This window comes from Rhea pennata, chromosome 4 (genome assembly GCF_028389875.1).
Source record: "Rhea pennata isolate bPtePen1 chromosome 4, bPtePen1.pri, whole genome shotgun sequence".
Classification (NCBI taxonomy): Eukaryota; Metazoa; Chordata; class Aves; order Rheiformes; family Rheidae; genus Rhea; species Rhea pennata.
The window spans coordinates 65,124,451-65,268,629 of record NC_084666.1 but is presented as its reverse complement, the minus strand read 5'-3'; the positions used below and the strand labels follow the sequence as shown (position 1 = coordinate 65,268,629).

The following is a 144,179-nucleotide window of genomic DNA, read 5'->3' as shown; positions in this document are numbered from 1 at the left end:
TAACTCAAACATGTTTGCAATAACCAACTGAGCTAGAAAGCAGGCAGATTTGGGGAGATTCATAGGTTCTGAGAAAAAACAAAACTAAAAGTAGTTTAAACAGCAGCTTTGTGTATGGCTTTCCTCATGTGTTTAATTCTTCTTCTTCTTTTTTTTAAGTATAAAACCAGTGTATCTTTTGGTCAGCAAATGATGTCACATAAGTAGCAGGAGTAACAGATTTATCTTCTCCCTCATAGAGACAAATTGCCTCAAGCTGGTCCTGTCTTGCAGTTCAGAATATGGCCACATCAGTTCGTTAGTTGTGAGTAACAGGAATAGAGACCATCAGACCAAAGTTGGGGACATAGCTTCATTGTTAGCATATGTTTCATTAAAACAAAGCCATCATTAAATAGATAGGAAACTGTTCCCAAACTAGACCTCCAGTCAGCAAGATTTCCTGATTGGCTGTGCATCTTTACCTGACTTACTTGTGTCAGTATGTTGCAGGATGCATTTGGGGCAGATGAATGTCATCAAGAAGTGCTATTTGATTATGGTGCAGTACTTCAGGTGGCTATTAGAAAGCAACAGATTACAGCATTATCATGTATCCTACATAACATTTCTGTGACACTGAGCAAGTATGAGGCCAAAATGAATACTCTAGAAAATACATAACTAAAGCTCTGCCTGGTGGATTGATACACAAAATGGCAAAGTTTAGTGATCTTTCAAATTCTGTTTCCCCGGCCAATGCAAAAGATTCTTAGGTACAAGTCTCTCTATCAGCCATTGCACAGTGCATAAAGGATACCACATTTTCAAAAGTGCTTTGGCTACTTGGAGTATGAAAGGCACTTAAAAGAAAAATTGTATCCTCTGGTAAGGATCAGACTTCTTTCAGTGTTATTTTAAACCTGTTCTTAAAGTTACGGTCAGGCAACTGCCCTTGCAGGTAGACAGTATGGTGCTTAAATATCCTGAATCAAAGCTGTGCAAATACTGAAACAAGTAGTATTGGTCTATAAGTTAAGCAACTTCACTGCATATCAACTAGCTACATTCCTTTCTGCTGTAGTCAGGAGAGAAAGTTAAGTAAGCTGGCTCTTTATTTTAAATGGAGTTTCTATGCATTTTGAAATAAATATCACTTTTATGAGAAGATTTTTCTAGTATAATTAGAAGATACAGTTGTTGGTACCTTGAAGTATATGGAAGTATAAACTTCAGGTGCTGTTATGTAAGAGAGCTACAATGAGAGTTATTTAACCCAGAAAATGAGATTAGCATTTTTATTCTTTTTCTGAAAAACTTTCAATGAGACTTTTGCTAGAATAAAAAGTCCATTCACAAGGTCTGTATCCCAAAGTCACCGTTTGAATTACACAGACGGTCACACTGATTCCAATGGGACTGTTTCTGTGGGTAGCATGAACATAACTGGCCTGCAGCCAAACAGCTTTGATAAATATATTTTAAAACGAGCTACCTGATCAAATGATATCTGGTTATTTTTAATGTAGATAAATTCAAACTACATTTGTGTGCTATTTTGATTCTATTTAAGTCTGTGAAGAACTTAAAAACCAAGGAGAGATTTATCTACATAATGCCTTGCTACTTAAGGTGCCCTTTTATCTTTTAAAGTGCGTTTTTTCATCTGAAAAAGTGCCTGCTTAAAAATGAATCTGCTTTGTCTGCATAAGCAAGCGCACATTTTGTGGGCAGCAAGCTATTATTGTTATTTCTGCGCATCTATGTAGACGCGCCTATCTATCTGACTGCTAGCATTTCAAGACTCAAATCTGAGCAAGAAGGTATATTCAAACCTGGCATTAGTGGGTTTTGTTTTTTGCAGTTCTGCACTATCCCTTTCTAATGCCAAACTTCTAAAATCTTGCTTGCTCTCCTGGAAACGATTTGCACAGCTCTAATAAAAATGCTAGAGAAAAATGGATGGGTCTGGGAGTGTCACATGGCCTTCCTGAGCACAAGTTATGTTACTAAATCAGCATATTGATCTGGGAACACAGCGTCCTGGAATCCTGAAAATGTCAGGCACAGTCTCAGTGCTTCACTTCTTTAAAATCAAATTAATTTAGCCAGCTCATTTTGGAAAAGGCAATGATGATATCAGATACAGCCAAACTGCAGAGCATCAAGCACTCAAAGTCCAAGGCTTTTGACCATTTTGAAAGGAGATACCCAAACGGAAATAGCTGAGTTGCCACCTAATTCTCCCATAGTGGAAAGAACAACAGCCACAGGTAACTTGCATCTTTGCTTATGCAAATTAGGAGTCCCAGGGCCTCATGATTCTCCATGGATCTTTGGGAATTCCGATCCTGAAACTCTGTCAGCAGGGTTGAGAGGTAAGACTACACAATTAAATGTGACAATACTAATCCATCCACTTTACCCACAGGGCATATTTGAGATTAAAGGCTCGTATAGTACATGCCCTCGTACTGCAATCTCCAGTTCTGTGTGTATGTTTAATCAAATACGCTAATCCACATGGTCAGAGTTGCAGAATCTGGTGTGAACAGAACACTTCGAGCAAGCAGGATTCATCAGCTTTGAGAAGTTCAGAGATACTATCTAGGTGTATCTAGTCCGTAGAATACTTGGATAATGGCACAAATCTCTTCTGGGAAAAAAAGGACAGTCTGCCAAAACATTGTTACAAAGTGGCTATTTTCTTCTTCCCTGAATTTGCAAAACACACCAGGAGATGTACTTCCCACATAGGGAAAAACAGTAACTGGAAAGTTTCAAAGCCTTTTGTATTAGAACAAAATGGATGTGTTCTCAACTTCAAGTACCAGCATAGCCTGTTCTGACCCCACAAAGTATACACATCTAGCTTTAATTTCTACACCACAAAGACCACGTGCAGCACATAACCCCAAGGACTCCAAATCTGCCCTGTCCTGCCGCATAGGAAAAACGGGGCTGGAAGGGAGCTCTGCTGGTAAGAAACCTTGCAGAGGGCTGTTCAGCTCCTTAGTAAATAAGGAGGTCACTGAGGCAGAGGCCAGATACAGAACAACTACCCCGACCCTCTCTCAGCTCGTGGGGGCTTGAACCTTCTCTGACCTGTGGATTAGTCGAGTCAATGCTGTTATCAGCCATGTGCTTCTGGGCTTTGTTATCCTCAAGCTGAGCACCCCTTTTCCGTGTAGGAAAGCTTACTATGGCAAAAAGGCAGGCCTCCAACTAATTCACTTCATGCTAATACAGGTACATTTATCAAGTCATTTTTTACTGGACATCCTGGAGGAGATAAAAGAATCAATACAGTGATCTGTGGGTCACCAATATAGAAGCAGATGTCTCAGGAGGATGCAGCTACAGAAGGAGACAACAGGACTTTGTCTTACCTGGGCCCTTGGGGATGCACTGGGCAGACTGGTATCTACCGCTAGTGAAAATGCACAGACACAAGCTGTTGATACCCCAAGTTAGCAGAAAGGGGGGAAAGCTCAATATGTTACCAAGATGACTATAGTTCTTCACTAAGTTTCAGCAGAGGAAAGCCGTACAAACACTTTGCCTGGCAGCCTCCCTGCCCTGCTTCTCTGTTGAGGCAATGATGAACTAAAACCATGCACATTTCCTTGTTGGTATAAACTGGAGGATTCATACTGTTCATATTTGAAATAAGATTATGCAAAGGCGAGGTGGATTGCAGGTTGTTTCATGAGAAAAGGGAAAAAAGCAGTTCAGGCCCCAGCAGGCCCCAAACTCCTTCAAAACAACATAAACAAAGGTGGTATTTTCCCTGGAAAATACTAGACATGGCAAAATTCTACGTAACATTCACAGAAACTGTGCAAAAAGGAGTACAGACCCTAGGAGCTTACTAGGTTCAATGAAGAGAGTACGTAACAGGCAATAAAGAACCGCGTAGCAGTTTGCGCACACTGCACCAAACATCAGCAGCTCTCACCTGCACCAGCCATTGCTTTTCACTTGTCCCCCTTGCCCCTCAGAAACGCCACTTGGTTTTGCTAACGCAGACAGCACTGATTGCATCAATACCCAGCCTTAGTTTCAGTGCCACGTTTCGTATTTCTCATCAAAGCAGCAGCAGCACAGGACATCATCCAGGACTCTCGGTATTTATTTCTTCTCCTCTTGCCAGCGCGAGGACATGACCCACATGCCCCACCACCTCACTTTCCTCCATGATGTTTCTTGCCGTCTCCCATGGGCTACGGCAACGACAGCTCCTTACCAGCGGCTTTGATCTCCGCTTTCTGGAACATTCTGCATTCAGGCTGCTCAGATGCACAGAGACGTTCAAGAATATCATTAAATCAAAGCTAATCAGATGGCTCCCTGTTCATCTCAAGATACTGTTCAAACTTCTTCATTTAAAACCCTGCATAGATTTGGCTTAATCTGCTTCACAATTCTTTCCTTTCTGATTCCTCCACTTATCTAATATCACTTTTTCTTTGTCATTTCCCCTGCCCTTGTGACACAGCCTTCCTGTAAGTTTTCACCTCATCTCACCATTGATTTTCAAGCCTTGTCTGAAGACGTGTTCCTCTTCTCCTTTGTGTCTTAATTTCTCTCCTTGAAAAGCAAGATCTATTTCAGCTCTGCTGCCTCGCTCAAGACAGAACAACGCAAGCGTGCTACAGTCACAGTAGTGTCCTACCCAGAGAGGGTACTGCTTACAGGATAAATCAAGATGCCACAATACAGTCGTTCTCTTTTGAAGCTTTCTGTGCTCGTCGGGTGGTCTTGAGCTGGACCCTCTGCACAAACTGGGATTTTACAAATTGCATGTAGGTTGCTTTGATGCTACACTGCTTAGATATCATGTTGAATAGGATAACACATTCCCATTCCTTATTCCTGATTATTTTCCCTCCTATATTGCATAAAATAAGCTGGTATTACCATAAAATATGAAATCCCCAGGACTGTATTTAGTATTTCTTATTTTTCATGCCCTTCTCCCCAACACTCACACACTGAACCTCCTTGCTCCTTTGTAGGCAGTCATGGATTTCTATCATCTGAGGATCAGAGCACTAGGCATCCATCAAGAAGTGTAAAATATTCACAGGAAGAGACTACAAGATGAGGAGAGGGCCCAGAATGCATAATGTCTGTCAGAAGAACAGATGTACATAGAAAATAAAGTTCTGCAGACCGCAATAAAAATTTACTCCATGACAAGAACTGCGCGTTTTTCCATGCCTGTCATAGATTTCATGGAACCAGTGAAATCCAGCCATTTTTAGAAGTCCCATGAAATTTACCTTTTCACCTGAATCCACATGAAATCAGAATTTTTCCCTAAAAGACCCCATAAAATTGGCATATTTCCTTAGAAGACCCCATGAAATTATATAGAATATTGTGGGTTCTTTTAGCCTAGCCTCTCCCTGCACATCTTGAAATTACAACTTAAGCTATTGAATCTTTGCATTTCTTCCTTTCAGGAAAAAAGATTATGCAAGAATACAACAGGAATGAAAATAGTTTTCCACAGAAGAGAAACTAAAAGCCCTCACAAATATATTATAATTAGCACAGAAAGTTTGGATTTATATACATTAAATTGTTACCAAATTCAAGAGTAATCTCAAGGGAACATTCTTCTTTTGACTACCAAGGAACTGACATTACAGATACTTTGTTAGGAATGCAAATGTTAGGAATGCACAAAAGTTTGTCGTGAGGCTCTGTGCTTCACTTTTTTTTTTTTTTCTTTTTTTTTAGGGAAGCAGACAGGGGTTCTGGTACCTGAACAACAGTGCAGAACTGCGAAAGAGAAAGTGCTACCACAAACAACATTAGGAGGCAAATACAATTTTGTCAATTTACTCTCTAAACACACTATTTGTTAAAATAAATTCCCAAATCTAGCCAAGAGGAGCAGATGCTGTGGCACAAGTATTCATTAACCTCCTAGAGTGACTGTTGAGCGTTTGTTCTGTTGGGAAGGAAAAGAAAAAAAGAAAAAAAAAAGAAAATCAATATACCAACTCAAACTTAGCCTTACACAACTTAGTGAGCATGTGAGCATACTTCCCAAATCCCAGCCTGCTACAGGTCCAACATTGCAGCTCTTGGTTTCATGTGAAGCTCCTGTACTTCAGCAAGATGCCTGCCTAAAAAGAAGCAGAAATTGAACTTCTTCCATATGAAGACTGTATCAAGCCTTGATGCAAAAGCAACACCACCAGTGGAATTTTTGTCACAGATGATAACAGGATTGAGCTCAGGCTGTTGACCTAAACTCAGAGATCTCACATAAGGCAAAAGAAAGAGTTAAGGAGAGCAGTGAGCTCCTCTGAGAAGCTTCCCCACAATCCAGACACCAATGCAGACAAGGAACAGAAAATGTTGCAGCAGGAAGATAATGGCCTAGAAATAACAGATTAAGGCGCCCTTAAATAAATTAGAGATCTTCAAATTGACTGGGCACCATGAATTTCAACTCAGGATTCTTAAATAACCACTTACACAATCTCTGAATCACTGGACAGTCACCTCTGAGAATGCATGAATAGAAGATGAGGTGCCAGAAGGCTGGAAAAGAGCAAACATAATACCTATCTCTACACAGCGGGGGATAGTGGAGCTAAGGAGCTACCAGCCAGTCAATTTGTCTTCAATCCCCATAAAAACACCAGAACAAATCATCAAACTATTTATAAGCACCTAGAAGATAATATGGAAATGAATAGCAGCTAGTATGGATTCGCAGAGAATAAATCCTGCCAGATCAATTTAATTTCCTTCTGCCATAGGGTAATAGGCTTCGTGGACAGAGGCAAAGCAAAAGATGTCACGTATCTTGATTTAGTAAAGCTTTTGGTTCTGTCTCACATGTCACTCTCAAATGCCCACTAACAAAACATGGTCTGAATGAAATGATTGCAGAACAGGTACAAGTGCAGCTAAACATGATGTGCAGAGAAACTTATCGTTTGCCCATAGTCAGAGCAAGCCATTGGTGGGGGACACATCTAGGGGAGGAAGATTACAGGAGAACTGTGGATACAGTTCTCAATACTTTCCTCTAGTCATGACAGAGCATGCTTATTGTGTTAACACACTGTAAAAATGGGGTGCTTAGGAAAATTGCAAGGATGGAGGCTCAGAATTTAAGATGATGTGGAAGAACTAGAGTGTTGTCAAGAAAAGGGATGAAATTCAATAGGAAAGGGGAGGAGAAGAGGCAGAGATGGACTGATTGGAGACACCCAGAAGAAGCGCCTAAGAGAGAAGATTCATATACCTTGCAGTCTTTAGAGAAAAGAGTTTGTGGGAAGGCAACATTAAGACTTTAAATGTATAAAAGGTTGTCACACATAGGGCTCTTCCTTGTTAGAAAGTCCAAACAGTAATGGGCTTTTGCAGCAAGATGGATGCAGGTCAGATATTAGGGAAAAACATTTATAATAATTAAGAGAGTAAAGCTCTGGAATAGAGCCTGGGAAAACTAAGGAATCTCTGTCACCAGATGTTCTTTTTTAAGAATAGCCTACAAAAACATCTGCCAGGAATGACAAATATAACTGATCCTGCCTTGCAGAAGGGTGGGGGAGGGTGGTTTCTTGAGGCTCCTTCTAGTCCTATTTTTCTAAATGCCGAGTGTCCTCTAATGTTATAAGGCCTCAAACCACCACAGCATATACACACATAAGTAATCCCATTGACTTCAAAGCAAGTACATGTGGGATTTAAGCATATATTTAAGTAATTTGCCAGATCAGAGAATATATGCCTAGAATTTCCAACGGAGCCACAGGAAGCATCTTGCAAGAGTAGGCTGCATTTGTTTAAAGTGCCCTAGGTATCAGAGCTACATTTAAAACACGGTTTCCTGGATTTTAGTGATTGTATATAGAAGGAAATGTTACCGATTTGTGCTGCAGCCTTCCAAACAATTGTTCATTAGCATGAACCTTCTAATATAGTGCCTGTAGCACTGAAGCTGGTTGGAAAAATAAGCAGAAACAGTCCAAAACTGGAAATAATGTTAGAAACGACCACGTTTTCTGCTACTACCAGCACTTCCCTTTCTCTCTTTTTTTCTTTTCTTTTTTTTCCCTTTTTCTTTTTTTTTTTTTTTTTTTTTTTTTTTTTGAAACCAGGTTGCACACAGACATTTTCAATATGTAGCTTCTATAATGTTGAGGACACTAGATTATAAACACGTTCAGAAAAGTGGAAGGCTTCCTTTAACTGTCTCCCACACCTCCTTCCATATGTTAACACCAAATGTTTTGTTGTATGCTGATTTCCAGCAGAAATCATTGGAACGAGCATTTATTTAGCACACAGTTCTGTAGGATTTCCTATACACTAGTAAGCATCCTGTTCCTTTGTCTCCTCCGTATTTTGGAAAAAAATGTGCCTCATACATCTAAAATGGCATCCACTACCATCTCACTGTGTAGGATATAAGTGGTTTTAAGCTACACTTGTGCAACCACTGGGCTGGAGTTGAGACCGGTACATATGTTTCTAGAAGATTCAGAAAAACCTTTGGTATGTCAGTAATGTTAAGAAATGGTTGAGCAGGCAAAGCACACTAGACCCTGAGCTTGCCCTTGCCCTGGGTGCCTAAGACCTGTTAACCATTTATTTTGTCATTGATTTACACAATAAATCCTCCTATAAATGTAAGGTACATATGTTAACAAGCATCTAAAATAACACATACCTCCATCTTTCTCAGAGCTGGAAAGAAATTACATTCCCTAGCAACAACACATCCCTTCCTAAACAAACACCTGACTAAAGACAAGGCATTTCTCTGAGCTCTGGAGCCCCCGTTGGACTAGCAAGAGGTGAGGATGCCGGAGTAGGTGAGCCTGTGCACACAAACACACACCAGAAATACGTCCAACAGTTCTTCCCTCAGCAGGCTGAACTCTCGGGCACAGTGAAAACGAACATGTTGCTCCAGATTTGCAAAAGTATCAGATAGCCAGAACCCATGTCACCAGAGACATGGAAGGGAAAAGGTAAAATCTGGAACCACATTTGTAAACAGACAGGCAGCCCATAAGGTTATTGAAATATTGCTCTCATGCATAAAGAAAGTCCCAAAAAATCAGTGTGTTTCTGAACTTCTCCTCAGGCACAAGTCAACACAAGTTTCCCAGGAAATTGCAAATTCCCACAAAGGTGGGAGCAAGCTTGAATGCAAAGAACAGCAAGTTGATTCGGGCACAAGCAAATAAGAGAGGAAACGACACGTGAGAAGAAACTCTCACCTGCCTCCAGGTCTGCCACGTCCCCCACCCTCTACTGTGGCTACCTGGCTACTAGCAACTTCTACTCAGCCTCTCAGTTCTAAACACGAAAATAACCATTTAATTTTTTTTTCCATGGGGAACATATATGTATCCTCTAGCTTCAAGTTAATCTGAAGACATTGCTTGCATGATCAGCAGCCCCAAACAGAGCACCTTCTGCCATTTATGTCTACCTTTAAGAGAGCTAACAAATGCTTGAAGTCAATAACCTGCTCTGTGCTCGTGACCTGACATAAGAATTTCTGTTTGCTTCTACAAATGATTAATTTCAAGGCATTTAAGGGTTTGCTATCCATTTTGGAGCAGTGTACTTTAAACATATTTTATTATTATGACTTATAGTCAAGACACAGAAACAGAACAGGCCACAGAGCTATCATTTAAATCCACTGATACTTCACATTTCACACAGCTAATACAATCTTTTAACCTACCAATCCAAATAATGTTTAAAAGCTTGAGTGGCAAGAGACTGTCTGTCTATTCAGGGCTGCTGATACATAAAGTCCCTGTATAAATCACAATATCACAGAAGTCACAAAAACTGTGAATTTTGGTGTCAGCTGTGAAATATTCCATCTGTTTTCTGTCTTGTGGAAAAACGTTTAAAATCTGTCTAAGTACAGGAAGTTTATTTTTGCTTCATCAGTGCAGCAGAAGTAAGCAGTAAGACTGGTGAAAAAGAGCTTTGCCTCAGAGCCTTGCTATTGCTCCAGGTGCTTGCAGCACTTCCAAAAGAACATTTCAGGTTTTGTTCAGACACCAAATTGCAGTATTATTTATTTTCATGCCCTTTATTACAGGTTGAGTAACCAATCAAGGGAACTTGTACGAGTTACTCCTGAGAATATAATAAAAGCAGTAATTGGCTCCATAACATCAATTAGTTTAAGCTGACTCTGATAGTGCATTTTTGGGGTGGAAACACTTCTACATCCAGATAAATCTGCATTTACTTCCCTCACATGTTAGGTGCCTACTACCAGTAAGTTACTAGTAAAGCCAGTCAGTTCCCTTGAACATTTACTAGCAGATAGAAGGATTTGAACTCTGGGGCCCTGACTCTTTCTTGTATCACTTGACAGGGACTGATTTTATACTTTCACTTTATTTCTCTTTTCCATTTAGGTCATTTATCTACTTAATGGAAACTGTATAGAAAAATTATGATAAAAAATTACAGGAGAGATATATTACTTTTTAAATCCCCATCACTATCATTACCCCATCTCAGCCAATATGAAGTTCAGGAAAGAGCCCAATATTCATTTTATTTCTACTTTTCTCATCTGCCTAAGACATCTGGAATCCCTAAACTACATCAGTTAGGACCAGTATAAAAAGAGCCCATGAAAACAAAACATAGAAAGAAAAGAACGTGCCACAAATGAAATTCAAGATCTCGGCTTTTCAAAGGTGCTTAAAAGCAATTCAGAGCTGTTTTCCAAGGAACCTAAATAACACAGGTGCTCAACAGGATTGGGCCTCTTACTGCCTTTCTCTCTAGCACTCCCCTCTATGGAGACAAGCCCTTTCTCCTAGCACTGCGGTGTGGTTGGGATTTCCAGCCTTCGGTAGCAGAGCTGGGAAGGGGGTGATCAGGGTGGGCAGCATTTCATAGCTCACAGGGGTGAGGATTTGGATAAAACAGCTTATTAGAGCCTTCTGGAGTAAACACCTGGCAGAGACTTGCTTATAATCAAAAGGAACTCTTGAACAATCTGATAATTTAATGAAAAATTGAATCATCCAGGTAAGCCTTACCAGTCCTAGGTTCCTGCATCATGGCAGTCCCTTTAAAATCCTATATAAACTCTCTGTCCTTCAATCTGAAAGGCCTCCTGCAGGAAAAGCTCATTTTCAGGCATATTTTAATTCATGGGTACTGCAGCTTTTTACAGCAGATAGCACTCCTGTTTCCAATCTTCCTTTATCTGCTTCCACCCATTCTAGTGGGTGCTTTGTGCTCCAGCTGATTGTTTTTGCACAGGGTAAAGAGCAGGTACAGCAGGCAGGAGACACTTACCACAGTTGCTTTTCTTTCCCCATGTGGCTCCTCAATTTTTTCCTTTTCCTACTGCACTTCTTGCACACAAGGAAGAAGGGTAAAGAGGTCTTTTAAAAAATAGAGGGAACTGCCACGGTGATTTCAAGATGGAACACGCAATTGCTATTTTTGATTGTGTTAACCCAGGCGTAATTATGTAATTATCCACAAAAATTTAGTCAGAGTTTTGCATATCTAAATCATTAACTTTAACAATTGACAGGCTGCTTTGATTAGTATTTTCACAGACTAGCATAGCATACATTTGTCAGCTTTCCCATGATTAGTTGTAATTTGGAATTTGTTTATGCAAAATGTTTTTATTGCTTGTTTGGGGGGGAGGGAGTAAAAGGAGGGGAGAGAAGACATGTTTATCCTGTCAGTGAATCCTACAGAACTTATTAGGGTTGCTGCAAACGTATTTTTGCTGTGCTATAATGTCATTAATTCGGTGAACTGACACTGCAAACATTGGCTTGTGTTTGTTAATGGGTACAAGAACTCTGAACTCACACCATTTGCCACGCAATGTCTTTGATTTTTAGATCAAAAATTAAGTAAATGAATTCAGAAGCACCTAGCATTTTGTGCAACACCGTATTTTAAGTCTATCGCTCTCCAAAAACAATACCGATGCACTGTGCAATCAGTGTAAATATTTTAAAATACTGCTTGTGTCAAACACAATAATGCCAGCTCAGCCTTTTCATTCAACATTGTAATCGATATCATAATTTAAGATGCAGTTTATTAAGCCAAGCAATAATAAATGATTCCATCCTGCACCTGCTGGTGGATCAGTTTCTGTTTTAAGCTCTCTGAAAGAAAAATCTGAAAGCCGCACAGTTCATTCTTCACAAAGCAAACCCTTATGTAGGAGAGCTGTGTTGACATGAGGTACCGCAACGACTTTAAAGTACTGCAGTGTGGAGTCTGGTGATTCTCAAGTTTCCAGATGGAGGTGAAGTGCCATTCGGGAGATGCCTGAAAGGTTTTCACTTCCTTAGTCGGCTTCCCAAGTAAAAACCTCATGTGACAAAATGCATCTTAAAATGATGTATACGCTACCTCTAGTCGTTTTGACCAGGCAGTGTCATATGTCACCGTTTTTCAGTGGATGACGGGTATAGCTTTTTCTTTCTGATTGATGAGGAGCTCAGGTGAGATCAGTTCTTGCCATGTACCGCTGTTACATCTTCTAAGTCTTGCAGCATGAAGAATCTTTGTACCATCCTGGTTTGTACAAGTCATTAAAAAACTGGGTGAACTCACTGCTTTTTGTGAAAAGATTCAATCCAGCAGCCTCTGCTCATCTGACTAGTTCATCAACATTCACGTTACTTCTGAGAGGAGGCAGGGAGCATGTTTGACTTTATAACCAGTAACAGTTTCTGGTTTACAACTTCATCCGCCCCAAGAGAGCCACAGTTAAAACTTGCCCACTTCCTGTATGATCCTCAGGTACCACGCTGATGGGCACAGCATAAACCCAGGCTACACAGATCCCGCATATGTCTCATATCCTCATCTCGTTAGGCATCAGTATCCCTCATCAGAAAGAGAGCTCTGCTTCAGAGACTCATTAGCAGTTAATGTGAAAGACACATTAAATGGGAAAGATCTTTTCCTTTTTTAATCCAAAGTCCTTCTCTATATATATAAATAAATACCATATTCTCATTAGTAGATTATCGAAGCCTCCTCTTTCTGCATTCTCTGCTCAGGTACTTCACACTTACTTTTAAAATCTTGCTTCCTAGGTATAGCTGACTGCTGGCATGTTCACTGCATCAGCTCTCAAAAGGTTGGCTCACTGCTTGGAATTCATGGGGAGCAGCCCCGTCTGTCTTTGTAGGAATTTTGGCTGCATGACTGAGTACATGAAAATCAGGGAAGCCAGAAGAAAAGAATGATCTGTTACCTGAGTTTCTTTCACCATTTGAAATCCACTGAAAGAGAGGCATCTTTGTAGCACAAGCTGTTGGCAACTCCTCTCTCCAGAGCATATCATCAGTCCCAAGCTTGCAGTCTTTTATTCTTTTAATTTTAATTGGTAGCTCCTGCCTAGAAACCAGTTGGGAATTGAATTGCCTGTGTGTTCCCCATGCTCTGGAGCAATTGCCTGTATATTCCATGTGCCTCCGAGCAGTTGCCAGTCTGCTCCTCATGCTTCCTAGTAAATGCCAGTAATCTGTGCACTGGTGTATAAAACTTACAGTGCTTGATTACGTCAAGAAAAAGAACAGCAAAAAATACAGTGCATGCTGCTATTTCTACCTTAACTGTAGTATATGCACAATGCCCCAACCTGCAGCCACAGTGCTGTGAGAGCAACTCAGCTGGGGGGCATGGGAGCAGAGGCATCTTTAGAGGACCTGGATTTGCGCCAGTTTATCAATGGCCACCACAGATGTCCTGGACTTCCTGTACCACCCATCTCTACGCCTCGCCAGTCCATTCTGCTAAGGGCTGATGCTAGGACAGCTTTGCACTGCCATCACCTTTACAACAAGATTACCATCTCCGAGAGGATTCACTGCTGCAAGCTCACTGTTCCCCCATGAAGCAGAATAGTCTCAAGTTCTGCCTGGAGGGAAAGAGTAAAGCATTCACTACCCTAGAACCTCTTCTCCTCCTTTAGCCTTTAGTAAAGGCAGAGGTAGGCAAGGATGGGTAGCAGGGATGAACAGAAGCCACTGATTAAATAGCCAGTCTTTCCCTTTTAGAGCCACTTGTTCATGGATTCATTTAAATCCAGTTGTTTCCTTTGTGTAAGTAGGATGAATTAGGAGAAAAAGATAGAAACAGCTACAGAAAGTAAGGATAGAAAACTTGACTCTTCCATAGTGTGCTCTCCTCATCAGAGCAACTCTCTAGGAAAATGAGATAAAGATAGAAGTGACTTACTTCCTCCATGATTAGTCCAACCAAGAGTAGAAAATGTTCCTCTCCAAATCACCAAAGCATTCACAGAGCTCCTGTCAAAGTAAGGCTTGCATTACACATCAATCTAGGCTGAGCCTAATGGCCAGACAACCCATGCAGATTCAAAAGTGTATTTCTAACATTTGCTCACCACGAGTTGCAGTTGTTTACAGAAACCAAAGTAAAACAGATTGGTTGGATAAGGACCAGTTCAGAGACCTCTCCAGACAGCAATCTCTCCGAGTCAGGCACTTCCTCCCAAATCAGTAGTCATACAGAGCTGTCCTGTGTTTCCTCTGGGTCATGTGGGTGAATCTGTTTCCTTCTTACAACTTTGCACGCTCCTCTGTAATTTGAAGTCCTCTCCTTCCCTACATGTCACATTTTGATGTGACCACTCCAAAAGCTCATCTCTTCACTTCTCCTATCTACAGTTCAGTTGCCACCAGGTTCCCACGCTGCTGGTGCCCCAATAATGCAACCATCCTCTGATGGCTGCCTGGCTTCCTTTGGGTCAGGAACTGTCTGTTTTGAACTCTCCTCCACTCTCCCAGTATCCAGAGATTCCCTCCTTCAACACACCTCAAACCCCTGGAGCAGCAGTTCTGCGTAAGGATCCTTCTCCCTCACAGGCTAACACCATGACATCGTTGTTCACAGTTCTCTATCAGCCAGGGCTACCAATGCCAAGGTGCTGTCCATTTAAAGAAAGATATTATCAAATAGAGATATTTTGGTTAGGCAGAAAATCCCTGTTCTTCCTGAAGTCATCTGAAACTTCCAGAGTCATTCATTAATTGTTAGTTCCAATGCAAGTCCAATTGCTCTCCTTCAAAATAGTTTTGTCCCGGGGGGGGGGGGGGGGGTTTAGGTTCAGTAGTTTAGGTTCAATAACGTAAAGAGATGTGGGGGTTCTGAATCACACTGTAATTCTATTCTATACTCTGCACTGCATGATACAGTACTCCTTGAACTGACCGGCATAAGGTGTGTGAATTATAACTACTACACTTGCCAGACACCTTTCCTGTACAGAGCATTTCACCCTGTTTAGTGGAGCTCAATGCTGTCCTCCATTCATCAGAATGAGGCTCTTTTCATTTCCTGCTGCTTCATCCCGCTTTGTTCATGGGAGAAGAACACTGGCATTTCTGCAAGTATGCTGCTGTAACACTCCTGCTTTCCTCCCTGTGACATGAGTAACAAGGTTTGCTGAGAAGGATGGATGGGATAGAAACAGACTTTTTTCATTCGTCCACCCTCTTGCCGAAATAAAGACTAGGCTGTCCAGTTAGTATTAATTCAGCATAGCTGGGACAGCCCTTGTAATAAATTTCAAGTTTTCTCTTCATTTGTGTGGGGTAATGCACACTAAAATAACCCAAATGAAGGGGTTAGTCCTCCTGTTTTAAAGCACAACAATTACCAATTTCTTACTGTCATTTCTCCCCCTCCTCCCCAAAAAAACAAACTCAGTTCCCATTCAAATGCACTGCAGCAGAGTCAAAAGTGTAAAGCAAGGCACCTTCACAAGAGGTCCTGAGATATATAGGCATGGTACAACACATCATTCTGGCAAAAACATTGTTCAATTGCCATCTCAGTTCCCATCAGTGGGAGTACCTGGATAAACCTGAAGGGAAAATCTGACCTCTGGAAAGGTTCTTCTGTCCACAACCGTGTGAATCACACAGCGTATCTTACGAGCACTAAACTGTGCATAAAGTACACTGAACTGTGAACTACTGGCTTGCCATAGTTGGGGGAGAAGTTGGGCATCGCAAGTCAACCCGCTTGCAAAGGCAGTAGCATTCAGCCTTGAACCCTTCCTGCTAAGAACCACAGCTGAAACTCTCCCAATTTCTCCTATACTGACAGATCCCTCTACTCTTTCTCTTCTAGACAGTTAAAAGGAATTGCATTTCTCTTCCATCAAACTCAGGAAAGCAGGAATACGTCTGTTCTTGTCAATAGAAAAAGCAAGCACTGTAAAGACACCTAAATCTGATCATCTTCACTGTACTAGTGGGTCAATAACGGATTGTTGGGTGGCTGCAGTTACACTTTTTAAAAGCTATGAGAAAGGGAGGGATGTAAATCCATGTAAATCACATTCACTGACATACAGCTACATCCATTACTCCTAAATGATACACCGATCCAAAAAGTAGGGCACCAGATCCTTCCATCACGACCCAAATGAATAGTAAGTTACCCTCTTGGCATCTTCAGGGAGTTACAAGCCTCTCAGTTTAACAGAGGTCACAGAATGTGATTCCTCAGTATTAGCAGGACCCACCACAGAACTGTGACAACAACGTTTGTGATGTTATTCAAATGTTTCTCACTTGACAGTGCCTTTCACTTATAGTTAACGATAATGTGACAGCCTATTCTCCTGGTGTATCATCTAACCACACACAAAATTCTGCGTGTGCCTCAGTCTAGAATCCTATTTTTATCGGAATAGACATGTGCATTGAGGCTTTAACCAACAGCTGAGACTGGGTTTTAGCGTGAGATTTTCAAACCTGTCTCAGGTATTTAGAAGCACAAACTGCAGTGAAAGACTAATTGAACTGTGCTTCTAAATCCCTCAGGTACTACTGAAAATCTCTTCCTTAATAACTTGGAATCTTCTAAAGAATAAACCTCATCGAACTTAGATGGGTATGCAGATCCTAGGGTTAAGATTTTGAAAAATGCTCTGTACTGGCTTAACTCCCATTGACTTCAGTGGGAACAGAATTAAGTTGACATTGAGCCTTTTTGAAAATTCCCCTCCAGGTGTGTTTTCTCCATTTGAATTTGAATAATCTGTTAACTGCTAAGATTGCTTTTTGATTTATCAGTATGAAGAATTTTACAGGAGTTTTTCCCTTAATTTTTGATGAAATGAGACTCATAAAAAACCACAGCATACTGTCACAGAAATTGTATTTGAATCTACAGAAGGAACTACGTTTATTTTCTGTAGGTGTAGAGTATTATTATTTGTACTTCAGCAGAACATAGGAATTGCAACCACAGATATTATTGTGGGAGGTCCTGTGCACAGTCTGTTAAAATATTTGTATGACACATAGGCAAGCTGTCTAACATAACACTAATAGTCAGACTCTGGAGTAACCTAAGAATTATAATGAATATCCCCAGTAGGTGTAATTACACAGCAGCATTTTAGCAACTACTTCACCTCCTTGCAGACATTTGCAGGAGACAGGGATTTCCTTCAACTCCCTTGAATGTTTAGTTTACCTTTTGAATTAGCCCTACTTACAAGAGTTGGGAAAGATATTTTTAAATGTCGGTGTGCCCTTCACTGTAGTTTGGCAGGTTGCACTTTACACTCTGTGATTCAAGAAATATAAGCTTTTAGGGGAACAAACTATATTCAATTTCAATTCGAACAACACACTAAGGCTCCAACTTTACTTCTGCAACGCACGTATTAATAACATAAATACAAGGAAATAGATGGTAAGGAGCCATCTATTTTGCAACAGCATCACTGAGGACAGACTCTCCATGCTCCAGATTCCTTGAGAGAACAAATAGCTGCAGTAATACCACCCGCAAACAGCACGATAACCACTTCTTTGTTCCCACCAAAGATACAACAGCAGAATCCTGTAAGAGAAGTCATCTGATATGTCAGCTCATTAAATTAGTCAGAATGGATGAATGGGGAAGAGGAATATACCATTGTAATGTATGTTAATTAACGAATGCTATAAGAGAGGCATTTAAATGTATGAAAATGAATATTAATGAGATGAAAACACCTAATTATTGTGCATCTAATGGTATTATCCAGAGCATCCAACAGAAAATGCCTAATTGTCATGCATCTTAGGCAACAGTGCAAACCTTCAGACACAAAGATTCAGTGTACATATAGATCATATTATGACTTTAATTACAGACATTGCAAAATATCTACAGTGAAACTGAATTTGGAAGGCTTTTTTCAGTTCTATTTGATTCATTAAAAATGTTAAATTTCACAAATTTCTATCAGCTATCACTGCTGCACTTCAAAACTCCATGGTTTTTTTTGTCAGTGTTTCTGAAATGTTACACTGAAGTGTTTCCATGTTTCTGCATATACATTTCCATTTTGCAAGAATGTCATTAGAAAACATGGCTGCAAATGGGCCTGAAATGAAGTTCGGGGGAATTTTTCATGTAATTGTAAAACTCACTCTGCATGCAATTCCCTCCTATACAAAGGGCTACCAAAAGGAAAATCCGGAGTTAAAAATAATATTGATTCCTGGAATTAAAGACTGCCTCATAATACATATGCATTAGGAAGCTGAAATAAAATTATACAGGCCACTTGAATTCTATTATTTCCTAATTACTCAGTGGTTGGCTTTACAACCTTAATGTTCTTTTAATGCAAGTTTTTCAAGGTTTTTTTAATGTAATTGTAGATCTAGAGCCAATCCCATGACCCCAGTTAGAAGGGACAGAGGGAGTGTGGCTTTAAAGAGAGATCCCAAAGTGGCCTAGCTACACACACATTCCCTGTTTGAGGCTCCGGGGCATATGCCAGGGGCATGTCCAGAGGATGATATATTTTAATGACTACTCTCTGCATGGTATTTGCAGTCACGACAAGACTAATATCATTCGTGTGTATGATCAATGAAGTCTTAATCCTACCATCAAAGTAATTAATGAAAATAGAGCACATTAAGTTAGTACTGGAGCCAGGATTGATTCCTTAAAGACAGCTCTCTGCTCTCTCAAAAATGAGCTATTATTATGTATATAAGCACCAATGTGACAAGCACTTTAGATACACCTTGACATACATATTTACTGTCACTCAAAAAGACACTCAACTGATCATATTTTATAAAAATTATATCTTATCCATGCTTTTAATTTTCTTATGAGACTGTTGTACGGAAATGTATGAAAAATGTTTGTAAAATTGAGATACAGTATTCTGGTGCATTTACCTTATCCACTAAGTTTTTTATCCTATCAGAGAAAAAAATTAAGTTAGTTTGTACGATTTACTTCTAACAAACCCATGCTGCTAACTATTTACAACCCATATTCCTATAGCTGCTTCCAAACTGACTGCTTTACTAACAGCTCCAACCATTTACTTAGTACTGAATTCAAATTAAAAGTGCTGCTTTGGCATCACCAGATTTTCTCTTGTTCCCATTTGTAGATAACTGCTGTTCACCTCAACAAACTTAACACTTTGAATAATAGCAGCAGCATATTTTCCCTTTCTGCATTCCATGCACAGGAGCTCTCCAGCCCTACACACACAAACCATTGCAGCATTTCTGCTACCACAATAAGCAGAGGGCAGAACCGATCTGTCAGCGGCATTTTGCACTGGCTGGAATACAGCTGGAATTTCTAAGTAAATAAAAAGACTTTCTCAACAGCTACAAGCACTTGAGTTAACTCCCCTGGAGCTCGAGTCAGCTTTGCTCCAGTGAGAACAGCCATGTTGTAGCACTGTGGTTAAGCTATGCAGGGAAGTTATATTAGCATCTGGTGTGTTGCAGTAACTCAAATTTTAGCTTATACTCTCCAAATGGACAGACAACTTTAGCAAAAGGCACCAATACACTTCAGTCAAATTAACTCAAGCTAAGAAAAAATTTTCAGTAATACTGTATTTAGTCACAAACAGCTATTTTTGCTCTCTTATGTCTTTTTGAATCTATAGCAATAATGTACCAATATGGGCCACGGAGTCTCCTGGTGCACTTCTTACATGTGACTATTTTGCAAGCAAATACAGTAACTTTACAGTGAAAATAATTCTTCTAAAAAACAAAAGCAAATCCTTACATTTTTTGACTGTAGAATCTCTATAGTAGATGGAACACAGTTGGCCTCAAAAGGACTACCAGCAACAAGTCTGCCAAAACTAAATTTTTGGGAGTCCAGGGAGATATCTATTTCAGGTATAGGGAAGTGTCCCAGAAGGTGGTTAGCACCTCAATCTAAATGGAAGCCAGTTCTGAGCAGAGGTATCCAGGATCCTAAAGTAGTCACAGGGTCCCTCATTCTCATGAAGAAAGTGAAGAATGATAAAAACACATGTAAACTCAAAAAATGTAAACTCAATCTGATAAAAATAGAAATATATGTGAAAAAGTCCAATACAGAAAAAAAAATAAAGTTAACCCCCTCTTTAGAAGCTTTATATAGCCAATACTAAACTACTGTGCAGAGGAGCTGAAGATATTGATAGCCAGCAACGCAAGCTAGATTGCAGTTAATTGTTAACATCTCCTGGGCTACGCTTCCCATGTCCCCGCACAGATGATGAATAAAATTATTTACCTATTCAACTAATGAGAGCTATGCATTTTGATATCCACATACACTGTAACTCAGACCTCCTCTGAGAGCTCTACCTGTAATTAGGAACAGATGTAGAATCTTGTTCCTGAATTGATAAAAACAAATTTCAGCCCTCCTATGATATATGGCTTAATGGCACAGCTAACAGTAAAAATACCTCTGCAGAAGGATACTCCCCCAGGCACTAGACCTAACCAGCTCCCCTCAGCACAAGACCCTGTAAGGCTGGATGACATTTCTCAGTGCTCCTCCATCACTGATCCGGGACACTCGCTCAGACATTCACAGATGACAAGGCAAGTGTATAGCAAGAAAGTGACAAGCAACATTTATCTGTCTTCATCTCTGATGAAGAAAACCACAGATCTGTATCACTCAAAAGTAGGCTAATTTTATAACACATATAGATTTTTCCATGGTGGAGTAATTTAAAATTAAGTGTATACAATATTATGTGCTTTCAGCAACAATTCTCACAGCTCAGCACATGCTGAGCTGTTGGGGAACACTTTTCAAATTATTTCATGTGAGAAACTCAAGATGACATTCAGTATAACCTATTCATTCCGTTCTCCTAAACGTCACTGTACTGCAAGAAAACATGTCTACTAAAAGCATTTCATGAACCAAAGAAGCCATTTCTTTCTTTTTATCAGCTATTTTAACAACTAGCTGAAATAACCTAAGGGTAATAGGAAACTAACTGTTTTTTCACTATAGCATGTAAGTACCAATACCAAAGCCTGGTAGAGATAACTGAATGTTTCAAAGAGAATTTGTTATCTAAAGATGCAGCAGGCTGACCCTATCCCAGCCATATACATGACTTGGACTGCTCCCCAAGTTCTAGCTCCACCAGACACTATGACAGCAACAAGAAGATACTGAGGGTCGGCAACAGGTCCAACGCATTCACCGTGCTAGGTCTGAAGAGGTTCAGAGGAGATGCTGTGATCACCCTTGGTGGAGTGAGGTAAGTAAAACTGCCTTCTTTTATGTTCCTTCCTGGACCACTAAATGTCCTTTCCTTGATTCGCTCTGATCCAGAACAGTTTGTAAAACTCATTGGCCTCTGACTTTGGTGGGTAAAATCAGACATTGTGAAAAGCCAAAAAGAACTGCAAACCCTTAGGCTTGTGGAAAAGAGACAGAAGTTTGTATTTCTGTACCTCTTGTACTAAGGTGACCTCAGTGCAAGAAAGTTTCACTAATTTTACTTAAATCTAAGCGAAACAATTCAAGTTAAACTGATGCAAATGCTCTCATACATCTTTATTTAAAGACGTTAAATAGGAATTCAAATCTAAATCTAAATCTAAAAGAAGCTACCAGATGAAATAAGACTCTTGACCTCACATTTCGCATTGGTTTAGCTAAGCAGATTTACCAGTAAGCTTAGTACAACTCCCTCATGTAGACAAGGCCAAAAAACACATTCCCTCACTAGCACTATCCTGCTTCATGCCAAGCATTTTGCAGCTGGAATAGGCTCATGGGAACCTCATTGTCGAGAAATAAAAGGATTGTGGGGGCACTCATGGTGTGCTTATAGGCCCTCCATGGACATTGCCTAAATTAGGGTAATTAATATGGAGGAATATGTCTGTGCTCCTCAGTAGTTTATAAATGTTACAAAAAGAGGAACATTTTATATGTCCCCTGGTGGGTTTTAGATGTTAATAAATGATGTGCAAGGAGGTATTTTACATTTCTCCATTTAACAGTAAACTGACAGCTGCAATTACAGGCCAATCTCAGGTCCCAACAATCCCAGCAGGAACCTAAGGAAAAAATGGAGTTGCTATCTTCTAGGATAACAAAGTGCATCAGGATGCTGGCTCAGCATTACAACATCTGGAGACAGAGCAGAAGCAGACATTTTGACACCCTGGAACTCTCCTTCCCCACAACTTCCACTTGCCAGTCACTCATACTACTTACCTTGCCCCCAGAGACCCACAACTGTTCTTCCTGTGGCAACTGCACTCTTCATCTGCAGATATGGGAGAGCTGGACAGTTACTTGCTACATTGCTCCTCTGCTGTGAACTAGAAAAGGTCCAGATTGTACTTGGCACATCCAGGGCGGCATGAGAAGAAATGGGTATTGCATGCTTCACTATATGCTCTTTCATCCTGCTTTTGGCCAGAAACCTGTTATCACTGAATTACTCCAAGCATTTTGCCAGGTTTCTGTAAAGGGATGGGGAGATCTGGGCCTGGACACCTATCTTCACCAGCACGGACAGACAAGGAGGGGTATGCCTACCCTTTTGCAAGGTAGCAAAGTGACTAGGCAATAATGCCTGCCACAGCAGGAAGCCCAATTACATTTTTAGTAAGCCTGAGCCACTACCATTCCCCTAGAGCTCCACTGAGGGGCACCAGTAGAAGGAGCCTCTTTGAAATGTAACAAAGCTTGAAACAATTTTTTACTTAGGAATGTTTCACATTGCAACCAGCAGCAGCAGAAGAATCCTCTCCTTGTGCCAAGGCCCTAAATCTCACAAAATGCTGTATTTCTGCATATCTGTACATTTGCACCCTGTCATTTATCTTATCTGAAAAACAACCTTTGGTTTTGAGCTTAAAGCCAGCCACAATTCACTGTTATTACTGTGCACATTCATTAGTCCTGTTAACCAATGAGGTCTGCCTAAGGCAGCATACAGCTGTTTCTAGGCAGCTAGTTATTCCATACTGTATGCGTTGCTTTGCTTTGTGGGAATTGTACCCCATTGATGACAAAAGGCGACTTAGAAATGAATGAAATCAAGCAGAACTGTGAGTAACACCCAGCATTTTCACTACATCATCCCAAGTGCAGGGAAATGGGTTTTACAACTCTATTAAAAAACCCCCACAAGATAATATTTTCTGCCACTGGCAACATCTTCCTTTCTACTACTTGAGGAGGGCAGAACATTACAGCTTAACACACCTGATTCATTAAAAAAAACCCACATTTTATTGTTATTTCCCACTCCATAATATGTTATATAAAGGGATATGAGGTAACAAATTCATTTTATCTTCCCTTTCCCAGTGTCGGGCAACACTGGTGATAAAAGGGACTGCTACATTACTAGAATTACACTTTACTTCCAATTACTGGTTCCAAAACTGTACTTCAGGAACACTTAGGAGGAAAAAACTTAACTGATTTTAAGAGCAAGGTTTGGTTTCAGATTTGGGACAGAATTAGGTTAACATTTTGACTGTATTCATGCTGCATCCAATTATAGCCAAACATCTTTGACATCTATCACTTACATATTCCTTCTATTTTCCATAAAGATTTCTCAACTGTGTCTTAGGAATAAGTCTTATTCACTCCTGTTAGGATCCAAGCCTTTACTACAGAACTTCTGGGACTAAACCACAGCTTCTCTTCTACTCTTATGTTTGTTTATACATTTCTTCTTGCAATTTTTTTGTATATAAATGGTTTTGAATGTCCTTTTATTCTTCACAATTTTACTGCTACTGATTACGGCCAGGTTTCCAGAGCTTTTATACAACCAGGACCAAATGTTAATAGAAAGCTTGTCTTGGACACTATGTTCCTCTCATTCTCAGTATCGTAAGTCACCTTCATATTAAGTCAGATAATATTGGTGGGGCCACTACAACCACCATTTACAATGAAGCATGACAGCAGGTTATTATATTTGTCTGTTTGGTTATTATAATTGTCTGTTAATTAAATTTAGCTGATAAAATTGGCATAGAAGAAGCAATACTACATGGTTACTCGTATCTCCATAGAATGATGGCTACAGGTACCTGAACCGAGCTAGACTGCCAACAGCCACAAACCTGTGGTAATAGTTTTCCAGTGGGAAACACTACAACCAGGGCAGACCAGGTGCTGGAAGCTGTAGCACGCTGAAGGATACCTGCTACTCCTGCTCCCTCCAAAACTAAATCCTGCTGACACTGGAAGTCACCCCCTGGCAGGACCCCTAAGGTCAGCCAGACCTTTGAGAAACATCACTTACAGCCCCTGCTAAGCTCCTATTTCTCACCTAAGTAGGGAAAAATCATACTGCACTTACTTCCTTGAAAGACTGGCAATCCCTGCAGCTGGGAGATGGGAGAACACAATACAGAAGGCCAATGGCAGTTCAACAGAGAGAGCTAGATCTTCCTAGCCCTCATTAGGATACAGAGCCGTCTAACCAGCTTTTGTTATATCATCAGCTATAGCCAATATTCAGGGTTCTCTAACAGAGACCACAAATCCCCTCTTGGCTGCAATCTATTCTTTATGTTATGTCACCTCAGTGACAATCATAGGATATGCTCTAAGAAAGTCTCAGTCCTCAGCAATCAAATTAAAGTCATTTGGGAATGGCTGAAATATGCTGAAATATATCAACACTGTACCTGTCTTGCACCTGAAAGAGTTATATTTTTTTTACGGGGAGAAGTTATTTGCCACTCACTTGACTGAATTTCTCTGTGCATCAGTATCCCACAATTTCTTCATATCTATAAAATAGATATGAACCTTATGGGCTGCTGTGAGGCATAATTCATCAATATTCCTGAAGTGTTCAGAGATCCTCCAAAGAATGCAATCTGGAAACAAAATTATCATTAACATATGTGGAGGATTTACTGAATTCATCTCCATTCTGCATTACACAAATGACTGGGTTGGGGGTTTGGAGTTTGCTTGTGTGTGCACATGCATGACAGAGAGCAAAGAACTTGCCACATTTTGGTACACCTCAATGGTACTGTGAATCATATTACTCTTATCAGTGGTTCTGGTTTTGTATTCTTTTCTTTTAAGTGCTATCTAAGAATTTAAAGAATAGAAACCTCACTAGAAAAAATAAGTTTGCAGAACTGTATCAAAAACATGAGAAATTATATGATCCCATGATAGGAAAGACAAAGCAAGGAGATTCACACACTCAAAGACCTGTAGCAGGTACTGTTGAACATGTGATGAAAGTGATCTGAGCTGCTGCTGGAACACAATTATTTCTTTCACTGGCTATCAAGAGAACCCACAGCAACTAGGCTCACTAGGCATGTAATTTAGATGCCTAACATTAGGAGGCATGTATAGTCCCAAAAAGAAACGGAAATTATAAAATCACGCCTACTTCAAACTAGACAGAATCAGCCGAATGCCTCCATGGAAATACGCTCCCAAACTCTGCTCACCCTTGAAGGTGAACGCATTTCAATACAGGGATGCTGAGATCGAGTCCCATGCCTGCCACAAGACTCCAGGCTGACTCTAAGCAAACACTAGGTGACGGATTTTCTAGAAACCAAAGAGCAGCTAGGAAGCCCCCCAGGAGCCCTCTCTCCTATCTGCAGCTTTGAAAAAACTCCTTTAATTTCTCTCTGTCCCTGTAAAACAGGGATAACACCTTTTTCCTTTCTCTGTTTGCTCCTTCTGCTTTGTTTGGGAATTCTTACAGATTGTGTCTGTCTCTACTACTCTGTCTGAATGGGGTGCTTAATACAGTGGGCCACTGATCTTAGCCCTCAAGGCATTAAAGTAAAACAAACACAAGAGTAACCTCAACTGTGGCAATTGTGTATCTATATGCTCCTCACACAGACAGAGAAAAATAGTCCCACTTTCATCCCCCAAATACACAATTTAAAGTGTAGGTCTTTGCTGAAGAGGGTCTCAAGTTTTAAAGATGACATTTTGTGCCTCTATGTTTCTTGTCGCTCAGTAATTTCAATATGTATATTCACTATAAGGAAAACTAGGAATGGAAGGGGGGCTAATTAAGCACTCTTGTTCTACAATTTTTGTCAAAATTTCAATCAAAACAGGTCTTCCTAGTCCAAGAATTTTTTTAATGCATGCTTTATGCATATCTAGATCTCATCTATATTAGAACTCAGTAAGCCAAAGCAAACACACGTGCACAGCAGTGGGTGCATTTTCTGTGTGTAAGTGCAAGAGAAAGAGAGAGTTTGTTTTCCCAGTATTTCTGCATCTGTAAGCAGGAAGGTTTGAAAATCCTGCAAAGAAAAGTCTATTCCCAGGAGAATTCCTGCCTATTTCTCTGCAGATTCAGGAAGCAATTTCTGGCTTCTGTGCACAGGAATCCCAGTATTTTTGCACAAATCTAACATCAGCATCATTAAAACCATTGATTTATTTTAATTGTCACCTTATGCCCTATACTGCCAAATGCAGTCAGAATGTCAATTCTTTATCAATGTGAGCTGTTGACATGGAAACAGAGCAGCTGTAATGAAAGCAATAGGAAAAAATGTGTCACTCCTCTAAGTTATACTTAGAAGTGGTAAATCTGTGTGTGTTACAATAGATTTAAATACTCAATAAACTACACGGAAGAAATAAACAACTATTTGGGGTGACAGTCATTTCAGTTGTTTACATCATAGACTGCATTTAGAAAATCTCCAGTGTTACTATGGTAACCGCTTTTGCTTAAACGTAGTTGTGGCCGCACTTTAGGTACGATCTAAATTAACTGAAGATGGAGGAACAAAACGGGGGGGGGGGGGCAGCTGAAGGAGTGATGGGCTGCTCCCTATCAGCCCTTCCTATCTGCTACATGCACTGGCAGGGGACAGCCAGAGGCCCAAGTGGCATAGACACCTTGGCTCGCCCCTGTCTATGCCCTCCATGAGGACCTGAAGCAGATGACGGACTGCACCATTCAGATTATAAAAATAACAGAGAGATAGAGCTGTTTATTACTCCTACACAGCTCCTAATGCAGCCCAGAGCCACTCATTCCCTCCCTCTGGTCACTGGATGGGTGGCAGGAAGGGGGAGGCAAGCGAGAAAGGGAGCCTGCAAGTGCAGGGCTACGTCCCTGGTGGAGTTTGCAGCTTTCCTGTTTGGGATCTCTTCTAGGCAAGAGAGCAGAGCTCCAGAAAGGTGAGTCTGCTGCACGAGCTTCCTGCCAAAATCTGCAACTTGGAACCGACACTGCCTCATGATTAATGTCTTGGAGCTGAGAAACGGCCCTAAAAGATGCAGTGAAGACCTTTGACCAACACTACATTTCCACTAGAAAGATTAAATCTCTGTGCTGCTAAAGCTAGTTTCATAGTCATAGGGAATAAGGCCAGAGGGGCCACTGTGATCTGCTGTTCTTAATAGGGATTAAAGGAACCTATGGTCTCCAGCACACCTGCCTTACAACCTGAAAGCAAACGATGGTGAGATGGAGATCACTGAACAGAAAATGGAGGGAGAGGCTCCTCTGCCCTCTTGCCAGGTGCCAGGGCAAGGGGCAGAAGTATCAGACACATTTAAAGCAACTTCTCTAAACAACATCTTGGAGGTGTTTGGATCCAAAGACTTTTCAAAGCCCATGGATCCTGGCAACACCATGAGGCATTCAATTCGGAACTTACTAGGGAAAAAACCCCTCTTCAACTGAGATAAGACATCAAGGGATGTGACTTTTTCTCCTTTTTCCCTTTCTCCTTTTCACATTTCTGCATGATTACATTAGATAGTAATACAAACCTCCCAAAGCCTGTGCATCAATTAACAGGGGAAGGAAGGACACACATCATTAATTACATACTGGTCTGTGAAATACAGACATGGAATATGGCATAACATTCTAAAAATATTAGGAAGGCCTGCCTTGTTTAGGTCAAGTTTTATTTTAATTCCCATAATAAAACATTTCATACTAAACAATGAAGCGGAAGACACACCACTGTTTAGTCTTAATGGGTGTTCTAGATATATCTGCTATAACTTAATCTGCACACTAAAATGCAAAGCCAAGGAATGTAAGTTTATGTGAGCATTAGACATAATAGCGCTTTAAACTTATGTAGCATTTATCATTCCAAATGATCCTAAACTACTCCACAAACTCTATATTTTACAAACCATATGCTGAGTAACTGAAATACTTCCACCTGTATTGTCATCTTAACCACAACATTTATATTTTGGTGAGTTCTAGGATCCGTTAGAAGCGGGACCAAATTGCTAAAATAGCTACACACAGTCAGAGACGAGGAGAGAGTATGCTAGTTGTCACAGTTGTTTACGGACATGGTTACATAGAGGAATTATGCTTTTCCCGAATAGGGATGAGGTAACTGAACTGGATGAGAAAAGGATATGCAATGCATGTCTCCGTACATATAACTGGTCCACATCAGAAGCAGTCAGTCAGTGTGATAGGACTGCGTTTCTAGACCATTAAAGCATGCATATTGGATGCATATATACCTCAGGAATGACAGACAGCCTCTGTCTTAAACTGCTTGTAGGCTAAGCAGAATAGACTGATAAAGCAAGAAGAAAATCATCTTGCTTATTCCCAGTTTTCAGATAGGGATTAGTAATTTCAGGATCACATAAGAGTGTTACAGAAAAAAAGAAAACAACCTAGCTGCTCTAAGCAGCCTCTGAGCATAAATCATGTGTCCTTTCTTACACACACACACACACACACACACACACACACACACAAAGCTTCTACCTCCTTCCTCACCCTCTGAAGTGGATCACCAGAAAAATTTACTGCAGAGGGGCAACAAAAAAAAAATCATTGCAATTATTACTGCAAACTCTTACTCTGAAACACGCTCCACATGCAACTTGGTTTCCAGTTAGAATATACAAGACTGTCATTTTCAAAACCTCATCTGAAAACATAAATGATGATCTTATCCTGTACTGATTGGCAATAAAGGCAGCAATCTTCTATCTGTGTCCCAATCTCAGATCTTAGAAACCTGAGGTATTGTTTTCAGAAGCAGATGCTCCCCGAAAAAGCCAGAGTCTTTTGATCCTATGTAAATTGGGTGATTTGAGAATGTCACCCAGATTTCTCATGTCAGTCCTGGGAAAACATAATCTAAAATAGAGGATAATTTTGATTTTCTTCCTGACTCAGCAGATGAAGAGATAATTAGATATGGAAAATGAGTGTTCTTGAGGGTAAATATACCTGCTGTAACACCACTGTCAACTGAATTAAGGTTTGCTTACTGCAGTAAGGCGTGTATTAGCTCAGCATCTAGAGCAAAGCTAAGACGTGTCAGATTTCAGAAGCCAGTGGTGGTCCTCCGCATTTTATAACTTAGTATTTTAAACCATAAAAACTGAGAGAAAGAGAGAGACAGACAGAAAAAAGCAGGAAAGTATTTGCCGTCTCCACCTGTGGTTATGAACAATAGCAATAAAAGAATTCAGCAATGCCACAGAAAACTAAAGAGAGTGGATTGCCTATTCTTTTCTCCCCATCAAACCCAACGGATTCCTCTTATGGACTGGTAACATGAAGCGGCTGATTTTTTCAAGTGCTCTTCAGCCTAACCATGAGTCCCACCTTCGGAAGTGGAAGAATCCCATATGTCAAGTAAGCAAAGACAGGTTACCCTTCTGTAACAACAGCTCAATGCTGATTGAAAGTCTCATTTGTCAGAGGAAACAATTGTTGTTTCTCTTTTTAAATTAACCCAGAAGAAGAAAAAGGTATTTGTCCAGACCCAGGTGCTTTTTCATTCCTCAAGTAGCTGCTAATTTGAGAGAATTTTAAATGGCTGCCCTTTATGAAATGAATTGGTAATCACAGCCCTGTGTCTCACACACTGTAGACTGAATGATTCAGGGGACTGGTAATGGGATAAAGCCTTTCACCTCATGGGCTATGGTTCAAACCTAGAATAATTCTTAACTTACTAAGCACTGCCACCCCATGATGGGCATTTCAGTGTTATAAAACAATAAATCAGGTGTTTTTCCTAGTGGAAAAGTTTTCATACCACAGACAATATACTAATTATTGTCAGTAATTAGCAGCACTCTTGGCAGTGACAGTGAAGAGACTTGTAGAAAATTACCCATATGCTCATCCCTTGGAGGCTGCCATTTCGAGGCAGGGGTCAAGCCCTCAGACAGTCTTGTGGCAGTTCTTGCAGATCTTTCCCAACTTGGGTATGTTTTGTGGAAAAACTGAGTTCAGCCTCCAGAGCTGTCAATCTACCACTTTTATTAGCGCTAAATTACTTTTGTTTCAAATGCTGGAGGCAACTTTGAATGCCAGCTCTAATTAGATTGTAATTGTTGGAAGATCTGAGCAACAATGACAAGTTGGGTGGAGACTCTTTTGGTTTATACTTGTGCTAATAGATTTTAAAAGCACAAAACCTACAGTTCCTTATAACAGTAGACATTTGCTTGGACAATTTAGACTGCTGACTATCTAAGCCAGGCAAGTAAAACTCTGGATTTTCGCATGCAGACTGGGTGATCTGCAAAAGCTGTCTGTCCAAGTATGCAATTTCACAGGTCTGGCAGTTTTCATGAGCCCAGGATGTTTAGTGCAAACAGGAAAGGTGTATTTAATTAGGAACAAATATTCTTTCACAAGCAGAGTGAGGTACATTGACCCATGCAAGAACCAACAGCAAGAAAGACTTATATATGTAACACTGTTTTCAGAACAAAATCAAAACTAAAAAGAAAATAAATCTCAAACATATATAGGAATAAATCCTGCCATTTAGCACTAGAAGCCTCATCATCCCGAGGGGAAAAACACTCATGAACAGTCCAGGAACTCCATGCCCTATTGCTGAACAGCATTTTTCCTCTGCTCTCCTTTGGGAAAGTGCAAGATCTTCAACCTTTCTAATATAGCAGAGCACAGATATCTGCAGGGAAATCCTGAAGATCCTAGAGCGAACATTTAAAGGCCAGGGAGCTTCTGCTAGCAGACCCCATGCTTCCACGTTATCTCCCAAAGTCTACCTATCATAATGACAGCATTACCTCTTTGTGCAGCTCCGGGGAAAGCTGTGCAAATATTGGATTATCTGGTTCAATGGCTAAACAAAAAACAATCATAGATGGAAGACATTTCCATTGAATCTACTTGAAATAAAAGCTAAAATCTAAAGGGGTTGGCTTGGCTAAGGGGGAAAAAAAAAGGAGGGAACATTTAATGTACTAAATCCTCTATTTTCTATTTTTGACCTGAAAATGAAAAAAAAATAGTCACATTGAAAATTAAATCATTTTATAAACATTTTCCTTGTCTCTTCATTTTTTTTAAACAAGCCTTTGCCAGATTTCACATCGTATCAAAACAGATCTGGTCTCCTTGGAAAGTTGTATTCTTCACCAAATCTACTGCTTAAAAACATTTTGCCGAGGTCCAGCTCTAGGAAGAATGATATAATCTGAAGTTGAGCAGATCCACTGCTCAGATTTTTGTCTAAGATGCTAAGTTATCAAATTAAAAAAACACACTGATCTGCTGTCACTACGGAACATAAAGTGATTGCCATTTTTTTTCATTGTCATGAAAGGATAAGAGAAGCAAATATTACCCTTTGAAGGACAGGCTAGTAGCCTCACTCATGCACCATAAGCATTGTATCCTTTGCTTACTGGCTTTTTTGTAAATAAATCCACAGCCACAGTTCTTCATTCAGAAACTGATTTTTCACATCTACCAGGGTGCCTATGTGAAATGAAACATGCAAGACTGTTCCACTGTGGCAGTAATGTCCATCAGACACCTATGGTACACACATTCCCCCACACTTGTGTAGCTTGTTACCTACACAGTGGGGCTGGCAGTGCACAAATGTGGAAGCCACAGTGGTTATCAGTTAATTACACAGCTCTATCAGGAATGCTTAGTGCACTGCAAGGCCACTCTTGATTATCTCTGAAAGGTCGTGGCAGTCGGGAAAGGTTTCTAAGGACTGGAAGAAATCAAATGTCACCTTTACCTTCAAGAAGGGAAAGAAGGAGGATCCAGGGAATTACAGGTTGGTCAGCATCACCTTGATCCCTGGGATGGCAATGGAGCATCTAATCCTGGATACCATTTCCAGACACATTAAGGACAGGAAGGTAATTGTGAGTGGTCTGCATAGATTAATCACGTTTCACCAACCTGAGAGTATTCTCTGATCAGATGACTGGCTTGGTGGATGAGGGGAGAGCAGTAGATGTTGTTTCTCCTTGACTTCAGTAACGCTTTTATCACTGTCTCCCGTATCATACTCACAGACAAGCTGAGGAAGTATGAGCTACAAAAGTGAATAGTGAGGTGGACTGAAAACTGGTTGAACCGCCAGGTTCAGAGGGTTGTGATTAGCAGCACAAAGTCCAGCTGGATTCTAGTCACTAACGGAGTATGCCAGCTGTGAATACTCCTTCCAATACAGTTTAAGCTCTTTATTAATAATCTGAATGATGGAGGAGAGTACACCTACAGCAAGTTTCCTTCACACACAATTACCTTCCTGTCCTTAACGTGTCTGGAAATGGTATCCAGGATTAGATGCTCCATTGCCATCCCAGGGATCAAGGTGATGCTGACCAACCTGTAATGATGATACAAGGCTGAGAGGAGTGGCTGATACACGAGAGAGCTGTGCTGCGATTCAGAAACCTCTACTGACTGGAGAAATGGGCAGAGGTGAACTCCATGAAGTACACCAAACAAATGCAGACTCCTGCACCTAGGAAGAAATAACCCCCGACACGAGCACAGGCTGCGGGCTGACCAGCTGGAAAGCAGCTCTTCAGAAAAGAAAAATTTTCTTAGAATGGTAAAAATGGGAAAAATACAGAAGTCTGTAGAAATGGCTTTCATAAATATGGACAGATACCAACTACCATAGAAAACAGATACATACATATATATACCAAAATTAGAATGTAATTTGCTCAAATTGACAAAAATCAGAAATATTCAGAAGCCTCTAGGTCAATCTAAAATTATAAAATCCTGACATCCCCAGACTGTACACAATCACTAGTCAGGACAGTAACAGATGGGTAACTGCTTGCTTAAACCTTTGTCTTCCAGGCCTGTGTTACATATAGAACAAGGCATCAGTCTTTTTTTTTTTTTTTCGCTAGATTCTATCAGTTAGCATCCACAAAAGATTTCACTCCCCTGGATCACAAGATCATGATGAAAATTGTTGTTTATTAATTCATCTTTGCAGACCTCCCCTGGTCAACCAAGGTCAACCAGGGCCAACTTTTCCTCCCCTGAACAACCAGGGCTTTAACAGACAGACAGATTATTAAAGCTATGGAAAGACATAGTTACTGTGTACACGAACTAGTGCACAACTTGCACATATGTTAGGGAAGTGTGAGCCTATACTCCTGCGCAACAAGACTGCAGAAGATACGCTGTTCTGAGGATCGTCCTTAGCTTGTTCAGCAATTATAAAGAGATATAAAAAGTTTGAGCATAAAAAAAAAAAAAAAAAAAGACTATCATACTGCAGTGACCTGCTCCAGGTAATACTCAGCTCCAAACTAAATGCCACAAGGTATGGGCCAACCAATCATCCTAGAAGCAAAACCAGAAGAGATAGCACGTTCTTTCAAAGTTTACCAGCAGCTTTGCCTGGGCGATGTTTGCACAAGAAGAGAATGGGTAAAAAGTGAAGCTGTGAAGAGAAACCTAGCAGTCAACATGAAGAAGCTGGAAGACAAAAGGACAAAGTTGAATCAGGACTTTTAACAACCACAGAATGAAAACAAATAAATTAAGAAAGACTTCTGGAGAGTACAGGTAGAGGTTGAGGGGGAGGAAACAAAAAATTGATGATTTTTAAAAAGAAAATAGCTAAAAAGGTATTAAAATGTACAGGGGCTGGGAGTACAATTGAAGTTCCAATAGCAAACACAGAAAAAAAGGGAAAATAAAATTGTTGTTGGGGAATGCTGGATGTTCTTTGACAGTGTAACAACAAAGATAAATAGATACATCCTTGTCTTCTATTCTAGGTGAGTCCAAGATAACAGAGAAACGAGCAAGCATTATATGGGGAAGAGTTACATAAAAAACAGCAGTTATTTAAATACAGAAGTCAGTTAGAAAAAGCAAACTTCTCTAATGATTAAATAAGATAATTACACTTTGTAGGTGGCCAGAACAAGAAGAAATGCAGAAGTATTTGAGAACAGGGTACTCACCGGGGCCAGGTGTACCCCAAGTCCAAAAGCGGAAACAACAAAGAAGAGTGTAGAATGGATGAAGAGTTTCTCTTTGTGGTTGTTCCGGGCTCATGTAATTGCAAAGATGCCTCGTCCTAGCTTGATACACAGCTATTTTCTGGCATTAGGGAGAATGTTAAAGTGAAGGGAGAAGAAGAACCTGATCTTTATCATCCCAGTAACACACGTTTCCACACCCTGAGCAGTAGAGTTGCACAGTTCTGTCAAAAAGGGCACTACTACCTGTTGTAAAGGACTGAAAGAGACCTTTACGTGTTATACTCCAGCACTAGAAACCAGCAGGAAGTGTAATGTATAGCACCAGTGCTTATGAGACCAACCTGGGGATATAAATCTGCCCTGAGAGAACAAAGCTGCAGAAGAATATGTCCATTAATCTTGATTTAATAGCTTATGGCACACATGAGAAGACATGTAATGGCCATTCCCTGTACGGTCGATCCATATCTATAACATGTCTGGCAGTGTATCTAATATTGTAATTCTGTTTGTAAGGATCAGATTGCTGGTGCTCTGCCTCCAAGACATCATTAAAACCTGTGTACACTTTCATGTGACACATAGCTATTCAAGCTCTTGGTGGAACCAGGCAAAGGCTTCAGGAGACCTCACCACCTTCTCAGCCATGTTCAGCTAGAGACAAGCACTTGCAAGAAGGAGAGCATATGCTTCTCAGATACTCTGCTTACTGGCTGAAAGTAAGGTGCCCTGCTTATTCACCACTACTTTATAACTTTTATTTCTTTGACAGTTAGTTGTGTCTGTTCACAGACATGCACAATGGTTTCGTGCCACATAACTCTTCCTTCAGTGGAATTAACTCAAGATTTGTATCTGTTTAAAATGAGGTTAGGAAGAACCTTAGTGTCCAAACCCTTAAGACTGAGCTTAAACAATTCACACTTCAACTTTGGGCCAACTTGTTCAAACATGCATTCCCTAGCAAGACTAATTTGTATGTTCACACAGAGAGGAAGTAAGTACCTAAGTACCTGTGTGAATACACAGACAGATAGTGCTCATCTGCTAATACCAGCCCAAACAGAAGGACGGGTCAGTGGACCTATCTGTTTCTAGTGCTACCTCTGTTCCTCTACACCTCTACACACACACACACACACACATTGTAATGGCCCCAGAAGATGAGTTACGCAAGGCCCAGGGTTCCCATTCAGCTCAGGAGAAAAATTACTATATACCTTTCTCTCTGAACATGCACAGAGCAGAAAGCTCTATACCACCAACAGAGCCCTGGCCCGGTTTGGTAGGAGGGAAGAGTAGGTCTTTTTAACAGCTTCTCCTACTGATATACGGCCAATACACAAGTCTGCACTTCCTCACCCATGTTAAGGGAAGATCTCCTATGCAATGTGAAAAGTCACTTTAATTATCATCAGTACTGGCACCTAAACAAAGATGAGTTCATTTCTAAGGTGTTCTCATCCAGGGTTTTTTTTTTTTTTTTTTTTTTTTCCCTCAAATGCTGCCCAGCCTAAAGAAGTCTCTCCAGTAAAATACTAAATTACGGCTTCAGGAGCAAAACTGGGCCATCAGGCATGGACTGGAGAAAGCCCTGCCTTTGGGTTTTCTTGGTTTCAGGGTTTTTTTTAAGGATTGCTCCTTTCCCCACCAGTTGGGACAGGTGACCATTCAGGGTTTCAGCCAACACAAGATGCAAGAACACAGCTAAAACCTTGGAGGGGCCAAACCGAGATTTCCTGCACCTCGTGGGCAGGCCACAGAAAGGAGGTGAAAACAGGCTGGATTTTGAAATTTTTGGCAGCTGGGGTTATCTATGTACCTACCTGCCCCGGCATCCCAGGCTCCTGAGCACTTTGAAACCGCCACGGGCACACCTGGGGTGCCCCACACCGAGCAGGGCCGCGGGCCACCCCACCTGCACCGCTGCGCGCCCTCAGCACCGCTGCACGGGCTGGAGCCCACAGGGGGCAAGGACCAGCTCTGGACATCGCCTTGGCGAGGCCGCTCCCGCTGGCATGCCTCAGCGGCGTCTGCCTTGCACTGCGCAGAGAAGCTGCAAAGCCGCACCGCCGAGCTCAGCTTTTTCCTCCGAGGCCTCAGGGCTGGGTTTTGTCACCGGAGCTGGAGCCTCGCTGCCACGATCTTTAATATTTATGTGAACAACAAACGTCAGTGTTTGCACACGTAACATCTGGGCTGCGGGTGCCAATTAAGAAAAAAAGGGGGGGGGAGCGACTTTTTAGCTTAATTATTAACCCCCTGGGGAGCTGCGCGCCGGGCAGCACCTTTCTGCCGCGTCATGTCGCCCGGTCGTTAACGGCCACCCGCCGGGGACAACATGGCCGCCGGGCCCCTCGCGCGGCGGCGGGGGGAGGGGGAGGAGGGGGGAGGCGCCCGCGGCAGGGCGCCCTCCCCGCGCCCGCCGGCAGCACCTGCCGCGCCGCCGGCTCCCCCGCCGCGCCGCCGGCAGCGCCCGCCCAGGCATTACGGGCGGCAAAGGGGATGTCGGCGGATTATGGAGGAGCCGCGCGTCGCCTCCAATTAGGATCAACGCGCCCGCCGCCCCCGCGCCGCGCCGCGCCGCAACGGCGGCGCCGCAGCGCCCCCTGCCGCCGCCCCGCCGCCCGCCGCGCCCCGCCCCGCCGCGCCGCGCCGCGGGCAACGGCCGCCGCTAACGGCCGCCGCTAACGGCCGCCGCTAACGGCCGAGCCGGGGGAGAGCGCGCGGCCGAGCCACCCCCCCCCCGCCCCCTTCTCTCCCCAGTTACGCAGCGAGTAACGCCGCCGCCACCGCGGTGTAAAGGGGTTTTATTTCTTCCCCCTCCCCCGCCTTTTCTGAGATAAAAATCTCAGATGAGCGGAGGCCCTAGCGTCGGCGAGGCTATTAAGATGGTATTTATGGGGTAATCGCTTATTTTAACTGCCAGCCGCATAAAATTTATCCTGAGGGGGGGAAAAAAAAGACTCGTGGAATTTTATTATTATCATTTACATTTAAAAAAAAAAAAAAGAAAAAAAAAAGGTGTTTAACAAATGGAACTGGTGGTGCCTCCTGCTAGCTGTACCTCAGGCGGGGAGACAAGGGCGAGCTGGAGCAGGGTGGCAGCCGGCGTTCCCAGGGACAGGCCCCACTGTGCCCCGCTGCCAGGGCTGGGGAGCGGGGGGGCCCCAAACCCGCAAGAGATGGTGGTTTGGGGGCAGACGGGTCGCACAAGCGCTTATTCTGCGCCCCAGCACAGCTTTGGTCCACAGCTGAGGGTTTGGGCCCAAAACGCAGACGGAGCAAAGAGGTGGGCACAGACAGGCGAGCAGGACCCCGAGGGCGGCCCTCTCCCCAGAAAACACCACCGCGACCAGACCATTTGCTCTGTTTCTTCCAGCTGCCTCTCATCTGTGCCTGAACACATGCTCCCAGTGCTTCCAGACCGCTCACCCAGCCTTTGCGTCGCAGGGGTGAGCTGCGAAATAATTTCCTCGAGTACAGGAAGGAAAAACAGATGAATGACATGGCCTGCTTCGCCAAGGAGCTCCCACACCTTTGCATCTTTCTCCCACATCAGCAGTCCCAAGTGGGCATGCCGGATTTCCCGTTACCTGGTGGGAAGAAATTGGTGTTAGTTCAGCAGGTCTTGCGACTCGGAAGTTTGCTACGCCACATGCTTTTAAATTAAAAGGAAAGAAAGCCACTATCCTACAGCTATGCAAATGGGCCAGTAAGGCTTCACACAGTCGTTCTCAAATGTCCTCATTGTCAAAGTAAAGGTTGCCAAAGATTTTTTTTGTCTTTTTGAAAAAAATTGCAACTGTTTCTGGCACTGAGCTTCCTGAATGTGTTGTATAGTTAGCAACATGCTGGAGAGCAGGAAGTTTTGGCTTTGGTATTACTAAATCAGTTTTGTGTTTGTGGATGAAATGTGACTTCCCTCAGTGCCTGTGACCTCTAAGCATCCTAATATTTAGTGCAGATACCAATATCACAGCAAGGCCCTTATGGTCTTTGGATGGAGTGTGCCCTACAGGGATGAGCCGCAGAAATCATGGCTTTGGCATGCTGTGAATCATGTCATCAGTACAAAGTGGCAGTGTTATTTTATCACTAACAAAAATACACAATTTACTGTAGGTGAGCCTATTCCAGGTGCAAAGCATCTGGAAGGAACATTATGTCATCTGTTCTATTTTCTGCTAAATTTGTTACCAGATAACCTCATTCAGATTTGAAGGCAGAGCCACCAGAGAAAACCATTGGAAAAGGGGATTCATTCTGTCAAGAGGAAAATTTGGCAATACAGCTTTACAAGTCATAGAGCAAACCATATAATGACTCATTATTTATCAACAAAGAAATAGCCATGAGCAGGATGTAGTGGTGTGGGACAGGCTGATGTCACTGCAAAGACTGGGAAAATTGCAAAGACAATTAAAGTATTATGACCATCTTTAACCACATAATACAATCAGACACTTTATTACTATTATTAGTCACTACAATTCTGTAATTCTACAACCCACTCCATCCGTGTATGAAGTTGTGAAAAATTTATGTAGCAGATCATTAATTTTTCTTACAAATTCCTTCTCATTTAAGTTTTTCTAGGAGACGTCTAAACTGGGCAAAGTGGTTTGGGGAAAAAAAGAAGAAGAAAAAGAGGCCCTGAAGTTATTCCTTGGGGAACAAAAATAGAGTATTGCCAACACAATCTATTCAGAAGAATGAATCAGCCTCCTGGAGAAAGAGAATGGTCCAAACCATAAGACTAAATTAAAAAAAAAAAAGCGATATTCTTTGTATTTGGCTTCTATTGCTTTTACATATTTAGGGCTTACATTTTCAAGCTTTTCTTTGGAATCACAGTAGCTAGAAAGTTCCTCCTTTAATGGAAAGTGAGAATCCAACTTAATCACGTGAATCCCAAAGCTAGAGCTTCAAGAAAAGCTCTGTTCCCTTTCAGCTTGTGATTTGGCAATGGCAAAGGTGCAGACAGCTTTGAAACTTCCAGGGACAGCCCATAAAAGATCAACATTTAAATAGTAATCCTTAGCAATACAAATGACCTCCAAAGGAGCAAGTTTTCATCCCTCTAGGGGGAGGGAACTAAGCATTACAATACTGCAATTTTTTCCTTTTTGAATCATGTAGGAGAAAATGTGGTACACTGTAAAAGCAGGCAGCTGGAGTATAAATATCTCAAAAGCCTTATCACTTAAAGAAGAAGCAGAAGCAAAGGGCTGTCCATGGCAGCTCTTCTCTCTTGGAAGAATGGCTACCCCCAACCTCTCTGCTCACATACCAAATTTGGACACAAAAGACCTAACACGGACTTCCTGGCTTTGCCTGGGGGTCAACAAATCATGTGAGGGGCTAGGGCACTCTGCCCAGGAGGCAGCTCCTCTGCTGTCTGGCTGTCAGGCTCAAGTCATTTTCCCTCTTTCTGCCTTTTTCTCAGACCCATCCTGTGATGAACGCTGCCATTTTGTGGAGATGTTTCAGAGCTCACTTTGGAAAAATGAGAATCAGGCCATGTTCTCCTTTGGGCCATCAGCTGAGGAGCATCTCTTAAAACCAAGGGAGAACCAAATCTGTAACTTTCGGGTTCAGGCAGGGTGTTTATGGTGAGCGCTTAAGTCAAAGAAGCCAAAGTCACTGGACCTCGATTCAGAAAAACACTGAATTGCACCTAACAGGCAACTTGCGTTGCTCAGAAAGCACCGGTGCTCGCAGTCCATTATGGGCCTACCTTTTAAAGACATGTAGGTGTTTCTTTTTCAAGCAAGTTGGGTATCTCAGTGCCTCAAAAATTACCTGTTTTCACCATTTCTCCTTGGGCACGTACTGGCTATACTGGTATAAGGCTCAGCTCTTTAGTGAAGACACAGGTAACAGATGCCACTACAGAAAGATGTCATGGCTCAGAATCTCATATGCTTTAAGCAGATTTTTTAAAGAGGTTTTGTTTAGGGAAACAGAGACAGGAAACTGAGGGGCCAGAATCAACTACTCACTATATTGATTTGACTCCCAAGGAGTCCAATAACGGCTGTGCTAAGGCAATGGCTCAACTCCTGAGTTACAAATTTCACCAGAAAAGCAACTAGGAGGCCACTTGGCACTGAAAATGGTACTACAGCTAAAACTTGGGGCGGGGGGGAGAATCCCCACTTCCCTCCCCCTTTACCTTTCACAACCGAGTCATTCCTTACTGTATGGTGCATCAGACACATTACAAACCGAGCATCGTATGATAGGCAAACATTTATGAATCAATGCAGTACCCATAAGAGACCAGGATGCCCGAAGAAACCTACAAGAAGCATAGCAACAACTCAGAAAACACGTCACCAGGATCTGAGGGGGTTTATCAGGGTCAAAAACTTTCCTCTTTTTCTGTTCTGCCTGGCTTCTAACAAAACATTATCAGTTCTAAGTAAGTTCTGCTAGTTGCAAAAATCTGAAGTAAGGAGATTACTCTTCATTAGAATTCACTTTTTCAATTAATTTCTACCCAGTTTTATTAGATTGCTCCAGTTATCTTTGATACTCATTACTGTCGGCTGTTTCCAAACAGTGATGTCTCTGATACACATGAAGAAGTTCAAAAATAGCAATAATCTTTCAAAGAAGCAACCACGGAAAGACCGTCAGCTCACCTTGCTGTAATCATGATTGAAGTGAAGAACAAAACCTTAGATTCTCTTTGCCCAGCAAGCTGCAAATCAGCAATACCTTAAGCTTTAAAGCATCAGCACAGCTTGTCAATACGGTATGCTTCTTCCTTATGTATTATCTAAATGACATCTCCAATATAAAAATAAATCACAACTTTAACCTTGTGGGAGCTCTCTGAATTCACAGTGGTCAATGCTGTTCATCGGGGAGAGAACCCAATACCTGATTGTTTTCTTGTTTTTCAGTATTACTGGGACCTGGCACATTTTTCCTCTCTTTTCCTTGGTTATCATTTTCTGACAAAACAAAATCTGTAAAGATGAAGCTATTTTTATTAACTTCTGGGGCCACATATTACATCTGTTCCAAGCTTTTATCCAGCCAATCAATCAGTGTGGCTCTTCATCATGCCCCCTTTCACCTCTATTTAATAAGTCACTGGCACCAAAATCTGTTTTACCACATCTTGTCCCCAATTTACCTGTTCTGTCTAATTACATACTAGTACTGCCTGCCCAGTGCAGAAAGCTTAGGGAAGCACGTGGGGCAAGTGGGAGGTGGAGAGGGCAATGTGTTCTCTGGATTTTCCATTACCTGCTGTTTTTCTATAACATTTTTCTTTTGCTTGATTTCAGAATGGGAAATGCATTAGGTCAATGATACCTAAGAACTGTGTTTCTCCATATGCAGCAGATCTCCTTGAGCAAAGGAAACCTGTGGTGAAAGAAAGCAGGTCTCTTCTGCTCTTTCCCTCCCCGAGCGCTCGGCCACTCCTGCTGGCAGGGTGGACAGCCCAGGAATGTATTCTGTATGGGATTTCGTTTGGCCTGGTTTTTGCAAATTTTGCCCTAAAGATGTATGTCTTCAGCTCTGCTGATGTGAATCGCAGACTTGCCTGAAGGCAGCCAGCCCTGGGAGCCCAAGACTCAAACATGTGAGTGTTCGAGTACTGCGAAGCACTTGGGTTGTTCCTCGGCGCCGGTCCTGTCACGTGCACCGTTCCTGGCACCGGGAATACAGAGCAGCCAGCAGCGAAAGCAGTTGCAGTTTTTTCCCCCTGCAAAATTAATGTGTGGCGGTTGTCAGAGCACTGCGCGCATGTCCTCAGGTGCAGCATCCCCTTCTCTGAAACCTTCCCCAAGGCCCTGGGAGGAGGCAGACTGCTGCTCGCTCCTGCGCTCGGAGAAAACGGCAGGCACACAAAATGACTTTTTGCCTCCTTTTCAATCTAATAGCCTCTTGGTGCTGCTCCAGTAATTACACCAGTATGTGCCTTTGTAAGCTTTTTTTATTATCCCCGGTATTCCCCATGGCAAACAACCAAGGAAAACGTCAATTTTCTAAAATCGCCCTGGCTTAAGCTGGCCTCTGGTGATGTAATGTGGCCATCCCTAAAGTGTGCAGTGTATAACTATAATCAAAATAGGATTATTTGTTGTTTCCGGAACAATTTCTTTAGCAGTAGTAAGAAAGAGACTGTAGGAAAGAAACTATAGCACTGAGCTGCTATTTTTTTTCTGTGAATACAGGGAAATGTTTTTTGAAAGTCTATTATAGAAACTGTACTGGTAAAATGTTTATTTAACAAAACTCTGAGTCTGCTACCTGGTCACTGCCAGCAGAGAAATACGTATTCTCAGCCTTGATGTTTCTACCAGTAGTTTGGCATCTGCGATGAGAACAGTATTTTCATTCCAACAGGTAGTTCTAGCATTTATCCACAAATGATGGACAAAACATTTTTATGGCGAAGGAAAGGAGGAAGAGCAGTGCTACTGAAGAGTAGTTTTGCCCAGTTTTGAAAATGTTCTGTAAGATAATGCTATGGGGTTTTTTCATTCCTCTCTTAATAGATGTTTGAAATTACAGGAACATGCACTTCTAGAAAAGCTACTAAAGTTAACGCTAAGGCTTAAAATGTATCAAAGGGCTCAAGCTATTTGATTTCTTTGACAAAAAAATCTCATTTCTCTCTTCTGAACTAATTTTTTTTTTTTTTTAACGAGCTGATGTCAAGCTGATTAAAGCTGATACACTTGGAGTGAACTTTTAAACAGTATAACATGATGAGAAGCAGTCTGTGGTATTTTGTGGTACTGGTACATTCTTAGTCATTTTACTTTCCCTTGTAATAAATGGATTGCTTCTGCACCTCTACAGCGCTCCAAATAAACCTGATGAAATGAAGTGTGCCTGCCCCTGCTAGGAGTAAAGCAATCTCTTTAGGGTCTTCTCCAGCTTTTATAAATGTTCCTCTGAATTCCTCCTGTTCGTTAATGTGTTATCCAAAAACCAGATAACAACTCTCAGCTCCTTCTTCTGTGGTTTACGGATTGGTCACTCTGAGGGGTAATTTCTTGTTTGTAAAATAGCCCCTTAGGTGTGTTCACTGCCAGATCCTTTGGGAAGATCTGAGACCAGCCTAGAGAGAGAAAATTCTCCCCTTTTCAAAGGTTTTGCAAATAAAATCTTGCAGTTTAGGAGTTGGATATTGATCTGTTTGCAGCCAGGGATTTATGGTGACTTTATAGTTCCCGCAAATTCTTCCACTGTGGTCGGTCTTTGGAGCAGATACAACCAGCACAGCTCCCACCCTGACTTTCACAGGTGAAGCTATAGCTGCTTCTACCATTCATCCACTGCTTCTCAGCAGCCGCCTTTCCCTACGTAAGCGGCACCAACTTCACTTTTGCAAATTGAGAAATGGCTTTATCCACCACCTCTAGCCTTCCTGTTGTGCTGCATATAAAACAAATGCCTGCAGTAAATATATCTCTATGTTTTACCTATAAATTCCCCTTCTCTGACAGGTCCCTAGCATGCTGCTCTTCCGTCCACTTTATGCTTATATATTGCCACTTTCTGCCTATCAGCAGGAGACCATCTCCTTCAGTCACAATTAGCTCTAATGGTGAACAGATATATTTATAAATTATTGTGACAGGCAGCCAGCCTAAAACTCCTTGTCTACCCTTCCTGGAGCATGGTAAAAGTATATTTCCTTCAGACTTACTCTAGAAAATTTTCTTTGATAGACTCCCTTAGACACCCTGCACGTACTTCCGCTTTTCACGCCTCATAATTTGCTTTCACATTAACAAAACACCCGGGAAGTCAGTCCATTTAATCTGTATTAGTAAAGAGGCCCAATTCCTGCAGCTCTTTCTCCAACAAACATCATAATTCTGGGCCATGTTCCTCCCTCCCTCACAGGTGCAGCTAGATTACCCCATCCCAAAGGTTTTTCTAGATTACTGGGCTCCCTCTGACAGTGGTACCCTTTTATTCGTGCCATGCAACGAGTTTTTCAGTAATGATGTGTCTAATGGCACAAGGTTATTCCATACAGAGATACCTGGATGAGTCTCAGTAACAGAGATGTATTAGCATTGAACACCAGCCGCAGTGCTATGCTTTGCTTTTCACCTGGAATATATATAAAGCTCCACGCTATCGAAGCCGTGCTGCACCTGACATATCTCAGGTGGCTGCCTTCAGGGCTGTGTTGTGCTCTGCAGACATACACCATTTTTCTGGTGTTTTGCTCTGCAAACAAATTGATCTTCACCTGCATTTTTCAAAGAAATATCAAAATAGCAAGGAACAATCACTATTTAGCCTTGTCAAAGACTCAGTAATATTTCCTCCTCTTAGCTGGTTCTTGAGATGAAGCTTGGGTTTGAAAAAAAACTGGTAGGCATAATGCTTTCAGGCACTCTACTACCTCTTTATATTCTTTCTCCCCATCTTTTTTTTTTTTTTTTTTTTGTGGAAAATGTAAGTCTTAAGGCACTCAAAATGCTTTCCAGCCAACATTAGGAAAACAGCCTTTGCTGAGCTGCATTTTCTATAGCATTTGCATAAAAATACAGTTCAGTTCTGTGTATATGCTGCAAAAATCTCTTTTTTCCCATTAGGTTGGAAACTGTCCATATTGCCATATGTAGCCATTTTATCTTTCCTCTTCCCTTTCTTATAAAACACAATCCTTGATGCCAGCTTTCTTTATGTTTTTGCCATTCGCAGGGAAGTAAAAAATAGCAATACAATTCCTGAAGAAGTGGCAACAGAACATAACTGTACTGAGAATCCAAAAGAGAAACTCACAAACCAAAATACACCTAAACTATTTAAAGCATCAATTTAACCACCAAAAAAAAGGTTCAGATTGTGCATTTTCCTAGAGACTGCTGGTCTTAAAATTAAGACTCTTTAAGAGACTCTTAAAATTTAAGTGATAGCAGAATTTCCCAGTGCATCACAAAACTGTGTTCATGATATGTACTTGATATATAGTCATTTAACAGAACAAAGCTTCCCTTGCCCTATTTATGTTTTTATGTGATATATAGCACTAAAAATTTGCTCAACCAGTAATACACTGCTGGTAGCAAAGCATAATATCTGCAAACTTATGCAGAATTTAGTTTTGCCACTCACACCAATTTCATTCACACAGACCGTATCATCAGCTTTATCAAAGTTACAGGAACAATAAATTTAGTCCTTCTAGTCCATCTTTACCCATTTGTAACTTTTTTAACTGGGAAAAATATAATTCTGCAGGCAAATAGATTTCTGTTTAAAGCAGCATTTTTTGGGGGGGAGAATGCTACAGCACCATCACATGGTTTTGAGACATTGAGATGTAAAGTAAAATTAAATAAAATCAGACAACGCAGAAGACGAGCCCTCGTAGTCCGTACTCCAAGCAGGCATACTGATACGGACGTTCTGCGCTTCTCCCCTGGTCTCCGGTCGGGATCTGCTCCCCGGCTCCCGGCACGGTCGCTCCCCCTGCAGCCAAACCTCCTCTGCCCCCACCAGGGCTCAGCCCAGGGCACAGGAGTCCGCAGGGAAACGCAGCCTTCACCTGCACCAGCTCTAAGGTATCATTTGCCAGGGGAGAGCGACTCTTTCTCCTCTTAGAGAATAAGCTAATTAATTTTTTTTGCTACTCATCAGCAGCAATAGTTTCTGTGCACGCTAGGGCCAGCCTCAGCTTGTATCGGTTCCTGGTTTTTATTGTACGCTGTATAGTGATCAGCAATCCCCCCCCGCTCCGGGCTAGCCCGGCTTTACGAGCACTCCTTGGCTCGGTCAGCGTGGTGCTAAACCGGGACCGCAATAAGCTCCTTTGGCTCCAGCTGCTTTGGCGCGCCGGAGTCCTGTGGGCAGGTCTCTGCCACTGACACCTACTCCCATTTAAAAAATAAAACATGATGAAACTGCAGCTAAATGGAAGAGCTTCCGGCAGAAGCATTGCCAGCTTTCCCCTTGGCCAAACTCAGCCAAACGCTGTAGATGAGCACAGATCTCCCTGAAGCAGCAAAGGCACTGAAAACGTCCGGAGCAAGAGGAGGCAAAACAGAGGCTGGTAGAATAGTTGGAAAAAGGCAGAGAATAAGCTCTAGGACGCGCAGGTCACTACTGGGAACAGTCCCATGCGGATCGATGGAGCGATCCACCTGAGCAAAGGTAAGCTCCTAACTGAGTATTCCCCGACTAGGGCGCTGGCGTGCAAAGCTTTCGCGACAGCAGCTGTCATAAAACTGCTCGGCACCCAAAGAAAACCTCACACTTGACTAAGTCACGCAAGCAACGTTAAAATGGCAAACGATAATAAACCGGACTTGTGCCCAGCTGCCTCATAGCGAGGCGGGAGCGAGGATGGCCCGAGCGGAGCGCAGCCGCCGTGCCTTGAGCGGCGCGTGGGCCAAGGAGCTCTCCCGCGGGGCCTTCGTCACCGAGCTCCGCCGCCGCTTTGACTTCAGCTGGTTAACTACGCGCGTTCAGAAATTACGGTACAGCTGCGAGCGCGTCTTGAATCGATTTGTGTCGTATTTTAGTGGCTGGTAGTACTTGCGGCCCTGGTCTAGTAGACTTTCCTATTTGTTGCCCCTGCCTTACAAATTCAGCGCACGCTGTGAGGCTCATGAATGAGGGGAGCTGGGGAGGCTTTCTGATCGTTCAGAGAGAACTGGCAAAGCAACTTCAAAGCACCCTGAATCTATATTTTGAGAAGAATCATCAAGATCCCCAGCCAGACTAAGTACGCCAGCAGAACTACACCGATATGAATGAAAAGAGGTCAAATTGCGCCAGCCAGAACGCTGATGCCAGGAGGAAAGCGCGCCGGCGCACCCGGGGTCGCAGGTGATGCTCTCCAACATCGGCTAACCGGGCAGCGGTGTTCGTAAAAAAAAAATCAAACCGCCCGTGATGGAAGTCCAAAGTGACCAGGCAGCCTCGGGAACACTGCGTTAGCCCCGTTTCTTTTCTGTGCGACAAAACCGAGCTGGCCTCCTCCGCGTGGGGACGGCTGGGCCGAGCACGAGCCTCTCGCTAAAGGCACCGGCGCGGCAGCGCGCTGGTTTCTCCTGCTTTCCTTTCCTTTCCTTCTGGCCGACCGCTCTATTTTTAAAGCTTGGGAAGGGATTCAAGCTGAAGGAGAAAAGCAGACGCTTCCAGGTATATTTATACAATGAAACAAGTAGTCTTTTATTTGCCTAGTGGTTTTATTTTTGCACATACTGTGTTTTCTTTGTGGATTTTTTTTGCTTGCTCTTTGGTTTTGTTTTTTTTTTTTTCTTTCAGAGGAAACCGATGAAAAAAGCGCAAGCGCAGCAGCCGGCCGCTACGGGGTTACACGCGTGATAAAACGAGACGCGAGGACCTTCCTCCCGCGGCCTTCCCACGCCGCCGAGGCACCGGGGAAGCTGCGACTGCCTGCGACAGGCGCTGCGCGCCTTTGCGGCCAGTGAATAAAACATGCAAAATGCAGGGGGTGCAATTGCTTGGGTTGTTATTTCAGCTTCGGATCGTGACTCTTAGTAAAGCCTGAATTAATAATCTAACTGTATTTTGTCGTCAGGTTCACCGGCCAAGGCGGCCAAGCGCAATCGTCGTGTCAGGGAAGCCGTGCGTTCCCTTTCGGCCGCCCGCCAGCCTTCCTCCTACGCAGGAGAAAACCAGAACCAGCAAAAACTTATTAGCTACAAACTACGTTATCACTTTCTCAAAAGATCTAGTTTTAGGCATTATTTAGAACACAGAAAGGAAAAAAGAGAGGAAACTGTTTAAAGCCAGCTACACAAAGGTAAGATCTGTTCAGATAAATGTATACGTGACTGCAGAATACTCTTTGGTCTTCTTTCTATCAAATCTAAAAAATTATTTTTAATTGATTCTTGAAGCACTTTTTGAAGTTCAATAAATGCTTCAGAAATCAGTTGGGAGTCCACAAATGTTAATAGTATTTAGCTCATTTCAATAAAAATGGTCTCATTAACATGCCAGCTGCTAAAATGTGTGATACCAACTGTGTCCTTCTGCCAGCCGGCAGGGAAGCAGTCCTACTTACTACTCAGTTTTGCTTTAAAAGAAACCCTGTGGAAAACATACAGATTTTACTGTATGTGTGTGTTCAGCTAATAATTGCCTCAGTACTGGCCCACCCCCAAAACGGCTTTAAAAGTTTCAGGCACCCTTTGAACAAGGTGAACTTGCTTTTGTTTTCTTCATGGGTATTTTTCCATGGGCAAGTAAAACCTCGTTCCCGTCCCCATCAGTCAGCATAGGAAGAGCCAGGTGAGCACAGCTCCGGTCTGAGGCAGTAAGTTTTTCATTATGATGCTGCAACATGGAAATAAATAATTTTTGCTCTGCTCTTCCACTGTGGAGTCGTAACCAGCAGCTGGAGCTCCCTTGCTGCATGCAAGAACCAGACTTTCAGCTCCAAAATGGGAGAGTCGTGTCATAGCTAGCATGAAAGCAAATGCCCAGCGCCTTTGGAGAGCCTGTGCTGATTTACATTAACCAAGGATACCTGACATCTGGGCTTTATGAACGACTTTGTCATTAATATTTGTGCATTGCCGTTTGCTTTCTGAGATCCGAGATGAAAACTAGTAGAAGCTGTAACTTTTCAGAGCAAGAATGATTCCTGTGTTTGAAAGTGTACAGTGTTCGACACAGGCTTGGGGCAGGAAAAAACAACATTTGGGAGCTCATTTTGAATCTTTGAAACAATTTGCTATGTTAAACCTCCTGAAGCCAGCCCCTGCCTTCCCGGCATCCCCGACGGTCCTTGCCATGCAAGGGCCCCAGGCAAAGCTGTGCGGCTTCAGAAGCAAATTAACAGCCATAATAACGACATACCAAATTAAACCGTGTCATTAGGTCACCATGCAAGTATTACTATGTAAATATTTCTAGAGAAAACATGAGAGCGTTTACTCAATAAAGTACTGACCAGGTCAGCAAGACTGGCAAAACCAAGCTCCAAAAACTTTCTAACAGGTGGTAACAGCAACAATTTCCACACCTAATGCTTATCTCCGGCGTAAGGCTGGTTAATAATTCAAGATCCCTTTGTATGTATTTCAACTTAAGAAAAAAAACGCCTCTGCGAGCCAAGTTTTGATACCAGGGTTACGGGAACGCCTGCGCCGCGGCGCTGGCGCCGGTGACGGCGAGCTCAGCGGGCGCTGTACCTGCTCAGCAAGCCGCGCGCTCGTTACGCTGGCCGGGCGCGCCGAGCGGCACCCGAGCCTCGGCTTGAACCGCCGGCGAAGGCGGACTGAAACTAAGCCGCCAGCGAGCGAAGGGGCTCTGCTCTCTGCCAGCTCTGCTGCAAGAGAGAGCCCCGAAAGCGGGGCCGAGCCGGGAGCAGGACTCGCCGCGTATTTAAACCGGTGCAGCTTGTGGGAGTCTTTCCTGAGCTCCTCGTGCACCCTGCAAACGGCGTCACGCGCCTGCTTCCTTCCCCAGCTGCGTCTTTGCCCCCTTTTCTGTCTTCCCGTTGTCAGATCTGAGCTGGCACGCGGAGAGGTGATATTCTGCGAGGGCTTTCCCACACCGCACCTTAGTGCTCCTCCGCTCGCTGAGAAACCCGAGAGCAGCCACCACGCCAGCGCTGCTCGAGCGACACCCACGCCCTTCGGAAAGGCACCCGGGGCACATCCCAGGTACCCGCAAGCCTCCACAAAACCCCGCTGGGTTTTAAAGCCCGGCCGGAGCAGGGAGGGCCGTGTAGCGATTTTGTTTGCAGTTTGGCTCTCTGAAGCACTTGCTGCCCAAGGTTTCGGAGCGTTCGGCGCGCTCAGAGAGCTGCGATTTCTGAATCATTACGGTTTGCTGCAGGCTGGCACATTTCACAGCGTTTCTCTTCCCACCATTTGTTAATTATTGGTCTGGAAAAGCCACGAGGGAAATACTTAGCGTGGATTATGCTCTCGCACTGCATGAAGCCCTTTTGCAGAGCGCCGGAGGCTTTGCAGCCCAGTGAGCGCGTCAGCGAGCCACAGCAGACCCTTTGCAACCCCCTCAGCACCCATCCTGGCTAATAGTTTAAGACCAGCGATGATGGCTCCAGCCAAGATTTATTTCCTCCTGTACTGGAGCAAGCCTCAGGGTTATTGCTCTCTTTTCCCTTATTGCTCTCCTTTCCCTTTTCCCCCGTTTTTCCCACCAAAGCCTTCTCTTCTCTCTCCTCCCGAGCCCGCAGGCAGCGCCAGCTCCCTGCAGCCCCCCTTGTGCCTGCTGGCCTCCCGCAGCTCCCTCCATCCCCTGTGCGCTCCCAATCCTGCCGTCTCTGCCGGTGCCCACACAGAGGATTTCAGCAGGCAGATTTCCAGCGCGGGATTTTTAAAGCAGAGATTAAAAAAAGAAAAAAACAACCAAACAAAAAAACCCACACACCTAGCCCAAACCGTGCCATTGCAGAAAGGCTGCTGCATGGCTCTGCACGGGTTAGAAACAGCCGGTTCCTCTGAGTTCACTTTAAGTGACTGAGCTTAAAGCTTGAGCCAGGATCCTCTGACACTACTCCAGAAATCAGAGTAAAACTGGGGAAACTAATTGCAGGGGATTACTGCGAAGGCCAAAGGCACAAGCAGCATCAAAAAGCACTTAGACCTATTCACATAGAATCACTTTTAGTTCCCATTTTTCCTGCTTTCTCCAAAAGCATCATTAGGGATGCCTGCCTGTGCCATGGGCTCGGCTGGCCTGGGCTCCCCAAAATCTCCGGAGGAAACCTGGGCTCCGGCAGAGGCCAGAGCAGCACTGGGAGGCTTCGGGGGGCCGGGGAGGAGCACCCGGATCGGTTTTGCCCTGACGGAGCGATCCGCAAGCGCCCGCAGCAGGGAAACGCTCCCCGGGCGCACAGGCCAGCGGCCTCTTATTTATAAAGCACGGCTCCCGTGCCTGCGCAAGGGGCAGTGCGCTCCCCTGGGAATTAACTGCAGGCCTGTCACGTATCACTGCGTTTTATGGCGTCTCTTCACAGGGTTAAGGCTCTTGAGCCTCCCCGCCTGTTTTTTCTCTGGTCATACGTATTTCACGGGGAAGGTCAGAGTGTGGCAGCACAGCCGCGGAGGAGCCTTCCCGGAGGGAGGAAGGTAGCACCGGGCTTTTGAAGTGCTGATAAAAAGAGAGCACTGCAATTAGGGGCTTGAGTTTCTCTGGCAAATTTGCATTTTGAATTACTTTTTGACATAATTATGCTTCATCTTTCTTTCCACTCTGACTTCTGTAACTCTTTTTTTGTCTCAGAATGGTTAGAAATACTAGGTAGGATTACAATTAAAAAAAAAAAAAAGGAAAGAAAGAATGATGTTTATGCTAATACTGTTTTTTTTCTCAAAATATTCCTTTGAGATGAACCCTTAGGAGGGGAAGGCAGGGGCTGGCGAGGGGGAGCCGGGAGGGCCACCCTGCGAGGATTTCCCAGCAGCACGGTGCCGCGGGCGACTGCGAATGGCACCCCAGCACCCGTCACGCTGGGCAAAAACATCCCCGTCCTCACTAAATACTTAATGCTGCATTTCAAACCCGGGTGACTGGTTCAGCCCCTAACCGGGCCTCGGCGATGCTGAGCCCCCGCCACTGCCGCCGGCGGGGCAAACCCAAAAGCCGCCGGGAAATGTCCCCAGCTGACTCCACCAGCCAAAAACCCACCTAGAGCTCGCAGGGCATTACCAACAGGAGAGAAACACTCATCAACGGAAAAGAAAATGCAGCTACCGCTGTCAAGCGCCTGAACGGAGACGCGAAGGTTGGACGCCTGGGTATTGCATTTAATTCTGTCAAACAGTATTTGAATGCACAGGGGGGTTTGCGTGCTGGCTGAGCCCCCTCCTGGCTCGCGGCTCTACCGCTTGAGAGGGCCCTGTGCACCTAACAGGCTAATTTGGAGTAATTGCAGAATTTGAGTCAAGAAAACGATGCCACCTCTGATACGTCGCGTTAATTTTCACTCTTGATACCCTCATCTGGCTGCTGCTGCTGGCTGATTACGCTGGCGGATAAAGCGAGTGTGCGCGGCTCTGAGTAAAAGGGCAGCAGTGCCCACCGCCTGCGGCCATCGGCCTGCGGGCTGACTGACGCACCGGGCCCGATTTCGAGCCGAGTTGAGCCAGCGTAAATTAAAAGTAGCTCTTGTAAAGCCCCGTGGCGGAGCAGTTTTTTCCTCCCTCGCCCACTCGCGAGCACCGGCAGCAGTTTCGCTATCTCTCGCTTTTGCCGCTGCAGCAAACAAGGCTTAAAGCATTCTAGGAAGGCAGAAAAAAAAAAGGAGCAGCTCAATAAATCAGTGTTTCATTTTACCACACGAGCAGCGGGAGGCTTGCACAATATCCTTAGGATATTATTAATTAATGATCCAACCCTGACGGCTTCTCAGTGGTAGAATAAAAGTTGGCAGAACAGGGGAGCTCCAGATGGAGGAAGCCTTCTGCATCAGAGCAGCCTTCACCAGTGCCGAGCCCCTGTCACTCACCGTTAAGGGCGCAGGCCTAGGCTGGTTGCTGCGTTGTGAATCATAGCTAAAACCGCCCCAGATCTATTGTATTTCTTTTGAAAAAAAACTACCTGTTGTTTAAAAAGCTACCACATGTACTCAGAATTCAGCTCTCTACTGGTTTTGGTAAGGAAATCACTTTTGTTAGTTAAGAGAAAAAATCATAACTGTTGAAAAATAAGACAGCAGAGGATAAAATGCAGCCACAGCCCCACTTCAAACACATCTTGTTAAAAGTTCATGGAATAAAATGTTACATGACACTGACTGACAGAGAGTCTACAAGCTAATTCCACATAAAATTTCAAACTGATTGGCTAGCTTTTTCCCCAAAAAAGTGTAATTTATGCTCTGTTCCAAGCCTGTTTTAGAAAGCAGCTCATTTGGGTTTGATGCCAAGTGCTCAATAATAATACTCCAGAAGTAATGGAGAAGACTTCACCATCCTTTAGAATGGTGAAGTCCATGGCCACGAGCTCATGGACTGGTGGGCAGAAGGCCTCTGCAGCCAGTGCCTAAAAGTCTTCTTGAACCAGAGAAAATCAACTGCGAAATCTTTGCAAAAGAACTATTTCCAGCAAATTAAAATACAAGAAATGTGACAAAAATACAAAGTGTGCCTTGATCATCCTAGATGGAAAATCCACTCCCAGTTAATTTCCCTCATCTCACTACCAAATCATTTTGGTGCATTCTTACATAAAAGAACCCGCGTTAGCCAGGATCTAAGCTTAGATGTTTAGATCTAAATTTCCCACACCATTGACCCCTAAAGTTCAGTCAAACCTAAACTCCTTATCCAAGTTTGCAGTACTAAGGTTCTCCCACGGGTCTCACCATGACTTGGATTGGTTGCAGTAATGACTTGCACTCTTTCCTCAAAGCTATATAATTTTGTATGTTACTGGAGTGGCCTGATTTTAACTGAGGAAGATAAAGCATTTAATTTTGCCCTTTAAAATCTGTACTCCATATCGGATCATGGTTTAAAATGCCTGTTAGGATTAAACGTAAGACTTTTCTCCATTGGGTCCATTAAAGCTCTTGCAATTTGAACCTGCGTTCTTTGATAACGCAAGAGGATACCACATAAATCACCAGCGTTTATTATTTTTAAGCAATCCCCTCTCATCTTCACAAAGGAAAGGATAGTTTGAATTTTAGATTTTAAAGGTTGATCTCATTTGAGTCTCCTTCTTTTCTGGATAGTGACATTATCCTTATTGTCTAATTAAGGAAGAGATGGATTAAGTGGGAGATTTATTACCTGCCTTGGCGATTACCGTAACCATTATCACAACGGGAACGTCTGTGTCCTGCAGGATCCAAACGCGCTCGACCAACTCAAGAAATGCTGTTTCCACTGCGCACGTACAACAGCAGTGGCACCTGGGACATCTCCAGGCTAATGATCAGGGCAGGTTTAACCTAATATGCACGTTAGATGTATAGTACATATCAGCAGTCCTGATCCTTATGCGTTTTAATAGCGCTAACCATAGGCTTAAAGATGTATGTTTACAAAAGGGGTGATACCACCCCCCAAAACCTCTCATTTAGGTAGCTAGAGAGGGATTTATGTAACTTAGATGCCTAAATTCATAGCCAGGTCCTGAAATTCCCCCTGTAGATGCTATATGAGTTCACAACATATCCTTTTTTTTCTTCTTTTTTTTTTTTTTTTTTTTAATAGCTGCCTGGGAGCCATGACAAGCTGGGTCGTGTTGGTGCCCTACTCGCGAAGCCCGAGTGGAACAAAAATAAAGAGCAGATAAGTGCTTACGTCCCCTGAGGTGCTTGCTCACAGCCCCGGGGGTGATCTGGGAGCACGGTGCAAAGGAGGCGGAGGGGGGTCTCTAGCAGGGCCTGGGGCCCGTGATACCTTCTTATAGCGGCAATAGCAGAAAGCGATAGAAACCGCCAGGCTTTCAGCGCTGCTCGCAGCAGGCGCCAGGCACCACCGCGTCCTCCAGCCCTGCGTCCGCGCCAGCCTCGCCAAAGTCCACATTTTTCTGCTTTCTCGCACCAACGGAGGTGCCTTTCTGCAGCGCCCGGTGGCTGGGCTGCACGTTCGCAAGGTGCCTTGCTTCGAGCTGCCAGCTGCCGTGCAAAAGCCTTCAAAGGCATTCCCCCCGAACGACCTGCGCCTACGTATACACGTTACTGCCGCTGCGTCTGAGAGAATAATTCACTGCAAATAACCGGCCTCGTCAGCGCGTTTCCCCTCCCACCCAAGGGGCTCCCATCGTTTCCAAATGCGCTTCCCGCAGTCACCACGATTTCCCTCCCGCTGCTTTTTATTCTGTGGGCTGCTCCTAAGCTATTCGCTGTTCTCACCCTAGTCAAAAAAAGTGGCTTGACTGAAAGTCAATTTGCTTTTTAGCAAGTGCTGACCTGAGGCCTGTGACTTAGTCGAGATCCGTAAGTGCAGAACTTTCTCCGGAGATGCCAACTGCTCACAGATCGGCCAGTGTAAACTCACTTTTGGGACTGGAGTAAATATTCCTGGGAAATGTCAGGCGACATTCACCCGCCTGCTGTATAATTAGTCATTGCTTAAATTCTAATCTTGCTCCTCTCGCTGTGATTTTATTGCAGGGTGCAATACAGTTTGAAGGACCAAGCTGTCTCAATCCTTTATTTCCAGTGGGAATCTGGTGATTTTTAAGAGCTTCACTCACTGTTTCCAACGCAGCCCAACTTGACAGAGCAACAACGGTGACAAAAAGAAATCCTGGAAATATTCAAAATAATCCCTGCTGTTAGAAGAACTACATGCGCGCTTCACAAAATTTTGGCTGCCAGAAGCAGTGTGGGGAGCGTGTTGCACCCAGGAGCCCAGAGCACCGCCCTTCTTTCCTGTTATCTTTTAAGGCTGCTCCTTCTCTGTGCTGCGGTTTTGGAGGGCTCGGCCGAAGAGCCCGTCTAAGCGCGGCCGGGCCGCTGGCACAAAAACCCTGATTTTCCTCTGTGCCACAAAGACCACCCAAGTCCACGCTGCTCCGAGGAGACCTTCGAGCAGAGAAAATTCAGTTTCTAGCATAAAGCATTTGTGGGGTTTCATCGGATTTTTTAGCATGCCCGGATGCCCCAGCACGGTTAATTTTAGCGCAGTTAAAATTTCCTGCACTGGTCCATTAGTGGAGATGTTGGTGACATTTTACTGTAAAACATGTCTTGTAATAATTCACGGTGACCCTTCGTGCCTCCTTTCGTACCAGCCTTTGAAGTGGCAGCAAACTTTCGCTGAGGCCTCCATTGCCCCACATCAAACCTCGTAAAATAACAAGCAGAGCGTCTTAAAAAGACCGGAGCTCTTTTTTATTTGACAGCTTCAAATTAACATTAATGAGGACGACTTTCACTCAGGCTGTAAAACAAGCCAATACGCTGTTAAGTTCAGCTATTGACAGGGGCGATGTAAGTCACCAAACCTACAAACGATAAAAATCGCAGTTTGCCAGCAATTAAACTTACAGCAATAAAAAAAAAAAAAAAAAAAAAAAAAAAAAAAAAAACGAGCAAGCAGAAGCCTTTCAGCCACCTTTCAGCCACTAAAGGCATTAGCCTTAACTTAATAACGTGACGGGAGCCTTTTCTCACGGCGCTAAGGTGCGTTCTCCGGCCGAAGGATCAGGATTTTTAGAGCCTGTGTGTCCGTCCCCAAAAGAGAAGTTAAAACTTTACCCGGTTTCTGCCCGAACTGCCCCCACCGGAGCAGACTGTGCTGCAGCAGAGCAGGGTGCGAGCGAGGGCAGCGCCGCTCCCGCTGAGCCCATCCAGAAAACCTCGCAGGAAAGACCACGTCTCTGCGTGCAAACAGCGGTAAGGCTCTCCAACGCGCAGAGGAATTTGTTAAATTCCTCCATCTGCTGCAGTGTCTGGCCACCGATTTGTCCTTATAAATTCCTGTGGCGTTGCTTTTCCAACGCTAAAAAAAAAAAAAAAAAAAAAAAAAGAGGAAAGCTGCATTTGTGGGAACATTCGAGCCCATAAATATCACCAAACACGCACGCACGCACGCACGCAGAAAAAGCGTGGCACGTGGTGGAGAGGCTCGACGTTGCCGATCGGCGAGAGGATTTTAGGAGCGCTCACCACCTCTTCGTGAAATGCCCTTTTAGGCAGGCTGACATCACCCAGATGTTTTTAATTACAGCGGCTCTGGGATTAATTTCTTTGCTTATCTGTTACCGCCCTCCAGCACTGGTTCCTGCTGATTAAATCTGCCTCGGTAACCGAACGCAGCTTCGCTCCCGGACGCAAAACGGCCGGGGAGCTCCGGTTTCCTGCTCCGCGGCGCGGCCCCGCGCGAACCCCCCTTCGGCGCCCAGGGGGAATCAGGATCCCCAACAAACCCTGTCGTGCGCTAACCCCATTAGCTTTACGGACCGCCCTTCACGTAGTTATAGCGACTGCCGTTCCATTAATGACCGTAATTGTTCCAGACGCCCATTAATTTTGATTGATTCACTTAGCTCATTTCCCATCTTGCCCACTCTATAAGTAATTTACTGTTCTAATATTGTGGGTCAATACTGATCATATAATCTGCAAGTTGTTTAATTAATAACAATTAGCACCTCCCATCAAGAGCTAATTTTCCTGCGTGAACAGCGCTAATGTGATTCTCAGAATAAATCTACCTGTTCCCGCCTCCAGCGGTCTAGTCAGCTTGTCTCACTAGAGATGGCTGCTCTAAACCGCCCCAGTAGCTTGCCAGCTTCCATGGTTTTATCAAGTATTTTGTGCTATTTGCTTTTCTTAAAGCCTTGGCCCTTCAGTCAAGCAATAGCACGGAAATCTGCTCTTCATTGTAATAAAAGAAAAGGTTGGGGCAGCCTGCGGGTGTAGGAGAAACCCTTGCAGGCATAACCACTAGTCTCAAAAACCAGGAGGTAAATAGGAACTGAAATAAAAGTATTTCTTTTATTCTTATGATTTTAAGCGAACCTGTGTATTTCTGAGCCTACCGTCATTTTTTTTTTAGTATTTGGCATTGGCATTACTGCAATATCTAGCAAGGAATGTACTGGTATAAAAATGTTTAAGCTCCTTTCATAAAGACCTCAGCAATTCCTTTACAGCATGGCCACTTAATCTTTCATGTCAGCACGAAAATAAACAACAAAAGAAATTAATAATAAAGCTAATTAATACCTATTTACAGACCAGAGAGTCATCTCCTAAAAATTCTTCCCAGAAGAAACTTAAATCTAGCTTCTAAAATTAAACTTGCTCTGCTAAATCTTAACTAAACAAAGCCCCAAAAAACAAAAAAAAAATGCACCAACATGCAGCAACTTGCCCCGTCGCACAGCAAAGGCAATGAGCTGCTATACCGAAACAGGGCAGGGTTGCTCCCTGTCCTTTCCACACAAGGACTAAGAGGGACTCGAGAGCTGCTGGCAGGCGGCTAGTTGGAAATTAAAAAGACACTTATTTGCGCGGCGGCTGGCTAAACCGGGGACCGCGCTGTGGGTGTTGAAAGTTTGCCAAGGTTCAAAAGCCGAGCGGGGAAACCCGTAGCCAAAGCCAAGCTTTGCAGCGCAATGCACTGAGCACCGTGACGTGCCGAGGTGCTGGGCGGCCCCGTCGTACGCCCGCCGCGCGCCGCGGTCAGGGCCCGACCGCACCGGCGCCTGCCTGTCCCGGCGGCTTCGATTTCCGCCGGCGCTTTCCTGGTGCGGAAGGGCGGGCAAGGGAGCAACGGTGCTGCTGGAAGGGAGGCGCTACCCAAACGCTACAAAAAAGCCCTGCCGGACACGGCCCGTCAACAAGAACGAATAAGCAAAATCGAAGAAGATGTATATATACATAACCAATAATGATTATAGCTGAAGCGATTATTTCTCATCCCATCCGACTGGTATTTCACTATGAAGATACCTGAGAGATGTAACCAACCAAAGCTACTCACAAACCACACACAACTTTTATTACCGCGGTGGCGTAAAGCAGCACTTTCTCCAGGTCCAGTGGTGACGCGGAGCAAACCAGCCGGCAGAGCAGTTACTCTGCTTTCAGCACCTTGCTACCCAGGGAGGCGTTAATGCACTCAAAATTTGGCTAACCTTACAGGTCGGATGGTCTTTAGCGCCGCAACTCTGCCAGTGACATAGCGAACGAAACAGTACAAAACGAATGAACGAAAACCAAAGATTAATATTGCTATTTTACGCAGATGAGCAGTTTACACTAAAGCAGATGAAGTTCTACCACCACAAAGGAAGCCCGCAAGAGGCCGACGGGGTGAGCGCAGATCTTCTGACCATCCTTCCTCCCAGCGCTTCCCCACTCATGGTCGTGTTTGCTCTGAATGGTTGCAACACATCCTCACGTTTCTTTTCTCAGATAGTCTCCAGTGTGTCGGATGTCCATGGCTAGTTTCTTTTGCCCCAAAGGAATGCAAGGTAAGTGAGCAATTAATGCAAATACTCAAGCTTTCAGAGATGTACCAAACATGGGAGTTAACTACTCCCAGGGAGTTTTAACTCTTCACAGAAAGATGTTTACTCCAAGATAGCTGGAAAAGGTGTTATAGTACAATCCTTGGCAGTTGCTCTGTCTTAATCTTCCATATTAAAAATTAAAGACTGTATTAATGCAATGTCAGACTTACTTAATAGTACTCTTTTATCAAGTTGATATGATAGTAGCTAATTATTAAATGAGTTAATGTATGTCTTGTTATTTAATCTACCATGACTGATAATGAACTGTGTCAAATACTTATTAGACACTCATTCTCTCTACACCTAGATGACACTAACATGGCCCACAATTAAACACCAGTGCTCCCTCACTGCCAGACACAATTATGTTGTCAAACATTGTTCTACTAGCTATTCTCTGGTCCTGCAAAGAAGACATGTCATCCTCCATTGTCTGGTCCCAGAAACTGCCCAGGAAAGAAAAAGCCAAGGAAAGTCTAATGGGAATTAGGCAAACTGAGTTAGACACACCCAGACACAGCCAAAACCATCAATGAAAGATCAGTCTCAATAATGACAAAGAGGGAAATTATCATGCTTTGGTTTGAGGTTTCTGCTATACCTCATTCTCTAGAAGACATTGAGATGGTAGCCAAGCTAATAAAGAAAACAGCTCACAGCGCAGGGCATGGGCTCACGGGCACGTGAACTGAGCTCTCCTTCCACCGAGACAGGATGGCTGCTTCCTCCTCTGGGACACGCTGGGCTCAGACACTGACTCCAGAAGCACAAGTCAGCATAGACCAGAATTGTACCCGGAAACGTGCTACAAGTTCAATGCTATGGGCAATCATGGATCGGTGCTCAAGTCTTCATCCCAAACCCATTTAATTTACTAATAACTACGTTGCCTAAGAACTACAATAGGATCCTAAGAACCTTCTCAGCCAAGACCTCACAAACTCACGGCAAAAACTCATGGTTTCAGCTCAGTCTACATGGTACTCACCAGATGAATTTTGGGGTCCTCAGTGATACCACTGCTGATTCCTTTAATTTGGTATGGTTTTTGTTTGGAGGAATGAAATGTTGGATGCTTTTGCACACTGAGTTTTGACTTTTTAGTTAGCTAGAGACACAAGGTGAGACTTGCCTCCCACAGACCCCCCTGAAGTACTCAGTGTGGCCCTCCAAGGTGGACCTGGTGCCAGAGTTACAAAACAGCAGCTCTTGGCCACAGAGGGCCAGCTAGCTCTGCTGTAGGAGAGACAGGTCCAGCAGCTGGGAGCCCTGCAACTTGATGGTGACACTCTTCGCACGTTATGTAGACTATCCTCCATCAACCCCCCAACTCCTGGCTAGACCTTCACAGTCCCACCAGGAGAGCTACAACAAATACACATGCAGTAACTTCGTATTATACTGACCTTCCTTCAGCCAGTTCAATAACAGCTTTTTCATCAAGGTGATAGCAGTAACCCAAACACAGCTGAGCTACCTAAACTTGAGTGCTCATCAGGCTGAGACATCCTCAACACCTCAGCACAGGGAACAGCACCGCAGACAATCCCTACGTGGCCTTCAGTCACAGCACTGCCCTTCTGAAGTTGCCTTCACCCACAGGAGCATTACTCATGATAACTATTATTAACCATTACGGTTCACTTGTGAAGGGGCAGCTATCACAAGGCCGCCAAGGACTGCTCCAAGCGAGCAGATTTCTGGGGCCAAGCTCTCTCACTCTGCCTCTCTGCACTGTCATTCAGTCCTCCCTCTCCCAGCATCAGCACCCCCAAAAAAGTTTTAAAACCTCATCCAGCTCCCTTCATCTTCAGCCAGACTGAGCCCCTCCTTTTGGGGTTACCATCATGACCAAAGTGAGACTGAAGGGACAAGCAACGAAGGCCGCTATTCTGGAGCAAGACTGATGCTCCAGGAGCCAGAAAGAGTGGAGGAAGAGCAAGGTGCAAAGCTCGATATGCCTGATTTGCTTTAGGCATTCTTGAATAGCTGCTCCCTCAATGTTAAAATAACGATTTCCAGTCACATTGTCAAGCAGCTTTCTATTGTGCTCACTTTGTGCATTAAAAAATATATCCCTCCCTAGCAGGAATCTCTGGAAATGTCTCTCAGTCACCTAGAAACACAAAGTCAGTGGGGAGATTTCTGCCAGAAAGAGCATTTTCTAAATGATTGCATGGGCCATACCATCAGCTTATCAACCTACTCCATGAGTTTGACTGTGTTTCAGGGAGCTGCAACTGGGCAAACAAGCTGTTGACTTCACTGCTGAGTGACGGAGCTGGCTTTAGTCTGCATCCACTTTGGAAAATCCTGGCCATGAGAAAGTTTTTGCTAGCAGTCTTAAAATCCCAGTTGCATGTTAGCTGGTTAAGGAGAGCATGTGTATGGGGGCCAGCAAGGCGCTTGTATCTCTCTTCCTGGTGCTGCAGACCCTCCCATTGGTATTTTGTAGGAATTTGAAGTGTAAGCAGGAAGGCTGGGAAAATGGAAGTTTTGAGTTATTCACACTACCAGCAGTGGTTCTCTTAAGAGAAGTTTGTATAGCATCTAACACGGTTAGGACAAATCTCAGCACAGGCTTTTGGCCTCTATCTTACAGTAGGGTTTGCAAGATGTTAGGGCATTCTGAATCATTTTTTACTGGAGAAAAATCAAGATTGAAGTAACAGCGTATTTTATTGCTGATTTACTTAGAGGGAAGGGGAGAATCAGAAAGTATAAAATTAAAAACTAATCGTAACTTCAGCTCATACGAAATCTCAGGAAAAAGGTTTAGTTTAAAAAATGAAAAAAGGAAAGCTGTTTGTTTGCTCATTCAGAAGTCAATTGAAAATAAATTAAAATACAGCCTGTATGAGAAGTTCTTCCCACCTGTGTGTGAACGCCTAAGGGAAATTACCTGAAAATGCAGAAATTGTTATACAGATCAAACAAAAGCACTTATCTATAATTACTGGACTTATCTGTTTGTCTCAGGACTAGCAGCAACAGCTCCCTTTGTTGGGAATAAATCTGGTGCTGTGATTTGTATTCTGCTCTTCTATCAGTTCCACCAAGATCATGCAGGGAGGATTCAGTTTATAAAAGAGAAATGGTTTCCTTAACATTACTAAATAAAGGCAGGTTGAAGAGATTTGGCCAGGTAAATGAGGGAGAGAAAGAGAACAAGAGAAATAGCCACAAGCTCTTTAGAGAAGATGGGTAGTTTTTTTGTTCTTTTAATAACTTTACAGGAGGACTTGCTAATATCTCGAGGGGTTTGGAAGGTCTCCTGGGAAACTCCTTGCATTTCTGTTATGTCCTGGCTCTCATCCTACCTATTCGGTAAAGAATTATTATAGTTTTAAGCATTCACAGAAGAAACTTCCTGTTGCTAAGACCGCATGGGGTCCTGCCAGCTTGACAAGCCAACGCTGCCCTGACGATGTAGCATCAAGGCCAAAGGATAATTATCCGGTTTATAAGAAGCTAGAGGAAGCAGCTGCCCCTGCTAGTTTGTAATCATTCGCCGGTGGCCAGAGGCCATAAGGACTTGTCTCTGTAGTAGGCTCTCAAGTTCATAGTTTTCTCCTGAGAAAAGCCGTGACGAGGGTCTCTCTTTCAAGGGGTGGCGCGGAGGATTGAGCGTGTTCATCAGGGTGGAGGGCAGCAGCTGTGGGCCATAGGAGCTGGCAGGGCCGGGGCAAGTCTGGAGAGACAGGGTGGACTTGGACCAGGAAAGAGAACTCCACAGGTGTGTGAGTTAGAACTGCTCCTGGTACATTCTAAGCTAGGAAACTGTCATTTCAGGGACATGTAATTGCTAGGGAATTACTTAGTTAATCATCAGGGGACAGATTCATTAGAAAAAAGAAAAAAAGAAAAGCACCATGCAAGGCTCCCAAAAAATCAATTACTGGAAACGGTCTGCTGGCTCTTTGGAACTGCTGTTGGCTTAACTGATTATTTCTAATTTAATACAAATCACACACTGCTCGTCATCCTTTCATCCACCCACTTCCTGGAGGTTGACCTGATGCCTATGGCTGGATAAAACATTCAATGAATCCCAAATCAGCAAAGCTGTTTCCTTTCAGAGACACAAATTTTGCTGTTCCATATTTCCGAGGACTCGATTATGCCTACAGGTGCAATGCAGCATTAGTTTTACAGCCCTCTGTGCAAGAGTAGATGCCAGGAAACATTTGGATGATTACCCCTTTCCAAAGGATAATTCCTGCTTTTTTCTTCCTTTTCCCCCAGAGGAGCTAGGAATTCTGTAACGATGCACAGAAGAAGGCCACCCAAGAGACCCTTGCTGACCGCGAGCCGGGAGCGAGCGCTTGCCGCCAGCAGCTGCTCTCCAGCCCCAGCCGCCGGAGGACTCCCATGGCTTTCTCCGTGCCCCGAGGCGCAGGTGGGTCAGACCGGAGAGTCGAACAAGCTTGCGGAGAACAAGCCAGGTTGCTCGCGGCTCGCTTGGGCCGTGCCGCAGCCACCCAGGACGCTGCCGCCGCCGTCTCCCCACGCCACGCATCCCCTGCGCCAGCCTCAGCTCCGCGCGGAAACTAGGCGCGCGCAGCTGCCCCGGACCTGCCAAACGTCGTTCCCTCGGCTGTGGCCCGCACGCTCGCTGCCCGCCCTCTCCGGCGCCTGCGGGATCACTGCAAAAGCGAACGCCCGCCCCGGGAGCCGAGGCGGCGGCGGCTGCCCTTGCCGCCCAGACCGCGGCCGAGGAACCGCTGAAGTCGCGGGCCAGGAGTATTTGTGTGGCAGCAGCGCAGCACGCCGCGTAACGTCAGCGTTTTCTCCTCTGAAGGCGAGCGATACTGAAACTGGCCTCTTTTTCTTAACTTCGTCTATTTTTGCCAGCTTTGGGTTTTGTTTTGTTATTTTTTTTTTTAATATGCTGGAGAAAGTATTTTAGGAAATGTTTTCTTCTCACACTTTTTTTTTTATCTTAAGTAACCCTATTTTAACATGCTGAGTATACGCTTGCTCAGAGAAATGCACGTCTGAGCACACAACCGACTATCCCATTTTCCCATCATTAATTTTTTTTGATTTTGCATGTGCATTTCTTGCTCATTTGACCACGTAATAATTAATTAGCATTAATTATATTAGGTTGCACCTTCACAGTCTACACACATATTCAATTAGAGAGGCAGGCTCTTTGCAGCACTCTTATTTTCAGCAGGGAGAAAGGGGCATCCACAAGCAGTGGAGATTTATCCACAGAAAGGACACAGTTCATATCTACCTAAGAAAGCACTTTGAGTAAGAAAAACTGTTACTATTTTTAAGGCATTTAGACCATTGACTAAAATGTACTTTCCCCCCTCCCTAATTAAAAGGCCTGAAGAAGATAGCAGAAAAGATGAGCTGAAGGAAAAGTGGAAGTCAGATGAAAACCGAAAGAGGAGTCCTGCCCCCACGTGGGATGGTTTGGTGTTCAGCCTGACTACAGCTTGCGATGATTTGGCAGCAAGAAGGTTACTCACGTGCCTCAAGTTAACACACGCCGGCAGCCTGCCCGGCACCAAAGCCGGGGCTTTCGGCAGGACTCGGACCCATTACCCCACGTACCGCTCCTCGTTCGCCCTCTCTTCATTTTAGACTAACTACGCTCAGTCACAGCATATTGGTCAATGTAAAAAGAGCACACAGTTAACAGCTTTAGCCAAATTTTGCAACATCCAGCCCAAGGCTACACCTGGATCCCTGCGTAGGGGCACACCATGGGATAAACCAGAAAGTCAAAATCTGAAGCATCAAAGAGGCAGCGGACAGCTTACAGCCGGGATGGTTTTACCTGATCTTCTTCCTTTCAAAAATAGATGCCCATTCTCCATCCCAGCCATTTCCCCGGAGGGAAAACCTTCTCCAGCCCTTCCCTCCCATCTCAGCCTCATCTCCACCTCCCAGTCACCTCCTCTGTGCTCTCTCTCCTCTCTGCTTTCATGGACAGCATGCACGGTCACACGCAAAGTCAAAAGACACATGATTGGCAGTAAAGCCCAACAGCTGGAGCTACCGCAAAGCCCAGCTCACAAGCACCACGGCCTGGGCAGGGAGAAAACAGGGACGTTCAGGAACACATGTGGGGCTGCAGGTGGACACAGTTGTGTTCAAGCTACACATCTAGGTGGTTTCTACCACGTCCATGTGCTGGGTGCTGGTCCTCCATCCCTGGCGCTGTCAGCTTCACTCATCTCTCCTGCCCACCCCTTGTCAGCCCCAGCTCCTGGTTCTGCTTAGCTTCCGCTCGTTGCTCTGTCGTTTTGCTCAGGGGCAGGGTGCTAACACCTCCCACGTGCCACGTACCTCCTGCGGGTCTCTGCTGTCACTCATACTGCCTTCACTCTTCCCTCCGCATTTGTCAGCCTCTTTCTGTTCCTCATCCCGTGCCTGTCCCCATCCTGTCTTCCTTTTAGACAGCAAGAACTTCCCCTTCCTGGTTCCCTCGTGGTCCATATTTCATCAGGCTACCCTGCAGTCTCAGTTTCTTCTCTTTCTTTGGAAACATCTCTAACTTCAAAATCCTCTCACTCTCTGAGCTTATTTCACAAGTCTTTAACATTCATCTGCCCTTCCCTTTTGCTGTCTCCAACCAGTGCTCAGAAAACCCCGTTCAAAGTCCTCATGCCCCCGACCCTAATTATCTCCAGCTGCTCCTACTCACCACCTCACAGGCCAGCTGATAGAAGACAATCAATATTTAACTGGCTTCATTACTAATGGCTGAAAGGATTTCATTTCAGTGAAACTTTTAGAAGTTTAAAATACACTTTGTTGCTCTAGATGAGCATTTTAGTCTCTCTTAGCTAGTCTATCTGGCCATACTGAGCCACTCCATGAAGGAGCGTCAGAGCGCCGGGGGCGTTCAGGGGAGACGTTTCTCAAGGAATGAGACTTTTTCAGCCAAATTCACCACTTCTACTCAAGGGCTTTGGAAGCCATTTGGAGAGTGGTTTTGTAAGACCAGAATATGTTGCAGTAATGATTGCCAGGAACATCCTAAAATATTACGGGTGAGATGATACTGAAGAATGTCACATCCTGATAGCAGACTGCCCAGCACCACATCCGCATGGACATGCCTCGCAGCTCTTGAGTTCCCCTTTCAGATTTCCAGCGCCCTAAGCTTGCACTGACCCCGTAGAGCGAATCAGTGCCAAGGCCCTCCTGAGGGCAGGCAACGTTGCACCTAGCTGATGCCCACCGTGCCTTAGTAATCCGGACATGTAACACTATCTCTGCTGAGAAGCAGCAAGAGTTTCCACAGACTTTCATGCTCTTTCATCTTTCCTAACCACTACAGGCAGCTAGCTCAAGGGACTTCTTTGAAGAAATGTACATAAAAGTCACGTTTAGCCCTTGTTACGTGTGTTAGACTTTGTCTTTAACACATTCTCAAAGGTCATGGGTGACGTTCAGATATTGGAGTGCGTGTTATTCTTCCAGGAGAAGCTCACGAAGGTTGCAAAGGATGGCAGCTCGCCCTTGCAGTGGTCACCACCGGCTGTTTTTACAAGCCAGCACGTGAGAATGAACCATGGTGCAGCTCGTTGGAGACCTCTGGGCCCACTTGTGACCTGGAATACCTGGATGTGATGAACCTCAGCATATCTTGTCCTGTTTGCAGGGGGTTAATGAAGAGAAAAATATGCGTCTGCAGCAAGAGCCCTGTATTTCCTGAAGGCCAGAGCCTGACTTCTGAAACCCGGGGTTGCACGGTTAGACATTAGCAAGGCGCTTTTAGGAGCCTTTGAGGTTTCTAAAGTGGGCGTAAGCAAACTGCCTGTGTTATCACCACAAACGCTTGGCTTCCCCATGGCCTTGAAGACCTTTCCTCCTTCTGGTAAGACCTGCCCAACTGAGCTCGAATGTGCAAGTCAGACCTCCCCGCAGGAATCCCGCGGCGAGACTCAGAGGAACATTTCTGAGTCACCGCGGTGCCTCCCTCGCCGAAGGGGAAGCGCCCGCTGCCGGCCCCCGGCCCAGCCCACGTCCTGCCCAGCCCATGCCCGTGCTGCAGCGGGGTGCCCACGCCGGCGGTGGGGCGCCCGCGTGGCCACGGCCTCAGCCGTCCGGCCAACCTCACCCGAACGAGAAAGCAGACGGTGCACAAGCCGAGACCGTGCGGCCCGGCAGAGGAGAGGCGACCCGCCGTGCCCGGGCTGCCTCGAGGACGGCCACGGAGGGCAGCGCCCTGGGCGCTGAAGCTTTTGAAGCACCAGCGTAAGCGGATGAATCATCCGGAGATTAAAAATAATAATAAAAAAGCCCCATCTAACCTGAGTCTGCAGATGAAAGTCACGGTGGTTCTGGAGATGAATCACCTGCCGCCTGCCCCAGCTCCGAGAAGAGACAGCGGCGAGCGAGGAGACGTGGCGGCGGCCAGCCCGGCCGGGCCGCCGGAGGAGGATCGCGCGGAAGGTCTCGAGGGAGGCGCGCTGCTTCTTCGGGTGCGTGCGACGACTTCTGCCCCCCGGGCCGCGGCGGGGCGGCTCGGCCGAGGAGTGAGGCATGTAGCAGGCGGTTCAGAGGGAGAGGGAAAGGCGGGAGCTGGTCCGCAGCAGGGAAGGGAAAGGACTTCAGAAGAGTGGGAAAAGGGAAAATGTGGAGACCCGAGGGCAGTCAAGGGCACCCCAGATGACAAATCCCCAAACAAGTCGTTCCAGGTAAAAACATACGCACATACATACACGTATGTAAACATATACATATCACCCTTGCTTTGGCTACCTGCAGGCTCTCTACAGACACGGGAGGCTTCCCATCGCTACGGCCTGCCTGGAGCACCCAACCATCCCCCCTGCCGATGGCTGGAGCCGTCTTCTCCGTGGACGCCTGATCTGCCCCGAGGGCTGCAGCGAGCGGGGGACGCGGGCCGCAGGGCTCGCTCGACGCCAGCGGCAGGGAGCCACCGCCGCGGCCCCGCGCCCCCACCTTCGCCGGCTGCCGCCGGGGCGCCCCGGCTCCGACCGCCCGCGCCGCGCTGCTCCCCCTTTTCAGGACGTTGTCGTCCTTCCTGAAGGAAAGTCACGCAGTTTCTGCAGCTTTGCCTTTTCCTTTCCCGTTTCCCCTCTCCGCGTTGCAAATAACAGCTGTCCCCAAAAGCAGCGCCCGCTCCTTCCCAGGCACCGCCGGCCGCAGGCTCGCGGGCCGGAGCGCTACGCCTTGCGCCGCGCGTCCTGCGTTTACGCGAAGGCGAGAAGCGCTAACCGAGCGGCGGCACCGGGCAGGCGGCTCCCGTCGCTCCGCCGTCGCAGCTCCCCGCCCGCGGTCGCACCTCTCCGGTCGTCGGCCCCCGCGGCACGGCCTCTTGCCCGCGGGGACGGCGGCGCTGGCTTCTCCCCCGGCCTTTCAGCCACAGGATTTCTGTGCGCGCGCTGGCAAACTGCGAAAGCAGGAACTCGAGGCACCGAGGCCGTTGCAAAGCCGTAGTAGCGACAGGGGAGGCTGCTCAAACGCCGGGGCGGGCGGGGAGGAATAGCTGCGACGACCGCGACCGAATTTTCTCACGGTGAAAGAACGAGCCTTGCCGCCACGCTCCTCTCTTCCCGGAGCGGGGCGAAGCCACCTGCTGAACCCGCAGAGCCTCGCCGAGCGAGAGCCTTTGGAAAGCCGTCCTCCGACACCGCGCCGCTGCCTCGAGACCGCGCTGCGCTTCCTCGGTGCCAAGGCGCGGTGTCGTCCCGAAGGGCCTCCTGCCGATCAGGCGGGCTGCAGGGACCCCGAAGGGCCCGGCCGTGCCCCTGTCCTTCGCCCCTGCTCTCTTCCTCCAGAGCCACGCAATACATTCTCCTCTTGCTCCTTCCTGAATTTCAGGTGAGGAGCACCCTTTCCTGAGGTCTGCTGCAGAACTGAACTGCGTTTTCCTGCGCTCAGTTTTCCTAAATGAGCTGTGCCCTTCTCTACCCGTATTTCCAATCTGTAGGTTGTCCCTCTGAGCATCTGCAGTGCCAATTTAATCCTAGTTCTGCTTGTATGCCGGGACTCCAAAAACTTCCTGTTTATTTTCTGTCCTTCTGGCATGATTTCTGAAGGAATTAAAACCAAATCTGTTTATCTTCACTAAATCCCTTTGCTGATAAGGGTATTAGCAGTCTTATTTAAGAATGCAAAAGCAAAGCAAAGGGGGACTGGACGTAAAACTGTTATAAAGCAGATCCCTGAGTCCGAGATGCCCTGAAAGCACTCGGCGCCTGAATTTTCTGAAAACGCTGCTTGGCCCCCGCAGTGCTGGGAGAGGCGACAGGCCGGGAGGGGAGGCTGCAAGCGGGGCTGCAAAGGGAGAGCGCGAGAAGCGGGGGCCTCGCCCCAAAGCGCCGCTCGGCTGCAAAGGGCGACGGAGGGAAGGAGAAGAGGGGCGGCGAGCCCGGACGCACCACGAAACTGCACGTTTCTGCAGCAGCCGCAGAGCCAACGCGTTTTGACGGCAGCCGGCAACGCGTCGGCTCGCTCGGGACGGCGCTGCGACGGCGGCCGAGGTGCTCGTGGGGCAGAGCACCGCCAGCGGCGGGCCCGGCCGAGGCGTGCAGCCGGCGTGCGGCGCCCGGACTTTCCCCCCGGGGCCGGGGGCGCCGCGGGCAGGCAGCGGTTTCCCCGGCGGAGCGGAGGAGAGGGCCCGTTGGCGCCCCGTCTTCCTGATCGCCGGCGCGGTGCGCCGCGGCGGTGCGCGGTTCCCGAGCCAAGGGCAAAGGCCCGAGGTGGGAGTCACAGCTCGCGCTTCGCAGAGAGCGGCCGCCTCGCGCTGCCCCGCAGCCCCCGAGGGCGGGACGGGAGCGGTGGCCGGCCAAAAATGCCGCCAGCTTCCCAGGGCCCCGGCGTCCTGCACTGTGGGGGTCCCCCTGCACCATTGCAGGTCCTGCACCCCTCGGGTCCCCCTGCACCCTGTGGGACCCCCAGCGCCATTGCAGGTCCTGCACCCCTCAGGACCCCCTGCACCCCAGGGGGCCCCCTGCACCATTGCAGGTCCTGCACCCCGGGGGTCCCCCTGCGCCATTGCACATCCTGCACCCTTCGGGTCCCTCTGCACCCCAGGGGGCCCCCTGCACCATTGCAGGTCCTGCACCCCTCAGGACCCCCTGCATCCTGGGGGCCCCCTGCACCATTGCACATCCTGCACCCCTTGGGTCCCTCTGCACCCCAGGGGGCCCCCTGCACCATTGCAGGTCCTGCACCCCTCAGGTCCCCCCGCAGCCTGTGGGGCCCCCAGCGCCATTGCAGGTCCTGCACCCCTCAGGACCCCCTGCACCCCAGGGGGCCCCCTGCACCATTGCAGGTCCTGCACCCCTGGGGACCCCCTGCACCCCGGGGGCCCCCTGCGCCGTGCGTACCCGCGGACGCCCGCACGGAACTCCGCCGAGGGTGCAGAAAAGGCGCGGGGAAGGGGAGAGAGGAGGCAGAACGAGAGAAAGCAGAAAAGGGGGTAAAACTTGCGGGGGGGGGGGGAGGAAGGGGAGGAGGAGGAGGAGGAGGAGGAGGAGGGAGGCCGGGGGAGCCCCGCAGCGAGCGGAGCCGCGCGGGAGGTGGCGCGCGCGTGCGCGCTCGCGCGCGGCGCGGCGGGGCGGGGCGGGGCGGGGCGGGGTTGCGGGGGGCGCGCGCGCGCGGGGCGGGGGAGGGGGGGGCGCGCGCGGGAGGGGCGGGGCGGGGCGGGCGCGACGTCAGGGCGCCGCGTGCATACTGATGCGGGGGCCCGGCCGCTTTCGTCAAGGAGCAGAAGGAAGCAAGATGGCGGCCCTGTAGGAGCGGGGAGCGCGGCGCCCGGCTGTGCGTGCTGGATGTCGGCCCGGCTGAGGGACGCGGCAGAGGTCAGAGCGCGCCCGCCGCCGCCCCGCGCGCGCCCCCCGCCCCGCGCGCCCCCCGCGGCCCCCTCCCCCCGCCCCGCGGCGCCCCCCGCCCCTCCCCGCGGCGCCCCGGCGGGGGCCGCGCCGCGGCGCCCCAACATGGCTGACTGACAGAGGGCGGCGCGGGGGGCGCCCCCCCCCCGCCCCCCCCCCCCGGCAACCGCCAACCGTCAACCGCCAACCGCCGCCCCCCGCCGCCGCCGGCTTTGTGCCGCTCCCCGGGGCCGGCGGACACAAAGGCGGGCGCTGCCGGCGGGGAAGGGGCGAGGCGGCCGCCGGGGCCCGGGCCGGGCGGGAAGCGAAACCCGCTGCGGGGGGCGAGGGGGAAGCGCGGACCCGCGTGCGGGGGGGGGGTGTGCTGGGGGGGGCACTGCGAGCCCCCCTCCTCTTTGGGCTTTACACGCGTGTCTCGCCCCAGCGCTGCCGCTGGCCCCGCGCCGGGGGAGGCTCCGTGTGTCCCCCCCCGCCCCCCAAATGTCGCTCGGGGGCGCGCGGGTGAGAGGCGGCAGCCGCGGCGGCTCGGTCGCCCCGCGGAGGCTGCCCGCGCCGCGCCGCGCCGCGCCGGGGAGGCTTCGCTGCTCGCGGCCGGCGCCGCGGAAACTCGGCGGACGCTCCTGCCGCTACGCGATTTTCCTTTTCAGCGTGTGAGGTGGAGGGAGAAGTGATGCGGTGTAGCGTGCTTCCATCGAAATGTTGCAACCAAAGCTCTCATCACAAGATTTGTTTTCCATGATGAGCAGCATGCAAATGTGCAGGCTCTGAGCAGTCACCAGCGCCGGAGAACAGCAGCTCCGAATAGCAGTTCGGCACTGCTCTGCTTTGCTTTTTGTTTTTGTTTTTGTTTTTTTTTTCTTCTTTTTTTTCCTTTTAATGCGAAATTTAGGAGTTTCAGGCATGAGGAGACATTGTCCCTAGTGAAAGCAGGTCAGTGGGTGTTGTTTGTCGGCTAATGAGGCCATTCTATTTGCATGTTAATGGCAGGTTGACTTACTGCAGCAGGGGGTGAGTGTAGTAACATGTATATTCGCTTGTGTATCTGCATGTGTATTCCACTGACACTTTCTCTGGAGGCTGTAAAGCGCAAAACAGGGCGTGCTGGTGGACGATATTCAACAGAGAGATGTTAATGGGCAAGAGTTGTGTATAAACTCGAGTCAGAGGCCGATCTGACTGATTAAAAGGTGGAGAAAACGACACCATGGTACATGCACTGTCCTTTTAAGAGATGCCGTCGGTGGGGCAGCCTGCCTATGCATTATAAATCATTCTTTCTCTTATCTTTGTGGAGTTAGACAAATTCCCTTAACTGATGTGTGATGAATGTATTAGCTTCTTTATCAGTAGCCTCAGAAGATGAGGGTATTTCTTTGGTGAGTCCTTAGGTCTGCTTACCTTTCAACTGTTATTACATTTCCCCAAAGTGCTTTCATTCTTGGATTTTTTTTTCCTCTTTTCCTCTTTTGCCCCTCCAAACAAAGGTAAGACTGTGCTGTTTATATATAGTTTGCCATTTGTATATCTCTTTGCTAAAGGTCCATGACTAATGATGGCCACCTAGCAGTTTTTAGTAGACAGTCATTTAAAAACACTGCTTCTTTCTCTCTCTGACACATGGCACTGGTTGCTACTGTCCTTCAAAGCTTCCTTCTACTCCTCAGTTATCTGATATTCAAAAGATTCAAGTATAAGGGTAAAACATTGATACTGTTTTGACACAAAACTCTCAACACTGATGTGATTTATCCTGCTCCCAAATTACATTCTTTCCAGTATATTTAAGTCCATTGTGTCCTGAAAATATTGGTAACTTGAGCAAGGCAAAAACTCCTGGTGTTACCAGATCTGCTGCTGTTAATACTTTCAAAGAATGTACACATCTTGGATTTTTTCCTGCAGAAAAACAACAATTTGGAACCAATGTAAATAAATCACTGTTGGGCAATACTTTGTCTCTCTTTCTCAGTGTCGCAGAAAGTGTAGTGTGGACCCTGCCAGTCATAAAACATTTAAATTTAGTAACTAGGGTGTAGGGGAGAAAAGAAAGGGAGGGCAAAGATTCAAAAATAACAGTGCACAGTGGTTAGGTTGTGGGCTTAGACTGCCATTCATGTGCAGTGAAGAACACAAAAATCATCTTGCAATGGAAATGGCTGTTTTGTTCTGGGAAGTGGTGGCATCAAGAAACTTTGTGAATGATTCCAAGGACCTCAGAAACGAGTTCTGTATTGACCACTTCCGAATTAATAATTAAGAAATATTCAAAAGAAAAAAAGGTTGGAAAGGAGACACTTAAGCTCACAAATTTGCTAAACTATCACTGTTCATAGTAAGGCTTTTAACTAGGACTTTGGCATTGTGTTGGTTCCTGGCCCTTAGCCAGGGAAACTGGTTTTGTTTTGATATAGTGCGCATGGTCCTAGACTTCAGCATGTCAATATTGTTTAAAGAACAAGAAACGTGTGCCTGCTGAGGAGTTATTATGACGGACAGATTTCCAAGGTCTCTTGTTGGCACCAGTGCCACATTGGGTAACAGAAATAGGAGGTTGTAAATGTTTTGGTTTCTACCTGCAGAATCAGGAGACTTGATAATCACTGCTAGAACTGGGATGTCAGCAGCCAGAGGTTGAAGGGACCATCCATCCTCTTTTATTTCAAGTATTTTGGATGCTTCTGGGACTCTGTCTCCCATAGAGTTCCTTTTAAATAATAATCAGAGCTAAATGGCCCTAAGAAAGCTATAATCATGTTTTTGAACAAATCTACAGCTCAGGTGTTGCAAAACATGAAATTTGGGTTGAACTGATGTTACTGGCACTGTTGGGGATTGCAAGGAATGCTTCTTTTTTTTTTCCTTTTTTTTCCCCCTAAATTATTTGCATGTAAATGGCAGCAGATTGGCTTTCTCCGGGTGTACCTAAGCAATCACTGTAAATCAAATGCTCTCTTTTGCTCTCAGTGGTCTCTTTTTCCTATGGGAGTCAAATAAGGTCCCTTTAAATTGCCTGTTTTTCAAGGTGGAACTTTGGATGAGCTGTCAAATTTGGCTTATCACAGTTTTACCTCTCATTTGACTGCCACACAGTAGTTTGAAGCATGGTAGCAGCATCTGTAAGCCAGCTTCACAACTGGAGCCTGAAAGTGGTAGAACAAAGTTGCCAAGTTTCAAGTAGAGTTGGTGGTTATCTTGGAAACTGTGTTGGAGAACACAACCACAAATGATTTTGCCAAATAATATACAGTATTTATTTAGTCCAGCTCTCTGATTGCTATTGAGGCAGTCAGCCAGCAGCAGTAAGTGTTGTGACATCATTTTGAAAGGCAATGTGCTGGTTCTGAAATGGAGTGGGATGTACTATGATTCATTTAAAAGAGGAGAGGAGGAAAAAAGAGAGAGAGAGGCTGTGCTCTGAACAGAGATAAAGCATATGACTGCATCATGGCTGGAAGCCAAAAAGGGAATTATGTGAATCAATCATACTTTTAGCATTATTCCAGTGCCATACTCCATATAGCAGTGAACATCTTCCTACTCATTTAATGATATTCTGGCAGGAAAAAAATATCCCTTTAAACACTGAACAAGTAACTAGTAACAAGTTGGCATAGTTGAAGCTGCAGTGTTTTCAGATCATCACTGGTTACATGTTCAATTTGCATTTGTCCCAATATCCTAGGTAATAAAATGTTAGAATGGAAAGTACCATGAGTAATCATCATCTCAGTCACACATTTAGAAGTAGTCACTTCTGCCTTCCTTTGGGGTAGTGTTTTTTTTTTTTTTTTTTTTTTTTTTTTTTTTTTTTTTTTTAATAAGATTTCCCAAGGAATTACTCAGTGTATGGGGAGGGAGGGAGAGAGAGAGTGTTCAGGAATAAAATTGTAAACTTCCAACATCAGCTGGACTGATCCCAAGGACAGCTGATGACTGAATGACCCAAAAAGGTTTTTTGGATTAAAATACTGGGAATGTCTCGCATTACGTAGAAGGGGGGCGGGGGAGAGAGAGGCAACAGAAGGAAGGTAGAGAAAACTAAGGCTTCAGAAATAGGAGGAACAACTACATAATTTCTTCCACATATCTTACAGTTCTTGAAACAAAGAAAAAAAAATGCCCCGCCTTATAAGGGGGTCATAAAGAGAGCCCTATTAGCTGTTCATAATACAGGATTTTAAATCTGGGAACAGTTTAAAGAAACTTGCTATGTTAAAAAACACTTTAACAATTAAAACTTTTGAAGATTTGGTGTTTACCTTTTCAAAGGAGATTTGTTTATCTCAGTCAAACACCTTCCAGAAGGCTGACTCATCTTAACAACCTGAACAAAATTCAGGTTCTCCTTTAAGAATAAAGTTTTCTGTGGAGATGTGGATTGCAAATTGGAGTGCTGTTAGTGTGTAGCAAAGTATGGAAGGCTACTATTTTCAAGGTGCCTAGGCAGGGAGAGAACCCCAGTAGGATTATCCTTACGGATAAAGGTTTGTGGGATTGAGGCTTCAGTTTGACCTAATTCTTAGTGTGTTGTTTTTATTTTGGAAGAATAAATGCACCATTTCAGTTGTAATGGGCAGAGGAACAGACTTTTCCTAGACTCAAGTTCAGGCAGAAAGGAAAATTCAGCACCTTAATCCTAACCAAATGCAGTATGTATTTCAAGACAAGTTTGTCAGTGTGCCTTGTATATAAAAGGTATGTTTCTGCAGAGATGTGTTTGAATGGTGAAACAACAAGTAAAGCTTATGTGAGGAGGTGCAAGTTACTGCTTTCACAGGCTTATATGCCACTGTCCTGTTCCCCCATTTACTGGAAAAACTTTCTGAGCTTAACTATCGAGATCACACTGTGAAAGAGCTTCTCTGGTCTCGGACGAGAGCACCACTTTTAGTTGTGAGAACTTCTATATGAGAAAAGGGAAACATTTTTTATAAAAAGCATGTTGTGTTTGGAAGAAGTGTTTGCGCTCCACTTGCATATGGTAGCAAAGAAATGAGCAGGCAAGTGGTTAGATAGCTGTGATAAGAAAGAATAACTAGATAACCAAGAAGTACCCTTGGAAGTGTTTTCCACAGGTACAGCTCAGCAGCCTTAGAATTCTCTAATTAATATCATGTAACTTAAACACCATGAGATACTTCACGTGTTCAGCAATATTACTGCTGACCTCAAACTTGCTCCACGTGGGTTCACAGAATGTGAATGTTGCCTTCAGCAGGTGTATATAGGGGTGAGGAGGAACTTGCAGGTTTAAAATGAATTTTTTTATAGACATAGAAAGAGGATAATGACTTCTGCATTCTTACTCCTTACTTACACAGATGAGAATATATCTATTTGTTGTTCAGAAGCATGCCAACAGACAATGTATGTCATGCTCTCCTCTGTGGACCCAACCAAAGCTGCCAAGAGCTGCGCTACCCTAAAATTTACATTTCAATGACTAAAATTTAAACAACTTTTTTCTTCATCTTTTTTTCTAATAATGCATAAACAGTCTGAGCTTTGTCTTCCAAATGTCCTGGCATGAGCTGCTTTAAGTCAAATCATGTTGGAAAAGGATTTGGCTTCATTGCAATAATACCACAGCTTACCAAGTGGGTAGATGTTTAGGTCAGGACGATGACTCTCCATGCGGTCGCACGCACGTGGTTAAGTGTTTACAAACAGTGTCCCAGCATCCTCAGCAGCTGTCCTGACGCAGCCCGCAAGGACAGAGTTCTAGGAATGTCCCCGGTTCTCACTGGGAAAAAGAAATTGAGGATGTCAGAATCGGCAGAGTTTAGAAAAACATATTGTAGTTTGGTTCTTGGCCGCGCTTTCTGCATCTGTATTACATTCTAGATCATTGGTTCTTTTGTCAAATGCTTCTGTTTTTCCGCTACTCGAACGCAATCTGGATGGTGTCGACACATTTGCTTGGAGTCGGCTGACGCTGAATCTGAGACAGGGTTCAGGGAACTGTTGCAAAGGTTTCAAGTGATTTTCTTTATTTTTTCCCTTCCTCCGCCACACCTCTCACCCCTTTTGAAAATTCATAAGGATTTCAATCCCCCAAAGTTTTCATGACAAAACAGCTCTTTGCAATACAAGAATCCCACCGTAAACTGTTAGCTGTTTTTTTGGCTTAATTGGGAATGACTCACTGCCTGTTTGAATACTAGAACAATTTTCTCTCTTTAAAGAACAGAGGAGAAATCATGAATCCTACTAACTTCATAAGTAAAATCAAATAGCTGAAAGTCTTTGTTACTTAATGAGATATGTTGACACAGAGAGGCGTTGCTATTACGAAAGCTAATACTACTGCAAGGCAAGTTTTAGATCTCCATTAGCCATAAGAAGCTCTTTGGAGATTTCTGCACTTACTTAACTGAACAAATAATGCCACAAAATCTGCTTTAAAAAAAAAAAAAAAAAAAAAAAAAAAAAAAGTGGTGGTAATTATTGGATTGTCTTGCCAAGGGTGTTTCAGGAAGCACAGATGAGAATACATCTATTTGTTGTTCAGAAGCATGCCAACTGACAATGTATGTCATGCTCTCCTCTGTGGACCCAACCAAAGCTGCCAAACAGGTTTTGATCTGTAGACTCACTTTAAGCCCACACCATGTGCACTGTGGGACCTTGTTAGAGGTTCTGCTCCTCATCTGGAAACATGATTTTCCGCCCTATGCACATTTTTCAGACTTTCTCATACAGTTCTGCAGCAAACATGCAGGATGGTATGCAAACCATACTGCTTGCTTTGAGAAATGGATCCAGGGAGCTGTTTTTTTCCATATAGACAGGAAGCAGTTGGGACACTTCTTTTGTATATGCTGATTTTGTCCAGATGAGTCATGGTATTTGCCCTCATTACAACAGAGGATGAAGACCAATGCACGTACCATGTTACACACGTTACTTTTACTGTTATTTGTGTGTTCACATTGATTGCTTCCATTTAGCATTAATATTGATTACAATGATTGTCTTTTGCTATTACATTCCTGTGGGTTCATTCTGATCTGTCCTCTCATTTGCTAGACACCACTGTCTGTCTCGCATCCAGAATGTGCTCTCTGTCACCAAGTTCTTCACCTTCTTTCCTGTTCTTTTCTGACTCTTTTTTTGACCCACACTCCCATTAGTCTTGCAGCAGCTAGGTAGCAGAGGAAGACAATAAAGAATAAAGAGTATGGGAGAGAGTATATGTGAAAAAGGCATTTCTGAGTTTGCGCTGGCTAGGTGTTCCTGCTTGTGTCATTTTCTGTGCTGTTAGAGAGATCAAAGGGTGTACGTTAAACCTGGGCCTGATGCTGGTATTAGTTTTACCCTGACTTGGTGTCCTTTCATCACTTCCCATATCCCTTCTTTAGCATGGGAGACAACAACTATTCGTGCTGTACTCACTGCCGTTTTCATGCTCCTGATACTGTTTTTTTCATCTTTGTTTAATCTGTTTGTTCTTTCAGTGCTACTTCACTTGTGTTTGAAGTCACGTACTTTGAAGTTATACAATTTTTATATTTGCCAAAGGACACAGAACTCTTTCAGTTCTTATGTAAGCAAAAAGGAGAAAAGAATGATTGCATATTTCCTCTTGTGTGAAAGTGTCATTACTGTCCTGTTCATGGTAAGATGAAGAAAACTAGTTGTTGCACTAAAGCAGGAGTTGTCTCCCTTCCCCCAAAGTTTCTAAAGTTCACAGAAATGAGGTATTTCCTTGAAACTTGAAGTACATGTATCCTTTAATGAAAGGAATGCAATTTATCCTTGAAAGAGAACATATGAAAGTTCAAAATGCATTGGAATTTGCCTTTCCCTAGGAGTTGGGGGACTGGGAGGTGCATGCATATACATATTAAACTTGTTTCTTTTAAAATGACAAACTTTTTTTCCTAATACACTCCTTTTGCTTACTTGTCTATCTGTCTTTCAAATTTGTCTGCCCCAAAATGTCCAAGGCATTACTAAAATGGCAATAGTAAAAATCAAAAGCATGGAAGCTGAGCAACTGAAAAGAAGTTGGGTTTAGCCTTTACTTACCTCACATGACAAGCAGACATTTTGAGGGCAGAAAACGTATGCTAATGAGTCTCCATTCCACACAGTCAATTTCTGAGCATGCAGATCACATATCAAGGAGCAAAGATGAAAACATTGACCAAATAGGGAAGAGTACTCTTAATATTTATAAACATGGAAAAAAATGCTCAAAATAGAAAAGCATAAAGTCTGTCAGTTCTGCATTGTTTCTATAGAGCTTTCAATAGAGCTTTTGTTCTTTTAAGTAAGTTAAGTTTGAACCTGTGCTTTTCTGCTTCCATGTAATCTGTTATGCAGCAAAGAAGGTGAGAGAAAGAGAAGTAGGAAAAATAAGAATTTTGCTGACTTATTTTCTTTCTTCTATTGCTATGAGTAATGCCTGAGAAGTGAAAGAGATTGGGTGGGAAAATACTGGGTTTTTTATTGTATTTTTCCCCTGTGTTTATGCTGTGCAGTTGTCAGTTTCAGTGTAGAGGCTCTGCTCGCTCTCCCCCGCTGCTGTCAGTTAATTTGTGATCCTGCAAACTGGTGGCAGCCTTTACCATTTTCAGTGGGCTTCATAGAGCTATAACAGTCTGCCTAGATGGACACACTCGCAGGAGTGAGGCACCCAGTCAAATTTCCCACACTTTGCAGTAACTGCAGAGAGACAAAAATAGTTTGCAGAATATTTTTGGGGGGAAGGGGGGGAGAAAATGGACAGACGGACTCAGGCAGGTGTAGAGTTATTAGGTATAGACTTGGGGTGTAGAGACTGAAAACTAATCTTTACTTTTTTTAAAAGTTTCCAAAATAGTTGCAAGTTAATGTTTTTTTTTCTCTATATAAAATATATAAACTCTAGCTGATAGATTGGAAAGAAGCTTTGCCTCTAGAAGGGTAAATTTAACCATGTAGTGAATGCTGCTTTTTCTTGAAGCAACTGCTGCTAGCTCGTTGAAGATATGTTGTTGGACAAGCTGTAGCATGAGTCTAATTCAGGATGGCAACTCTGATGCTTCTAAATATAAAGAGAGTGGATAGAGTGAAATTAATTATTGCAGGCTTACATTAGGAGGTACCTCATATTCCAGCCATAAAACAGAATCCCACTGTGCTTGGGGCTGTAAAAGCATAAGCCATTTTTGTTTCATTTTGCTACTTAATTCAGCAAAGGAGACAGTTTAAAAGGAAAAAAAATGGTCTGGCAGTGCACAAGGGCCAGAGTGTTAGTAGCTCTTGTTTATAATGCAAAGCGGAGGCAGACAGATCCCTTCCAAAAACTAAATATTTGCAGTAAATAAACCAAATCTGTTATTGCTACTTGCTGTGTGTGTGTGTGTGTTAGTTAACTGAAGTTCCCAACCAGCATTGCTGCAGAGTCTCTTCCCTAGGGTGCTAATATTAATGAGCAGGCAAAGCATGCAAAGAGTGAGAGAAAGGGTATAAAATTAATAAGCAACAACTGAAAGCCAAAGCACACAGATCGCAGAACTTGTACAAACCTTGCTCAAGTCATTCATTTCAGTACTTTTTTTTTAAAAAAGAAAAAAAAAAAAACCTAAAAGACATACAGGAAAGCTGTGGTATAGCTGGGAACTGAACCCGTATCTCCTGAGCCCCAGTGCTTTACCCATGATACCCTCCTTCCTGCTCATTCAGAGGTTTGCAGATAGTTTTCTCTGCTTACTAAGATAACAGAAGTATCAATTTTAAGAAACAGAAACTAGAATCAGAAACAAGTAGCATTTCACTTTTTTCAGAAGCAGGTTTTCAGTAGCATTTTCTGTTGATTGACAACATATCCTTTTTTGCTGGACAAGTCCTCAGATTTTTAAACTGGTGCTGCTCGTCCAAAATGACACAGTAAGTTGTACCTTAAACACTGTTTCTCCTGTCAGGGGAGGGGGCTGCCTTTGCCTAGAGCACTGCAAACTGTTGAAACTCATACCACCAAGTAAGAAGGGGTGTAGGAATGGAAGTTACCTCAGTTTTACTGCACTGCAGATGCTGCTGTGCACCTTCAAACAAACAACCTCACAATGAACTAATTATAATTAAAAATAGTATGTTGTGTCGGTTAATTGCAGTGTGTGCAACAGAGCTGTGTAATGTCACTTCAATAAGTAGGTACTCCAGTAACTCCCATTAACCTTTAATACCCTTGATCCTCCTATCCATTCAGGCAAGATTTCCCACAGTCTGCAAACTGTTCCCGTATATCAGCTCAAACCTACCATGTGACTTCTGTTTTGATCTGGTTTATCAATTAAAGGTTCATTAAGGGTCATGTACCCTCATGCTGACGCCATGCTGGTTTGGTAGCAGACCTCAAAGAAAAACCTTAATTTGTTGCCAGAACGATCCCTGCTGGAGCTGGAACGTACAAACCAGGGCTGGTGACACAACCCAAGTAACATTTGTAGCATGTCGCCTGGTAACAGTCACCTGTTAGCTCCTAGACTTGAATCACAGGCAGTAAATTTATCTTTTTTATTTTTTTTTTCTTTCTCCCCTGTAGTGTTCAGCGTTGTATCTCTGTGGTCTGTAGTCGGGAGCACCTTTGCTGCGGGTAGCCGTAGCTCAGTGCGGCTGTTTTGGTACGTTGCGCGGTTAACGGAGAGCCTACCCCAAAGAACTGCCGCGCGTTCAGAGACTCGTGATACAATCCATGACAAAATGCGTTCAGAAGTAAAATCCATTGGGTAATTTGGTTCAGGAAGCGTTCCTCTGAATGCTGACGGAGGCAGTTGCCCGTGAAGGACAGATGGATTCCCCCCTCCCTCCCACCGTGCTTAGAGATTCAGCAGTGCTGCGCACCGCTTTGGAAAAAGACTGCGAGGCAGCATTTAGGCTTGCCTCCTCGCTTCCCCGAGTTGCGCCCTTTTCCAGGGGAGTTTGGAGGTGCAGCCGGAGTCAAGCCCCCACGTGGCTCGCGTGCACGTGGCCGCACTGTTTACAAACACTGTCCCGGGCGTCCCTGGGCGCTGCGTAACAGGCAAGAGGGTGCCACGTCGCAAGAGTTGGCCACGTTTGCGAGAGCCCAACTTCTTGATCCGCGTTTGCGGCTACTACTAATGATCGCAGCAAGACACAGGGCTGTGATGGGCTGGCGCGTTCTGTTAACACGTTCGGTTTTGCTCATTTTATGTTTGAGCAACATTCAGTCTGGGGGTTTAGAGCGAGGTTGTGGACGGTGAGTCAAAAATAGAAACTTTATTGCTCGGTAGAGTAGTAGCGCTGGAGAGCGCTAGCTAGACACGCATGCAGTAGTGGGGAAGGTACTTCTCTGCTTTCCAGAGACGCTATTAGGGAATTGGGTAGCATTTATGGTAGGGCAGGATTTCAGAAATCCTGCGGAAACAAATGAACATACTTTCTGTTTTCCGTTAACAAACTGGGGACTGCTTGTCCAGATTTAAGAGATGAGTGTCTACCAGAGATACTAGTAGCTTGGAGCAGCTAGTATTTGAAGCCACAGTTGCATTTTAACTGGGAGAGAACTGCTTTGGTTTTGCTTTGTTTTAGCAGGCCACTGGAATACAGTAAGAAAGAGGTTTGAACGGCTGCGTATTGCTGTGTTAAATGGCCTCCCAGAGCTTAGGCACAGAAAGACAAAGCGTCCTTATTGCCAGTCGCTCGGCTAAAATTGTATTGACTGACTTTTTGCTGCTCTCCTCGTGAGTTCAGAGTTCAAGGACTCATATATCTACTGTACCTTGAGTTCAGATAACAAGCTATAAGTACACGGAGAGAAACAAACAGAAAAGTCCATGTTCTTCAGAGACGGACATTTTTCTGCACTGGTTCCCCTGTTTTGTTTCGGGGTGTGCACTGTTTATTTTTCTCCTTTTGTTTTACTCTCCCCCCGGCGCCCCCTCCCGCCGGCCCTCTGCGGCGTGCACACCCTCTCAGGCTGCGGGGCCTGAGAAGTGCAAGCTCAGCAGGGACTGGTAACACTTTAACTCTTTGTCCTATTCGCAGCTCTAGCGGCAAAGGTCAAAGCAAGTGAGGCTCGCAGCTGCACTTCGAACAGAATCGCTGAAGGAGGGAGGGACACAGACCCCGGGCTAGTCCCTCCTCCTGCATTATTTTTTTAAGCACATAGAGTGCATGGCTAGGGTGAGACGAAACTCTCCATAGGCCTTGGGTGGCTCTATCTGCTAATTTTGCATTAAGAGGAAATGAAAGACTTGGCTTTTGTTTGTACTGGCCATATCTAGCTACGTGCAGTCTCAACTGATAAACAGAAATAATTTAGGGGCTACTTCCTCAAATGCCTGAAACGTGGTCTTAATTTCATAAGCGCAAAGCCAGCAAAAAACTGTTAGAGAGAGACATGATGTCTGCGTTATCTGTCTTTGAAGTCATTTTGGAAACTTTGGCAACATGCCATTATACAATTCTTTTTCTAATAGCCGTAGTTTTGCATTGTGTTGTGGGACCACATTGGCTCCAGTTTCACTGACTTAGGGCAGAAATGAATTTTGTTTTTCTTCAGAACAATTCAGCAGTGCCCTTTGCTTACAGCTGTGGGAAAGAACCTGCCTTGACACCATCAGTATTAACATGCGTCCGCGTGTGCCACGCACAGGGAAGAGGTTCCCGTTTGCCCTTCGCGCAACCCGTGGCTGCCTTTCTCAGGGCTGCGAGGGGAGCGTGCTGCCGAGGGAGTTGGCGCTAGTTGGCTTGGCGACACTGATCCTTGCGCCAAGGTTTACCTCTCGGCTAGGCGCTCTAGGTCAGTTTGATGTCTCGCCACGTGCTGACGCGCACATGGCTGCAGTGTTTACAAACATGACCCCAGAACTCTTATGGGCAGTTATGAAAGAGCCAGCAAATGCCACGTCTCGCGCGCTAGGATGACCCGGATCGCCAGCGCTGGAAGGGAATAACGAGGTGCTCGTACAAAACACAAACTTTGAGAGTACGTCAGAGATTCAGGCAGATGATTTTGCTTCTAAACTGTTTTAAAATACCATTGCCACCACGAGAGAATTTTCCGCCGTAAACTAAAAATAGCAACTATTAACTAGCAGGAGCGAGTAAGTGATTCAGCAACTCGGGGTAGAAGTGACTATGTTTTTCGGCACCGTAACTTTGTTTCTTCCTTGAACTGACTCAGAAACTACATATAATTTTCAGTCATAAGGAACTACAAAGCTAGCTAGCTTTGGCAAAAATAAAAGAACACTGTGTGATCTTGTGGTTCTAGATTGACAGTTCTTGTTTTTATTCTTTTATTAACACTTGCACTGAGACACTAATGAATACTTTGTAGTTAGGTTGTGACCATTCGTTTAGGAAAAAGATGGCTTAGTAGTCTCAACTGATACCCCTCCAACTACAAAATATGAATACCATTGTAAGGCTGACTTGGTTTTTGATAAGGGCCTTATAAAAAAAAATAGCTGAATTTGTCACTGTAGCAAACCTGGCTTTATGCTTAACTATCAAATGCCCACGTTATTTCAATATATATTTAAAAAGTCATGTTTTGTACATGTTAGATATCTGTCAAAAAGAAAATACTTGCCCCTGCCTTATCCTTGAAGTTCTTAAAGACAAGAAGTTTCTACAATACTCCAAATTACTCTAAAACAGCTTCCTTCCTAGAAACTAGCCTTTATTGTAAAATGGAAGCATATGGTCAGGCAATTAGTTTCTGACAAATTCTAGCATTCTGAAAGCTTTCACAGAAATACATGTTTGTAGAGGAATACAGGCTCTGTATAACTGTGACTGGTTTCCAAAGATAAACCAAACTTTCTTGAAAAAGCTACTAAACTAGCAAAAATAACCCATGTTCTTTAATAAATTGCTTCTGATTTTTACTTTTGGACTCAAACAATTTAATCCCAGCTTTGTGAAAGCCCATTAATTGACAAAGCTTCCCCCCCCCATAGAAATATTGACCTTTTTAAAGTAGCTGAAATGGTAGAAAAATTGTAGTTCTATTTTATACTAGTTACCATGATATAACTCCATAAATACCATAATGACCAAACCCTTAGGAAAGATACATTGCAAGCTTCTCCATATCTCCTTGCCAGTAAGTTTCTCTCCCATTACTGAATGAAACTTCCAGCAGTATACGGTTAGTCCATTTTCTTCTCCTTTTCCATAAATGTCCATGGCAGCTCTGCATTAGAATTATCAAAGTTGCTGCAGACTTTTATTACCGGTATTTTAACAAACAAAAAGGCCATCACTTAGCTTGTACTTAGCCTGGTCTCTAAGTCATTTAATGTGGTCAGATAGCTCTAACTAAAGCAGCTGAAGTGCTTCTGCAGCTTGGACCCTGACCCACCACTGTTTTCCCCCTTCCATTCCCCCAAGCTAATTTTTAATGCTGTGTTCAGCATGTGAGCAAATGACTTTGCATTGATTATTGATATCTTTCCACTGCTGGATGTTCATTACACTGTGTATAGCTGACTGAGAAATAAGAATGGAAGCATTGAAAATAGGTCACTGCTATGTTTCTGTTTTATGAGTTCTTTGTGGGTATTTCTCATATCTAAGGAAAGCAAATCCACTTTACTGTGAATCTGTACAAATATGAGCAGACTTGGAGAATGGACAGCTAGAGTCTACTACAAAAACTTCTCTAAATGCATAAAGCTCTTTTTATTGGGTACATCATAGTACATTTTCTGCAGTTTTTCTTCAGAAGTCTTGAAGCTTTTTTTTTTTTTTTTTTTTAAAAAAAATTCTGGGTCAGAAAGTATCGAGGTTTATAAAGACTAGTCTGTTAGCATTCAAGATGCCTGTGGGCTTTATCGGTATGTTTAACTTAACCAATGGAAGACCTATGCAAGTGATGTGTCCAGTGCATTTTTGACTCAGAGAATCTTCTGTTACTACTACTACTGATATTTTCTTACATAGGACAAGCTCCTTTCAATTGCTCCATGAAGAAAATATAATGAGAAATGCTGCTTATGATTATTTTATCCTGTGCTTTTAGGTGGGGGCAGGATGGAAGGTAACAGTGTAAGATTAGCATTGTATGCTACAGGGTGAATACTGCCATTGTGTCAGTTTAGATGAATATCTCAAAATAAATGCAGACTCTGTCATGGGTTTGTCCTCTAGGTAAAAAAGTAAAAGAAATCTTGTTTAACAAGTTAAGCAAAAGGCACACCTAAAGCCTAATTATGTCTTCAGATGCATGGGTGCAGTTCTTACTGAAGAGTTTTACCCAGCTACCGGAGAACAGACTTGGGACTAATTTTTCTTAAAAATATGTTGACCAATAATTATATCAGTACATAGTTTGGGGAAAGTAATTCCTCTGCATAGTAAATAACTGGCTTTAACCATAGCCATAGAGAGAGAGGGAGATTCCTGACCAAGTTGCAACTTTCTGACAACCCCTCCTCCTCCCCCTCCCCCACCCCAAAAAACAAATAAGTCAATCTAGCAAAAGCACAGGAAGATGGAAAAGATGTGAAAGATGGTTTGTGGTATTTACCTCAGGGATTTTTCATCAATGTCTCTTTATGAGGTGGGAACTGGGAGTTTTGGATAGGATCTAATTGCTACTATCGGAAGCTGCAGAACTGAGTGAAGCCAAGGGAGAAGGACTCTCTGATCCAGGAGTCTCACTGACTGGGTCCACATTATTCCTCTGTGTGCCCTACTCGTGCTTTCCTCAGCAGAGCATGGTTCCCTAGCAGGTCAGTTGCTTATTTCCTTTGTGCACAGACTAAAAAAAAAAATATATGCAGACCGCCTGCTGCACAGTATATTAAGTTACGTTAGAAACATCCCATAGCATTGAAAGGCAAGGCAGAAACATGCAACAGGCCCAAAGAATATCTGCTCAGTACAAACCGCAAGCACAAAATGCTTCCCATCACTCTGCTTTTTTCTTTTTTTTCTTTTTTCTTTTTTTTAAGTCCTATTAATTAAAGAGTCACAAGAGCAACAGTGTGTGGCAAAGAGAGAACAGGAACAATGAATATTCTAGATTTTTGCAGTACTGGGAAATGTATTAGGCAAAAATGCTCAGAAAAGTTCTTAGGAAAGAGAGAACCTCTCATGTTATAGAGTAGGTTCAAAAATAAAAAGTTGGCTGAACCATCCTAACCATGGCTCTTGTTCATGTTCCCAGGATTAAAATAGCAAAGTGCTTATGTCTCTTCCCAAGTCTTTCAGTACTACAAGTACTACTATGCCTTGCCCTCAAGCTTGCCTTTGGTTATGGCCAGCCTCCAAAGCTTCAAAATATAATGGAATCCCCGTTTCTGGAAGTCAAATTATACATAAATGAAAGAAAAAAAAAGTCTGTATTACTTTACAGGCAAACAGCAGAAACCCTGCTTGATGAATTCAGTATAAATACAGCAGAAGAAGCAAAACCAGGGCTTGTCTTATTCCACTCACATTCTACTACTTGGCAATTTTTTTTTCTAATTGACTTTCCTTAGTAGATCCACATGTGTGGAGGGAATGAGTGTCTCAAGTGTGGCAAGTATCATAAGACTCCATATAAAAGTATGTCATGCTCTTGTGCAAAATTCTAACATGGGAGACAGGAGTTCTTTTAACTTTGAGGGGAACAGTGGTGGTCACCTTCTAGGCTTGAGACCTAGTAAATTTGGTTGCTTCCTGATCCAGAAGCTCTCTCACGAGAGTATACTAAATGGAGCTTCCCTGTATCAGTGCATAACGTGGGGAAAGATAGACAAGGTGTCCATAAAGGTTGTATGAAACAGGCCTGGATTGAATCCATTTTCTTCTCCCAAACTAGAGCAGTTGCAACTCTGCCATTCTTGACAAATATTTGGATAATCTGTTCTTAAAGACCTCTGATCTAGTTTTCTTCCAAGTCTTCTCTTCCTGATCAACTTTTTTCTTTTTGGACAGATACAGCATTCCAGCTGAGGCCCTACTAAGGCTGAGTAGAGAGGGAAGAGAACATTGTCTGACAAAGCCACGCAAACAGGAATGTAGTCTGTGCAAAATTGCCTTTTTCTCAAAAGTCTTGACATCAGCTGTTCAGCTTGATACCCTCTGTCATTCCCAGAGTCATTTTCTTTAGAACTGCTACCTAGGCAGTTGTTCCTCATTCTGCGTTTGTGCTGGTGATTGCTCCTGCCTTTCTGAGACGCTGCCTTTGAGTTACTAATATGAGAAGCCCCAGAAGAACCTCATTAAAAAAGGTTACTGCCTGAAAACAGAGAAGTCAGTGTCATCTAGTAGGAGGAAATGAATACTGGCTGAATCTTAAAGTAAGTAATCATGTGCTTGTGTGAGGGTCCGGTGATCCACTAGATTTTAAATTTCTTGGACCAGGACTACATCTTCGTTACATAGATGTACTGCTGGTTTTCCATACATAATAAAAAGAATTCCCTCTTAGAAAGACATCTAGACAATATCACATACAGTTTAGTGTAGGCCCTGACTTGGTGTGGCACCAGTAAAAACTGGGGAAAACGGATGTGGAACTGAAGTAAATGAATACAGTAATTACAGAATTATGTACTGTTTCATTAAGCTCTACTGGATGGAGACAAAAGTGTGTTTCAGAGAACCCGAAACACTAGAAAGGATTTTTCTATAGCTCAAGTACCTGAGGTCTATGGTTTTGCCACAGGAAGATCTGAATTTTCCTCCTCCTATTGCAGTGAAATTTTAAGATGAAACTGGCAAGTTATAAATGCTGCCCTGTATTGTCACTTTGGAGATAGTAGTCTGATCTAGGATTAGAGAGGGGAGCACAGAACTTGGAAAGTGCAAGTAAAGCACAGTGGGGGAAAAAAAAAGTAAAAGGGCAAGCTAGATACCATACTTCAGAAGTAGAGAAAGGCTCTCAGGAATTTACCCTTACTCAGCTCTGTAGTACAGTTTGAAGAAAGAGAGCATTTGCTGAAGTAAAAGCCAACATATTTCAAATTGCTAAAAGGAAACAAATGCAATCTGGTGTACTTAATCCAAGGACCTTGCTGTCACAAGGTATTGCTGATGCAAGTTCTTTTTTAAATAGCAAGCCTTCATGTTTCATGCTCACTGGGATAAAATCTAGTAGGAGGGGGGAAGGAAGGGGGCCTACAAGCTGGAGATTGCCTGCATATATTGCCAAGTATTTATACCTTTCTCTGAGGCAACCACCCTTCAGCAGACTGTGATAAAAACAGATAACTGTTTACTCCAGTGTGGCACTCCTCAGCAGCTGACGGCTGTTTCCCTGTGTGTTCCTTCCTCAAAAGACTTTGTTCCGGTATTTGAGAGAACGGCTACGAATACAGGTAAAGAAGTTGTGTTTTTAGAATGAACATGCGCAAAGTGGCCATCTAGCCAAAGAAGCTATTTTCTTCATTTGTTTGTTTTTGCAGCAGCCAAAGAGTTATATTTTATTCCATGAAAAGACAGCATGGTCACTTAAACAGTTTTTTCTAAAGCAGTGGAAGGAACTATTCAATCACTTAAAAATAACACACTGATACTGCTTTTTTTTAAAAAAAAAAAAAATTTTTAAGATTAAATTGAAGGAACAGGAAGAAGCTCTCTCCTGTAGTTCTCCCCTTTTGTTTCTAGTTTTAATATTTAATGAACATGTGATATTGTTTTAAGCTAGTCCTGATGGTCTTGTGAAGTTAATATTTAAAGCAGATGGCTGCAGTGCTTTAATAAGATGGTTACTATAGAAACACAGCACTGTGAAAGCAATAGTTTCTGTAATGCATGGTCTCCTCGCTAAACATTTTAAAGGCTCTTGATGTACATGTAACAGGCGCAAAGAGAACTAACCAAGAAATGGAAAAGAAAAGCAGTATGTCTATTGGAATATTTACTTCAGCTGGGGTCCACTTAAACCTAGCTGGATAGCTAACATTTTTGTGGCTCGCTAAAGAGCTGCTTGAAACAACATGAAACATGAGAAGAGAGAGATAAGCAAAAATATTGGTGGAGGAGATAACTGGGCAGGAGACGGATCATTTCAGTTATCTTTTTCTGGAAGTTGAGTTGGACTCAAACACTAATACAAACAAATTTAAAAGCACAAAACACTCTCAAAATGTTGGCTAATACACCCAAATATTTACTTTGCAATCCTTATGCTGCTTGTTTACTTCATCCTTGCATATCTAACATTGCCTATCAACAGATTTGTTGCAGCTTTATACATGGGGAAGGACACACTGTGTACTTTCAGGGATGTTGTTTTATTACTGTTTCTAGTTTTCCTTATTTTGTCAAAACTATTTTAACCAGAAAGTATCTAAATTCTTCTGCATGTGCCAAAGAATTTCATAAACTATGATAGAGTTTAGGAATCCTTTAAATTTGTTAATTACATACATCAGTTTGCATTAAATGAAAATACTTGGGGGGGGGAATGGCAGGTCTTCTGTAAGGGTTACTGGTTCTCTTGTGCAGAACTAGACAGGGAAGCGCTGCCTCATCTGCATGTCTCCCTCCCTCCAGGGAATTCAGCAGTTGGTTTTAGCAGTCACAGAGGACTGGTATGCAGCTAGTACACTAGTACCTGGTTACAGAGTCACAGAAACTGGGAGGCAAGAAAAGTTTCAAAGTAACTATGGAAGTACTTTAAAAAATATATATATATAATAATAAAAAGTTAAAATTCCATGGAAGTACATTAATCTGATGAAAAATAGCACTTGTAAGAAATATTCATCCTTCCATAAAATCTGAGTATCTTGTTGGAACTCGTATCTTGCAGTTTAGCTAGCAGTAAGTGCTGACCTGGACTAGCTTCAGAGAGAACTGGAGACAACTTTGCCATTCCTTTTTCAGCCTGCCTGTTTGTTTCATTTCTCCTAAACTCAGCAGATGTTTGTGCTTGGATGTTTTTCTTCCCTTCCCGCTTTAAAACACATTCCTGAGCCTTACCTAAGCTGGGCACATTGTTTCATGCTTGACCTTTCTTATTGAAGTAAGCACACTGTCACTTAAGAAGCCCTGAGAGGCATTGAACTAACAGGGTTTTCCTCTACCCTCAGACGTGTTTCATTGTTTCCTGTTTCTGTATGGTTACATCTGATTCTTCTACGGGCTTTTTCTATGACATACAAAACTTTCAGAGGAGGAAAATCACGCATGACCTAAAATACCTCCCACTTTTCTTTTTTGTCACTATGGTCCTCACCACTATCATCTTCTAGAGACCAGTCACGTACATCTTCCCTATTTTGCACTGTCCTTTAGTTCTCTTCCTTGGAAGCATTCACATATTATACTTTACCTCACTGGTGAGTCATGGACTGCCCCATTCCTGGTTTTACTTTTCTCTCTCACAGCTAGTGCAAAGTATTACTGTGAACAGCACTGCCCACAGCTTTGCAGAAGTTTAACAAGTCTAGAGTTTAACAGGTATTCCCTGCCCTGCTTTATACATTATCTGCTTTGCTGCAGATTTATTTGTAGTGTAGCAGTACATCTAAAATACACTGAAACAACTATCAAGCCCTTGTTGATTTCACAGTTTTAGATAATTCTTCAGTACAACTTTCATGTTCCATAGAGTAGGAAGCTTACCCTGAGACTTACTCCACATGCACTTACATATACACTAAGCATACAGGCACAGTATACACGAAACCAGACATAGTATCTCTGTTTTCATAACAGGAATATTTTTAGGCATGACAGATAGTGTGAAGGAACTCTGCCCAGCTGTACTCAAGATGGATAGGGCAGGCTATTTTAGATTATTACATAGCGATTCTCAAAAAAGAAAGCTTTGTAACATACAGGCTGAAGCTCAGCTGAAGAAATCAGTCCCAAGGACACCAACACAAGGAGCAGTAGGGGAATGGGTACCCCAGTGATCTTCGTGTAGATCTACCCCTGGAAGCAGCCTGGGGCCTCGGGTGGGCTTGTGTTGTCCTTGAGCACCTCTGTTCCAGTCAGAACTGCTGGCCCGGCCCGGCCCAGTCCTGCCAAGCTTTTTCTTTTTTCTTTTTTTTCCCCCCTCTCTTCTACCCCCTCTCCTCCTTTTCCTCTCTCTCCATTAACTATAGACCTGTACATGAGTGCTTTTTCCACAGTGATGATTAGCTAATCTCACAAATGGTTTCATTGACTGCAGTGAGATCACATGTGATTTTAACTGCCTCAGTGTACGAAGCTCACAATATAGCCCTTTAGGAAGAAACAGATAACAGTGAGGGGAATCAAAAGCACATTATACATTCTTGCAGTGTTTAATAGGAGGAGGCCCCTATCTCAGCTGAGGCCCAAAGATATTGCTGTAGTCTATAAATAGCACATGAATAATCATTTTTCTGTATAATTTGTTAATTATTTGTAATTGCAAATACTGGTTAGAGATGCAGAACTCGGGACCCCACTGGGTAAGATGGTGTAAAGCTGAGAAAATCCTTGCCCCCCAGAGCTTAAAATACAGGTTTTATGGTAGAATGCAACACACACAAGAGGCAAAGATCTGTCTCTGCAGGAAGAGAGCAGTGAAAAAATAACCCAGGTTTAGCACAGTTTGCAGTAGTAACACACTGCTGCTTGTCTGTTGTGCAGTGGCTTATCGTTCACACAAGCAGAAGCAGCAAAGAAAGTCTAGTGCGCACAGCCTCTGGGAGCACTGGTGTTCTGATTATCTCATAACACTATCTGAGTTAGTCCTAAAGGGCTGAAAATCTTTTCTGTTGATGCAGTCATAATTAAATGTGATCCCATTGCAGTCAGTGGAGCTATTTGTGGAATTAACTAATCACCAGTATGAGTAAGGGGCTCATAACTCAGCCAGTAGTTACTGTGGAAAACCTTTGTGGGTTGAACTGAAAGCTGTTGAGAAATGTTGATATTTAAATGGCAGTCAGTACCTCAAGAACATGGGGAGTAAGAAACTCTGCTTCTAACATTTCCTGGCATATGACAGTTTTGATAAGGGGATTACTCTAAACAAAATTCTCAGGCTGCAAGTATGTTCATAGCTTTAATTAGACCAAGCATAGATGGAAATTTACAGTCTGCTTAACCTTCTATTTAAATCTCTCTGATATGTTCCCTTTGCACACCTGTTTGAAATAAAGTATGAGTGGAAAGTATAACCTCGTGATGCTCTTTCAGGCTTTCGTTGCGCAGTATAGGTTGTTATGTCTGGGTAAGTTGTCATTACTAGAGTAATTTTTTTTACTAGACACAAAAGGCATCTATGTGTCTACAATTCTTATTGGTGAATACAGTGGGCAGTTGAAAGTAACAGGCTGTAAGAGGATACTGTGATATAAAACAGCATGAAGACTATACACTAGCTAAGTCTCATGAAGTTGCCACAATAATTATGTTACTGATGTATAATCCTTTGTCAGTTCTGTCTGTGAAATTATATTCTCTTGAGTGAAAATACACTACTCGCTCTTCTAAAACTGTACATGAATGTTACAAGCTACTTGTATTACTTCTTATAGGCAGCACCTACCCTTGTAGGTAAAAGTGTGACTATTAAGACTTTAAAAGTGATTTCACATTAACTTTGTAATACTTACTGTGTTTGCTCAAGCAATATGTTTTTTTTTTAATCTTGAAAAAATATGTATGCAAGGGAGTTAAAGATCCTTACTGCAAAATAAAAATTCACCCGTGTCTGGTAAAATTAAAGGCCTAAAGTAGCAGCTGAGAGATTATGGCATTGTAAAGATAGCACAGCTGTACCCACCACACCTACCAACCTGGCCGAGGAGACAACAACCTCTGAGCTATGTTCTAAATTACAGGCATTGCATATATGCTGACGCTCTTTTTATACATAAGTTCTGAAAAGACCTTCTTACAAGAAGATGTAACCACATGAGAGGACTCTTGATTTTATAAAGGGCAAGAGCACATTCCTTCCCTGCACACACACACACACACACGCACAAAAATGGTGCTTTTTAGAACTTAATCCTGAACCCACTGAAGTGAATGAAATAAATCTGATTTAATGATTTGATCCCAATTTGATTAAGCAAATGCTGCTTAAGTGTAAGGACATGAAGAACTGTGTTGACTGCAGTTAGAATGTTCCCATTCTTAAAAATCCCACCTGAATTATGCATGTAATGAGGGAAATGAGCCCACCAAATTTATAGATCAAAGTCTCTAATGATTTACATTTTAGCAGTAAATTTACTTGGCTCTTTTCTCTGCTTGCCAACTTCCCTTCTCCCCGCCCCCTTCCTCCCCCTTATTTACTCTGTTCTTTTCCTATCAGTACGTGCCACTGTACTGTACATTGTGCAGTTATATTACCATTTATCTGATAGAGCTGAAAGCCTAGATCTTTCTCTCTAACTTCTGTGAGCCAAACTGTAAAAGCTTCTCCCTCTCCTCCCCCTCCTAGATCCCTTCAGGGAAGAAGCAATATGAACAAGAATACGCACAGATCTCTCAAGAATACAAATTATGTTCTGAACAGAAAGTTGGCTCATGCATGTCAATTACTTGTTACAAAGAATGAAACGTTCACCTATATTTAACCTTTAGAGGGAATGGAAAAAATAAAGTTATTGCTTGCTATGTGCTGTTTACTAAAGTAGCAACTGGCAGGATGAACTTTAGAGAACAAAAAAAAAAGTTGCTCTAGAGGATTCTGGGAGAGTAATTTTGAGCAGGCAGAGAAAATCTTACAGCAAAAGACAAAATTGATTTGTTGCCAGGGTGTGCAACACGGGAAGAAGAGACATGCTCAGCAGTGGTGCTTAATTGTCCTTTTTATACTCACTACACTGTCTGTAGTCAGGCAACCCCCCCCCCCCACCCCCCCCCCCCAAACAGTCCTGAGTCAACTAATGCAAATTCAGAGGAGTTTTTAGCCTGCCTATTGCAGGGCAAGTTCAAGTTCGTTACTTACGTTAATAAAACACTAGTGGTTTTGATCACTAGGATATGCCATGGATAATCCACTTGAGGAAAGCTTGTTTCATATGTATCTATTAGTAAGTGCCTTTTTCAGATGATCTTGTTTTTTTCATTGAAGAGGATCAATCTTCTTGTATTAATGCAAGTAGCATTTGGTGCTTTATTTATTGTAATCTCTTGCCCTCTGTTGAGGGTTCTCAAAATAGTATTATCTTTAGGAAAAAGTTTTATTGGCCCATAGTGGCACAATTGGAAATCCACTACTTTAGTCAGATAAATGGATTAGCCCACGCTGTGAGCTACTAATATAAACATCTAGCAAAATAATAATTAGGAGGGCAGAGGGAATAGAAAGTAACTGGCCAGTAGTAAAAGCATAGTTTTTCTTATAAGATGTGAAATACAATTTGAGTACTTAAGTTTTAATTTTCTTTGCCCAACTTTCTTGAGAAACAGGGCCTTATTCAGTTTTCCCTTAGAACTGAATAAGCCTAATTCCAGAGTACCAGGGAATACAGACTTGTACACTTCACATAAGTGTTGTCCTGTGAACCCCTTCAGACATGGCAAGGCCAGAAACATCCATTACACATTAGCTAAAACAAACTTCTCGTGGCAGGCTGTAAACTACAAATGAATAGTGAAGAAATTTTACAAACACAGTAGAAATACTATTTGCTTGAGATAGGTCTTGTTTCTGTGTTTAAGTCTGGATTAATAACAGAAACTAAAGTCTTCCCTATTCACAGCTCAGGTCCAAGTGAGAAGTTAATGTGTGAGTTAATTCAGTGGTCTAGATACTGCTCTGATGATGTGTGCCTCAAAATGCATGAGAAGTAATTCAGTCCCACGCTTGCTCTTGATGTTCACATTCCTGAGCAAAGAGAGACTGATACATAACTATAATATTACCCATGCTCACAGTCAGGTGATGAGGGTCAGGGGGCAGGTTTAGCTCAGTTGGTTAGAGCATGGTGCTGCTAATGCCAAGGTCACGGGTTCAATCCCCGTATGGGCTATGCTGAGGGCTGGACTAGATGATCTCCAGAGGTCCTTTCCAGCCTTACCATTCTGTGATCTATGTGGCTGGTCTTGCTCAGGTCTTTATATTACTCTTGATTTCTGGTTATGGAGGTGAAAGCAGAGCACTTTAACTAGTTATCCAGCTAGATCACTAGGATATCAAAGGATATAGGAACCGTGATAAGTCATTCCTGGTTTGTTTGGGGTGGAAGGTGTTAAACAAGGGCATTTCCTTCTTCGGGAAATGGGTACTTGTAATAGAAAGTTATTTTTAGTCACTCGCTGCTCCAGGAGTTGATATATAGAGTCCTGACCTGTCTGCTGATAACACATTACCTCATTTGCAGCTCCACTGTTGACGTGTGCACCACTATGTCCTTGCTTGAACCTGGCAGGCACTGTGCAGTACAGTTGTCGTGGCATTGTTTAAAGGATTGAACTGCAGCTGTGAGGTTCCTACCTGTTTTACCCAAACCCAAAACAGCATCAAAGCATCTTAGTAGTAACAAGGGAGGGGACAGATTTGCATCTGTGTTCTACGAGGAATATCTGGAACGGTGTTGTCCGAGATGCTCCAGCGAAACAGTCCCATTGTGCTAATGCAGTTGTTCAGGCCTTGAGGCAAAACTCAACAGACGTAAATCAGTACGGCTTTACTGAAATCGATGGAATTACCCCGATCTACAGCAGCTCAACGTCTACCCTGTTGTCCCTCCATTTCTTGTGAAAGTATCAGAACGTGTTGGCCAAAGCAAACAGGACATCTGCTGTAAGCATTCGCTCTCCTTAGAAAGCTGGATACGGAGGGCCAATGACTATCGAATAGTCTCTCGTCCTCTTCTCACTCCTGTTTTTAACTGCTGCCGGCATAGTGCCACATCCATCTGGACAGCCAGACAAGTCGCTCCCGTTGGAGGCGGCACGGTTGCCTTTCCATGAATTGGCACGGGGACGGCGTGGCCGCGTGCCGATCGGCTGGAACCCTTCCGCCGAGAGTAAACGCGTCACCTCTGTGAAACGCTCGACATCCCTTGGCCTGTGGCCCATGGCCTGTAATCCCGAGTCAATGCTCAAACTAGGTTTGTCACCCAGCTGACAGTGTAGTGACCTTACTCCATGACACAGATTCAGTTCCATGGGTCACGGGAAGATATCGTATAAACCATTTGATCATTTTGAATGGGAAATTCATGCCGCCCATTATAAACCAGCTAGACGTGTAAATTCGTCCTAACTCATTCTCTTGGGTTGAGTGTTTCTTTGCCCATGTAACCATTAGAGACATTAGTATAATTGTACTCATCACTATATTATTTGGTCACACCACACTAGCCTTAGAAGTAGGTAAGAGCAATAATCATCATTCTTAGAAAGCCAAACCTCACAATTTTCATAGTGATATGGCTTTAAAAGGAAGGAAACAGAATCTTATTTCTTTATAGTCTCCTTTCTTGGCTATGTAAACTTTGTTTCACCTCTTGCTTGCTCTGTTCACTTCCTACAAGCTGAAAAGCATCACTGCTTTATTTCAAAACTTGCCTTCATAAGCTTTTTCCTCCACTGTGTCCATAACCTCTATCTTTCATATCTAACCTTCCCCATTTCACATTCTCATTGATCCATTCTTACCCTTCTTTAAGATCCTTCCTTTTATCTTGCTGCTTTTTTTTTTTTTTTTCCCATGCCCCAAAGATGGCCAGGCATCTCATTTCTCTAATCTAATCAAGCTCTGCATTTGTATCTGGATATGTATGGCACTCTCCTTAATTCATTACAGCTTGCTTGCTCCCAAAGTACCTATGAATTTTCTGCTTGTGTGACTACACTGTTTCCCTTCACATCCTTCAAACTTCTCTCTTTTCAGTTGTTATTGCCACACTTTGCAAACACCTCCAACTATTTCCAGAGGAATCTAAATTAAAAACTAGGAAGGGACTTCCTCTTAACATACTCCTAACTTCCTTTTCCTTTTGGCTCTGAGAATCTCAAGCCTTTCATGTTAACATGTGTGAAATGGTTCTCTGGGAGAACTCAATGACTGACACAAATTTCTTATCCTGCAGTTACGTGACTTAACAAGCAGTAAAACAACATAGAATTTTTTTAAACTGCAGCACCTCTTTGCACTATTCCTGTCCGAAGCTCTGCTCTGACTGTATGGTCAAACACTTCTGATTGGGTTTCCTCAAATCAAGAGTTACTAAGTTTCTCTGCCTGCAAAACAAGAAAACTTTGAATCCAAAGTACCACCCTCTAATGAGCCAGTAACAAATTGTAGTAAGTCTCTTGCTTGAAAAGGCTTGCATGTTTGTACTTCCTACCTTCTCTCCTGTCTCAGTGAACCTAAGCACAGGCTGTCTTCCAGTTGCCTCCGGAGGAGGTCCTCTCGCCCCATTAATGTCAGTGACCAGTCTGCTCACTTTCACTAGCTACTACCATCATACATCCCTCTTGTAACTAGAAATATACTTCAAACTGTTTTCTAGCAAAATGGGTAATACATGGTCGTACTGCCCATATGTGCCTCTCCATCCCCCACAATCCCATCAAAAAGAATTTGAGGCAACTGCCTGGTTTCAGCAATGTTTGATAGTTTGGTGCTCTAGGCTTTATGAAGATAGGAAGCTGAGTAAAGGAGAAAAACCTCTGTAAACTTCCTGAGTGAGAAAAGAACTAGTGGATAACCTCACGTGTTATTAAATGCCAGAGAATCCTCATGGGAGAGAGCCTGTATACATGTTCCAGCCATGGGAAGAGCTTCTCTTGCCTCTTGCAATCACTCAGAAGCAGCAAACCCATTACTACTCATAGGCTTCATGAGTTTTGCTGATCCCAGAACTACCTGCTTGAAAAGTGCAACATGGAGCCCAAGTCAGGACCGGTTACCATTCCCGTCAAACTTTGCATTTAGGTGCAAGAGTAACCAATACTAATTCACAGCCTTGTGTTCTTAAACCTCAGAGCGTACATGACATAGCACTGAAACCACTTGTGTGATTGCACTGGCTAGAAAGACTTCTTCAGTGACTGTTCAGAACTACAAAGCTCTGTAAGCAAGTCAGGATGAGAACAGACACATGTCAGTTCTGAAGGAGTCATCAGCTTGTTGGTATATCGATCTACTAACTCTTACATCATAGCAATTCAGCTCTCTTCTAGAGATTTTTTTTTCACAACCTGCTCATTGCAAAATAACCTACTCTATGGGATAGAGTTACAGCTTTAAAAGATCCTAATAAAGTATTTATTCAGTAGAAACTGTAAGATAAACTGGGCAGTTTTGAGGAAGTCTCAGAGTACATAGTATTCATACAGCAATAACTACCATAAAAGGCAACAAAATTTATTGTAGATAATGCTAAAGTGATTTAAAGGAACCTATGCAAGGCTGCAGAGGAAAGAAAGCCTACATGGCTGAAAACACTGGAGAATATGCTGGTTTGTACACACTGTCATGTTCAGTAATTACTCACATTTCTATTCTAGCACTGTGTATCTCAAAGATTGTCAAGGTATTCTGTACAGTTTATATGGATAAAAAAAAGAACACCATATAGAGATCATTTTCTGCACTCCCTACCCTCCCCTTGCTCTGAGCAAAAGTGTAGTTAACTGTTTTGGAGCAGGACGGCTTTTTGTGTGAAAAGCCAACTAAGCTGCTTTGTCTTTCTGTGTCAAGGGTTTGGTGCTAAGGTACAGAAAGATGGTCTTAGGTAAGAAAATATCAGGCCTACTTCTTGCAGCATATGTTTTATTCACAGCATCCCAGAGTAGTTGGGGTTGGAAGGCACCTCCGGAGATCATCTAGTCCAACCCCCCGTGCTCAAGCAAGGTCAGCTAGAGCACATTGCTCCCAGCTCCCCCCAGCTTTGTATCATCAGCAGACTTGCTGAGAGTTTCCCTTGTAGCTTTGTTAAGCCAGTTTACCTGCTTAGCCAGGGAAGTCTAGTATCACAGCTCAAGGTGGAATTGCTGCTGCACTTTTTGCTTTTTGCACAACTCTGACCTAAGTTTCATAAGGCTGATCCTGGCAACTCTCTATATATTGACAAGATCTCATGGAGGTCAGTGGAAACACCATCAACTATATACAGGACTGATGATCAAAATGCTAGAGACAGAAGTTTCAAGGACCTGGCTACAAAAAGCACACGTTTGGTACACAGCAGAGCTTAGGTACTGTGCAGGAGAGTTGTGTTAACAAGCATCTGATCTGGTCACTGAAACCACATACCTGACTTGCTGAAGAGCAGGCCCTAAGGAATGTCTCTACTGAGGCATATAGATATCTTGAGATTCAGGACAGGTACTTTTGCAGTTCCCATGAAGTACGTAATTATGTTAACTGCAAACATGATTTCATAAATCCTCACTAGATGCCTGTCTGCATGGTATGTGCTTAACACTGTTGCAGGTCTTGGCCCACCTTTTGCTCCAGCCTCGTTCTTGACATTTGTTAAGCTTTCCCACGCGACTGCTGAGAAAAGCAACATCCACCCGCAGCCTGGAGGGACGTCCCTGGGTCGCGCCATAGTCCCTTTCCATCATAGGCAGAAGAAACACCGCTTCCTCTCAGCATCCCTCTACGCCGCGGCCACCTGATTAATAGCCGGGCTACATGTGGAATCAGGGGCTGCTTTCTCAGCATGTTCCTATCTGGTAACTGGCTCAGACCCAGAGATGAGACTGCCTCCAAAGCACGTGGATGCACATGCAGCTTTTTCCAGCTCGGCAAAGCTGTTCCTCTCCAACTCTAGAAATCAAGGTCCTCACGAGGAGCCAATTCCTTTCCCCCTTGCAGACTGCCCACTGTGCCTACAGAGAAAGGTCTCCATTTAAATAAGTCTTAGGAAAATTCCTATTGCACTTAAAGTTTCACATAAATTATTCCCAAGTTTACACAGAAATAAAGTCACATTCTATAGACTCATTCCTCAGCTTTTTATTTACACACTGAGCTTATACATTAGTCATATACAACAGCTAGATAAAAATCTAGTGCCTGTAGCTTGATGATCTCAGATCAACATGGAAATCATTCTGCTGCCCATTTTGTAGCAGCTGCCTCAGTGTTGCTTGCTCTCGTGCATTTGCTGGTTTTCCCCATTACACAGTCCAGTTATTTTTCCTGAATTAAAGCTACTCCCATTCCTTGCATGTTTCCGTGATTACCCCGGGATTATCTATGATGTAATTAAGAACGCTGCCTATTTGGCATCTTATGCACTTTTTTGACTCCAATTTTGTGTCTTCTCATTTCTGAGCAAGGCTGAGAGAAGATAGACATTAAGTTGAACGGAGCCTAAAGAGTTTCTTCATTGAAACCCAGTTTTCTTGACAACTGTCAGCTCACAGAAAGTCAGTTTATTCTCATATCACATATCCAAACTGCTTTAAGGCAACAGAAAAACAATTCTTAAACATATTTCCTCCTTTTTTCACTATAATTAAAAGTTGCCTCGAGTGACCCACCTTTTCCCCTACACCCCGTTCTTGCATGACTTCTGGGCTTATATTTTCCCTGCAATGCAAGCTGAAAAGGCTGCCAATCGGGTGCAGGGGAAGAAAGGAAAGGCACGACCACTTTCGGCATTTTCTGCCGATGAAATTTTTCCTGAAGTGCTCCTTCCTTAACCTGTTCATTGTTGTTGTTCGTAAAATAATAAAAGAAAAAATAGTGCCTACATTAACTCGTCGAGGGAAGGAAGCAGGGCGAGGCACATGTTTTTAATTAGTTATTTTGTGAATGTTTGTGCAAGGACGCAGTCTGCTGCCAAACAGCATCTCAGTTAGCACATCCCTGTGGGCAGCTCTTGGTTGATCTGGCTCTGTGGCTTACAAAGGTGGCAGGCGGATAAGATAGAGAAGGGATTTTGGGGGCTTTTCTTTTCTCCCTCTCCTTTTTGTGTTACTAGAAGAGGAGACAGTGGCTGGTATCTAACTGGGACCGGTGACCTGCTCTAGTCAGTAAACTTGGTTTGGCCTCTGTAGGATCGGAGAGGGGTGGTACAGAGCAGCTGGCTGGGACACCACTGCACACGGAGCAAGAAGCTATTTCTCGTCCTTTGTTACTGAAGACACATGAAATGTCAGCAAGCGAGACGAGGACGAGGAAGGATCACAGAAAGCACAAGGACACCAAGCAAAGACATGCCAATCCAGCCAGCAGTTTTTGTCACTGATGAATATTTCTTTGCAAAGGCTACTGTACTTATAAAGCTCTCCAAAGGTTGGAGGGTTGTGTTTGGGTTTTTTGTGGGGGGAGTGAGGGTGATAGAGAAGAGATAGAAGGAAAGGGATAATTTTCCCTCCAAAAAAAAAAAAAAAGCTTATGAATATTTTTTTTCCAGATGAAAACAAGATGTGCATCCAGGCTTCAAAAACATAGCTTATTCTAACACTAGCAGGTTTCAGCTTTTTTGTCACACAGCAAAACAGTGTTTTGCATCATTGAAATTCCCTGAGGAGTGCAGTAGCATTTCTCAGCATGTTGGCTGTCAGATAATGCACCCGGTGGCTTCTGCTCGGAAGATGGGGGTGGCAGTGAAGAGATTAAAATGATGATTCAATCGGGAGACTCACAGAAATCTGCCTAGTGACAACTTTTTGGTTGTTGTTGTTTTTGAAGACTTAGGCTCTGTGGCATCATTACAAAGAGGGAGTCTTAATTAAAATTAGCAGGCAGATGAGGCATTTGAATGGGCATAGTAAACTCTCCTCTCCTTTTCTTATTCTCACAAGTAACAGTTTAAGTCTGCATCAACGGTTTCACTTGTCCATTTTCTTTCCATCACAAAAAATCCCTTAAATTATGGTCTCTCTAGAATGTGATGCAAGTAACTTGCACTTCTACAATTCCTTTCAGCTAGGAGTAATTTAAGACTCAGTTCTGCTTCTTATCATCCTGTGAGTTGGCCTGTATATCACTATCCCCTGGTACAGCTTGTGAAGCAGACAGAAATTAACTTAGGGTCTGCATCACGATTAGCTTTTGCTGCCTATCCGTACCAGAAGTTACATGTGGTTTATTTGCAAGTTTATCAGATCAGAACAGAAACCTTGTACAGCTCCATTTCCAGCTCTTTCCATTTCTGACACCTACTGACAGTTATGGATAAAAATTCCTGCACTAGGAAAAGTAAGTAGACCTGTGCAAACCATAAAGTAAAAATAAAACCTTCAGCATTCATTTTATATATGTGTGTGTGTGTGTGCATGCAGCATTTTATCATTAATGGCAAAATCATGTCAACTACATGAATTTAGGTAGTGCTGTTAAAACTGCGGCTAGTTGGCAGTTTAATCTGGACCTGCTGGTTTGTTTAGCTGTTAGCTGTTCAGTAAAGCAGGCAAAGTTTCATTGTCTACTTTCGCCTGAGAAATGAAGTGCTTTTTTATTTTTAAATAATGTCACTTCCTTAAACCAAGTTGTCTTTGCAGAGCAGATAAAAAAGAAGGGGTGACAACATTTAAAGAACAGACTGATGAAATTTATTTTCTGATTATAATCATCTTAAGTCAATTGGTTAAATGGAGCATAAGGCCAGGTAATTTGGCTTTAAAGTTTGTTACATTCCTGAATTTTGGAACAGCTTTCAGTCCAGTGACTTGTTCTGTACGTACTTTGCCAGGCATAGCAAAAGCCAGTTTGCTTCATTTCTTGCTAAGATTTGAAATTAAAATGTAGATTCAAAGCAGATGGGGAAGTTTCTGCAGCAGCTAAATAGAAATACACAGGAATTGAGAAAACTCCCTCTTTCTTCCCCTCCCCCTTCAAAACCAAGTCAGCTATCATGCAATTCTGACAAAAGCCTGTTCTTCTACAGAGCACATAAAATTATCTATCTGGTGAAGATGTGAATTTATGTACTATCAGGCCTTTTGGGAAGAGCCCTTCAGTCAGCAGTAGCGTTGCTTACAATGTCACTAGCACAAAAAGGAGCAGGGTGACCTCAGCTCAGGAACTCCTTGAAAATTTATTTAACATGCAAATAGAGGAGAAAACAACAAACAAACAAAAAAACCCCCAAATCAATGAAACGGAAAATGACTTCCTAGGTGGCTGATACTTCATCGGCAGTTCAATCTAGCCTTGCTTTATTGGAGCAGCGTAGCAAAACAGTCCTCTCGGATTAGAGGTTAGTAAGTACAGACAGCTGGTCTCCCCCTGGATCTCTCTCCCACACTGACCTTGCATAGGGAATCCCTCCCCCTTTTATCCTTAGATAAACTCCCATCGTCCCTGAAACGGGAATAACTGTGCCATCTCGCAGCCACACTGCCGCTGCATCTGTCATGCGTCATTGTGAATCACCTTTGTTTTCAGCAGGGAGTTTCAAGTCATTACCTGCCTAAAATAGGATTTATTCAGTGCATTAGCGACTCTGAGGGATTTGTAAACCAAGCCACAGAAAAATTTCCTACTTTTGCCTTTTTCTTTTCTCCTTTAAGCAAACATTTCATCAGATGCTAAAATGAAAAAAACTCTTTATAAAAATAGAATTTCAATCTGAACACTGATCTCTCTGCCATTTCATCACTGGTGGGCACAATTTCCTTCTCCAAGCTCTGGATTCTCCCTACTCACACACAGACACAGACACACACAGACACTTTCCATCTCTTTTTCGTGCAGTCTTTTCAGAATAATTGATCTCAGCTGTGACATTACATATTTTCTCCTTTTTTGGGGCAACATATCTCCCCAAACAGTTTTTGTCTGTTCTTTCCCTGCCCCCTTACATAACCACTTACCTACCAGGAAAACACAGCTCTCTCCCCTGTGATACCATCTTTATCTTCTTCATGCACAGCAATAACAAGAATTTCTGCTTCTAGAGAAAACACCACTAAAGCTCAGAGAGAAAGAAGATCAACTGTGACAAAGATTCCACATTTCTATAACTCCTTTTTCTTATAATCTAGGAAGATTCCTATTTTATCTCTGAACTACAGAATTAGTTTTCCTTGGAAAACTAACAATTTCACTACTCTATTCAGATAGCCTACAACAAGATGAAGCTGTTGCTCTTCATTATGACAGATCCAAACTTCTGGATTTCTGAAACACCATTTAAAGCTAAACAATAAACCTTCCTTCCCATCCCTTAAATATGGTCAAGAAAAAACTATTTTAAAACTGGGAAGAATAAAAGAAAAATAAATGCACAACTTTTCTCATAGGACAAAAATATAAACACAGATTTGCATAAATTTTCTTCCTTAGTGACTCTAGGTACAGCTAATATTGAAATGAAAACAATAAAAATAAGCCAATTGTAAGGACTGTGAACCTTAGGAAAGAAAAAGATGTTTGCCCTTGCATTATTGATTTTGTCTCCAGTTATTCTGCTTGTAATAAAGACATTGTCTGTAGACTACCGTTGCATGAGATATGAAGATTCACATCTTTCTGGATTTGCAATATCTTTTAGGAACTTCCTTTTTATCTAAGAACTTGCAGTGTCATTTGACTTCATGGGGCTCTGACTCAACTCTCAGTTCCTAAGTTGTTGTGAATGGTCACGTCGCCATACAGACTGGTGGAATTTTGGACTACACATGCAGGAGTAACATCGTACAGGGCATGGGAGGGATCATCGTACAGGGAGTTTAAGTGAAGCAGCACGGAGCTTCTAATTTGTCATATATGACGACTATTTTAACGAGGCTTTGTGTCATAGCTAGAAGAAAACGAGTGAGAGAACTGCATAAATCTTCCTAGAAGATGATCTATATGACAGCGTAATGTTGCCAGTGTACTTTCTACCATAACAGTGAAGGAGAAAGTTGATGATCTTTGCTCTTTGGAGGTGTCAGGTATTAGCCATCATTTTTGCTTTATGTAGATACTGTAAATCTACTTTTTCTCCTTTCTAGATGAGAAATATAGAGAATAGACCTCAAAATTACAGTGTATTAAAAAAAGCTCACAGAAGAGTTTCCCTTCAAGCAGAAAGAATGCAAATAAAAATTGTCAAGGAATGAAAGGCTTGGTATTACAAAACAAGAGCACTCTGGGAGCTACTGGGACACGACCAGTATAAAAAAAACATACCACCACTGACTATTTTTCCTGTTACTGAAAGTAACACCTCTAGTTTATTAGCATTTGTAATGTCCATGCGTAAAATCTACTCTCTGCTCTGGTCAATGTGAGTTTTCCTGTCAATTGCAAGGGAGTCAAAAGTTTGTGGTCTGCCTTTGCATTTATAGTACCTGTAAATGACACCAGAAATAAAGTAATGTATCACTTTGCATTTATTTTCTAGTAGCTGTATGCAATGTGAAAACTGCCTAGAACTGAATCCAAACAATCATGGAAACACAAATGAGGACAAAGAGTTAAGAACAGATGTTGCAGCTGCCCCCCTTGAAAAATAGGGGGCATCTACTGAAAACCCCTACTAAATATCAAGCCAACAAAGTTCATTTAAAACTTCAAGCATAGTTAAATGCTTAATGTTAAATGTTTAAGTATAGTTATATGCTTTTATGATATGTCTAAACAGTTCATCTCTGAAAATTTTCAGTTAAAAAAGATCCTATATCCTGTACCATACGCTGTACATTTTGCCATGCAAAGCTGTGCGGGATGGGTAGTCTCTGGCCACTGCTTTACACACATGCAAATGGCAATTTGAATAGGCAGATGCGCAGCCTCCCACCTTTCATGCTAGGTCACAGGTCTTTCTCCAGTATTCAAATGAGGAACTGTGCGTAGGTACAGATACACCCCGGCGTGCCTTCCAGCTCTCCCCAAGGGGAGTCTAAGGTGGGAGTGACGTTTTGCCAGTTGCGTTCCACAGGGATGGAGAAGGTGTGGGGGTTCCCAGCCAAATAAACCTGGGATGTGGTGGCAGTCTAACCACTCTGAATCCTTGACAGAGACTTACAGTTTAGCATAGCACGCACGAGTTACAGCCCTCATGGTTTTGTATGTGAAAAGCAAAACTGCTCTAAAAAGATAAAGTTGGCATTACTTGCTTGGATTAATCTGGATCTATATATTATAGATATGTATCTGTATGCTTAACTGAAAGCAGTTTCCTCAATTTTGCACAGTTATGTATATATGTTGTTGTAATTCTTGCGAGTCTACATCAGCAACTGTGACCTATATGAACGAAATAATTAACTAAGGCTGATGCCCCATTTCAGCTAGAATGTAAAATGAAGGCTAAGTGATATCACATGCAATCCACAGTATCATTCAGTAACCAGCTGCTCACTGGAGGGAGAAAGAAGGGTTTCCAGATAGTTAGCCTCAAAGAACTGGCTTTATAAACCCTGCAGTTGGTAACTCAGGTCGAATGACCATGTCTCTAGATACAACACACCAAGCTGGATCTGAGGAGATTTCAATGCAGATCTGTGGGTTCAGGAACAAGTGCAAAGTGCTGTGCACTGAAAGACACGGAGGATCGCCCTTGAGAGTTCACATGAAGATTGATTTGAATCAAAGTAGTTCAGTTACTTGGAAATGAGCGTTGTAATTGCAAAGCAAGAACTTAACTTTAAATTAAGAAGGAAGGCTTTTCTCATCAGCCATGTCCAGAGGAATTAGCTTGATTCTCCTGCCTTCTTGGGGCCTTCTGGGTAATAGACACACAGGAAACATAAGAGATAAAATGCTGCCATCATTTAGCATGAATTTCACTACAGTCCTCCTCTATTTGACTCCTTTACATACACATTGTTTTTAAAGCAGAAGTTTTTTATAACCTGTAAAAATAGTAGTAATCTTGAGTTGCACAATCAGCACAAAGTATGCAGTAAGTTCCTAATTTTCATCCTTATTAACTATTTGGGCACTTGAGCAATGGGGAAGCCTTCTGTAATAAACACCCGCTGGATGCTATAGGAGCACCTCACCAGGGGAGACTTGAAGACTAAGTCAGTTGGCAAACCTCAGTAATTTCATCTCCCAAGATAACGTCAGCATTTGCAATCATCTTATCGCAATTCATGAGCTTTAATTTCTAGTTATTGTGCTGCCTTCCTTCAGCTTCAGCTTCCTGCAGCTCTGGAGCACATTCCCCCACTTCCCCATCCACTTCCTCTTGTTAACCTTGTCTGGAAAATCTCTCTCAAACCCTGTCTCTTTCTTTCCTCCTTGCTGCTATCTGCAGTGCGCCAATCTTTCCTCCAACATAAATACAATCTAAGACAACAAACACAGTGAGAGTCATTACTGTTGACCACATATTTTAATCTGTTGTAGCAATTTCCTTTGTAATCCTGAGCAAGCTTTTCAGCATTTGTTAGATGCAAGCTCTCCCTATGAGTCTCTTGGAAAATAGGTCACAAGTCTTGGTTGTTGTTTGCATTTCCCTCCTTACAAACTAGAGCATTACCGGTATTTAGAAGCATCTAGTTCTATGCCTGCTAGCCTGTTAGATCAAATCAGATTTTGAAACCTAACCCCAAAGAAGCTCTCCTCATTCTATTGCGGATATTCTATTCTTTTGCAAGGCTGCATTTGTTCCTCAGCACTAGGCATGGTTTTAACATAATCTCAGGATCTTTCCTTGAACTCATTGGCAACAGCACTGCTAGAGTTAAAGATTTTTTTTTTTTTTTAAGCTGTAACATCTTTTTGCTGATTCCTGAGTATCTTGTTTTACAATAGCTTCCTTCAGGCAATAGAGTCCAGAGCAAAATTTAATCTTCAGAGAGCATAACAAAGGAAATCAGCCTTAGTTATCAAAAGATCATTAAGTAGTAGCAGCTGTTTTAAGACATCAATTTTTTTTCAATCAAGCCAAAAAGCTAAGGCATAGACTAGGATTTTATGCTGCCTGGTAGAAGGAAGCGGGGTGGAAGGAAGAGGAGCAAACAAACATTTCACATGAGGGTAGCCAGCACCCTGATCCTACAGGTCATGTGTCGTAAGCTCCTGACAGCTTTGAGGAACTACGTAGCCCCGGGAGCAAGGGCCGGGGCAGAGGAGCTCACGCAGAGGGGGCAGCAGCTGCTGGGAAGCCCGCGCGGGGCACTCGCCTGCCGCAGCGCCGCGTGCCAGGCAGCCCCCACCGCCACGCGCCGGCCCCTCGGCTCAGAGCGAGTTGCACAGCTTCGCTGGCACCGTCCGGTTCAAGGCTGCTCCCCACGCCGACGGGGAGGGGGAGGAACGGGAGGGACTGGAGCCGGGCGAAATCGGCACCCTGAGCACGGAGACTGATGTGCAGGCTGGACAAAATGCTGCAGAGTTGTCTCAACCAAGATGCACAGCAGTATGGAAGCACATATCCAGACTTTGGTGCTAATGTGATTTGCTTTAGTCCTCCACAGACGACTTTTTTAAAGTTTAACCGCAGGTACAGCAGGATAATTTTCCCATCTCATTTTTAGTTCCAATTATAGGTGCCACTAACTTTGCAGAACTTTTGCTTAGTCATCAATACCTATCTTAAACTTTAAAGATCATTTTGGTCTGGGGAGTTGAAGCACGTTTCTGATTTATTCCACATCAATTACACGTAGGCTTTTGCGAGCTGGATGAGGCTGTTAGGAAGGGTTGTTTACTGGGGAGTGTAATGAGCAGATAAACTTTGTCATTGATCATTGCCCCCCACAGTAAAATTACTAGCTCATTTTCTCATAACCAACCTAGCAGGCCCTCAAAGTGTTAACAAACCAAAAATAAAGTGACCTTATATACATTTGACAGCAGCATGCATTCCAGCTTAAGTGACTGCATTAGACATTTAGTATCCTGATAGCTGCCTCTTCTCCCCACCCCCCACTTTTTTTTTTTTTTTTTTAATTCTTTTTTTTTAAGGCAATGCAGCTGTTCATTTTCCCCAAAGGCTGTGCAGGAGTAATACTACCAAATGCAGGCTGTGCTGTGCTGTGCTTTCTTCTGAGCAAAACTAGTTGGTATGTCAGAGCTTAAAGCCTCTCTTCCTCGCTTTACCCTCAGCCCTGCTCTCTCCCCTATAGGCTTTGGGGAAGAGGGGTGGGAGAGGGGGCAAAGGTTTTTCGTGGCAAGCAAAGGAGCGACTGTGCGATGCAACCACACTAAACGCAGGTAGGGCCCGTGGGAATTGGAGCAGCACAGTCTGAGGGGTTCCTTCGGCTGCATACCTGAGCTCAGGACCACCAGATGGATTAGACTTCTGGCTGAAGGGCTCGACTGGCAAACACTTAACATAATCTTTCCAGCTGTGAGTAGTCCCACAGGGCTTGCAGGATCAGGTCCTCATTGCTGAGTGTGTATATTTAAATAAAGAAAAACAGCTGCCTGATCCTTTTGAGCAGAGCTCACCTGTTGCCCTTTCAAAGAAGGGTAAAGAGAGGTGTTTAAAATATTTCTATTATTTTCACTGTCTGTAGTGAGATGTTGACCTAAGCTGAAAAAATCTCAGCTATGATTAATCAGTTTCCTTCAGAGAAGTCAAATATCTTAGATTCTCAGCGTTCTAAACCAAGTTGAGTGTGTACTTCACAATGGTGAGCTTCTTACCAACACTGCCTCTTTGTACGCTACAAGCAGGACTGTGTTACGGACAGACAATAATCAATTAGTGAAATAGGATCTCGTGACTGAGAATATGAAGCAGACTTTGCGGGCAAGGACAACAGTTCTTTTAACTTACCCATTTCTGTATGTCTCTTTTAATATCCCCAAATATCAAGAGTCTTTCATAAGGGCTTTGGCAGTTTCAAACTCTCTCAAATCCACTTGGGCTACTGGATACCTTGGAAGATTATGAACTGATTTGAGCTGGCAGGACATGGCACATTGCCAGAATGAAGAACAACCGACTGTTTTCAAAGCTTTGAAAATATTTTAAAAGGAATGACAGAGAGAGGAGTGTTGAAGTTCCCTTTAGGACTGTTCAAATATCACTGTTCCAAGTGTCAGCTGTGGGTGTCAAAAAGTCTTAGCTAGAGTTAAAACACAATCTGCTACATTTTTTTCCTCTTCTAGTTTAGCAGCAGTGAATCTTCTATCTCTTCATGTTGCATCTTGTCATAAAGAGGAAAATTTAAACAGGAGAAAGAACATGCTTTGAATTATTAGAAATTAAAGGAAAGTTGGAATGCCAGCTCATTCTACAATTCCAGATAATTTTAGAACTGTACTTTTAAATAGACATCCTGTCTGTAAGAACTCCACAAATTTTTACTGGTTTCCAGTTTCCCTGAAACTCTGGAAGCAAAGTTTCCATAGAAAGGCAAACACCTGTCCCCCTTTTCTTTTCCCAGTAGCTTTCTGATCAAATGTTTTTCTGGCATAAAATGCATAAGTTTACCCATATGCTGTCAGTTGATTTTTAAATAGTATGAAGTTTTAAACAGCCATAGATATAGAACAAGTTCTGTGTAAGTGGGAATGTAAAAGACAAGAGAGAACTCCAAAACTGCCTCAGTTCTGTGGAAACAAACTGAAGTCCCTAGCTTGATCCCCAGAACTGCATTAAGAGCAGCCTTCCAAAGAAAAAAGATAAGCTCTCTTGCCAAATAATAAATAGATAACATTAGAAGGAGGGAAAAATACTGTAGTCAAGACTGTAACTACAGAGGACCTGGTTTTTAAACCAGCCTTAGGAAGCTAGGCTGTAACTGCTTGATAAATACTGGCATGATGTGAAGTAGGTGTCTCTTGACTTGCAATTTGTTTGGGTCTTGGGCCGTTTTATCTGAGATTGGTTGATGATCAAGTCTTTTCAAACTAGTATGTTGAGTATTCAACAATGAACATTTAGTCCCACATCTTCATCTCTAAGCTAAAGTTGAAGGGGATGGCAGCAGTACCCACGCCAGGCACTTCTGCATGCTCCAGAACGTGGCGAGGCGGTGCCAGCTCTCGTGTTTCTCTCTCCCAGAGTTGTGCTTTTATCGAGGTTAGGTATTTTACTGCTCTTCGTTCATCAGCTGGCTCTGGTCATCAAAAACACCTTGTCTTTCATCTCTCACACATCTGGTAAGGCAGTTGTAACTGTTTTCTCAGATGGAGATTGCAGCAATGGTAATCCATGCCATTGTTGCGCCTAGATTACAATAACCCACATCAAAACTACTCCTGAAGACCACACACAAACAGAAAGAAGTGCAAGGGTAGCTCTGGAGAGCATCTTCTAATGGACCTTTAAAAATGCATTAGATTCTTATCTTCTGCAACAGCACAAGTCAAGAGAGATGTTTGTGCCAGTAGTTCCAGACTTAAACATACTAAAGTTAAAGGCTCGCCGTCTTTAAGGAAAAAACTTCCTCTAAAAGTGTTGTTAGGAGTTCTGAGTTGTTTCTGTTGGTTTCCATGCAATTTATTCAGTCCCTCTCTTACTACGGAATAAAATTGTAGCTTTAATTATGAGGGCAGAGTTAATTATACAGATAAGCTATTTAAAACCTTATCTAGACACATATTATAGCTGTTTGTATATCAAGTATCTTAACTCAGGGAAAAGCTAGCAAAATGTATATTGCATGGACATAAGTTCTGCACAGAACACACTGTTGCGTTTGCTTTCTGCCCTTAGCGCAGCTGGTCAGGGAACAAATGGTATGTATATAGATCCACCCGGGAAGATGATCAGATGTTGCAAACTGGGTTGTTTATTCTGTCTAAGAGGGGAACATTAATAACAGTCTTCAGTTACACGGCGGGGGGGAGGGGAGAGCAGGAAGAAAGGCTGTAACATAGAAGAATAAACTGTTCACATGTCTCTAGCAGATAGGAAGAGAAGAACAAGGTTTATAGTTTAAATAAGATGGTAGAAGCTTTCTAGTAAGTAAGGTTAGTGAAGCATTGTAGTTAACCATGGATTATTACGCGACCTCCACCAAGAGAGACCTTTGCAAACAGGCTGGATTGGAATGATACAGAGGTCAGGCTGGTGCTGCCCTGGAACTGAGCAGGGTGCTCGTCTCAGCAGCTCCCTTACAACCCTATTTTTCCCATACATTTATAAGCTATTTTTTCCTAAGTCACACATGCCACTAATTGAAAAAGAATCACAAGTAGGCATGAAAATGCATCAAATTATGCAATGATTAAAACAGCACAAGATCCTTCCAAAGAAAGTAACCCTTGTTTTGGCTCAACTCCTCCATCTTCCGCATGTGGAAGTAAATCCTCAGAACGAACTAGGAAACCAAGCTAAAGCTCCAGTTGTGAATGGTATCTAGCACGCTGACATACAGGGATCTCCCATGGAGGCCCAGCTCGCTGGCTTGCCGCCCCCAGCAGGGAAACCCAGCACCTGCTCCTCAGGCGCCCCAGAGCACGCTGTGCCTTCTGCATAGCATGGAAGCAGATTCTTTCTGCTACCTGTCGTTGCTCAATGGCCAAGAATTGTAGCCAAAAATTTGGTTCATTAAAGCATCCCCGCCTAGGCGTGGTGGAGGCATGAAAAAAACATGGGAGGAATGTGTTTAAGGGTGTAAAGGCTTCAGTGGTGAGGCCAGCGAAAGGGTGCAAAGCTCCGCTTCAGACTGAAGTTTTGTCATCTGGGCATGTGAGCGCATCAGAGTAATCAGCCCTCATTACAGTCTCTGCACTTTCCCCCGCTCCAGTCTCCTCTAGGGATGACCTTCACCTTCAACTTTTGGAGAAGAAATGTAAGATAACTGCATTTCATCCAAAATGCCATTTTGGTGAGAACTAAGAGACAACACATTTTCTATTTAAAGTTCAAAGGATAATAGAAGGCAGAGCTGTGTAAATAGGCCTTCTGAGGACACTTTAGCCTGCAACATTTTACTCTTCTGTCAGTTTTTCCCCCGCATGTTGAACAGGACCGTTTTTGTCCCGTTTTCTCATATTTCTGTTCCGACATGATGAAACCCTGAAATCTTTAGCAGGTATTACAGCCTGCCAGGTGTTTTCCTTTGGGTCCTCCCTTACTTCTTTATAAAGGGGTGAAGAGAGCCAAGAGAATCTCACCCATTGCTTCTGATTCTCAAGGACGACGTGCTATTTAATAGTGAATTACTTAACTCTGCCGACAGCTGTGATGAAATCACCATGGATAACTGACCTTCATCTGCTGTCAGGAAGTGATCAACCAAAGAAATCCAAGCAATATCCAGGTCTGAAGCCAGATGGACAAAGATCACAGAAACTAGAAGATAATGACGACACTGACCTCTTGATAACCTTCCCTCAACAGCAGGTTAATAAAATCAAGTGCGTCTTGAAGAACAGTTCAGCCACCAACGCTTGCTTATTCTGGCAAGCTCGGGTGCTCACAAAGAGGCACTCTGCACTGCGGAGCTCGGCCACAACAGCGTTAGCAGTTAGTTATTGCTCGTAGGTGGCTGTTTTGGGGTTTTGTTTGTTTGTTTGTTTGTTTCTTAAAATGAGTGGCCCGTATCATGATTACCACTTGACACATGGGGTAGCTGAAGTACAGAGAGGAAAACTATGCCTCAAATGTCTCCATTTTTATAGGAACCAAAAGCAGGTCTGGGTACCAATTCAGTGTTTATGCACGTGGTAAGACAACCACCCTACCTTGCCAGCCTTTGCTCAGGAAGCCTAACCTAGCATAATAACTGACTGAAATGAAGAGGGAAAAAAAAACCCAAACAAGACTTTAAGTCTCTTTCTACTTTCCCACCCCAACATTTGCCTTATGCTGAATCCACAGGCATAGTGTATTACTAAGTGATACCCTGCGTCAGCCACAATTTGAAACAATTTTACTGGTCCAGACTTCCTTGGCACTTAAGAAAAGCTTCTGTTTTTGCCAAGGCATAGAAACGTCTGACTCAGAGCACGCCTATTTTAACATCCCCTGCTTTTGGGACTCTGACTCTCATCCCTGCAATTTTCCTATTATGACTATAAACTGCAGTGACTCTCAAGAACCGCAAAGGGAAATGGGTGTTTTAATTCAGCTTCCCTGGATTTGTGAAAGTTGTATTACAGTCAAGGCTGTGCTCAACAAATTGAGCAATACTGTTCTTCGAGTGTGTCGGCGTACCAGCACTCGAGGTGACGCCAGATAGGCTAACTGGGAGGCAGTATAGCTATGGGTAATATCAGCATAAGCCACCTGGATCTACCACCCTGCAAATCTAAACCACAGAAATGAGCCTGAAAACCAGCAAGAACAAAAGTAGGTGCCAACATTATCTCTAATATTCTGGTCATTACAACAGGAAGAGCCTTTTGTCTCTGAAATCCAAGCTGGCTCTGAAAATCAACTTTCAGAAAACATTTCTAATACAGTAACACTTAGGTGGCATTACAAGTGACTTGAAGATTTGTATTCTTCTAATAGAAGTGTTACAGGGTACAATTAGGTGCAAAGTTTGTATAGGATATAAATCAACTCTCCTATTCCTTTTTTCTTTTTTTTTTCTATGTGCTGTGATATTATAATTCCTTTTTACTCACATTTTATATTCCTGAATTCATTCCTGTCACATAATTGTTCTCCCTTCCTGCCATATTGTACCTGGCATTTAATTTCGGTTCTCCTTGATTTTATGCAATTGCTAAAATAGTGCCATTTCTCATGCTTGCATAGATATTATGCAGTATCCAGTGTTGTTAATAGTTATATAATGTAGTAGGGAGAAATTGCTGTGCAGACCACTTTAGCTTTACTTTCCTGCACTTTGTTTTAAGGTCAGAAATCAAACTGTTTCAAGTGCTTTTGCGATTAGATCATTGCATCACTGAAATGCAAGAACTGGTATCAGTAAACTGAGGGTTTCTTAGCACTAGTTGAATTAAAAATGCATGAATTACGAGACTTCTGGCTTGGATAAGATTTAATGAATTATTAATCCTCCTATTTCACAAATCCCATGCTCTTCACTCCCTTATGTCTGCTTATATCTATATTAGCTAGTCATCATGTCCCCTGTAAATTAAGGATAAGTTAGCTACAAATTAGGTAACAAATTTTAGCCATCCCACATTTTCTCTTCTGTTTGACACAAATTATTCCTAGATCTAAATACCAGAGAAGACAATTATATTCATGTAATATGATCTCCTGCAGAATACAACCAGAGTTTTATCCACTAGTTTCTGTATTAACCCCATAACTGCTATTTAAATCTATAATGCATATTTTGGAAAGAAATAGTCTTGATCTAAAGACTTCAAGTGATGGACAGTGCCCTGTGTCCTACTGAAAGATTTCCACAGCATTTCTAATGCTCTTGAGTAAATATACTTCCCAAATGAAATGACAGCTGAATGCAGTGCAAAAGGACCCTGTCGTAAGGCATAGTCCCAGCTAACTGAAAGTGTCCTGGTCTTTCTGGAGTGGCCTTTACATCCACATTGGCGTTTCATCAGCCACCACACTTGTGAGGGGCAGCAGTGCGTATTGTGGAGTTCAGTCTGCAGTGATCTCTGCATGAATGCAACCTCATTTTTGAACGATGAATCTATTTTGTACAATAAGGCTGAAGGTTTTTCTCATGGATGCCCTGGCTTCAGAAAAGCGCATTAAATCCATATTTAAGCAACAGAGAAGTTATCACATGAACATCCATCATATGAGTCATTCAAGGTAGTCTGCTCTTCTGTGATACTTTCTCATTTACACTTTACAGAACACCTTTACAGGCCAGCAAAGGAGGTGCTTTTTGAAAGCATTGTATTTATTACCAACTACTAGCAATCCTGGTTTAGAAAAAGACCATTCTGCAAACTACAAATCATCCAGAAAGTAGGCAGGAATAATCCTGGTTTTGGCTCTCCTATTAGGTTCTATTTAAAAGCTTTCTTTGTTCTTCAGTGTATAAACACAGTATATCTCAAGTGCGAAACAAACACGAAATCCTTAAACTACAAGAGAGTTTTCATGTGTTCAACATTTTATCCCACCCACAATGAAAACATCTCACTGATAATCAGCTTGGATGTGTTGCATCACCTAGTAGTAATCTGAGTTAACTGCACCTCTTCTCTCCTCTAGAGGCATTTGCAGCTTGCTTGTAGGAATTAACCCAAAGCACAACTGAAGCAACTAGAATTACAAAAGCCAGAGAAAAATAACATGCCATGATAACCACACAATTACGAATCATGGTGTTCAACATCATTATAACTGCTTAAACCACTTATTCCAGAATAAATAATAAAAAAAACCCTTTGATACAGAGTTAATCAGAAACAATTTCATGTGTATACAAGTCCAGAAGATTGCAGCTTTTAATGCTGAAGTTTTTATAGTGAATTGTCTGCAGTCTGATGAACTGTACTTGGTGGATTACAAAGGGATTCGGTATTTTCAGTAGACATTGGGACTGAAATTTCTGTCACATACTGCTTCTTACAAGACTTGAAGAGTGAAAACATGAGGCTTTCCATACTTATCCTGCAAATGGGGCTTTCTGGTAACGCCGTGTGTGAATGTTCTTGCTCAGGGATAACTCTACTTACGACATGTATTTTCTCAAATTTTCATTCATTCTTCAAATAGGAAAAAAATAAATCCCTTCACTTAGGAGCTTTTTCCTTAGTCGGAAGTTCAGGGTTTTAGACCTCATCGCCCATGGCATGAGCTTCTGAGGAAAGAAGCAATTGGACGACAGCACAAAATAATACAGAGCAAATTAAGCCAAAAGTAAAGTCAACTATTTATGCTGGCAATAGGAGCAAGAGAATGTAAATATAAAGTGTGCAACTTACCAAATGGCAGTTTTGCAAGACATATAAACTCACGTCTCTTCTAGAAAGTGATGTATGGGTTTCATGTCTGGAAGCAATTTAGACCTCCGTTTCATCCAGCAGTAGCAGGAAGGTGCCAGCAGTTTGGAGGTTGTGGCCGCGTTCCAGTAACAGCCCGAGGAGCCATCAGCTAGCTCCCGCAAGTGTCCCACTCCGCTGATTCTCATCCTGATGATGACCTGAGCACAAGCCGGCTGAGGTCGTGGTCCAGGAAGGTGCATTTCTGCAGGGGGCTCCCCTATCCCACCTCGCTCTCAGGAGGGGGAATCAACACAGCTGATATCCCACCTTGACTACTTTTAGGGCCGCGAGTACCTTAACACAACATTAACTGCGCCTTTTTCTACTGAGATTCTTCCCCAGCTTTACAGAAGTGCCCCCAGAAGATCATATTCCCTGCAGAGGATGTATTTGTTCATTTACACGAGCTTTCATTCACAAATTCCTGAGATACTGGTGCTATACAAAATGAGGTATGAACCTCTAGCTCTGGCTTAAAGTAAAGAAAGATTTTCCACAGAAGAAAGGAGGCTACATAACCAAGAACACTTTTGTTATTGTTGCAGAAATATTTGCCGTGTTCATAACACTGCCCTCACAGCCTGTGAAGCTCTTTCAGAGCTTGGTATCCAATTTGTGCCCCATATGTGGCAAGAAATAAATGCACATAGCATGTATTTCAAAAAGTCAAATAGTGGTGGACTGAATTATAACTTGAATGCATATTGGTGAAATGAGATGCTGATCCATTTGCACAGTAATGTGCTATATTTAAGTCATGCATTGTGGCATCTTCAAAGAGGCCGGTCATAATTATGATGGATTAGACTGCAGAGTCAGTCCTAGATGCAGTAATTGTTTCACAGATGCTGCTGATGTGACTTGAATTTCTAATGAATTATAGCTGAAGAAAAATGTGTAGAGCTCCTAAATGATCTGGATAAAATACAGTTATGGGAAAGAAACAAAACTAACTGCTATGCTTGGGGAAAGATAGATTTAGTCTGAAAGACAGACAGTTTACCCCCACAACAATTATAAAGAAGACTGTAGAGACTTTGTAAGCCTAACCAGTTCCACTCAGCAGTAGCACCAAGAATATCTTCGTGGTGCCATGGCTGAAACCAGTAATAAAGGTATTGCTGCCATTTGTCTTTTACTGATTTTAAATTACAAATAATTGCTGTGATTTGTAACTGCTCAAGCAAGATTTGTACTAAGATGTGACTCAAGGGGATTATGAATAACTGAGTGTAGACACAGGGAATGATGAGTAACACAAAGTCACCACAATCCTAGATGCATTTCAGAGAATGCAAATCTGGCACTTTTTAATCAACAAGCTAACTGCAGATTTTAAAGAACCAAATGACTACGTTGTCCTTTGCCGTGCTTGCCACCAGTGCCTTTTACGCTGGAGATAATCAGCGTTCAAGGAAATTGGTTGACTCATACTGTGAGGTTTTTGAGAAGACTGAATAATAATCCACGTCATGCAGTGGAAAAAAACTCATGGTTTTAAGGATGGCATGAATGTAAGAATCTTTCTGAAGCACAGGTGCACTCCTCTGAGGCATCTGCATGCCAAGCTTAGAGAAGTCAGCCCCCACTTCTAAATAAAAAGGTGGCTTTCCCTGTCAGTAAAAAGTTAAGCAGAAAGATTGTCTGAAAACTCTTGGAAGGAATTAAGTTTTAACCCATATGGTATGCCAGAACCACAACCAAGACTTTGGCTGCAAGACAGACTTTAATAGCCAAAGGAAGCTTCTCAAGGCTCAATCACACAGATGAAAACATTTTTTTTAATAAATAAATATTTTAGAAGTAGTTTGACAGTACAGTGTTAATTACTACGGTTCCTTTTATTTTGTTTCATATTTGTGAAATACAGCAGCCTACACACTCATGTCTGAGTTGTGGTTCAGCTGCAGTTTCTAGCTATGAAAGGTGTGAAGGCAAAGAATCATTTTCAAATTAGGCTGACATTTTATTTTTGAGAAACTCTGGGAGCATAATTCTGCAGCCCAGCCTAGAATGACACATCAGAGGAATCCTTTTCACACTGCTTTCTGTTAAGCGTGGAATATAGTCCCCTGGGAAAGCTGCAAAGTCTTGTGGTACTTTAAAGCTAGATTGAGAAAGATATTAAAATACACGTGGATGGGAAGACGCCTGCCTTGTCAGGAAAACAGGTAGGATGGACAAACATTCTTTTCCATCTTCTTATTCTCAGCTTTTACTTCAAAAGCTGTGGGTTTTCTGTTTGTTTGTTTGTTTTTTGCTAAGTAGCAGTATTTGGCAAAACAACTTCTGTCATACAAAAGGTAGTCTGGAGCACAGACAGAAAAGAATTTCAGGAGGCTGAAAGTAAATCTAAGACTAAATTTAGGATAGGGAGAAAATAGGTGCAAGTCATCCCAGAGGTGCTTGCCAGTCAAAAATTTATGTTTGAATATTCTGATACTGAAATCAGAGCTTTGAGTAGTGAGGATTCTACAGAAGTAATGAATCTCATGAACTAATCTTACGTTAAAAAGCATTTTAGAATTGTATTACTCACTTTAGTAATGCAGTACTGCACTTAAAACTGTATAAATGAGATATTCCTTAGTACCATTTTAGTAAAAAAAAAAAAAAAAAAAAAAAAAAAATTGTGTAGGCTAAATATGTAAGCAGAGCAACTGTGAAAGGAGAAAATTTTCACTCTAGTAGTTCTTCCTGTGTAATGGCAGTAAGAGCCATGCGATTGTGCTGACTCTGTAGTTCAACCAGGTATGACCTGGTAATGGAGAACCCTTCGTTTTGCCTCTTGTACAAACTGAAACCTTCCTGCCAAAAACACGCATGAGCCAAAACCTTCCCTGTGCAATCTCACATCTGTAACCCCCTCTGTCAGTCTGTCTTGTGTCATTTGTAACTGTTTGAGAATCTCAAAGCCAACAAAGAATAAATTACGAGCAGAGTCAAACAATGGCTTTATCTGTGTTTACAGGGATTGTGAATCTTGGGAAGATCTATGTGAACAGGATTAGATTGTCATTACATGGAATTTGTTCACTGCACATTGTCAGTACTTCTATGCAATGAAAATTTTCATTTTATAAATAAAATATAAAGGTTATACAAGACAATGGGATTTTCCATCCAAACAGGGAAGAACGAGTTTTAGTTCCACAGCTGTGGGGCTCAGTTCAAAATCCATATGCATAATTTAAGCCATGGCCATATTTGGTGGCCATAATTTAAAAAGAAAATTAATACATGAAAAATGTCACTTCTATCAAACCTTTTAGAAATCTCTTAATTTGTTTCTATCAACATTATTAAGATGTTGATGAACTGTAAGAATTTCTATGGACAGCAATCAGGCATAGTTTTGTCTCACATGTATGTATTGTGCCACTTGTATGGTCTTTGGAATGCCAGTTCTAAAAGACCCTGTCAGACAGCTTAAGAGTAAAAAAAAAAGAGGGTTTTTTCTCCTCTAATTGGCAAGCTTGGTGGCAATAATCCTTCAAGTCAGACAAAGGAGGTTTGGCACACTATAATCAAATAACAGGATTAGCACCAAGTCTGGGAACCACAGTTTCTGCATGACTTTCCGCCTTACTGAGGAGTCTATCTATACAAATCACACAAAAGCAGAGAATACTTCTTGCACCATTATGAGAGATTTTTTGGTAAAATATCTGTTTGTGTCTTAAATGGGGATATGGAGCTGCAGTTTATTTTCACACTCTCTTTTCATCCCAAAGAATAAACGCCCAAGAAAAAGGGATAAACGGAGGCTGCAAAATCTGATAGCATTAGTGAAGTGAAACCCCCTTAGGTGTGCCTGTGAGCTCACGTTGCATGTGAAAACGAGTGAGGATGACAACCACTTGAATGCTGCAAGAATTGTCAGTAATCTGCTGTCCATCAAGCAAACCCAAAATCCCATTTCTTTTCTCTTTCAGATACGTTCAGAGGGTAGCCTTGTGGATGGCCCCGGAGCAGGCCAGATGGAACAGGACAGAACCAACCATGTTGACGGCAATAGATCGAGTCCATTTCTAATACCGCAATCTTCTCACGTTTGCCAGACAGAGCCTTTTTCAATGAAGCTACAGAATGGAAGTCCAGTAACAGAGAGGCCTGAAGTTGAAGTAAATGGTGACCACGAGTGGCTATTCATTAAAAGCAACCACGGAGTGCCCCACGTGAAGGGAAATCCAAATAACCGAGTTAGCCCTGACCTTTTACAGGAAAAGAAAGTATATTCTAAATATATGCAAAATGGTGGGATAAAACGCACTTTCAGTGAGCCTTCTCTGTATGGACTTCATCAGAGCAAGAAATTTAAACAAGACAAAGAAGTAAACGGAGAAAAAGCTGAGCCAGAAGATAATTATGAAAAACCAAGTGTCTCCAATTGTTACAGTGAGAAGAAAACTGAGAGTTTTACAGGACAAGAAGATGAAACTCCAGATTTGAAACAGACTTCAAGATACAACAGTGTTGGTTCAGAAAACCCTCAAGACCTCCTGGTGCAGAATGAGCAGGAGCAGGAAAACGTTCATTGTCACAACAGGGACATTGTCTTACTACTTAAGAACAAGGCAGTGCCAATGCCTAATGGTGCTACAGTTTCTGCCTCTTCCATGGAAAGCATGCATGGTGAACTCCTGGAGAAAACACTGTCTCAATATTATCCAGAACATGTTTCCATAGCAATGCAGAAGAACACATCTCATATCAATGCCATTACCAGTCAGGCTACTAATGAGTTGTCCTATGAGACAACGCATTCATCCCATACCTCAGGGCAGATCACTTCCCCACAGACCTCAAACTCTGAGCTGCCTCAAGTGCCAGCTGTAGTGGTTACTGAGGTCTATAATGCAGAAGACTCCAGTAAACCACCTGTATTGCCAGGTAGCTATTCACTTCAGAAACCAGAACTACAGCTACAGCAGCAGATTCCAGGCTATGATACACACCAGTTATCTGTAGGAAACAGTGCTGTTCATGGAAATATAGGGCAGGTTCCCAACCAAGACCTCTCTCTTAGTTCCAGCAGTAACCTGCAAGCTCAGAAGGCCGCTCTGGAAAGGTTTTCTGAGCAAGCAGAAAATAATGGTGCTTTGTTTAAACAAAACTCAATGTTTAATAACGATTCCTCTGCTCCTCCTGCTCCAGAAATGAACAGTGCACTATCCGTTGCGGTGCAAGAAGGACACCATTCCTATGACAATAGAAGCAATGAAACTCTTCCTAAAGAGATTAAGAATGAAGGGCAACAGCAGGGACCAATGTCAGGAAGTCCCGGCCTCATCCAGCAACAGCTTCACCCTCAGCAGAGACTTCCACAGCAGCCTCAGGCATCACAACAAGATGTCAGTGAAAGCAACCCGCAAGCTGCTACGGCCGCCTCAATTCAGCAGCGCCCAGAAGAAGTGATGCCAACATCAGAGCCTCCCATCCAAAACTTGCAAGTATGTGGAAGTGACAGTGAGTTGCAGCAACACTATCAGCATTTCCCAGAACAGAGCAAACCCGATATTCCTCCTGAGAAAGAAAAGGACCAAGTGAAAGAGTCTGTGCAACAGGCTCCACATTACTCAAAAGCAGCCTGGATAGAGTTGGTCTCCACTCAGTTTCGCCAGAGAGAACCTCCTCAGAAGCCCAACGAAGCATTATTACGCTCAATTCTTCAATTCCAGGCAAATACAGCCGAACCAGCCTATACAAAACAGTATGCTGGAAGTCCTGATGCATTAAAGGGGCCATCGGGACAGCCCCAGAACCAGAAGATAATGCAACAGGAACAAATTCCTCTGCTGTACAAAAGTGAGACCTCCCAGCTACAGCCGCCTCCCACAGCTGACCAGCAGCTGCCGTTCCAAAAACACTCACCACAGCCACAGCTCACGAAGATGGATTCCCTACTCAAGTCCCAAGTGCAGCAACACCCTACGCAGCAGCTCCATCTCCAGCAAAGGCAAGAACAACAAGCCGAACAGCCTTTAGGGCCCCCACTGAAACAGCAGCACTTGAATCCCCAGCCAGGGGAAAATGAGCAATTCTTGCATTCGCACATTTTACAACAGATGCTTCAAAAACAGGCACAGCAGACACAACTGTCACGCAGTCCGCAGCTAACCCCAAACCAGCAACAGGCTCTGCAAATGAAAAGTAAAGAACTGCCTCAAACCCGCTCCCAAAGCAACACCGAACAGCCGCTAGACAGGACAGCCTTCGGTCAGCTTAAAGCAGATGAATGTTTTCAAACTGGGAGTAAGTACATGAAATCAAATGCATTCCCATTGCATAACCCTCAGCTAGGACTAGAGCAGGTCCAGAGCGTGAATAGCAAAGCTCCCCTTTACAGTCAGAAAACGAATTCTGGTCTGCAGCATCCCTGCCAAAACAACGTGCACTTGATTTCTGAGAAGAAGGAGAATGCCGCGAATATTGAACGCTTTGGAGCAAACAAAATGCAGGACTTACAACATGTGCAGTATTTTTCAAATAACTTGACCCCAAAGCAAGATGTGAATCACTGTTTTCAAGAACAAGAACAACAGACACAACAAGCTTCAGTTATACAGCTACCACTCCAGCAAACACAAGGCTATAGCAGTAGCCTGAATCAAGATATCCCTAGCCAACAAGCTACACAGATTCCTCAGCGGTACTTACCACACAGCCAGCAAACTCCCCTACACTCACAGGACCAGAGAGGCTGTCATTTTCAGTCCCAAACCCATAAGGATTTTCAAAAGCATGCTGCTCTAAGGTGGCATCTCTTACAAAAACAGGAGCAACAAGCATATCAGCAACCCAAAACCGAGATTGGTCCCAGTGCCGTGCGTAAGCCTATAAAAATTGAGGCTGGCTTAAAGTCTAATGTCTGTATGCGTCCATCAACTGGCCAGTTGGAAAACAAAATGTGGAAAAAAACAATTAAACAAGAGAATCAGCACTTTGGCTGTGAGAATATGCAACAAAAGAGTATCATTGAGACAATGGAACAGCAGCTAAAACAGATACAGGTCAAATCACTGTTTGATCACAAGACTTTTACTATCAAATCACCCAAACATGTGAAGGTTGAAACAGCAGGCCCCATTACCATACTATCAAGAAATACCAGTGCTGCAGAATTTGACAGTCAGACCCCCATCTTAGATCAACAAGCAAACTCCTCTGCTGAGAAAACCCCGACCAAAAGAACAGCTGGAACTGTTCTCAATAATTTTTTAGACTCACCTTCCAAGTTATTGGATACTCCTGTAAAAAATTTATTGGACACACCTGCCAAAACCCAGTATGATTTCCCATCTTGCAGCTGTGTTGGTAAGTGCTGAGAAATGTACTAAAAGATACTAGTTCAAAGTAAGGAAATTAGCCTTCAAGCTGAGATTGTGGGGGATAGTTGGATGTTTTTGTTGCAGAGTTTTTTTTTCAGAACAGTAATTAGTAAAGACTTATAAACCTGTAGCTCTATACACTTATGCGTACTACACTTATCCAACGCTACAAATGGGCTCCTTTCAATATTTCATAAAGCAATTATCTGTCTATTTTTTGAGTCAGAATGTTTATGGATGGTATAAAAATATCTGATTTATCACCTCATATTCATTCTCCTTGAGCAGCAGACAGATATCGACAACATCCTGATAAAAAGTAGGTCACAACTTCATAATCTGACTTGTTAGCCAAGGTCAGATATAGCATTTATAAAATATGTCTTGGGTCCAAAACTTCAGATCCTTACTCCAATTTGCATTCAAACAGTGAAATTACTGACGTTTGCCTCAGTCAGGCCTAGGCAAAGAAGGGATGCCAGATTCCTGACTTGCTGCAAAAGTTTTTCCTTCCTTTCACTTGCTTGTCATATGCAAAACAAAACAACAGTTGCTTTGAGAAGGTACAGAAGCAGCGCCAAAAGAGCAGCGCGGGGACCCTCACTGTCCATCACACCATGCCTGGTCCCCAAAAGCTGGAAGAGTAGAGCAGGGGGAAGAGAAGCAGCAGGCCTGGCCCCATAGCCCCCGCTGCCCTGCAGCACCGACACTGCACCCTGTTAGCTCTAACAGGCACTTTTGGACTCTGCTTCTGGATGAATTTTGCACTGCTGTTTCAGGCTGAGGCAAAAGGTACACGTGCTTCAGCACCACCACTACCATCATTATTGCAGTTTCCCTTACTTATAGCCCCCAAAAGCTTGGAATTTTGTACCAACTGAAAAGGGAAAGTTGAAACTGCAAAACAGACCTTTTTGCCTTTTTGAATGTTTAGGCTGTGATCTAGATCAGTGCCTAGATCAGTGATGATCTAGGGGAACAAAAAGAGGAGGTAATAAATTTCCAGCACTCCTAGGAAGATAAGAAAACTAGAAGCCAGCTCCTTGCTGTTTCTAGTTGCTGTATAAGAAACAAACTACAAAATGTAGCTTTTTAAACTCAGCAGTTCTGGGGGCTTTTTTTAAGATCATTTCTCCAACAGAGTTGGCACAAGTTTTTTTTTTTTTTTTTTTTTTTTTTTTTTTTTTTAGCAACCATTCATTCTTCTCGCTGTCTTTTTATCCAGTACAGCAACTGGGAACTAAACAGAGAGAGCTTATTCTCCTCTTACATTTTAATTCTTCAATATCCATTTTAGCAGACCCTCTAGGAAATAATGGAGCATTAAACCTAGTTCCTGCCCTCTTTGAAGAACCTAGTGCCATGAAGCGATTGATAGGGCTTACTGCTCTTTCCTACTGATACTTCTTTTTTAGGGAGATTTAAATTAAGCCATTTCCCCATTGACATGTTCAGGTTTATAGCGTGCCTTCATCCCACTTCCAGAGGCTCTGTGTTAAGAGCAACATCACCTCATTTAGCCTTTGGAGTTAACATTGCAAAAAGCATAAAGTCGGCTCCTTCCACTACCCACTAGTGAACCCAAGCAGAGCTCAACCGTTTCTTACTTACTGCTGGAGCCTGCCTGCTGCTATCAAAACAAACATATAGCATATATTGTGAACGCTGATGTGGGCCAACCTAAACACAGAGAACTGAGACAACATTCTTAGCATACAAGTGTTTTGGCTAAGCCTTGTGCAGGATTTCTTTCAGCAAACTTGCTTTTCTCATTTCACACAGTCTCTTTTTGTGAGTGGCAGGAATTCTGTATGTAACCTTAACGGCCACTTTCTCAAGCTGCAAGTTCCTACACTGTAACACGTCCGCAGAAAAGCAAATACCGTACAGCTCACTAAGGTCAATATTTGCCATTGTTATCCCATTTATCCTCCTTTCTAGATACTGGGAGAGGAGGAAGCGGGAGAAGGAGAAACAATTGTTCAGTGATAACTGGAAAAGGCCTTTTGAATTTCAGTGTAAAGCCTCAGATGTGAAACAACTACTTGTGCTAGCAAAAGGCACACAGTCTGTATCACAGCTATTTGCAGAATTAGCCACGTGCTTTGCATGTTTTGTACAAATTGCATGAGCATACTTTGGACATAAGTATTTGAAAACTCAGCCCTCCAAGACCAATACAGCACTATTCCAATTAGCTAGATGTAAGCTTTGCAATGTGACTTTTTACATTAAAGAATTAAGCTTCAACGTAATAACCTTTATTTTGTTTTAAACAGAGCAAATTATTGAAAAAGATGAAGGTCCTTTCTATACCCATCTAGGAGCCGGTCCTAATGTGGCAGCTATTAGAGAAATCATGGAAGAAAGGTAATTAGTGCAAAGGCACAGGGCAGATTAACGTTTATCCTTTTGTGGATGTCAGAATTTTTCCAGCTTTTGCACATAAAGAAATAAACAATTGCAAATCAAGTAATTACTTGTAGGCTTAGCTACTCCAGTGTTGCCAACATTACGCGCTGTGCTATTCACCAGAGAGTCACAATATTTGACAGGGCTAATAGTCTGCTGGCTGGCAGGCTGTGCACTTTGAGACAGATGCCAGCAAACCCAAGCAGGAACAAGTATTCACCAGCCTGCCAAGCAAGACTGCTGGCAATGGCCGTGAAAGCAGGCATGGACCTGGTGTTCCCTCTGGGTAGGAGAATGCCAAGGTAGGGGGACGATGGAGAGCAGAATACCAAACTCCAGTATTACCTTCTCCTCCCACCATTATTAAACATATAGTATCTCTAAAGAGAGATACCTAACTCAGTCACTTCCAGAGGACTACAGAGTTAGTGGGTGGGATTTAGAGGAATCGGTAAGTAGCTTTTTGACAAAACATCCCCCTTCCACAGAGAATTGCATATAAACAGCCTTATCTTGTGTGGGGAGAATTCTCATATCATGTTGCATCCTGTGATGTATTTATTACATCAAATCCAAGCAAACGAGTGATTTTGGAATGGCACAGAACGGACACCTGATCTGTGTGATTTAAAAAAATGCCCAAGTGCAAAACGCACCATCGTTTCAACACTATTTAGATTAAGAACTCCATCACACAGAAGTGTCTCCTCCACTCTGAATTCTGCATTACTTGTGGCTTTTGGCATGCATAGACACTAGTGGCCAGATTTTTAGAGATATCTGGGAATGCAGTTCCCCCTCTGAACAAACAAGCAAACAAAAGAATCTCCTCAGTAAGTCGTAGACAAATGGAAATTTGATTTGTTAATACCTTAAAAATCTGGACTTCCAGAATTGTGAAGAAGCTCAAGCTAGCTGTGGAACCAAGAGCAAAGAGGTGTCACGGCAGTGCTGTGTCTGAGCTAAGCAGTTGTTGCGCTGCTCTCAGCAGGGTCTGCTGGCCTGCACTCATTACTGTGCGACTCTGGACCACTGAGGGCATTTTAAACCCTTCGTATTAACTCTAGGTGGTTAGTCCAAAGGTCCTTTCTCTGCTTTCTTAGCACTTCCCTCCCTGTGATTCCTGTGCAGGGCTTGCCCTGTTTTCAGCTTTGAGAGTGGCTCAGATGCATGCAAGCTACCTAAAGCTGCTGCTTCCTGTGCAGGGGGAGTGAACACTGACCCTCCTGAGAAGCTTGCTACAATTTCTTATTTCCAGAGCTCAAACTGACCGATTTATTCCTTCATATTTACAAATAATAAATAAAACAGGGAAGTCATTCATGTCATACTGTCAATTATTAGAGATGAAATTGTTTGCATTTCTTGACTTTAGAGTGTGATTTTTCATCCTTAATATTGACCTCACTTTTTTTTTTTTTTTTTTTTTTTTTGCATTTGATTTCATTTTATGTTGGCAGAAGGAAATCCTGAGAGATTAGGTAACATGCAAATACTCAGCAGAGTACAATAGAAGCTAATTGAACAACAGCTAGTTTACAATTGCTCATATTGCATGGAGTGTGTGATTCCATGACTGAAAAACTCTGGAGCTGTTTCTTATTAGCAAATTTTGCTAATTTTATTAGCTAATTTTATTAGCTAATTTTGCTAAGTGAAAAAAGCACTTAGCTGTAAAGGTACTCTCAAGCACAGGGGTGCAGCTGGTGACGTATAGTAACGATTTAAGCACTTTTGAACTAGCTTCCCATGAATGTGGGTTGATTTTTAAGGTATTACCACTGCCAAACAAAACAGAAATGGAATTCCTACTTACAGTTGATATTTTAGCTATACTAGAACAAATATCTTGCAGAATCTGTAGTGGATGCCTACATTCTACCTTTTCCTTCTCCCAGTCCCTACTTTGCACTCAGTGAATTTTGCTCAGATTGCAAAGCCAGTCAGCTTTGCTCTGCAAGCAAGCATGACAAACATCAGGCGCAAATTCCTTTGTGACAGTTGAAAAGATTTGAGACAAAGTCCATTTAATTTTCAGTGTGTAATGTACAACATATTTCTACAGTGGCATAAAAACAGTTGTGTTGCAATCCAGATTAGCAAACTGATAGAAAACATTAAGACTTAAAAATGTTTTTTGAGAATAATTAAAGAAACAAAAGTATACTAACATGCTAGCCTAAGTAGGAAAAAATGACTTAACAGTTGCCTGCAGAACATGTGTATTACAACGCTATTTCGTTCTTATAATTTCCTGTGACACTGAAATTTCACAATGAGATCACATATAAGAAGCATCATTTTTCATTTGCTTTAAAGGACTGAAGTTTAAATACAGGTATTATCTCTTAAATGTGTCACTAAGATTTTAGTGCACAAAAAAGGGATGAAAGTTCATAAGTTCTCAAAGTGGTATTAGACGTCTGTGTTACATGAGCAAATATTGTGGAGTGCTATATAGGTAATGGGCAAAGGACAAGGAGACTATGATTTAGTCCACACACTTGGTTATTTTAAATAATGTAACACCACTGAGGGCAGCAGAATTTCAGAAACGCTGCTGAAGTAGAGTTTGCCCAGGCCCCGAAATGCAGCCGAGTCGGCTCCCTAGCCGGACGCGTACGACTGCAGATGCTGAGGTTTACAACCGCGCAGCCCGCCAGCCCCGGGGCGCGCTCGCAGATTGGCACCCCGGCTGCGGTGGGAGAACATGCTTGGGAACAGCCTAACAGGCCCGGCACTTCTCCTGTTGAGCCAAGATTTGCTTCACTTAGCATTTGTCACGTATTTCCAACCGGCAAATCAGAGGCCATAGAAAGGTGATCTCGTTTGCTCTGGGTAATAGCACTGCTTGCTTTGGGGGCTAGATTCTGCCTTGAGTGCATAATCCCCTTGGCTGAAGCGTCACCTTGATGCTTCAGCAAGAACTAAGCTTGCCTGCCTTAGTCTCAACAGCCACACGAGTGACATCATTTGAGGGCATCTTGCAATCCTAATTCAGTATAGAAGTGAGGCTGAAGTACAGAAATCATAATTTTTAAATGGATGATAAAGGAAATAGATACAAAGCAAATTAATCATGGCATAACTGATTCACATCGTATCAAGCATAGAAGCGCAAGCACAGAAAATTAATAGAGCGACTACTGCATGGCAGCCATTCTGTGACAGCTTCATTATTTATATTGCAGAGTAATAACTTTAAATTTAACCTAGAAATTAAAAAAAATATATATAAAATTTTCCCAGAATTAGACTTCAAGTCCACCTTTCAAAATGCCAGCTGAAACAAATTCTCTACAGAAGCAGTTAAAAGGTTTGGGAACATTAATATGATATGGACAAATTTTACTCATCTGTGATGCCTTAAAAACATTCGCTTATTTCAACACATCAGTCCGCCACCATAATAAAACGAGCAGGATAAACGGTGTTACATATCCCTCCCTGTTTGTAATTAACAGCGTGTATTTTTTTAAGATAAGACTCACAATGTGCTCCATCTTTTAAGTGCTCATGCAGAATCAAAGGAATCTGCTTATTGTACATATTTTTGTCTGTTTAAGATTTGGACAGAAGGGTAAAGCTATAAGGATTGAGAGGGTTGTCTACACTGGGAAAGAAGGCAAAAGCTCCCAAGGATGTCCTATTGCTAAATGGGTAAGTGATGTCCACAAACATTAATACCAATCTAGCTCAGTGTGATCGTCCACGTAAGCAGATGGCAGTGACATGTTGTTGTTTTAGTTAATGCTAAGAAACGTAAACCAGCTGAGCAGAAAGCCTGTAGCCTGCTCCCATTGCCACTCATACTCCATTTACTTGAGTTGCCTGGAGATCAGCAGGGATAAAGTTTGGCCTAAAGGTATCAAAACCAGAGAAGGAAAGCATTTTCACTTAGATCTAAGATACACAACATCAGACATTCTCCTTCCTGCTTAATTTACTTTAGAAATAAGCCCTGCAAAGTGCACCACTGTGGTGTTTTTAAAATGCACTCCCAGTTCAAGGCAGTTGTTAGTACACCCTCTTAGCAAACATTGCCTTGCTTTGGCACAAACATTACTGAGTAGCTTGGGTGGGTTGGGGAAACACAGGATGAGGAAAAACTGATACATAATTGCAGTCTTTATGCATGCCAGACTGCACCTTCTTTCAGCAATGCCCACAGTAGCAAAGGCACCAAGAAGCAAGGACACCCTTTTTATTTGAACAGTATCTCCTGCTTTGTTGTTATTGCTGCAATGTTTGTACGTAGTAAGGGCGGGCAAGGTCACAGCACCGGGAGGCTAATCAGAAATTTAGCTGTTTAACTTCAGGAAGAAAAGGGAGAGAACTCCTATGTCGAGTTACTCGGTCCCTTCCCCTCGCTCCCTTCCTTTCCCCTCATGGCGCCTGTCCTCAGTGCAGATGTCCGCGCTGCGGAGGTAAGCGTCTCACCGCTTGCTTCCTCTTGCCCCTAATCAAAGCGGGCCAGCTGTACCGTAACGTAGATTCAGGAGAATGTTTCTGCCAAATCCGAGCACGGGGAATGCTTCTACCAAGCTAGTGTCCGCCACCGTGGCTTTCCATGCCATCAGTAAGGATTTGCATCTCGGAGCCTGGCCTTGCTTCATTACATGGAAAGGGGGGCCCTGGCCCATATCACTAAATGAAAACAATCTGCGTTGCCAGATACAAAGAGAAAGACAGAAGTAGAAGCAACTACCCTGCCCCCTGCCCGCCCTCTCTCCCCCCCCCCCCCCCCAAAAAAAATAATGCTGAGGTTCCCTCCGCTCCTGCTCTTCACATTAAGAAACACCCTGTTTGGGTTGGGGCTCTGTGGGGGTGTGTTGCTGTGCACGCAGGTAGTCCGCAGAAGCAGTCAGGAGGAAAAGCTACTGTGCTTGGTGCGCGAGCGAGCAGGCCACACGTGTGAGACAGCAGTGATCGTGATTCTCATCCTGGTCTGGGAGGGGATCCCGACAAGCCTGGCCGACAAGCTGTATTCCGAACTCACTGACACCCTGAGAAAGTACGGCACACTCACAAACCGGCGGTGCGCCCTGAACGAAGAGTAAGTAAAACAAAGGGGACGCTCAGCAAACGTACAGCTGCACCTCCGCCCGCTCTCGTACCATGAAATGTGCACACCTTTCAAGCTATCTCTTTCAGACAGCTTGAAACCCCATAAACCTTTTGAGAAAAGCAAAATAAACATCCTTGAAAATAAGAGGAAACATCTTCCCAGAGTTAAGAAGCATCTCAGTATATTTAAAACACGGCATCTCTGCTGGGCCTAGGACAGCAGATACCTCTGCCTCTTCTTTGTCATAAAAATTAGATGCACTAAATCATACTGGAGGCCTTTCTGGCTTCTACAGAAGCTAGCTTACATCTAAAGGAATTGCCATGTATCTTTTTCCCCATGTCTTTCTGATGGTGAAGAACACTTAGGCCAAAACTGACTTAGTAATGACTATGTTTTACTTCCTTTGGCTTTGTGGGTACAGTCTGATTTCAGAAATTGTTGCCTAACACCTGCCAGAGCACTCCACATGCTTACAGTGCCATCCACAGAGACCTTGCAGGTACCTTTCATATCACTGCCTAGTAAGGCACCACCTACCTAAACATATCCTCTTTTGATCCAAGCCATGTTTCTCACAGAAGTATAGGAAACCCATACTTGCTTTGCTGCCGTGAAGTTATTCATTACGATAAATTAATCTGTTACAAAACATGCAACTCCCTCTTTCCTTTCTTCGTTATTTACTGATGGAAGAAGATCTGAGACTGGTGACTTCCCACAGCACTGGCAGAACACTGACACCCACTCTGAGCGCTACAGGCTGCCTCGCCTGCTGCTAATAGCTGTATTCTCTCATTCTTTAGACGGACTTGTGCATGTCAAGGGCTGGACCCTGAAACTTGTGGTGCTTCATTTTCCTTTGGTTGCTCCTGGAGCATGTACTACAACGGTTGTAAGTTTGCCAGAAGCAAGATTCCAAGAAAGTTTAAGCTGATGGGGGATGACCCAAAAGAGGTTGGTGCCCATTTTTAAAATGAAACTTGCCTCGTTTGCAATGAAATGTTTTCTGTCACTCTGCAAGTAAGAGATACACTACAAGACACCAGGGGCCAGAGCCCTGCTAGAATTGCATACGTGCAGGGTGATTAAATAACTGCCAGTCAAGACTGATTGATTCCAGTCACTGAGACAGCTGAATTGACTGTCCAAATTCTGACAGCTGGTTAAAGCCCTGAGACCTGAAACCATGTTTGCAGGCTTTCGCAATTAGAGGAGAGGGCACGGCCTGAATAATTGTGGCTGCGTTAGGCCTACAGTCGGGCATTCCCCAGTGACAGAGTGGAAGGTTTACCAGCTGAAGGCATACAAGATTGCAACTGGGAACCGGAGTAGACTTCATGCAGACAAGTATGTTGAAACTCTGAGATTACAGTAGGGAGACTCATTCTACATACAGTCCCGCCCCACAGACTGGAGTCCAGACTGGACTCAGTATTACAGCAAAAACAGTTGAAAACAGAGTAAAACAACATTGATTTTACCTTAGGCACACGGTATCTTTGAAGTTGCGGTCACAGTGAGTCCTGGACACCTCCAGCTATTCATGTGCCTGGGAAGGTCTAGTGGCCTGGTCTGTTTCTAGCATGCATATGCCAATTCAGTCCCTAGACTGCTGCTTGTGTGCTGTTGCATAGGTCCACAGCTTTCAGTGTGTTCTGGCATCTTAAACTTGAGCATTTCTTTTACAAGCTCAGAGAGCTGGGCATGTTTGCAACTTATGGACTACGCTGAGAATAGCATCATTAACATTTTTCCTCCCTGCTGCCCCCGTCTCGCCCCAGGAATTATAAAATTGCTCTCCTACAACCGTGTGGCACAAAGCCCTCTTTATCATAACCTGCAGCCCTAAGCCCCCCGAATTTTCTAGGCTGCAGATAAGGCCAGAGCCAACCAGGGCACCCTCCGAGCCTGCATGGAAGCGATTTACTTCCCATGGAAGCCAGGACTGGGCAGGGAAAATGTTTTTATCCTCCAGTCTCGTTCCCACACAAAGTCAGGGGGGCGGCAAAAGCACGCATCCAGATCAGGGGGTGGTTAACACACAGCAGAGGCAACACAAATAGGACCCTCCCCAACAAAAACTAGAAGTAACACAAATGGTAACCTACAGGCTGTACAAAAGCTCCAGGTTTCGGCAGCAGCCACAAGGTCACAACAAGATGTTTTTGACCATTTTATAATGTCATTCTGGATTCCGACAAACTCAAAGTTTTACCAGGAGATACAGAATTGTAATGTACCAGACAAAATGCACCCTCAAACCCATAGCTTTTTCACAGCTCTTCACACCTTCACTGAAATATGCAAATTTCTAAAAGCAATTACAGCACTCCCTGACACCTCTATTTTTTTATGCACTTGAAATGAGGCCCTTATTTTTAACTAAGGAAGATTTTGAATATGGGATTCTCATCCTGCAACAATGGGGAACAGCTTTGGAGTAGATTATTGGAATACTTTTTTTTAAGAGCCTTTCATTTTGAAAGCTTGTACCTCTCCTTCTTAAAGGAGAAAGAAAAGTGGTCATTCCTAATTCTGCATCACTGACTACTAGACATGTCCACAGTTCTTGATTACTAAAGAACTGGGAACTTGGAAAAGTCTGAAGGATTGTAGTAATTGTAAATTGCTGCAAGAAAAGATAATTTAAACATGTTGAAGTGTTATTATCTCAGTAGTGAAAACCCTTAAATTAGTCAGATTAACCTGATGGAGCATTCCCATATTATTTCTCTTGAATTTTCTAAAGAGAAATATTATTTTCCCAAAACTCCAATAGGAAAAATAATGAAGGTCATCATGCTTGGATCTAAAATATCTCCGTGTTGAAGAATGTGATTCTTTTTAATATAAATCAAATTGAGGTTATGGTATGTTATGTCCTCTCACGAGGATCAGAGTTTTGTGGAGATCAGCATAATTAAAAGAAGATTGACAATAGTTGTTGTGTAAACAGGAATGACAGTGATCTAGACTTTACACAACTATCTATGAATTGTAACAGACCCTAACTTGTTAGATCCCATGCATATGGTATAGACATGTCATTGAACTTTATTTCATCTGGCTAACAGGAAGAAAAACTAGAATCCAATTTGCAGAATCTATCAACCCTGATGGCACCCACCTACAAGAAGCTTGCACCTGATGCATATAATAACCAGGTACGCTGGGGGGAAAAGGAGCCAGAGCAGCCATGCAAATAACTAGATTTTTACCATGTTTTGTTAATGCTTCATCCTTTGGTCAAACCATTCGTACATTTTGCGCTAGTACTACTTTGACATTGGGCTAAAGCCAAATGGCAACAAACAAAATCCTCTGTTTCAATTTAAATGCCTTCAAATGGTATATATGTGAGCCACTAAAGAAAATTAATCTCTGTACCTGCCTAATGACAACAAAGTCCTGCTTCACGCTCGAGCAGAACTCTGCAGCTCTACAATATAAAGTATCTGGCTTTAGCGTGATTCACAAGCCAAACTAGCAAAACAGCTACAAAGATGGTGTGAGATTGCTAACAGTGTCAGGAGGCCGTGTATTATATTCATGTACTTGAGTTCTGAAACCACAGTTTTGGTTCTGCTCAAGTGGCAAATTAATTTAGCTTTCACCAAAATAGCCATTATAGACATGCTTTTAAAATGAAGCTTCGTATTTAAACACACACATGCACACAAGTGCCAGCACCAGCATTCTTGCACTAGGGGAAAACACATGCATATTTTCTGTCAGGCAGTAGTCACAGATGTTGGCACATTCTGAGCCGTATGAGGTCCCCCAGTTGTGGCTGTCTCTCACCTCTACTTCTTTACCAAATGTCTTTCAGATATTTGCATCAAAATTTGATACCGTGCCCCTTGCAAATGCTTAACTCATCTTCTTCCTTGTCTTTGCTGAGGTTCAAAACCCTTTGACAAATTTATAGTCTCCAAACTCTATCAGCATTACAGCAAACTATGACATTTTCTTGCTGTCCTATTGACAACACTATGTCTAAACAACCTGTGAAAATACTCTCTGCTGTAGCAGTCATCAGAACAAGCTAGGTTTTGGAATGCAACAGAAACAGTAAACTGTAATACAAGACTGTCCATTTTAGTTTTATTTGTGGTAAAATCTACTCTTGTACTGCATATTTGGTAGCAACTAGGCAGAGTAAGCAGGTTCAGTACAGACTCACACGATTTCACTTACTTGATCAGATAATGTTTGGAGACTCATTATGGAGGAAATTGTGGCTGTGTGCCCATTAGCTGTGGTTATCTCTCCAAATATCTGAGAGTCATTCTGCAAGAGAAGAAAGGAAGAGGAAGAAGAAAAAATGAGGGGGTGGCAAACAATAAAATGCTTCTTTGCTTGGGCTGCTTTTCTTTCGCCACAAAATTCTCTACAGAACTTTTCTCCATGTAAGATACGGTTCTACCTGATGCTTGTTGATGGTACATGCTTTTACAAGTTTCAGTTTTTATCTCATATAATAAACCATGCAAATAGCTTGCCTATTTCAGGAATTTCACGCAAACTTTATTTTTGGGGGGAAACCCTGGTCAAGCTACTGTCATTGGCTTTAAAGAGAGGTGATCAGGGCCGATTTTTCTGGTAGCGGTAAAAAGTTATAAAAAGAAGCAGCCCTAAAACCGATACCCCTTTGAATCCTGAGAAGAAATGCAAATTTAGATCAGAACAAATTAGATTTGTAAATCTAAACCAAATAATAATATTTCAAAACATTCTTTTAATTCCAAAGTTTACATGTTTCAAGTTTTGTTTTGCTTTTATGTTTAGATACCAGTGATAATAAATACAGCAATAAGTAAATATTCCAGTTTTAAAAAATAAAAATCAGAGAGCAAGCTAAACATTTTATTGATGAACTTGGATCAAAACTTGGCAAAACCTCTAATTTCACAGTAACTTTTAAAAAGTTCCATTAAGTGTAGTAGTTGTTGGTTTTTTTACATTCATTAGAAAAGTTTAGGAATTTCAGCAAAGCATTTTACAAATTTGGTTTAATTTTCATTTTATAAATAAAATATGAAACCAAAGGTTGTATGAGGCTTGGTATACTTTTAGGTATGGTTTATTATTTCATTATAAACTTTTGTAACGCTCCTTAATAGTAAGTATATGTATAGAAAATACAGTCTGGGCTGAATTCTCTCTCTTTTTGGTCAGGGGTTAGTGTTATACTAAAGCTAATGAAATATACTTCTGGTGTGCCAAAATATTACAAATCAAAAAGCAAATTATCATTTTTTATGAAATCATTCTGAAGTCAGTTCACTAAAGTCATTTTCCCTAAATAACTTGGTTCTTTTCCAGTCTACACAAACTCTTCCAGTGTCAGACACTGAAACTATGCACTTTGTCATGTAAAAACACAAACTGTTGGCAGAGAATCAAAAATAATATGTGAGAAAAAGTGTTATTGGCTAATTTCACAGTCATGGCAGTGACGGAAGGTAACAGGGAAGAAAGCAACGAGGAATGACGTATGAGTAAGAAACCTCTATAAAATAATTGCTTGATTTTATTTGCCTTTAAGATCTCTATGTTACTACCTCCAAGATGCTAGGAGACTTGCATGTTACAAAGACCGAGTGCTCGGTGCTAATTCCGTGTAACAGAGTATCTGCAAGTAAGTTCCTGTGACACCTGTGCTCTCTTTCCAGATCGAGTACGAACACAGAGCACCAGAGTGTCGCTTGGGTCTCAAAGAAGGTCGCCCGTTCTCAGGGGTCACTGCCTGCCTGGATTTTTGCGCTCATGCTCACAGAGACTTGCACAATATGCAGAATGGGAGCACACTGGTAAGTCAGTGATGCATACAGCCTCCTTATTTCAGCTGTAATTTTATATATTTTATTCATTATCTTCAGCCTGTTTAAATTCATAATTACGTAATGCAGAATGATACAGAAAAGAAACATTAAGCAGTAATTGAACTAACTTATTACCCCATACACAATTGTTCATTCAGATGAGTGAGGCTTATGATGGATTAAAGAAAGGTTTAATACAGAACTCGTAAAAGAAAGAAATTGTGGAGACAACTGAAGGAAGGTTCCAGCAGGGCCAAAATGCCCATTTCAACATTTCTGGAACAAAATATTTTATAAAATAAAAATGGAAACAAATGGTAGAAACAAATGGCTTCTTTCCATAATTTTCTTTTGAAGAGATTTTTGAAAGTTGGGATTTCGTTCCTAGTTGGGATGAGCAGAGAGTCTGTAAGCCTTACCATCGTTCTTTTGTTCATCCAGTTTACTCTCTTCTATTCAGAATTTGAGCATTTTACAGCAAAGGTTCTATAGAAAATACCAGGAAAACTCTGTTTTTCAGTGTACAGTAGATTACTTCTGTTCCCTGCATACTTCCTGCATACTTCTGTTCCCTGCATTCTGTGACAATACAGTTGGGATAAACAGGGAAAGAATAATCTTCAATTTTGAATAATCATTGTAATTTGACATGATTGCCTTGATTCCTATACACAGAGGAGTTCTTTTATGACTAAAGAGACTAACCACTTTAAGATCAACTAAGTTTGTCCTGTTTCCAGGGTTTGACTTTATTTACAAGGCAACCACCACCACCAAAATATATATTTCTAGCTGAGCTTTCTTCCCAAGATTGATTGATGCAATACCTTGGCTATAAAATATACCTGTATCAGCCTCTTTTTCCACTGAGATACTCCCAATACCTGTTTTAACTGGAGCTAACACAATAAACCTGCTGCATGATGCAACAGTAGCTTCCTTAGATCTCTATGCAGTGTTCAAGCATTGACATTAGAATGACTTGCTCCTCTGCAAGGCCCTGGAACCTCCCACCATAAGGGGGTGTGAAATACAATGGCACTATTTCATATTCTCCACCATTTCCAATAGGCAGCTACCTAATGTATTATAGCAAAAGAGGAACAAACAAAAAACAAAAAAAACCCTTTGGTTGAGTTCAAAGTCCCAGTTCCTGCTGTTTTAGCATCCCAGCTACAGTACCATCCACCACAGTTCATTTCAGCATAAGCAGTATGCAACTATAGTTTCAGCACAAATATAAGAAACATAAATATATATGTATTTTGTATTTACACGAACACTGTCAAACAGAGCAACAGAAGAAATGAGACTGCAGGCTTGTTGTGATTTGCATAAATTGTACAGAAACGTAACGCTTACAAGTAACTCGCCAGACGGCGACACTGACAGTGCGAGCGCAGGGTGAAACGTGCAGGCTAGCATTTCAGGTCTCTGCTTCTCAGGAGAGTTGGAGAGAGTTGCGCTAACCTGCCCTTTTGACAGGTTTGCACACTAACTAGAGAAGACAATCGCGAAATTGGCCAAACACCAGAAGATGAGCAGCTGCACGTGCTCCCATTGTACAAAGTCTCTGACGTAGATGAGTTCGGAAGTGCTGAAGGCCAGGAGGAGAAGAAGAGGAATGGCAGCATCCAGGTCCTTACCTCCTTTCGCCGGAAAGTAAGGATGTTAGCAGAGCCTGTTAAGACCTGTCGGCAAAGGAAGCTAGAAGCAAAGAAAGCAGCAGCAGAAAAGCTTTCCTCCTCAGAGAACGGGTCTAGCAAAGCTGAAAGAGAGAAGGCTGCTGCAGCACGCAACAAGCAAGGCAATTCAGAGGCAGCTGGCCATGCAAAGCAGCTAGCAGGTAAGCACATGAATCTGATCAGGATCTTTATCAGTACTGGTAAGCTTCCTGGAAATTAGGATCATTGATAATGAGTCTCAGAAAAACCCATTATTCTCAACACAAGCTCATTTTCAAGTAAAAAGCAAAGATTCTTGAATGTAAATGTGGATACTGTACATTTATAAAGTGCCAAATCATGGTCCACTCTGTAGAAGCAGAAGAAGAGATGCTTTGTTGAGAAGTCATTCACTGTTGGTTAGTTAGCACCTGCAGAAGTCAGGTGCTTTTGCAAATCCTGCTTGCCATCCAGTGCACTGCTAAGTATCTTTACCTGACTAACAGTGACAGAAGCCATGAAGGAAACAGTGTGACGCCAGTCCCCAAAAAGAGTGACCTAAACATCACTCATTGGTTGCTGTAGATTCAAGTTTAACCTCTTTATCACTATTAATATTTTCTGTTTCAAGACCAAAAGCAAAGCAAGTTCTTCCCCAGTGGAGTAAAAGTTTACAAATCCACTTAATCCCTGGCAGTTTTCATCAACAGATCTTAAAGAGTCCTGGGCATAGGAGCTCATCATGACTATTTTGTTGTTACAGTAACTTTGTCAGAGAGGAATAATGTGATTCATTCAAGGCCACCCAGAAGATCACTGAAATGCCCACAAATGGATGTCAGCCTTTCTGTGACTCAGTCTAGGGAACCCTAACCATTAAACTATGCCATTTCGCTTTAATGAATTATATTTTTTCCTCTTTTCTATGTTTCAGTTATTCTCAGTTGCTACTGAACTGTTATCCTCATCAGTGAATGCCACTTGATTTTTTACATACAGCAAGGGACACTTTTGAGACAGATCTATTTATATGGCTGTTCAAGAGTTATTTATTTCTTCCTAGTAAAAGACAGTTACCTTATGCATGGCTATTTGGGTGCACTTTGATGCTCCATTTCATGGGCTACTTAAATGACAACTCAATTCGCTGGATTATGTGCGTGTGACTGAGCAGATTGCACTGCCCTCTTTTCCTCACGGCCACTAGCATCTGATCTCACTGGATGCATGCCATAAAGGAAGAGTAGCTTTAGTATTTATTCAGCTTCTGAGAGGATGGTATTTGAGATAGTAGAAAGGGAACCTCTGTTAACATATCATATGATATGCTTAGAAATTTCATAGATGGTTATCATGAAGACACTCTATAATAGAAAGCATGCATGTTAAAAAAAAAAAAAAAGAAGAAGAAGAAAAGCTTTTTTGTTTATTTCTTTTTACATCTACAGATCTTTTACGTCTTTCAGGACCGGCCACACAACAGCAGCAGCAGCATCCACAGCGCACTCTCCCTAACAACCCTCAGTCAAATCCTGTTAATTCTTACTCGGGTTCAGGTTCTGCAAATCTTTATGCGAGGTTGCCTAATCCACCCAGTGCTTACCCAGGCTCTTCGTATACTTCAGATCCTTATGGAGGGTCCAGTCCCATGAACCTCTATACAACCTCATCACAGCCTACAGGTTCTTATTTGAATTCTTCCAGTCCCATGAACCCTTATTCAGGATCACTAAGTCAAAATAACCAATATCCACCCTACCAATGCAATGGAAACGTACCTATGGACAACTGCCCCTCTTACTTGGGCTCCTACTCTTCCCAGCATCAGCACATGGACTTGTATAGGTGTCAGAGTCAAGACCCTATGTCTAAACTAAGTCTACCACCCATTCAAACATTATACCAGCATAGGTTTGGGAATAACCAGAGTTTTGGTCCCAAGTACTTGAATTATGGAAACCAAAATATGCAGGTAGACTCCTTCAGTAATTGCACCATTAGACCAAATGTACACCACGTAGGGTCTTTTTCCTCTTACTCCACCCATGAGGCTGATGGCCATTTTATGGAGGTTGCCTCAAGATTAAAATCTAATCTGAGTAATCCAAGCATGGACTATGCCTCCATGAGTAAGAACAGTGAACATCACCACGTGCAGCCCCCTCCGCATTTGGCGCATGAATACCATTCTGCTCCAAGTATATTTAGTGGTGCTCCTAATTCGCTGCATCTCCAAAATAAGGATAGTGAAATGATTTCACACACAGCTAATGGTCTGTCTAACATGCTTCCAGGTCAAAACCATGATAGGACTACTCCCCAAGGTGGTTTAGATAAAACTGATGTGCTGAATCCAGAAAAAGCAGAGGATCCTGATGAAGTCTGGTCAGATAGTGAGCAGAGCTTTCTGGATCCAGAAATTGGAGGAGTGGCAGTTGCTCCATCTCATGGGTCAATTCTCATAGAGTGTGCAAAACGTGAGCTCCATGCAACAACCCCCCTAAAAAACCCCAACAGGAACCATCCCACCAGAATATCCCTTGTCTTTTACCAGCACAAGAGCATGAATGAGCCAAAACACGGTCTGGCTCTGTGGGAGGCGAAGATGGCTGAGAAGGCGAGAGAGAAAGAGGAGGAGTGTGAAAAGTACGGTCCAGACTACGTGCCTCAGAAATCTTACGGCAAAAAAGCAAAGCGAGAGCCCGCCGAACCTCACGAACCCTCAGAGCCAACATACCTGCGCTTCATCAAGTCTCTCGCGCAACGGACACTGTCGGTCACCACAGACTCCACAGTAACTACATCTCCATATGCCTTTACACGGGTTACAGGGCCTTACAATAGATATATCTAACATCATACCTTTGTCGGTTACCTCATCTGAAAAAACAACACGGCTGTAGGGTAGTTCTTGTCTAGGTTTGGGGGAAGATAAGGGTGGGGAAGGAAACAGTGTTTTCATGAAACTCATCAGTGGGAAGAGCCTCAGCACACCAGCAAAAAGAGGTGATCTTACTAGCGCACTTACTTTCCACTGATTTTTTTTAAGTGGTCACAGATGGCACGTAGGAAACAAGACCAAAGCATCCTATGCAAAAACAAAACAAAAAAGTGTTTCACAATTTACATTTGAAAACACTGGCTCCATTACTGAAAGAGATAATCTGCAAATGGATTTTTTTTTCTTACAGTTTTGCACATCTGTGACCACTTTTAATATCATCAAGTTTGCATAGTCATGGAACAGGAGCAAAAAAAAAAAACACCCTAAAAAATAATACTGTAGTATTACAACCGCAGGAATCTTAAAATAACATCTGGTGCTGAATCTATGATGTACTGAAATACTGGAATTATGGCTTTTTAACATTCAGTTTTTACTGTAATCTTAATAGTCTCTTCATTTTATTTAACAAAGTAGATACATATAAAACATAATGAATAGACAGCAAAACACTGAATTTGTTTGGATATTCTAAAACATGGTGCTATCTAAGAGAATGGTGTCTTTATTTTAACAGTTGAACAGTTAATGCCTTTATAACAGTTAAAATGTCAATTATGTACTCAAATGTTCTTCAACAACAGGGAGGACCTTTTCATTCATGTATGTATTGAATTTACCTGATGTTAAAATAAGCTTCTTTTTAACATATGGGAATTACAAAGACCTCTGGATTTTGCTCATCCAGTCAAGTCCTAGAAAAGGACGATAAAATATAGAGAGATATTTTTTTTTAAATAGTGTTTCAAAAGCACTTTGTCTACCTAAGCTTGGCAACTTGAACAATGCTAAGGTACTAAGACATAAAAAAAAAAAAAAAAAAAAAAAAAAAAGAGTTTACTTTGATTTTAAAATGCAAAGATAATTTTTTTAAAAGAAAAAAAGCTTTTAAATACTTTTGTTTTAGCCGTGCATCTGCTAGTGGGCTACATATCCATTTTTAATACAGTCAGTTATGGTAAAAATGGGGCTTACTGGATACAAGGGAATACTTTAGTA

General features: G+C 43.2%; 1 protein-coding gene and 1 non-coding gene across 3 annotated transcripts; both read left to right on the top strand.

Annotated features, from left to right (window-relative positions):
- The first annotated feature begins 71,221 nt into the window (after positions 1 to 71,221).
- Positions 71,222 to 143,962, top strand: TET2 (tet methylcytosine dioxygenase 2). 2 transcript variants are annotated; one of them, XM_062574160.1, is made up of 11 exons: positions 71,222 to 71,306; positions 121,809 to 125,190; positions 127,484 to 127,574; positions 131,183 to 131,276; positions 132,464 to 132,672; positions 133,491 to 133,641; positions 135,762 to 135,851; positions 138,363 to 138,500; positions 139,998 to 140,358; positions 141,625 to 141,858; positions 142,471 to 143,962. In XM_062574160.1, exons 1-11 carry the CDS (start codon positions 71,277 to 71,279, stop codon positions 143,028 to 143,030), a joined length of 5,340 nt encoding a protein of 1,779 aa, XP_062430144.1. In that variant the 5' UTR covers positions 71,222 to 71,276; the 3' UTR covers positions 143,031 to 143,962. The 2 variants fall into 2 exon arrangements, with proteins under 2 accessions (XP_062430144.1, XP_062430143.1); XM_062574159.1 differs by having other exon boundaries at positions 141,625 to 143,962.
- TRNAS-GCU (transfer RNA serine (anticodon GCU)) lies at positions 96,132 to 96,202 on the top strand. Its single transcript has one exon. It is a non-coding gene; the product is annotated as a tRNA-Ser (tRNA).
- Positions 143,963 to 144,179: the final 217 nt, after the last annotated feature.

Bases quoted from the DNA above. Each gene is read 5' to 3' on its own strand.
- TET2 (XM_062574159.1), top strand. From the start codon at position 71,277: ATGTCGGCCCGGCTGAGGGACGCGGCAGAG. The intron at 127,575-131,182 runs GTAATTAGTGCA...TGTCTGTTTAAG, and splicing joins AGAGAAATCATGGAAGAAAG to ATTTGGACAGAAGGGTAAAG. The intron at 131,277-132,463 runs GTAAGTGATGTC...CTGTGCACGCAG, and splicing joins GATGTCCTATTGCTAAATGG to GTAGTCCGCAGAAGCAGTCA.